The 140,018-nt window shown below is 38.4% G+C and overlaps 1 protein-coding gene and 1 long non-coding RNA gene across 3 annotated transcripts; both read left to right on the top strand.

Moving 5' to 3' along the window:
• The first annotated feature begins 39,637 nt into the window (after nt 1–39,637).
• On the top strand, nt 39,638–44,306 carry LOC129647755 (uncharacterized). Its single transcript, XR_008712487.1, has 3 exons — nt 39,638–40,046; nt 42,218–42,420; nt 44,181–44,306. It is a non-coding gene; the product is annotated as an uncharacterized LOC129647755 (long non-coding RNA).
• Nucleotides 44,307–46,172: 1,866 nt separating this feature from the next.
• On the top strand, nt 46,173–94,562 carry SLC35F5 (solute carrier family 35 member F5). 2 transcript variants are annotated; one of them, XM_055572866.1, is made up of 16 exons: nt 46,174–46,478; nt 47,336–47,426; nt 47,577–47,718; nt 52,208–52,351; nt 54,545–54,607; nt 57,353–57,434; nt 58,946–59,136; nt 64,488–64,569; nt 65,329–65,416; nt 67,691–67,755; nt 69,650–69,754; nt 73,164–73,323; nt 78,938–79,028; nt 90,098–90,252; nt 90,785–90,871; nt 93,650–94,562. In XM_055572866.1, exons 1-15 carry the CDS (start codon nt 46,439–46,441, stop codon nt 90,858–90,860), a joined length of 1,575 nt encoding a protein of 524 aa, XP_055428841.1. In that variant the 5' UTR covers nt 46,174–46,438; the 3' UTR covers nt 90,861–90,871; nt 93,650–94,562. The 2 variants fall into 2 exon arrangements, with proteins under 2 accessions (XP_055428842.1, XP_055428841.1); XM_055572867.1 differs by lacking the exons at nt 73,164–73,323; nt 78,938–79,028; nt 90,098–90,252; nt 90,785–90,871; nt 93,650–94,562 and adding an exon at nt 73,007–73,119 and having other exon boundaries at nt 46,173–46,478.
• Nucleotides 94,563–140,018: the final 45,456 nt, after the last annotated feature.

The raw sequence follows: 140,018 nt of genomic DNA, 5'->3' as shown, positions 1-140,018 counted from the left end.
TTTTGAATTATGTAATCTTTTTAAGATCTTTATCTCATGGATATAATTCACTGCCATATGAACTGTATAGTTAAATCCCATTTTGAAAATTGAAATAGGAAAAATTGAAGATGTAAGCCTTGAATTTTTAAGCTAAAAGAACTTCCTTCTCCCAATTAAGAGTCAAAAACAGAACTTAAAAACTCTCTCTCTTCCAGTTTCTGACATTAGAATTGTGGCAGCAAAACCTTATCATTCTATGTGATCTCTGGACAAGTATGTGATTAAAGACATGGATTAAAGTGTGGAATCTGGAAGCTAGGTCATCTAAGGCTTGATCTATACTCTGAGGCAGAAATGTAAGCATGGAAATCCAAACCTTGCAGGCACAATTTTTATTAGAAGTTTGGCTTTTGTCCATGCAATTGGTAAGATTTCCCACCTCCTCCCTCCCACATTTCTGTGTTCTCTTCCATCACAGCAAGTGTCTTGGGAGTGGGGTGTTTTAGTTTGTCATCATTTCGCATTCCTTTTTAGGTTTCTTTGCAGATTAAAATGGAGGAGCCTGGTAGGCTGCAGTCCATGGGGTTGCTAAGAGTCGGACACGACTGAGCGACTTCACTTTGACTTTTCACTTTCATGCATTGGCGAAGGAAATGGCAACCCACTCCAGTGTTCTTGCCTGGAGAATCCCAGCGACGGCGGAGCCTGGTGGGCTGCCGTCTATGGGGTCACACAGAGTCGGACACGCCGGAAGCGACTTAGCAGCAGCAGCAGCCGATTAAAAAAAAAAAAGTACCTTCTTATAGGTTTCACAGTTGTAAAAGAAATTCCAACAATTTAAACTCTAGATGTTGCAGGATTTATATTTCCTACTGTTTTCCTCTATATTTAAAGTATATCCCTTGAAATCCTTTGATACACTCCCCTGTGCCTCATTTCTTATCATACCTTCTCTCTGATACTGAATGGCCTTTGGATAAACAGTGTGTTTATATTTCACACTGATATGAATTAGCAAATTTGAAACAGTGAGCAGTGAACAATATTATTAAGGTCTCACTTTATGCATAAACATTGAAATAATTTTAATTCCCCTCACTAGAAACTGTTGATTGTGCATTAAACAGTAAGTTGGATGTAAGAAATGTATTTCATTTGCCTAGGTTTACATGCACTCAGACTATTATTTCCCTCATTACATTTATTCTTAAGGGAAAAATCTATCTTGATGTCTTATGCATGTTTTGAGTTACATGAGGTTTTCAGGGGTTGTTCCCAGAGTGACTTTCCAGTGACTTAGATGATCCAGCTCCTCTGCTGTGAATCTGTTTATTATTTTTGCTGATTGTTAATGATAAAAGTTACTGATTTCTTAATCCTGTACTAGGGACTATGTTGATTATCTGTGTACTCAACAATGTGTATTACTCCGTTATCTAAGAAGCAGGTATCATTATATCATCTCCACTTTGTAAATGAAAATTTTCATGCTTGGAAAATTTAAGTAACTTGCCTTAAGGGAGTATCTTTGGATTCCAAAAGTCTGGAATAAGATTTCTTTGTCAATGCCAAGATTTTTGCTAACCACTTTAGTATGAACTATTTGCCACACTTCCCTCTGTTATTTCAGTCCTGTAGAAAGGTAGGTAGATTTTGTTTCTGTGATCATGGTCTTTCAACTTTTTAAAAAATTAAGTAATTTATTCATTTCTGGCTGCACTGGGTCTTCATTGCTGTGGACGGGCTTTGTCTAGTTGTGGTATTCAGGCTTCTCATTGCAGTGGCTTCTCTTGTGGTGCATGGACTCTAGGCATGCAGGCTTCAGCAGTTGTGGTACACAGGCTCAGTAGTTATGCACAGGCTTAGTTGCCTCTTGGCATGTGTAATCTTACCTGACCAAGGATTGAACCAGTGTCCCCTGCATTGCCAGGAGGATTCTTATCCACTGCACCACCAGGGAAGTCCATTAAAAAATTTTTTTTTAATTCAATTTTTTTTTTTTTTGCTACAAAAACATGTGGAATTTTAGTTCCCCAAACTGGGTTCGAGCCAGTGCCCACTGTATTAGAAGAATGGAGTCCTAACAACTGGACCACCAGAGAAGTCCCTGAAATTTTTTAAATGACTGTTTTCTAATCCAAAAAGGAGACTTGTGCTCCCAAGTTCTTGAAGATTATTATCAGTAGCAGTTATAGACATATAAAGTATCAGTTCAGTTCAGTTCACTTGCTCAGTCGTATCCGACTCTTTGCAACCCCATGAGCTGCAGCACATCAGGCCTCCCTGTCCATCACCAACTCCCGGAGTTCACTCAAACTCACGTCCATTGAGTCAGTGATGCCATCCAGCCATCTCATCCTCTGTCATCCCCTTCTCCTCCTGCCTCCAATCCCTCCCAGCATCAAAGTCTTTTCCAATGAGTCAACTCTTTGCATGAGGTGGCCAAAGTACTGGAGTTTCAGCTTTAGCATCAGTCCTTCCAAAGAAATCCCAGGGCTGATCTCCTTCAGAATGGACTGGTTGGATCTCCTTGCAGTCCAAGGGACTCGCAAGAGTCTTCTCCAATACCACAGTTCAAAAGCATCAATTCTTTGGCGCTCAGCTTTCTTCACAGTCCAACTCTCACATCCATACATGACCACAGGAAAAACCATAGCCTTGACTAGACAAACCTTTGTTGGCAAAGTAATGTCTCTGCTTTTGAATATGATATCTAGGTTGGTCATAATTTTCCTTCCAAGGAGTAAGTGTCTTTTAATTTCATGGCTGCAATCACCATCTGCAGTGATCTTGGAGCCCCAAAAAATAAAGTCTGACACTGTTTTCACTGTTTCCCCATCTATTTCCCATGAAGTGATGGGACCAGATGCCATGATCGTTTTCTGAATATTGAGCTTTAAGCCAACTTTTTCATTCTCCTCTTTCATTTTCATCAAGAGGCTTTTTAGTTTCTCTTCACTTTCTGCCATAAGGGTGGTGTCATCTGCATATCTGAGGTTATTGATATAAAGTATAAGACATATAAAATGACTTGTTCTGGTTTTGTGGAAATAGGCAACCACAAATCACTGCTGTTTTTCAAAATTATTTTGCAAGTTTTGTGTTTCAAAATGAAACCTACATTTATTGCCTTTAGATAAGAGTTATATTAAGGAAAGGGCTTCCCTAGTGGCTCAGACAGTAAAGAATCCACCTGCAATATGGGAGACCTGGGTTCGGTCCTTGGGTTGGGAAGATCCCCCGGATGAGGGCATGGCAACCCACTCCAGTATTCCTGCCTGAAGAATCCCCATGGACAGAGGAGCCTGGCAGGCTATAGTCCATGGGGTTGCAAAGAGTCAGACATGATTGAGCGACTAAGCACAACACATATTAAGAAAGAGCAAATAAAATTTTGGATGTGAAAAACTACCATTCTTATGTAGAAAATGTTAGATATCTGAAACTTTTCCTGTGGTTCAAAGTGTGGTGAAAATCTTCAAAAAGGGCAGGTATCTAAGTGGGTGTGGGTAGCACCTGCTACACTAGAAGAATTAAGGTGTTTGTTCTCATTACCATCACTGTTATCTGGACCAGGTGACTACATACCTGTTGGTCAGGTCACTGTCCCCAACATAGCATTTTATGGGCTCAGGAATTATTCCTGATCTATATTGCTGTTCTTCTTGATGTTGCTCCAGCCTTTCCACCATTGTTCCTTCTCTTTTAAAAATGTTTTTATTGAAGTATAGTTGATTTACAGTGTTGTGTTAATTTCTGCCATACAGAAAAGTGACTCAGCTATACATATACATACTTTTAAAAAAAATATTCTTTTCCATTATGGTTTATCTCAGGATATTGAATATAGTTCCCTATGCTATGCAATAGGACTGTGTTTTTTATCTATCCTATATATAATAATTTACATCTGCAGTCTCAAACTTCCAATCCTTCTCTCCCCTACCTACCCTCCTTGGCAACCACAAGTCTGTTCTCTATGTCTGTGAGTCTGCTTCTGTTTCATAAATAGGTTTATTTGTGCCATATTTTAGATTCTATATATATAAGTGATATCATAAGGTATTTGTCTTTCTCTTTCTGATTTATTTCACTTAGTATCACAATCTCTAGTTGTATCCATATTGCTGGAAATGGCATTTTCATTCTTCTTTATGGCCAAGTAGTATTCCATTACATATATATATACCACATCTTCTTTATCCATTCATCTGTTAATGGACATTTAGGTTGTTTCCATGTCTTGAATACTATGACCAGTGCTGCTATGAACATAGAGGTGCATCTATATCTTTTAATTATAATTTTGTCTGGCTATATGCTCAGGAGTGGGATTGCAAGATCATATAGTAATTCTGTTTTCAGTTTTAGGAAGAACCTCCATACTGTTTCCCATCGTGGCTGCACCAACCTACATTCCTGCCAACAGTGTAGGAGGGTTTCTTTTCACCACACCCTCTCCAACATTTGTTATTTGTAAACTTTTTAATGTTATTTGTAAACATTCTGACTCATGTGGGGTGATAACATTTCAGCTTTGATTTGTACTTCTCTAATAATTAGAAACATTGAGCATCTTTTAATATGCCTATTGACCATCTGTATGTCTTCTTTGGAGAAACGTCTATGTAAGTCTTCTGCCCATTTTTCAGTTGTGTGTTTTGTTGTTGTTGTTGCCCAGTACTGTCCTTTTTGTACTTATACACTAGGAACAAGAATACTGGTTTCAGAATTTGCCATTTATTAAATAATAATAATAATATAGCAGCTAACAATTATCAGGTTTTCACCTGTGCAAACCTCCTTATAAGCCTTATCTCATGCAGCCCTCATAACTCATGAAGTAGGTGCAATTATTTTAATATAATACTCACATTTTAGGAAACTAAAGTATAGACCTTGAGCTTTGGTGAAATTTTTACCTTTCATTTTTTTCTTCTGTAAAATGGAGATTATATCCATTATTCATTTACTTCCCATAAGTGAAGAAATGTAGTTGCATTGGATAAATAACCTTTTGATGTAACCTTGATACACATGATGGAACTACTTTTCAGATAGATAAAAATAGTTTCCTTTCTAGGCTCCCAAGAATTTATCCTTTCATTGCTTACTTTATTCATTATTCATCCCGATTGCTTCCAAAAGGGCTTCTCTGCAATATTTTTTCTTCTCATTGAAAGGAAAATTGTCATCAAGAACAGCTCAGAGGACCTCTCCAGAATGAAATTACACCTAAACACAAGTTATTTGACTTGGAGGACACAAAAGAAGGGCTTCCCTGTTGGCTAAGACTGTAAAGAATATGCCTGCAATGCAGGAGACCTGGGTTCAATCCCTGGGTCAGGAAGATCCCCTGGAGAAGGGAATGGCTACTCACTCCAGTATTCTTGCCTGGAGAATTCCATGGACAGAGGAGCCTGGCAGGCAGGCTATAGTCCATGGGGTCACAAAGAGTCAGACACAACTAGGCGACTAACAACACTGAGCAACACATATAAACAAAACAAACCCATTGCTACCAGGATTTCTGAATCCCTAAATCCTACCGTTTCTTCCCACTGGAGTCACACAGATGACATTTATACATGAGAATGCTAGAATTTTTTTTTAAAGTGGTGGCCAGATGAGGATAAAAATGAGAAAAGACTGGACAAGAACTTCAGTGACACTGAACCTCACTAGAAGGGGAAGCCCAGAGGCCAGCTCCCAGGCCCAGAGTGGCTCAGGGTCCTAGTCTCCAGACCCACAGTGGTAGGTGTGGGAAGGAGGGACTCTATGGTTGATGCAAAGGCATGTACACTAAGGCCCCTTTAATGAAAACATGAGTGGCTATCCATATACGTCACTGCCCACATTTGAATATCAGCAGCCAGACATCCTAAATGATTCATTTTCCTGAAGTTTACCAAAAAATAAACTCCTCTTTCCCAGGTTTGTTCTTAATAGATACTCCTGAGGAAGTTTGATTATGGGAATGTAATTGATAGATTTGGATAGTTGTCATTTTTCTCACTAATAAAGAGTTGGGAAGACAAGAGGGGAATTAACCTAGAAGTAATATTTTTAAAATATTAATAACTATACAAAAAGAAAGGGAAAGGAAGTAAGGTAAATAAAGAGGGAGGAATAAAAGAAGAGAAAAAGGAAGAACAAGAGAAAAATCCCTAGGTATTCATACAACTCTCTCAGGGTCCTTGATTGGGAACTAGATATTTTTTAGGTCAGGAACAGAGCCGCAGGGAGAAAAACTTGAGTGAAGTTCAAGATCTATCTCTGATGGTAATTCATTACCACAAAATCTCTGTGTGTTGGAGTAGGTGAGAACCATGGTTCAATTATTTCATTGAAGAAAGGGAAGGACAAATGCCAACACATGCCAGTGATTTTCTCAAGATCACAGGTCCAAAATTTAAAAGAAGCTAGGCTTAGGGACTTCCCTAGTCCAGTGGTTAAGACTCCACACTCCTAATGCATGGGATCTGGGTTCCATTCCTGATCAGGTAAGTATATTCCACATGCTACAACTGAAGATCCCACTAAAGATTCTGCATGCCACACTAAAGGATTTTTGATGAAGACTGAAGATCCCACACGCTGCAACTAGGACCTGGTACAGCCAAATAAATAAGGAGGAAAAATAAACAAACAAAACAAGATAGGCTACAGTTCAGTTCAGTTCAGTCGCTCAGTTGTGTCCGACACTTTGAGACCCCATGAATCGCAGCACACCAGGCCTCCCTGTCCATCACTATTTCCCAGAGTTCACTCAAACTCATGACCATCAAGTCAGTGATGCCATCCAGCCATCTCATCCTCTGTCGTCCCCTTCTCTTCCTGCCCCCAATCCCTCCCAGCATCAGAGTCTTTACTAATGAGTCAACTCTTCGCATGAGGTGGCCAAAGTACTGGAGTTTCAGCTTTAGCATCATTCCTCCCAAAGAAATCCTTCAGAATGGACTGACTGGATCTCCTTGCAGTCCAAGGGACTCTCAAGAGTCTTCTCCAACACCACAGTTCAAAAACATCAATTCTTCGGTGCTCAGCTTTCTTCACAGTCCAACTCTCTCATCCATACATGACCACAGGAAAAACCATAGCCTTGATTAAACGGACCTTTGTTGGCAAAGTAATGTCTCTGCTTTTGAATATGCTATCTAGGTTGGTCATAACTTTTCTTTTAAAGAGTAAGCATCTTTTAATTTTATGGCTGCAGTCACCATCTTCAGTGATTTTGGAGCCCCCCAAAATAAAGTCTGACACTGTTTCCACTGTTTCCCCACCTATTTCCCATGAAGTGATGGGACCAGATGCCATGATCTTTGTCTTCTGAATATTGAGCTTTAAGCCAACTTTTTCATTCTCCTCTTTCATTTTCATCAAGAGGCTTTTCAGTTCCTCTTCGCTTTCTGCCATAAAGGTGGTGTCATCTGCATATCTGAGGTTATTGATATTTCTTCCGGCAATCTTGATTCCAACTTGTGCTTCTTCCAGCCCAGTGTTTCTCATGATGTACTCTGCATATAAGTTAAATAAGCAGGGTGACAATATGCAGCCTTGACGTACTCCTTTTCCTATTTGGAACCAGTCTGTTGTTCCATGTCCAGTTCTAACTGTTGCTTCCTGACCTGCATATAGGTTTCTCAAGAGGCAGGTCCGGTGGTCTGGTATCCCCATCTCTTTCAGAATTTTCCACAGTTTATTGTGATCCACACAGTCAAAGGCTTTGGCATAGTCAATAAAGCAAAAATAGTTTTTCTGGAACTCTCTTGCTTTTTCAATGATACAGCAGATGTTGGCGATTTGATCTCTGGTTCCTCTGCCTTTTCTAAATCCATCTTGAACATCTGGAAGTTCACGGTTCACGTATTGCTGAAGCCTGGCTTGGAGAATTTTGAGTATTATTTTACTAGTGTGTGAGATGAGTGCAATTGTGCAGCAGTTTGAGCATTCTTTGGCATTGCCTTTCTTTAGTATTGGAATGAAAATTGACCTTTTCCAGTCCTGTGGCCACTGCTGAGTTTTCCAAATTTGCTGGCATATTGAGTGCAGCACTTACACAGCATCATCTTTCAGGATTTGAAATAGCTCAACTGGAATTCCATCACCTCCACTAGCTTTGTTCATAGTGATGCTTTCTAAGGCCCATTTGACTTCATATTCCAGGATGTCTGGCTCTAGGTCAGTGATCACACCATTGTGATTATCTGGGTCAGGAAGATCTTTTTTGTGCAGGTCTTCTGTGTATTCTTGCCACCTCTTCTTAATATCTTCTGCTTCTGTTAGGTCCATACCATTTCTGTCCTTTATCAAGCCCATCTTTGCATGAAATGTTCCCTTGGTAGCTCTAAAAATCTTGAAGAGATCTCTAGTCTTTCCCATTCTGTTGTTTTCCTCTATTTCTTTGCATTGATCGCTGAGGAAGGCTTTCTTATCTCTTCTTGCTATTCTTTGGAACTCTGCATTCAGATGCTTATATCTTTCCTTTTCTCCTTTGCTTTTCGCTTCTCTTCTTTTCACAGCTATTTGTAAGGCCTCCCCAGACAGCCATTTTGCTTTTTTGTATTTCTTTTCCTTAGGGATGGTCTTAATCCCTGTTTCCTGTACAATGTCACGAACCTCCGTCCATAGTTCATCAGGTACTCTATGTGTCAGATCTAGGCCCTTAAATCTATTTTTCACTTCCACTGTATAATCGTAAGGGATTTGATTTAGGTCATACCTGAATGGTCTAGTGCTTTTCCCTACTTTCTTCAGTTTAAGTCTGAATTTGTCAATAAGGAATTCATGATCTGAGCCACAGTCAGCTCCTGGTCTTGTTTTTGCTGACTGTATAGAGCTTCTCCATCTTTGGCTGCAAAGAATATAATCAATCTGATTTTGGTGTTGACCATCTGGTGATGTCCATGTGTAGAGTCTTCTCGTGTTGTTGGAAGAGGGTGTTTGCTATGACCAGTGTGTTCTCTTGGCAAAATTCTATTAGCCTTTGCCCTGCTTCATTCCGTATTTCAAGGCCAAATTTGCCTGTTACTCCAGGTGTTTCTTGACTTCCTATTTTTGCATTCTAGTCCCCTATAATGAAAAGGACATCTTTTTTGGGTTTTGATTCTAAAAGGTCTTGTAGGTCTTCATAGAGCTGTTCAACTTCAGCTTCTTCAGCATTACTGGTTGGGGTATAGACTTGGAGTACTGTGATATTGAATGGTTTGCCTTGGAAATGAACAGAGATCATTCTGTTGTTTTTGAGATTACATCCAAGTACTGCATTTCAGACTCTGTTGTTGACCATGATGGCTACTCCATTTCTTCCAAGGGATTCCTGCCTGCAGTAGTAGATATAATGGTCATATGAGTTAAATTCACCCATTCCAGCCCATTTCAGTTCACTGATTCCTAGAATGTCGACGTTCACTCTTGCCATCTCCTGTTTGACCACTTCCAATTTGCCTTGATTCATGGACCTGACATTCCAGGTTCCTATACAATATTGCTCTTTATAGCATCGGACCTTGCTTCTATCACCAGTCCCATCCACAACTGGGTATTGTTTTTGCTTTGGCTCCATCCCTTCATTCTTTCTGGAGTTATTTCTCCACCGATCTCCAGTAGTATATTGGGCACCTACTGACCTGGGGAGTTCCTCTTTCAGTATCCTAACATTTTGCCTTTTCATACTGTTCATGGGGTTCTCAAGGCAAGAATACTGAAGTTGTTTACCATTCCCTACTCCAGTGGACCATATTCTGTCAGACCTCTCCACCATGACCCACCCGTCTTGGGTTGCCCCACGGGCATGGCTTAGTTTCATTGAGTTAGACAAGGCTGTGGTCCTAGTGTGATTAGATTGACTAGTTTTCTGTGATTATGGTTTCAGTGTGTCTGCCCTCTGATGCCCTCTTGCAACACCTACCATCTTATTTGGGTTTCTCTTACCTTGGACATGGGGTATCTCTTCACAGCTGCTCCAGCAAAGCGCTTAGAAGTGTCCAAATGTTAAATGTCAGGACAGTTTTGGGCTTTGGGTGGTTAAGTATTGATGTAAAACAAGAGAAAATATAAAGAATAGAATGACAAAGAAGCAGGAAGAAGTGGGGGGATGCTAAAAATACAAAGTGTATGTTTGCTTTGATGACCTTTGGTCTTGGACAGGCATGAGTCTTGCAGTGTTGTGAAACAGGGATTAGGGTGGATATAGTACATGTGGATGTTAGGCCAGAATCACTGCATGAGTACCATGGGGATTCACTAATTAAAAAAAAAATTGTAATAATTTACATGTTTCAATGCCATTCTCCCATATTATCCTGCCCTCACCCTCTCCCACAGCGTCCAAAAGACTGTTCTGTACATCTGTGTCTCTTTTGCTGTCTCGTATACAGGGTTATCATTACCATCTTTCTAAATTCCATATATATGTGTTACTATACTGTATTGGTGTTTTTCTTTCTGGCTTACTTCACTCTGTATAATAGGCTCCAGTTTCATCCACCTCATTAGAACTGATTCAAATGTTTTCTTTTTAATGGCTGAGTAATATTCCATTGTGCATATGTACCACAGCTTTCTTATCCATTCATCTGCTGATGGACATCTAGGTTGCTTCCATCTCCTGGCTATTATAAACAGTGCTGCGATGAACAGTGGGGTACACATGTCTCTTTCAATTCTGGTTTCCTCAGTGTGTATGCCCAGCAGTGGGATTGCTGGGTCATATGGCAGTTCTATTTCCAGTTTTTTAAAGACTCTCCACACTGTTCTCCATAGTAGCTGTACTAGTTTGCATTCCCACCAAGTATAAGTATTCCCACCTTCCCAGTATAAGAAGATTCCCTTTTCTCCACACCCTCTCCAGCATTTACTGCTTGATTCAATGCATGATACAGGGTGCTCGGGACTGGTGCACTGGGATGATTCACAGGGATGTGATGGGGAGGGAGGTGGGAGTGGGGTTCAGGATGGGGAACACATGTACACCCATGGTGGATTCATGTCAATGTATGGCAAAACCAATACAATATTGTAAAGTAAAATAAATAAATAAAACTGAGATTAAAAAAATAAATTAAAAAAATTTTTTTATTTCAAAAAATTGTAGTATAAAATACTCAGAATTTTAGTGCCCTCTGCAGTTCTTTTCAGAATCAACTTAATATGGAATGATTTCTGTCTGATGTGCCTTTCCTCATCTTCATGTCCTCAATGAACAACTTTTTCCTACATTTCTTTACCATCATAGAGACCTCATTTTGTACACTGGGGAAAAGCCTGTTCTGCAGCAAGATTACCTCTCTCCCTTCCTTCCAATTATATATATATACACACACAATACATGTATGTGTGTGTATGGATGTATACACAATTTATAACAAAAACATGTATATCCACTGAAAAATATTCAGAAAATACAGAAATAAAAACAACAATTTAAAATCACATTTAGTTTCACTGCTGCTGTTGTTTAGTTGCTAAGTCATGTCTAGCTCTTTGCAACCCCGTGGACTGCAGCACATCACACTTCTCTGTCCTTCACTATCTCCCAGAGTTTGCTCAAACTTGTGTCCTTTGAGTCAGTGATGCTATCTAGCCATCTCATCCTCTGTCTCCCCCTTCTCCTCCTGCCCTCAATCTTTCCCAGCATCAGAGTCTTTCCCAATGAATTGTCTCAGCTTCAGGTGGCCAAAGTATTGGAGCTTCAGCTTCAGTATCACTTCTTCCGATGAATACTCAGGGTTGATTTCCTTTAGGACTGACTGGTTTGATCTCCTTGCTGTCCAAGAGACTCTCAAGAGTCTTCTCCAACACCACAGATTGAAAGCATCAATTCTTCGGTGCTCAACCTTCTTTATGGCCCAACTCTCACATCTGTACATGACTACTGGAAAAACCATAGCTTTTACCATCTGGACTTTTGTCAGCAAAGTCATGTCTCTGCTTTTTAATGTGCTGTCTAGGTTGGTCATAGATTTTTTTCCAAGGAGCAAGCGTCTTTTAATTTTGAAGTCACAGTGATTTTGGAACCAAAGAAAATAAAGTCTGACACTGTTTCCACTGTTTCCCCATCTATTTGCCATGAAGTGATGAGACCAGCTGCCATGACCTTAGTTTTTTTGAATACTGAGTTTTAAGTCAGTTTTTTCACTCTCCTCTTTTACCCTCATCAAAAGGCTCTTCGGTTCCTCTTTGCTTTCTACCATAAGGGTGGTATTATCTGCATATCTGAGGTTATTGATATTTCTCCTGGCAATCTTAATTCCAGCTTGAGCTCATCTAGCCTGGCATTTCACATGATGTACTCTAAATATAAGTTAAATAAACAGGGTGATGGTATACTGCCTTGACACACTTCTTTCCCAATTTGGAACAAGTCCGTTGTTCCATGTCCAGTTCTAACTGTTGCTGACTGTAGCTTCTTGGCCTGAATACAGGTTTCTCAGGAGGCAAATAAGGTGGTCTGGTTTTCCCATCTCTTGAAGAATTTTCCACAGTTCGTTGTGATCCACACAAAGGCTTTAGCATATTCAATGAAGCAGAAATAGATGTTTCTCTGGATTTCTCTTGCTTTTTCTATGACCCAGCAGATGGCAATTTGATCTCTGGTTCCACTGCCTTTCCTAAATCCAGCTTGTACATCTGGAAGTTCTCTGTTCACATAGTGTTGAAGCCTAGCTTGAAGGATTTTGGTAACCATAAATTTATTTTCTATGTCTGGAAGTCTGTTTATGTTTTGAAATAAGTTCATATGAATCATATTTTTACACTCCACATGTAAGTGGTGCCATATGATACTTTTATTTCTCTGAGTTGCTTCACTTAGTATGATAATCTCTAGGTAATTAATATTTTAATTGTCTAAAATATTTATTGTCTAAAGTGCAACAATTTATTTAAATCATTCATTAGTATGGATATTTCTATGGATACAGATTTTTGCCAATATAAAAAAATACCACAAAATATCATTGAAACTAAATCTTTGCATACTATTTATTCAGGATAAGTGAAGTGAAGTTGCTCAGTCATGTCCAACTCTTTGCGACCCCATGGACTGTAGCCTACAAGGCTCCTCTGTCCATGGAATTTTCCAGGCAAGAGTACTGGAGTGGGTCGCCATTTCCTTCTCCAAGGGATCTTCCCAAGCCAGGAATCGAACCCGGGTTGCCTGCATTGCAGGCAGACGCTTTACTGTCTGAGCCACCAGGGAAGCTCGTGATTTATTCAGGATAATTCCTGGAAAGAGGTCAAAATCATCACATAATTAAGCATGAACAGGTAGAGTTTTAATAAAGACCATCAATTTTTATTCCAGAAAGATTGTGTAATTTTATACTCCCATTAGCAAAAAAAAAAAAAAAAAGAGATGAAAACAGTGTATGTATATTTGTATATATTTGCTTGTATTAGTGTGCATATAATGTATGTGCAAATGTGTTTCTTCTAATAAGGTGAAATATTACTTAACTTAGGTAACTATATTGGAGTGACTAGTTGCTACAATAAAACCTAAAATTGTAATGGCTTAACATAATAAAAATATATTTTTTGTTGATATAGCTGTTCAGTGAAGGGTTCCTGATTGAAGATGGCTTTCTTCCATGGGTTGATCTAGAGATTTGGACTCTTCCATCTTGTGGCTGGCAATTTTCTTGTGCCTTATTCATGTTATACCCATGAAAACATGATGGAGGTATAACTTCAAAGTCCACTGGCTAGAATCTAGTCATGTGGTCTACAAAGGACTCTGGGAAATCTAGACAGGGATTGGGGCCACAGAGACCAAAACGGATAGCCTCAGGTAGAACAAATAGAGCAGGCTTACAAAATATGAAAAATTTCAGCTATACTGACAGAAGAGACCAATTGCAGTCATTAGCAATGGCATTCCCATGTACACACAGGGAGTTTTTCATCTTAATTAGGCTGAAAATTTTTATTTTAACTAGGGCAATTTAAATTCTTTAAAGGTTTTCCACCTGCATATTTGCAAATATATGATAGGTTTTTTTAATGCCAATTTTATACTTAAGAAGGCCTTCCCATTTAATATCATACTATCAAATTTTCAATATAATACATTTATATGATAATGAAAAGATGTTAACTGCCTACTTAAAATAATTGTGCACACAGAAGACTTTTCATTTGACAACATTCAGTTTATAGTTCTGCTGTACTGCTTAGAATAATACTCAGGTAGGTGAATATGCAGGTCCATTGATCAACCATAAAGTCTCTTTCAATTTCACAGATGTGTTTAATTTTTTCCTCTTCTAGAAGACAACCCATTGCTTAATAATGATATATTTAAGGTTATCTTGTAGTAAATGAATAGCTTTGTATTTTCCTCCTTTTTACATTAAGCAAAAATGAAGTAGTCTACCCAGATGATCATTAAATAATTCTCAAAATTTTTTTTTAGGAAACCCAGTAAGATTTTCATAGAACTTGCAATACCACACATTTTCAACCTACGTTTAAGCTTCACCATATTCTGGTTATGCAAGAAGATATATGAGTACAATCCCAAGAGACAAACATCAATTCCTTCCCTAACAATTCTCTTGCTTTCTTGGTTATGCCATTTTGTCTCTCAGTATTAAACTGCAGGAAGACAGCTTAGCCTTCTTTCAAACCTTTAAGCGTGTCAAAGGGAAGGAGCTACATAAGTTCAAAGCATGATTCTGAGTTATTTTACGGCAAATCATAGCTCCCCTGCTGGCTCAGTGGTAAAGTATCCACCTGTCAATGCAGGAAATGTGGGTTTGATCCCTGGGTTGGGAAGATCCCTGGGAGGGGGACATAGTAACCCACTCCAGTATTCTCACCTGGAGAATCCCACGGACAGAGGAGCCTGGCAGGCTACAGTCCATACTGTTGCCAAGAGTCAGACACAACTAAAGCAACTTAGTACGCATGCCATAATCTGGACACTTGAAAGAGCATGCTGTTCATTGAGTATGTTGTTAAACACTTTTTCATTTATTGTTTTCTGTGCAACAACACTGTTTTATAGAAGGTGTGAAACAGACAGTGAAATACGCATTCATACTTACTTCATTGAAAGCAAAGGAAGCCCTGATAAGAAAATTTTAAGAGAGACACTGATGTATAGAACAGTCTTTTGGACTCTGTGGGAGAGGGAGAGGGTGGGATGATTTGGGAGAATGGCATTGAAACATGAATAATATCATATATGAAACGAGTCACCAGTCCAGGTTCAATGCACAATACTGGGTGCTCGGGGCTGGTGCACTGGGACGACCCAGAGGGATGGTATGGGGAGGGAAGAGGGAGGAGGGTTCAGGATGGGGAACACATGTATACCTGTGGCGGATTCATTTCGATATATGGCAAAACCAATACAATATTGTAAAGTTAAAAAATAAAATAAAATAAAATTTGAATAGAGTTACTTCCTAAGCATTAAACAAAAGCTAAAAACAAAAACTGACCCCATTTGGAAAACATGGAGCTGATATTAAAATATTACTAATGGAGCAAGAGTAAAATCACTGCTTTCAGATCTCCAACTAATATGCTGAGCAGTTGTGAACCAACAAACTCAGTAAATATAAATAGATAGTGGTCAGAATAAAGAAAATAAAGATAAATGGAAATGAGGTGAAATATAATTCACTCAAACACTTTAATGTATTTTAAGAAAAATAAAAGTGGCACTCAGTCATTTCCGACTCTTTGTGACTTCATGGACCCTACTCCAGGGGATCTTCCTGACCCAAGGATCGAACCCAGGTCTCCTGAGTTTCAGGCAAGATTTCTTTACCACCTGAGCCTCCAGGGAAGACAATAAAGAGATTAAAAAATAAAAAAGCCCTACCCCAAAAAGTATATGCCAATATTTAGGAAAAAAACAAAACAAAACACATTTCAGGCTTCCCTGGTGGTCCAGTGGTTAAGAATCTATCTGCCAATGGAAGGGACACAAGTTCAATACCTGGTCCGGGAAGATCCCACATGCTAAGGGGCAGCTAAGCCCGTGTGCCGCAGCTATCGAGCCCATGCTCTAGAGCCTATGCTCTGCAACAAGAGAAGCCACTGCAATAAGAAGCTCTGTGTGGCAATGAAAGGTAGCCCCAACTCGCCACAACTAGGGAAAGCCCACACGCATCAAGGAAGACCCAGTGCAGCCAAGAGCAAGCAAACTAATAATTAATTAAAAACAAACAAACAAATAAACCTCTTGTCATCTTGCCCTGGTTTCCAATCCCTGATTCCTTCCCCTTCAAAGAATGTTTTATTTCTAGCTCTTCAAATCGAAGAAGCTTATGATACACATAAGTTGCTCACTTTACATATTTTGCAGAAAATACCACCTCTAGTCAAATCCTGGCTGTTGTTAATTCAGTGTTATCCTCTGATAGGTATCTGACAATTCTTTTGCAAAGATTGTGTTTTGGCTACTCAGCAGGATTCCTGAAGGTGCAAACTTCCATCTAGACTTATCTTGAATGTTACTTGGGATAGGATAACCTTTTAGATTAAAATGCTTATAGTCTTTCAATGATTATTAATGAGTAATCGCATAGGGAACAAACATATGGCTACCAAGGGAGAAAGGGGAGGTGTGGGATGAATTGAGAGACTAGGATTAACATATACACTCTACTATGTGTGTATATATATATATATATATATATATATATACACATACACACACATATATACACTACTATGTATACTATGTCACAAAGAGTCAGACACAACTTAGCAACTGAAGAACAACAACAACAAATGTATAAAATAGATAGCTAATGAGAACCTACTGTATAGCACAGGGAACTCTTCTTGGTGCTCTGTGGTGACCTAAAAAGGAAGGAAATCCAAAAAAGAGGGGATATATGTATGAATATGTCTGATTCACTTCATTGTACAGCAGAAGCTGACACAGCAGCAACTATACTCCTATTTTTAAAAAGTAATCACACAGCGAGGTGAAATGTGTAACAAAGGCACATTAAAACTGTAAAATCCTTCAGCTTTGTATTGAACTTTTTGATTTCTTAAATTAGTTTTACAATTTGTGTAGGATCACATTTCATGCTTGTGATTTTGAAAGATGCCCTGAAGCTCCTTGGCTTGGCATTTGTGGTGTTCAGCCTTTCTTATCTTTTCGGTCTTTCCTTGTTCTCCTACAAACTGTAATCCTGCATCGCTCTCTTTGGTTTAATTTTTTGGACCAGAGCTGGAAGATAGTACCTTCCAAACTATCTGTTATTACTCTCTTCAAGGCACACTTTGAGTCTCATATCCTCAGTCTAACCCTATGACTTCATGACGATCCTTTGCTGAATTTTCATTTCCTTCCTTCCTTCATTCAAGAAATATTTGCTGAATGCCTACCATGGGACAGACTCTGTTCTCAGCCTTGGGGATACACCACTGAAAAAAACAAATCCCTGTTCTCAGGGAGGCTACATTTGAGCATGGGAGTGCAGATAGTAAACAAACAATTAAATACAACAATTAAATATAACCTATCAGGTTGTTATGTAGGTCAATGAGGGAAAATAAAGCACAGAAATGGAGACCAGTCGTGGCATCATAGTGGGGAAAGAGAGCTGTTTTTGCACTGGGGGTCAGAGAAGACGTTCTTGCAAGGAGTTATTAGAGCACTATTAATGGAGTGTAGGAATTTCGAGGTCAAGTATTCTGGGGAAAGCATGTCAAGACTGGTACTAGTTATCTATAGCTACAAAACAAGTTATCCCAAAATGTAGCTGCTTAAAATAACAATAGATATTATCTCATAGTTTCTGTGGGCCAGATTTGAAAGTGACTTAACTGGGTGGTTCTGGCTTAAAGTCTCTTAAGAGGTTGCAGTCAAGATGTTAGACAGGGATATAGTCTCTGAAGGCTTGACAGGGGCTGGAGGACCCAGTTCCAAAATGGGTTCTCTCGCTTGGTGCTGATCGTTGGCAGGAGGCCTCGGTATCTGCCAACATGGACCCCTCCATAGATCGCCTTCTCCCAGAGAAAAAAGTCCAAAATGGGGCAAGAGATAAGCCACATGTCTTTTTTTTTTTTTGGTTGCTCCAGTCTTAGTTGTGGCCTGCAGGATCTTTTAGTTACAGCATGTGAGATCTAGTTCCCTGACCAGGGATTGAACTTTGGCCCCTTGCACTGGGAGTGCAGAGTGTTAGCCAATGGACCATCAAGGAAGTCCCAGAAGCCTCATGTCTTATATGATCCAGCTCAGAAGCTACACATCATCATCTCCACAAAATCTGATTGTTTCACAGATAAACCCATCCAGCGTAGGAAGGGATTATGTAAGTGAAACCAAGTGAAACTGTGTAACCTAGATTGGGGCTTGAATCCACACTCTTTTAATTGAGATCACACACTTGGTCTCAGGACTTAATGAAGTTCAGGTTTTTGATATCACATCACAGAAAGAATTCAGTGAGAGAAAAAGTGATAGGTAAGAAGTGAACTTATTTAGAAGTAAACACTGCACAGACATCTCAGAATATGAGAGGTCCTGAAATATGGGGTGGGTAGTTTTTATGGACTGCGTAATTTCATAGGCTAATGACCAGGGGGATTATTCCAATTATTTTGGGGAAGGGGCAGAGATATTCAGGAATTAGGCCACCACCCACTTTTTGATTGTTGATGGTTGGAACTGTCATGGAGCTGGTGGGTGTGTCACTTAGCTGTTCAAGGTCACTGGAAGTCAACTCTTCCACCATCTTGGACCTAGTTGGTTCTAACCGATTTTTATAATGTCCTATGTCTAAGTCATTCTTTCAAAGTTTGTGCCCTGCTCCCTTTCCTCATGTTTCATAAGGACATGAAAATCATGAGATGAGGATCATTGGGGATCATCCTTGAGGCTGGCTGCCACAGGGCTCTGAGGAGAAAAGAGGTTAGCAAGTTCAAGGAGCATAAAGTACAGTGTCAATACAGTGGAATTATGAGAGAGTGTGACAGAGGATAAGGGAGTGCAAAGAAAGAGCCAGGGTGCAAGAGGGAGCAGGAGGTAAAGTCATGCCGGACTTTTTAGGTCACAGTAGGTTAGGGACTTCCAGTTGTTTGCTCAGTGAGAGGGAAAGCCATTGGAAAATAGCAAGATAATTTACTGAATTACTAAATTCTGTTTGTTCTTCCATGATTTTCCCTCCCCACTCATTGTCATCAGGCTTTGCCATTCTATGCCTTCGGGCTTATGACTAGGCTGAAAGCAGAAACAGCCTAAATCCAAGGGATTCTGTTCAGTTCAGTCTCTCAGTCATGTCCGACTCAGCGACCCCATGGACTGCAGCATGCCAGGCTTCCCTGTCCATCAGCAACTCTTGGAGCTTGCTCAAACTCATGTCCATCAAGTCAGTGATGCCATTGGACCATCTCATCCTCTGTCATCCTCACCTCCTCTGGCCTTCAGTCTTTCTCAGCATCAGGGTATTTTCCAATGAGTCAGTTCTTTACATCAGGTGGCCAAAGTATTGGAGTTTCAGCTTCAGCATCAGTCCTTCCAATGAATGTTCAAAACTGATTTCCTTTAGAATTGACTGGTTTGATCCCCTTGCAGTCCAAGGGACTCTCAATAGTCTTCTCAAACACCACAGTTCAAAAGCATCAATTTTTTGGCACTCAGCTTTCTTCGGTCCAACTCTTACATCCATGCATGACTACTGGAAAAACCATAGCTTTGACTAGATGGATTTTTGTTGGCATTAGGTTGCTGCTGCTAAGTCGCTTCAGTCCTGTCCGACTCTGTGCGACCCCATAGATGGCAGCCCACCAGGCTCCGCCATCCCTGGGATACTCCAGGCAAGAACACTGGAGTGGGTTGCCATTTCCTTCTCCAATGCATGAAAGTGAAAAGTGAAAGTGAAGTCGCTCAGTTGTGTCTGACTTTTAGTGACGCCATGGACTGCAGCCCACCAGGCTCTCCGTCCATGGATTATTCAGGCAAGAGCACTGGAGTGGGATGCCATCGCCTTCTCCATGGCACTAGGTTAGTCATAGCTTTTCTTCCAAGGGGCAGGCATCTTTTAATTTCATGGCTGAAGTCACCATCTGCAGTGATTTTGGAGCCCAAGAAAATAAAGTCCATCACTGTTTCCACTGTTTTCCCCATCTATTTGCCATGAAGTGATGGGGCCGGATGCCATGATCTTAGTTTTTTGAATGTTGAGTTTTAAGCCAGCTTTTCACTGTCCTCTTTCACTTTCATCCAGAGGCTCTTTAATTCCTCTTCACTTTCTGCCATAAGGGTGGTGTCATCCATGTATCTGAGGTTATTGATATTTCTCCCAACAATCTTGATTCCAGCTTATGCTTCATCCAGCCTGGCATTTTGCATGATATATGCTGAATATAAGTTAAATAAGCAAGGTGACAATATATAGCCTTGACGTACTCCTTTCCCAATTTGGAACCAATCTGTTGTTTCATGTCTGATTCTAACTGTTGCTTCTTGACCTGCATACAGGTTTCTCAGGAGGCAGATAAGGTGGTCTGGTATTCCCATCTCTTTAAGAATTTTCCACAGTTTGTTGTGATCCACACAGTCAAGGTGTTAGCATAGTCAATGAAGCAGAAGTAGATATTTTTCTGGAATTCTCTTGCTTTTTCTATCATCCACCAGATATTGGCAATTTGATCTCTGGTTCCTCTGCCTTTTCTAAATACAGCTTGAACATCTGAAAGTTCATGGTTCTAGTACTGTTGAAGCCTAGGGGTTTGGAGAATTTTGAACATTACTTTGATAGTGTGTGAGATGAGTGCAACTGTGTGATAGTTTCAACATTCTTTGGCATAGCCTTTCTTTAAGATTGGAATGAAAATTGACCTTTTCCAGTCATGTGGCCACTGCTGAGTTTCCCAAATTTGCTGGCATATTGAGTGCAGCACTTTCACAGCATCATCTTTCAGGATTTGAAATAGCTCAACTGGAATTCCATCACCTCCACTAGGAGATGTGTCTGGCTCTAGGTCAGTGATCACACCATCGTGATTATCTGGGTTGTGAAGATCTTTTTTGTACAGTTCTTCTGTGTATTCTTGCCACCTCTTCTTAATATCTTCTGCTTCTGCTACGTCCATACCATTTCTGTCCTTTATTGTGCCTGTCTTTGCATGAAATGTTCCCTTGGTATCTCTAATTTTCTTGACGAGATCTCTAGTTTTCCCATTCTATTGTTTTCCTCTATTTCTTTGCATTGATCACTGAGGCAGGCTTGCTTATCTCTCCTTACTATTCTTTGGAACTCTGCATTCATACGGATATATTTTTCCTTTTTTCCTTGGCCTTTTGCTTCTCTTCTTTTCACAGCTATTTGTAAGGCCTCCTCCAACAACCATTTTTGCCTTTTTGCATTTCTTTTTCTTGGGGATGGTCTTGATCACTGCCTCCTGTACAGTGTCATGAACCTCCGTCCATAGTTCTTCAGGCACTCTGTCTATCAGATATAATCCATTGAATCTATTTGTCACTTACACTGTATAATCATAAGACATTTGATTTAGGTCATACCTGAATGGTCTAGTGGTTTTCCCTACTTTCTTCAATTTAAGTCTGAATTTGGCGATAAGGAGTTCATGATCTGAACCACAGTCAGCTCCTGGTCTTGTTTTTGCTGACTGTATAGAGCTTCTCCATCTTCAGCTGCAAAGAATGTAAGAGTTATAAAGGGATCCTGTAGGATTGGACTTTCCTGGCTTTCAGACAGTGAATACTCTGCCTGTAATGCCAGGCTCCTGGGTTTGATCCCGGGGTTGGAAAGGTCCCCTGGAGAAGGAAATGGCAACCCACTTCAGTATTCTTGCCTGGGGAATCCCGTGGACAGAGGAACCTGGTGGAGTCCACGGGGTCACTAAGAGTCAGACACAACTGAGGAACTAACAATGAACACTTTCTGCTGGGTTTCTTTGGGATGCCCCAAGGCTGAGAGGAAAAGTCTCCTGAGGCACTGAAATGTATTTGCAATCTGGGGCTGTGGATACCCTGGCATTTCTCCCCTGCAGGGACCCTGGGTGAGCACAGAAACAGCTTTGTGGGTACTTGGGTAGGAAGGATTGAAACAGAGGAACCACAGAACATGAGTGTGGTTTTGAGGCAAATGAAAGAACAGCAAGTTGTATTTCCCTGTATCAGCCCCAGGACCTTTGTACAACTCTCCTTGAAAGATAGGTCCTGAAGGTCATTGAAGTTGCATTTTTGGAGGGAGGTTCATAGTGATAAAGTTCATTAAACTGAAATACTAGGACTTCCCTGATGGTCCAGTGGCTAAGAATCTGCCTGCCAATGCAGGACAGGTTTTTTCACGGGTCTAGGAAGATTCCACATGCTGCAGGGCAACTAAGCTCTTGCACCACAACTACTGAGCCTGCAAGCCCGAGAGCCCATGGTCTGCAACATGAGAAGCCAGTACAACATGAAGACCATGCGCCAAAACTAGAGAGTAGCCCGTGCACAGCAGTGAAGACCCAGTGCAGCCAAAAGTAAGTAAATCAATAAAATTTTAAAACATAACAAACAAAAAAAGAAATGTGATGTTTCTAAGACACATTATTTTGTGCTCCGATATTCAAAACACACAGTCAATGTGTTTTACTTAATTCCATCACTGTTAATGTTTGCTGGTCAGGACTGAGATAAAATTCTTGACTTACCTATAAATATATGTCATTGGCACAGATATTTTGTCACTGTACCACCAGGCAAGTCCTGGTATAGAAATTTTGGATGCAGCTAGATATCTACATAGCTTATCTGCGTGGTCATAATGAGATGGTCAGTCTGCCACCCTTAGGTTGTAGCAGCTGAGTGTCTCTAGCTTGAGCTTTTGCTACATGGACAGCCTCCTGAAGATGACAATTGAAATAGCCTGAAACAAAAGACAGAACTCTGGCTCACATAAAGCCATGTGTGTGTGCTAAGTCGCTTTAGTTGTGTCCAAATCTGTGCGACACTATGGACCATAGCCTGCCAGGCTCCTCTGTCCATGGGATTCTCCAGGCAAGAATACTGGAGTGGGTTTCCATTTCCTCCTCCAGGGGATACTCCTGACCCAGGGATCGAACCCATGTCTCTTGTGTGTGTTGCATTGGCAGGTGGGTTCTTTACCACTAGTGCTACCTGGGAATACTGTCTTTTCTAAGACATCTTGTTTGATGGCTAGGAAGGCATCCTTCGATCTGTGGACTGGAGCATTGGTTTCTATGCCCTGCTACAGTTATACCGTCTCTGTCTCTATTTGGCCAGGGATAGTTGAGGCTCAGATGTACCCTGGCAGAGGCAGCTGAGAAGATGGTGGCTGCTGTTATGGGCCATTGCATGTCCCTGGAGATGCTTTCTGTTGTACTGGTAGATGTTTCTGAGTTTGAGCTGGCTGCACTCACTAGTGCTGATGATTAATTGCATTTGGGAAGAGGAGCTTGATAGCTATTAGCTTAAACCTGGCAGGAACTTTTAGAGATTTGGTAGAAAGATGACAGAAAGACATCCTGCTTATCTTATTTGGCATAAGAACCAGCATGTCTGCTTAACGTTATGTTCCGAGAGAAACATACATATGTCACGAATCGTTTATCATGGGGAAGAGGGGAGTGCTCTTAATATCAATACCCCAATATCAATGGGGGAGTGAAGAGGCAGAAGGAAAAGATGAATTGCTATCCAGTCACAACAGAGGACTCAACTGATAGCTTATGGAGCTCTGGACCTATGAATTGTCCTGATGGAGGTAAGCGTGTCTTCATTTTCATCTTCCTCCCACCCCATCTTTAGATGAGGGTTGCCTACAGGGCAGTGACCTTGGGTGAGGCAATTCTCTGGTGATTTAGCTGAGAGTCATCAGCCTTCAATATGCTGGTAGCTAGAGAAGTGAAGGCTGTATTCCTGAAAAGATGATGCCAGAAGAGGGGAGAGTTAAACCTTGCAGCATATGACCACATCCACCACAGTCTGTTTTATGTTGGAAGGAACAAATGTGTCCCAGATAAGAGATGTTTGTAATAAGTTTATAAAATTAGGCAACTCAGGCAACAAAGGAGAACTCTTGGCAGTTTGCCTATGACCACATGTATCAGTACAACCGTCATTCAGCATTCAACAATAATTGTGTTGCCCAGTGAGCTCATGGCCACCTCAGAAGCAGGCACATTGTTCCTACTCTTGCTTTCAACTCCAGAATGATTGCAATTTAGCTCTTCTCTCTGAACATGCCCTCCTCTGACCTTTTCTACTGTCCTGTCTTTCCACGTCTTCCAACTGCTCTTTCTTTTACATTCATATCTTCCAAAAAGAGGCTATATTGGGGTTCATTATTGAAGTTGCTCAGTCGTGTCCGACTCTTTGTGACTCCATGGACTGTAGCCTATGAGGCTCCTCCATCTATGGGATTTTCCAAGCAAGAATACTGGAGTGGGTTGCCATTTTCTTCTCCAGATTGGGGTTCATTAGTCACCCTCTAATATAGATTGTCCCAGTTAAGTTGATTTTGAGACAGGACCACCCCAACCTATGTAAATTGGTTGCCTTTGGTCAGTGAACCCATTTTTATTTCATTTCAGTTGTGGTCTTATGACACTAAGCAAGTCAAGATATTTTTAAGGAACTGCCTAGAATCCCTCTGCTCAGAAGGAACCAGCATCCTGCCAGGTATTCAGTGTTTGAATGCTTGTTACACAGTGGCTTCCAACTTCTCTGAAGTTTAATACTGACACATGACTTTTTATGAATAGCACCAGAAGCAGCAAAGGCTGAAATGTTTAGAATAGTATAGAGATGGTCCTTCCTTTAAGAAAAACAGGGCTCTGTCCCTACCTCCCCACTCTTCTTTCCGTGCTTATAATCTTTTGGCTATTCCTTTTATTTGTTACAGTTCATATTGCTGTTTCTTTATCAATTCTAGGCATTGTCACATTTTTATTATAGTATATGGGAATTATGAGTTATCTTAGCCTTTCTTTGGATTGGAAAATTATACTAAATTCAACTGTCCATAAAGAATTTTGAACACTAAATTACTAAAAGCCATTAATATTTAATATGAAAGAACCCTTCAAGTTTTTCCCCATTTGATGGCTAGCTGAGAGCACTTTGGAGAAAGTTTAGTGTTTACACAGGAAAATAAATCCAACTGAGAGACACAGAGTGAAGAGAAAGATGAAGGATGATTTCTACTCTTTTAGCTGATGGTTTTGATGTTTGCCTCTGAACCCCTAAATAACCTGTCACTATATTCGGCATAGTCACAAGATCACAACTAGCTGTAATATTGGACAGGAAATACAATCTTTTAGCTGGGCACCTGGTCACAGTGAATAAAATCTGGGTTCTATTGGAATAGAAGGAGAGAGGTGACCAGTGATCACTTCCATGTCAGTGTAATTTAAAATATTTTTCCTATTCTTAAAAATGATGGCATCTGATTCTCTAATGGAAAAAAATGGTGGGGAATGCTAAAAGAATTGGAAACAAAAATTTCTTTTTGAATAAAATAGCTCTAGATTTCCTTTAAAAAAACATTTTTCATGTATGTAGAATAGTACTAATTCCAGCAATTCTTGCTATTACAGAAAGCTCTAAGGTTTCAAAGTTGTTTCAGAGAACATTGTGGCCACTGATGGTCCTAATAGTCCTGCATGGTAGATGAGACAGAAATTGTCATCTTTATCATACAGGTGATGAAACCAAGGCACAGAAAGAATATATCTTCCCCAGGGTCCCATGGCTGTAAGTTCTAAATCATTCTTTAATTTCCCCACTTCAGCATCAGGTGGGAGCATTGCAGAAAAGAGAATCTTCCATGAAAGGCCTTGGTAGTGTTGTGAAGGGGAGGGAAGTTGGTTCATGCAAACATAGCCATCAATGTCAAAAATATTTGTCTTTTCCTCAAGCATTTCTTCTTCAGAATCATTGCATACTTCTCAAATAAGGCTGGACACCCCCTATCTGCTGCTTAGGACTCTCACTCACGGTAGTGTAACAGATTTTAGCATCAAATCTTGTACAGATACTGGATAGATTTGGGATCCTCTGTAAGGCACAATACCAATTTGGTAGTCATAGACATTTAGCTATATAGTAATATAAATGTTAGTCGCCTGGCCTCTGTATTTTTATGCATAGAGAGAGATCAATATAGAAAACTGATTGTTAAGGATTGCAGATTGTTCAAAAATAGACCTAGTAATATGAAAATTCAGAGTTTGGGAAACAGAAAATCCAAGGTACATTTTACGCACTCAGATGTCATGCAATTCCTGTTTTTCTCTAGTTATTCATTGAGTTGTGCTTGCATTAGAGATTTCGCAAGTGATAGATCTAAATGAAAGGGAAAAATGCAGTCATAGTGTTATGCCTAAAGGGAAAAATGTGTTTACTAAAGCAGGTAAATTTTTAACTGAAAAATAGTTGAGTTTCCTGGAAGGATTTTACCGCTGTAACTATTTAAAAGTAAACTTTTAAAACCTCATAATCAAGCAGTCAGTTGAGGTTTGTGCTGTACTAGGTATTGAAAGCACTTTACACACCATTAAAAGTATTGACAATATTTCAAATACAAGACATTTGTAAATTCATATCATATATACAATTGTACACCAGCAATCTAAGGAAATAAAATTTTCTCCTTCAAATTCCAAATACCTAAGTTCCTAGCTATAAAAGTAATTTATTTCGGTTTTCTCAATATTTAATATCAGTAAAGATACACCAAATGCATCATACAGAAATGTTTCTAGTGATCTTTTCTTTCTTTCGCTATTGCATAGCTTTCAGATAAAAGAAAACTTGAACTTTTAAAAATAACTTTTTTGTGAAATTCCCCGGCAGTCCAGTGGTTAGGACTATGTGCTTTCAATGCTGAGGATTCAGGTTCAATATCTGGCTGGGGAACTAAGATCCCATAAAGCCACAGGGTGTGGCCAAAAAAATAAAACAGGTAAAAATCGGAGCTTCTCTGGTGATCCAGTGGTTAAGAATCTGCTTTGCAATGAAAGGGACACCGGTTCAATCCCTGGTCCCAGAAGGTCCCACTTGCCTTGGAACAACTAAGCCCAGGCTCCTCACTACTGAGGCTGCATGCCTAGAGCCCGTGCTCCACAACAAGAGAAGCCACTGCAATGAGAAGCCTGCGCACTGCAACTAAGAGTAGCCTGGCAACTAGGGAAAGCCCTTGGGCAGCAATGAAAACCCACCACCGCCAAATAAATAAATAAATCTTTAAAATATTTTATTTAAAAAATGCTGTTAAAAAGCATTTCTTTTTATGGGAAATTTCAAACATATATGAAAATAGAATAATACAGTGAACCCCACAAAGCTATCATCCAGCTCCAGTAATATTCATGACGTCCTGTTTCATCAACACCCTTATCCCCTCCTCACCCCAATCATTTTGAAGTAAAGCTCAGGCAGCATACTTTTCATCTGTAAACCCTTTGATATATATGTCTAAAAATAAAGCTTATTCTTTTGAAAACATAGCTTCTGTGGTAGATTATAGATGACCCCACATTTTTACCACTCCCTCCATTGAGAGGTGGAGTCTAACTCCCTGCACCTTGCATTTCATCCATAGTGACTAGCTTGACCAGTAGAATATGGCAGAAATATCAGACTGGCATTTTCAAGGTTAGCCCTTATCTGGATCTCTTGGGGCTTGAGCTGCCAAGTAAAGTCTGACAACCTTGAAATCACCACACCGAACAGGTCACACGTAGGTGCTCTGGTCAGAAGTTTCAAGAATCCAGTCTTTCTTTCTTGAAAATTAAAGAAAAAAAAAATTTGGCCCACCACACAGCATGCAGGATCTTAGTTCCTTGACCATGCCCCCTGCAGTGGACCACCTGAAAATTACCAACTTAATTTTTAATGTATCTGGACTTTGTTTATAATTGAGAGATTAAGTGCTTTTGTTACCAGCATGAATTATGTAAAAAGCATGCTTTAAACATTTATATTACTTAATATGGGTTTCCCAGGTGGTGCAGTGGTAAAGTGGTTAAGAATTTACCTACCAAGGCAGGAGAGGCAGGAGGCATGGGTTCCATCCCTGGATTGGGAAGATCCCCTGGAGGAGGAAATGGCAACCCACTCCAGTATTCTTGCCTGGAGAATCCCATGGACAAAGGAGCCTGGTGGGCTACAGTCCATTGGGTCGCAAACAGGTGGACATGACTGAGCATGCATGCAATTACATAATATGGTGATGAGATTGTTTTCCTTATATTTCAGAAAAAGAAGCTAAGCTATATTTGGTGAGGACTGACTTCAGGAGAATAAGGTAGAAAGAGCACCATCATGTCTTATGTAGCTTCATCCTCTTTTCTGTCTTGCAACAGGGACCTAAGATGGGATGTCTTGCTTATTATTTATGCCAAGACCTGGAACTTATCTTTGGCTTTATCCAAACTGTTTTAGAGAGCAGGTATATTTCTCCTGTCACAAATGTATTTAATTCGTACTCAGTGTAATTCAGCAAGTACTAACTGATCTCTGCTGCTGCTGCTGCTAAGTAGCTTCAGTCATGTCTGACTCTGTGCGACCCCAGAGATGGCAGCCCACCAGGCTCTGCCATCCCTGGGATTCTCCAGGCAAGAACACTGGAGCCATTTCCCTCTCCAATGCATGAAAGTGAAAAGTGAAAGTGAAGTCACTCAGTCCCCCGTCCGACTCTTCGCGACCCCATGAACTGCAGCCCACCAGGCTCCTCCGCCCATGGGATTTTCCAGGCAAGAGTACTGGAGTGGGGTGCCATTGCCTTCTCCAAATTGATCTCTAGTATTATGCAAAAGCAACCAGCTGGGCTCTGTGTGAAATTTAGAGGAAATACAGAAGAAAAATAAAATATATATATTCCCTGCTCATACAATCAAACTGGAGAGACAAAATAAATTTCAGGAAGATCATGTTCCAGGGTAATATGTAATTTTGTGTTCAAACAAGTGGTACCAACACTTATTATTTTTAGATTTCAGAAGCAAGCTAGATTGATTAGTGTGGTCTGAGATATTCTTTGATCCAAACCCTGAAGAATGAGTGTTATTTCCATGGGCTGAAGAAGGCAGGGGGTAGAGGAACAAATAAGCAGTTATAAAGGTGAGAATAAAAATGACACAGAGGACATGGGAAGGCAAGCCACCTCACTATGGAGGGAAGGTGGGTGGGCATTAATACATTTGGAACACATGGGCCAGAATAAGTTCTCTGGCAAGTCTGAGTGGGAGGCTGAAGAGATTAGATTTCAGAAAACTGTCTGTGCCCTTCATTTCAGATGCCAAGGTCTTTGCTGTTAACCAGCATATATATTTCTGGAAAAAATCCAGGTGTATAATTAAAGATGGAAAAGAACTATCAGAGTTTGAAGTGGTAGAGGAGAGACATGCATAATAGAGACTTAAGTGCATGGCAAGGAAAATGAGGTGGTAAACTCAAGGAGGAAAGTCTGTATTTATTCAACAAATATTTATTGAATACATACACATGCAAGTCATGCGTTAGGCACAGAGGAGAGAGAAGAACATTAGTCATTAAGAATTTGTTTGTTGTCTGAAAAATTGAAGAAGAATCAGCACTTTGATGTTGATGACTTGATAATTTAATCCTTAACAGTAGAATTTCAGGGTATATAATAGTCCAGTAGAGAAGGTATTTTTTGTCACAGTTGCTGTTCCTATCACCTCAGTAGATGGGCATCTATCTACTTTACCACCAATGTGTAATGTCAAACTTGAAAAGTAAATGGATCTTTTCCAAATTGTTACTATCTTTTTTCCCTCTTCTTGAACCTTTGGCCTTTATGAGCTCCAAGGATTGTAAATCAATCATACTCTGATAAACAACAACAACCAGTTCCCAGGAGAACAAGTGAACAGTTAACAGCAAGAGTTCTGAGGACAGTGGTTCTGAAAACATTAACTGTAGGTTAACTACTCTGGAGTAGGGAGCTTTGTTTAGAAAATTTGTCAGAAAGTATTAGTCATGAATTAACTCCATCAGTCAATATTAATTTAGCTCCTTATATGCTTTAGGCCCTCATCTAGAGGTGGGGTATGCAGTGGTGAACAAAACAGAAAAAGTTCCTGCACTCCTGGAGTTGATATTCTGATGGAAAACAAAAAAATGCATAAATATATACTGTATTTCCAGTTGGTGATAATTGCTATGAAAAAAAAAAGTATATAACAGAGTAGGAAAATGAAAAGTGATGATGGTGTGGGGTGGGGTGGGGGGGAATAACTGTAGATTGCGTGGGTTGTGGAAAATCTCTGAGGAGATGACCTGGAACACTTCAGGAGTGGTGTTGCAGGGGAAAGCAATGGCCAGTGCAAAGGCCCTGTGGCAGGAAGGGCTAGGGGTGATGGAAGAACAATCATCATAGAAGGTAGTGTGGTTGGAATCTTGTGAGCTAGGTGGTAAATGATAGGAGAGATAGTAGGAATGCCTTTGGTTGTCAAGGTGAGAGGTGATAGTGGGTTGGGATGAGGGTGTTAGAAGTAGCTGGACTTGCATTTTGAAAGTGGAGCTGGTAGAACTTGATATCCTTGGGATGAAAAAAAGAGGTGAACAAGATTAACACTGCTCCACAGAGAATGAGGCTGGGAGAGGAGGAGGTTTGGCACTCAAATATTTGTTGAATGATCCAATAACTCAATCAATGATGTTCCAAACTTATGGTGATGAGAAAGAGAAGTTGTTTACTTCTTTGCTGTTAGGAGATGTAAGAGTACATAATTGTCTGGAATCACTCTAGATTGTGATAGAGTTTTTGGAGTTTCAGGTATTGGTGGTATAGATATCTTTGAAGAAATACAGAGCATTTAGAAATGCCATGACAGAAAAAAATTAAACTAGTAGTCTAAAAGAATTAGCCCTGGACTGGAGTCAGAATATTTTCAGTGCTTGAGGTGAGGGATGGAAAAAAAAAGCAACAGGCCTCTAATTACTTTTACCATGCATGCATGCTAAGTCGCTTCAGTTGTGTCCTACTCTTTGCAATCCCATGGTATAGCCTGTCAGCCTCCTCTGTCCATGGGATTCTCCAGGCAAGAATACTGGAGTGGGTTGCCGTTTCCTCCTCCAGGGTACTTTGACCATGTTCTTCCACTAATCTACCATTTTAGAGGTTCAAGGAGGAATACAAAACACATTTTTTTTTTCTTGAGAGTATAGGAATAAGCATTTGGACACTGCCCTTTCAGCTGGAATAGGGAACTATAGAGTCTCTCCATCCAAATTTTATAGGCTCTCGTCCAGCTGTAGATTTGGAAGACGTTGCCTAATCAGAAAGCATGACACTTCTTAATTGGCTAAATTCCATTTCACACTTGAACCTTGCTGTTTCCACTGTAGCCACATAAGTAATTCATGCTTATAGCAGATGGCAAAGGTGTAACTTTCAGGAAAGTATCTTTCAATCTTCTTTGCTCTATGGCATTCAGGCAACTACCAAGCTCCAGTTAATATTTCTCAGAATATTATACATATGTAGATTGTAAGTCTTTATTTTGAAAACTTTACAGGACAATTGCAAAGCAGAATACAATAAACAGTCATACACTCTTCCTCTAGAGTCTCTAATTGTTAACATTCCACCATATTTGCTTTATCACCAACTTTTTATATCTATCCGTACATACAAGTGCACATATACATGTATTATTTTTACTACTATTTGTGTTGTTGAATCTTTTAATAGTAAGCTGCAGATATCTTAACCCTTTACCCTTTCCTAATATATCTCCAAGAACAAGGACATTCTCATACATAATCACAGGATGATGACCAAATGTGGTCAGTTTAACTTTGACGCCATAATACTACCTAACGGTCAATCTGTATTCAAATTGCACCAGCTGGCCCAATAATAGTCTTTCTAGGGTTTTCCCTTTCTGAACCACCTCATTGTGCTTAGTTATCATCTTATGACATATTTGATACTCTCCTCCTCCTATCTCTGTATTTGGAGCTTTTATGAGTCTTTCTTTCGTCTATTTAAGTCCTTAAGCACCAATTGTTTAGCACTTGTTAAATGGTTAGCATTACATTAGGCCAAAGGAGGACCAAAAGAAGATGAGATGAAATTTCATATTGTATCATCTCTTGGAAAGACAATATTTCCATTCATAAAATGATTAGACTATAGCTTCAAAGCTTTATATAGTAAAGTGTGAAGTAGATTGTACCTAACTGCTCAAGGAATTTAGAGGAGAAAGAAAGAAAGGAAAAGAAGGAAAGAAAGAAAGTTTAAATATCCCTATAAGTTTTACTGGACTGTCTCCACCACAGTTTTTCCCTGTGGGTAGGACCTGAGATAGCCCTCAACTCTGTGTTAGGTTTCACATTTCCCTACTATATACCTAGTACAGGTGCAAACTGGTCATCAGAAGTTTTTAAAACTTTCTTTGGAATTCTACATCAGTCCTTAGGTTGAGAATCATTGCACTAGAATTGGAAAACATCACAGTGAGCAAAACCTCCTATATATTCTTATACCTTCTTCTGATGTTGGCTGTACTTATTTCTGTTTGCAGGTTTGAGATGTCTATATAAATCCCAAACACTTCATTCTAAGTGATGATTTCCTGCTGGGAATCTTCCACAGAGGATTTAGTTTACTGTCCAGTAAATCTGTAACATATTTCCATTCATTAGATCAAAGCAGCTCAACCTCAGCACTATTGACGTTTGGGGCAGTGGCTATTTGGGGGCACCATTGGCATTATTATGGAGCTGTCCTGTGTATTAGAGGCGTTGAGAAGCCTTTCTTGCCTCTACGTACTAGAGGTTAGTAGTGCCTTTCCTGTTGTAACAACCAAAAATTGTGTCCAGATGTTGCTAGATATTCTTTGTAGGGGGATAAAATTAGCCCATTGAGAACAAGCACATTAGATGGAGCTCTGCAAGAATGGGGGCCATTGCTGATTTATTTACTATTATGTGGCAAGCACCACACCTGGCACAAAGTAAGTACAGGATAAAGAGCAAGCTAATGAATCAAAGCACTAGATTCCTGCTAATCTGTTTAATTAATCCCACTGTGTTTGTACTGAACTGTCTCCACAACAGTTTTTTTTCCAAGAACTGTGTGAGAAAGGGTTGGGTTGAATCCAAGTAATCTTTCTCTTTTCATTTACTAATTTTTCATTGGAGTATAGTTGCTTTACAATGTTGTGTTAGTTTTTGCTGTATGGCTAAGTGAATCAGCTATATGTATATCCACTTTTTAAATTTCGTTCCCATTTAGGTCACCACAGAGAACTGAGTAGGGTTCCCTGTGCTATACAGTAAGTTCTCATTAGTTATCTATTTTATACATAGTATATATATATATATATATATATATATATATATATATATATATATATATTTAGGAGAAGGCAATGGCACCCCACTCCAGCACTCTTGCCTGGAAAATCCCACGGATGGAGGAGCCTGGTGGGCTGCAGTCCATGGGGTTGCTAAGAGTCAGATATGACTGAACGATTTCACTTTTACTTTTCACTTTCATGCATTGGAGAAGGAAATGGCAACCCACTCCAGTGTACTTGCCTGGAGAATCCCAGGGACGGAGGAGCCTGGTGGGCTGCCGTCTATGGGGTCACACAGAGTCAGACACGACTGAAGTGACTTAGCAGCAGCATATATATATATTTGGAGAAGGAAATGGCAACCCACTCCAGTATTCTTGCCTGAAGAATCCCAAGGACGGGTGAGCCTGGTGGGCTGCCGTCTGGGGTCGCACAGAGGCGGACATGACTGAAGCGACTTAGCAGCAGCAGCAGTATATATATATCAATCCCAATCTCCTAAATCAGTCCACCCACCCCTTCTCCCCCTTGGTTTCCATACATTTATTCTCTACATCTGTGTCTCAGTTTCTGCTTTGCAAATAAATTAATCTGTACCATTTTTCTAGATTCCATATATAAATGATATCATACAATCTTTGTTTTTCTCTTTCTGAATTACTTTACCCTGTATGATGATACATTTTGATTAAAGTTCAAGGCTTTAGTTGACCAATAAGGCACAGGCAGATACATCCAGCATGGTATGCGATTAGTTTCAGAAAATGTATTCCTTTCATTTACTTAAGGAAAAAAGATCATTGACAGTGTAAGTCTGGCTGGGAAGGTGGGGGAATGAAGGCAGCTGATACATCCTACTGATAACAGGAAAGTCTGTGAAATAGCATAGGAGCTGCTTTAGTGACCAAGGGGCAGTGATCGACTTGGTCTATGAGGAAAATCGAAGGGTAATCATGATGAAATATCAGAGACTTATCTTAGCTGCAATAAATGCATGTTGTGAAAAACAAGTCTTCACTTGTTTATCTTTGTCAGACAAGAAAGGCATGAAAAATTGTATTCATGTAGAATTTAAAATACTGTTGATCTGTTTAGGGATGTTGGTAGAGGGGAGAAGTTGAGTTGGAAGGATTACAGAGAAATTCTTTGTATTTTCTACTTAATCTGATTGTGAAAATAAAACTGCTCTAAAAAAGTAAAAAAATTAACCTTTGCTAAGATGTTAATGCTGAATTTAGTGCACTCTAACCACATTTTTCAAATGTTTCTAGTTTATGTGTCCTTCTCATACCTAATGACCTCCAAAAGTCTATTTCAGTGACAACAGCTGCTTCAAGGAACCATTAATGAGGCAAATTCCTGGAGGGGAAGAATCTGAAGTTAAGGTCATTCTAAGATGAGGATTTTCTGAGAATTTTGGCTGCTTGGTCTTCTCACCACCCAAAAATTCTTGATTTTAAAAGTAACTATTTTATATCTTAATGCTTAACTGAACTGCAATTAACAATTCTGGAAATCACAATACAGAGGACTTGGGAAGGTGAAGCAGGACTGTGGATAATTTAAATTTTGCAAGGTTTAACTTTTAAAATCTAACCTAACAATATCCATGAAAGCAAATTGCTCAGTGCATAAAAAATTTCAACCTAGAGATTCTTTTAGAAGGCAAATTAAGGACATTTTCTATAGGATTTACATTCCCTACCTCTTGCAAGACATGTCTTGGTTGCTGTGTATGTGTGCCCTCAGTCACTCAGTTGTGTCCGACTCTTTGTGACCTGGAAGTTTTCCAGGCAAGAATGCTGGAGTGGGTTGCCACTTCCTCCTCCGTGGGATCTTCCTGACCCAGAGATCGAAACCGTGTCTCCTGTGTCTCTGCATTGCAGGAGGATTCTTTACCCGATGAGCCATAGGGACTCCTTATCAAATCCAAGACTGTCATCTTCCTCAGAACTTGGAAAATAATCTTTTAATTTCTTCCTTTTCCCTGTATCCACCCTCCTATTCATTCTTTATATGGCAGCCAGAGTATTTTTTTTTTTTTTAATTTTGTGTTGGCCAGTGCTTACCAGTTAACCCATCTTATACCTCTTCTTGGGAGAAGGCAATGGCACCCCACTCCAGTACTCTTGCCTGGAAAATCCCATGGACGAAGGAGCCTGGTGGGCTGCCGTCTATGGGGTCGCACAGAGTCAGACATGACTGAAGTGACTTAGCAGCAGCAGCAGCAGCAGCAGCATACCTCATCTTGCCCACTGAGGCCTCAGCCACACCTGGTCTTACTTCTTAAACCACCTGTTATTTTCTCCATTCCCACAGCTATTCACATTTATGGTTCAATGTCAGCCTTCTGAACACAAGTCACCTCTTTAGACAGGCCTTCCCTAACAGGTCCACTGGAAACTGGTCTCTTCTACTTACTATCACATCTCCATCTTTATTTTCTTCAGAGTACTTATCACAGTCTGTGTTTACTTGTTTTTGGTTTTGTTTATTTATTGTCTACTCCCCACCTCTAGAAAATAAATCCCAGAATATAAGGGCTTTATTTATTTATTTTTAAATATTTATTTATTTATTGCTTGACTGATTTGGCTGTGCTGGTCTTAGTAGGGCCATGTGGGATCTACTTTTCTGACCAGGGACTGAACCTGGGCCCTTGGTGTTGTAAGCACAGAGTCCTAGCCACTGTACTACCAGGGAAGTCCCCAGGGGCTTATTTATCTTATTTACTGTTATGTCTCCAGTGCTTTGAAGTTAAGGTCATTTTCAGATAGTCTATTGTCTTGAAGAGAGGGTGGAACGTAACAGGCTCTCAATAAATATTTGTGAGTCAATGAATATATTCCCCACATTGTCAGTGGTCATAAAAGAGAGCATCAATAAATAATTTTTGATCAATGGCCATATGAGGACCTATGGTAGGAAACAGTATCTTTTCAGACTTACAATATGTTTTAAGTTATAATTCTAGACTATTTTATTCCTTGGAATTACCAAGAATTATAGTGTTATAAACTTATGGTGTAAAATATTTAGTATAGTAAATAATATATATATACATACATTTGTACATACTTGTATTGCACACTTTCTAAAGGATATTCTGTGCATAAAAAGGTACTTCTAAATATTTAAAAATGTTAAAAATTTAAAAATTAAACCCCTTCTTGGATCACAGCCTTGTCATAGTGAAGGGGCCTGTGTATCTGAATGAAGCAATGAGCCATGCTGTGCAGGGCCACCCAAGATGGATGGATCATGGTGAAAAGTTCTGACAAAACATAGTCCACTGGAGGAGGGAATGGTAAACCACTTAAGTATTCTTGCTGCAAAAACTCCATGATCAGTATGAAAAGGCAAAAAGATATGACACCAGAAGATGAGGCCCTCAGGTCAGAAGTTGTCCAATATGCTACTGGAAAAGAGCATATTACTAATAGCAATTAGCTGCAGAGAGAATGGCACCTGGGCCAAAGCAGAAACAGCCCTCAGTTGTGGATGCACCTGGTGGTGAAAGTCCGATACTGTAAAGAACAATATTGTATATGAACCTGGAATGTTAGGTACATGAATCAAGGTAAACTGGATGTGGTCAAGCAGGAGATGGCAAGAGTGTAACATTGACATTTTAGGTATCAGTGACCTAAAATGGATGGAAATGGGCAAATTTAATTCAGATGATCATTATATCCTACTGTGAGCAAGAATCCCTTAATAAAAATGGAATAGCCCTCATAGTCAACAAGAGAGTCCTGCAATGCAGTACTTGGGTGCAATCTCAAAAACAATAGAATGATCTCGAATAACTGACTAGTTCCAAATTGGGAAAGGAGTACAGCAAGGCTGTATATTGTCATCCTGTTTCTGAAGCCTCCATGGATAAAGGATAAGGCAGAGCAAGGGTACCAGGGAAGGGACAGAAAAGGTCTTGGCTGTAATATGACATCTGTGACTTCTGAGAATAGTACAGTGATGGATGCTGAAGTTTGCCTATGTCATCTCTCAAGCACTAATTGTTCAGTTATTAGGAATTTTGTATGGTTGTTAAATCCAGTCATCATTAAAAACTAAATTATGGACTTCCCTGGTTTTTCAGTGGTTAAGAATCCACCTGCCAACGCAGGAGACGTGGGTTTGATCCTTGGTCCAGGAGGATTCCACATGCCATGGTGCAATTAAGCCCATGCACCACAGCTATTGAGCCTGCACTCTAGAGACTCTGATCCACAACTACTCAAGCCGCTACAATGAGAAGCCTCTGCACAACAATTAGAGAGTAATCCCTGCTTGCTGCAACTAGAGAAAGCATGTGTTCAGCATTGAAGACTCAGCACAGCCAACAATAAATAAAATGAAAGACTTTAAAAAAAAACTAAATTATACATAATGTGCTTAGTCGTTCAGTCATGTCCAACTCTTTGTGACCCCATGGACTGTAGCCTGTCAGGGTCCTCTGTCCATAGGATTTTCCAGTCAAGAATTCTAGAGTGGATTGCCATTTCCTACTCCATTTATATATATATATACTTACAGTTAAATAATTTTTTAAAAATCAGGGATAATATGCAATAGCTCCTAGCTACTTGATTACATTTTTCTATTATGTCTGGGGCTTCCCCAGTGGCTTGGTGATAAAGAGTCTGCCTGCAATGCCAAAGATGCAAGTTCAATCCTTAGGTCAGGAAGATCCCTTGAAGGATGGCTCGGCAACCCACTCCAGTATTCTTGCCTGGACAATGCCATGGACAGAGGAGCCTGGCAGGCTACAGTTCATGTGGTGCAAAGAGCTAGCTGGATATTACTGAGCAACTGAGCACACACTTTATCTCTGTTCTTGTCTTGAGTTTATTTACATCTACTGTATCTGCATGGTAAAAACACTTTATAATGGTGTCCTACCATGCATCTTTCCCACATAAGTTGGCTGTGGCAGGAGACAGGAGCCAAACAATCACACCATGGAAGGCAGAAATGCTACAAATCTGGACTCTTCCTGACGACCAGGTGGTAAACCTTTACTGGAACACCACTGGCATGGTATACTCCAAATGCAGATCTTGATCTCATGGAATGCTTCTGCTGGGAAATATTTTCCTTTTGTTCCCTTGGTACAATCCTGTTTCATTTACTCGACCGCTTACAATTCCCCTCACCCACCAAGTAGTCCTCTGTTACAGACCTCATCTCTCTAGGCAGACCTAGTTGGTAGAGTCACTCTTAAGAAGCCCAGTATGCAATAAAAACTCATTTCCTGCTGTTGATAATATATAAAAAAAAATAAGGTAAATAAGTAATAGGGATGTGATGTAACAACATGATAAATACAATTAACATGGCTGAATGTTATATATGAAAGTTGTTGAGAGCAAATCCTTAGTCTTCATCACAAGGAAGAAATTGTTTTTCTGTTTCTTTAATATTCTTTCTATGTGAGACAATGGATGTTCACTAAACTTATTGTGGTAATAATTTTATGATGTATGTAAATCAAATCATTATGCTTAAACTTATACAGTGTCATATGTCAATTATATGCCAATAAAACTTAAAGAAAAAGGGAAGAAAAAGAAAGAAACCCAGTATGCTTCCTTCCTATGTGGTCCACTTTTGGCCCAGGAGAAGTTCATCTTAATTTTTGTGCCTGGAAATATAGGCCATTCCCATCAGAATTCTCTTTCCTTGTCCTGCAGACCAAGCAGCAAGGCTCCTATAGGCCCTAGTTACATCCTCTTGCCCCTGAACTTGGGCACCATACTTTGTGTTCCTTAAATTAAGAGAACGTGTGCCAAGACTCTGGAATACTCTCTTGAAGTGCCTGCCTCCTCCCTTGCTTTTCTTGAGATGGGGAGAAGCAGACCTTCCAAATCTATACAGGGATGCTGATGGGAATATTCAGATCATGTGGCAACCCTCTTGAAACAAATGCATATTTTCCCATCTTTAGATCCTTCTCATGGATTCATAGTGTACATATACACCCTGGATACAAGCGGTGTGCTAACAGTAAAACTGGGTTAGGACACCCTCTTTGCAGTCTAATACCTCACCTTAGAACATGACTGTCTCTGCTACTTATTTTTATTCTGTGTTTTGGGGCCTCTGCTCAAAGCAGGAGACAATACAAAGAGTCACATCTAAGAACCTATTATATATATCACAGCCTCAGTTTGCTTTTTGTAAATTTTCTCATTTGAACATTGAGGGAACCTGGGCTATTCAGGGGCCACATGGGCTGTGGAAGTGTTCCAGGTACTGTGAGGCACAGGCTGTGTGGTTTGCTTATAGCCTGGCAGCAGATGGGAGTGCAGGTGTTGGTGAAATGATAAGAAAGACCCAAGGTTGTACTGGTAGAGTGGTATCAGATATCAAGTTGTTGATATCAAGTATCAGAATCAGAGCATAAGACCAAAATGGGAGAAGAAGAGAGAAGCTGAGGAGGTCAGGATCATATTGGGAAGTGGATGCAGCTGTCAACGAGCTCCTCATTACTATGCTGTAACCTGCTGCTGAGGCTTCCCTGGTGGCTCAGACGGTAAAGAATCTGCCTGCAGTGCAGGAGACTCAGGTTCAATCTCTGAGTTGGGAAGATCCCCTGGAGAAGGGAATGGCTACCCACTCCAGTATTCTTGGAATTCCACAGACCGAGGAGCCTGGTGGGCTACAGTCCCTGGGGTCACAGAGTCAGGCATGACTGAGTGACTAACAACCACAACCACAGCCTGCTGGCATGGGCGACTCAGTTGGCAGGAAGCTGATCAGCTGGCTGAAAGCACAGGGTGAGCATGCACAGTGCCACATTAGATTCCTCAGCACCAGTCAGACGGGGCCCTTATTTCCTTATCTACATCCTTACCAAGTATGCCTTCAACAGTAAGATATAAAATGAAGTCATACTCAAGTGAGACCATTTTCAAAAAAAGAGCATCAGCGTCAATCTGGTGTCTGGCATGGTGCAGAGTGCTAAGAGGATACTAGACATATATGTTTAGATTCAGTATTTTCTAGCTTAGCAAATACCTGCCTTAATTAGATAATCAGTTTTGTCTATAACATGGTTTCCTCAAGTGTGATGTCTTATGTAGTGCTCTCTTATTTAAAAGCTCTTAGTTTCTCAAAGTCCAAACTCTCTGAATTAGTTTCTGCAGCTAGTAGAACCTTGCTATGATATCTGCAACCTTGACGAAATTTTAATTCCTATTGCTTCTCTACATACATGCTGTGTTCTGCCAAGTGTTTTAGTTTTTATTTGGCTGTGCCAGGTCTTTGTGTGTGTGTGTGTGTGTGTGTGTGTGTCAGGTCTTAATTGTGGCACGTGAGATCCTTAGTTGCAACATGTGAACTTGCAGTTGTGGCATGTGGGATCTAGTTCCCTTCAGTTCAGTTCAGTCGCTCAGTCGTGTCCGACTCTTTGCAACCCCATGAATTGCAACACACCAGGCCTCCCTGTCCATCCCCAACTCCCGGAGCTCATTCAAACTCACGTCCATCGAGTCAGTGATGCCATCCAGCCATCTCATCCTCTGTCGTCCCCTTTTCCTCCTGTCCCCAATCCCTCCCAGCATCAGAGTCTTTTCCAATGAGTCAACTCTTTGCATAAGTTCCCTTACCACGGATCAAACTGGGGCCACCTGCATTGTGAGTGCAGAGTTTAGCTACTGGCCCACCGGGCAAGTTCCCAGCCAATTTTTTAAGTTGCCTCTGGACATGTCTTTTTCTCTTGCTCATGTTGAGGACCAGAATATGTCACTTTGATATAAGGAATATATTAAGGGCTTCCCTGGTGGCTCAGATGGTAAAGCATCTGCCTGTAATGCGGGAGACCTGGGTTTGATCCCTGGGTCAGGAAGATCCCCTGGAGAAGGAAATGGCAACCCACTCCAGTACTCTTGCCTGGAAAATTCTATGGAGGGAGGAGCCTGGTACATGACAGTCCATGGACTTGCAAAGAATCAGACACGACTGAGCAGCTTCACTGGTTCACTGCATTGTGAATGCAGAGTCTTAGCCACTGGCCCACCAGGCAAGTTCCCTGCCAAGTGTTTTATAAGTTGCCTCTGGACACGTCTTTTTCTCTTGCTCATGTTGAGAACAAGAATATGTCACTTTGGCATAAGGAATATTTTAAATGAAAGTGAAGTCTCTCAGTCGTGTCTGACCCTCAGCGACCCCATGGACTGCAGCCTACCAGGCTCCTCCGCCCATGGGACTTTCCAGGCAAGAGTACTGGAGTGGGGTGCCATTGCCTTCTCCATTCATCTCCATAAGCAACTGCTTCTCCCAAAACTCGAGTCTTTGAGTTGGGAGTCAGCGTTTGTCCCAAGATATATATCACATCCTTCCAAGTGAGGTCATAAAGCAGAGTAACACCTTTAAAAGCTCTAATATATTTTTCTGGGTCCTCTAGTCTCCCAGATCCTCCTTGATTCTTTGTATTTCTTGATAAGAAAAAGGCTTATTAACTCTCACAGACTGATTATTTCTCCAGGTGGGTGTTTCATAAAGAGGCAACAGCTTGTGTGGCTGTTCCTCAGTCTCTCTGGCTGCTCTGCGCCTATGATCCCAGGGATAGATTGGAGAAACCTGTTTTTCTTCTTCTCTTTGTCTCCTGTCCTCCATCTCATCTCTTACTTTGATGGTCTGAGTTTCTACTGAAACCAGAGTAGTCTGAGGTCGTACTGAGATAGGAGTTGTTTGGACCTCCACGTGGGCAGCTTGAATCTCAGTTTGGATTTCCACTGAGACCAAGGCAACCCTTCTGAGGGGGGTTCTCTGGCTTTCAGTTTGCTCAGCTTGGAGCCCCAGGTGCGGGGGCAAAGTAGGAGGACAGGAGGGAGCTGAAGGTTTCACGCCCAAATCTATACCCTTAGGACATAAGTCTGGCATATTTCGCAGAGAGATAAAGGGCAACACATATGCTACTTCTACCCATTTCCCTTGTTCCTTACAGAACTGGTCTAATTGTGGAACAGTATTATACTTACAAGATCCTCCAACTGGCCACCGTTCGCCGTCCTCCAGTGGGTACCGTGGCCATGCAGTAAGGAATATTTTAAGTTGGAGGCAAATTAAAATCAATAGATGCGGACTAAGTTCCTGACTAAAAGCATAAACTTCTGAAAAGGACTGCCATACACACATTCCCTCTCCTTGGTAAGTTTTTAAAAAAAAAAATTAATTTTTTTGCTATGGTGGGTCTTCATCGCTGCTCAAGAGGTCTTTCTCTAGCTGCAGTGAGTGGGGGCTACTTTCTAGTTGTGGTACATGGGCTTCTCATTGTTGTGGTTTCTCTTGTTGTGGAGCATAGGCTCCGGGCATGCAGGCTTCAGTAGTTGTGGCTCATGGGCTCTAGAGTGCGAGCTCAGCAGCTGTGGCACATAGACTTAGTTGCTCCACAGCACATGGGATCTTCCCAGACCAGGGATGGAATGGGGGAAGCCCTCCTTGGGAAGTTTTACAGCCATGAAGATGACAGAAAGCCAAGATGGAGCTGCACAAACAAACCTTATTCTATTAGCAGCCCCACATATTAATATTTACCTTCCCATGGTTTGCCACTCCTGAGAGTCTGAAACTCTTTTTCTTTATCACATCTGTATGAATTATTCTTGTTTTGTTAAAGATGCTATATTAGCCCACATTCTAACCACCAGTTTGAGTTACTCTTCATTTAGATTCCTCCCTAATGATATGCCCTCTATGTGTTAATAAACTGCTTGTTTTTCCCTTGTTCACGTGGCTTTTGTCAGTCTAATTTTGTAGGACCCCAGCTGGAAAACCAGGAGGGTAAAAGGAAAACAGACTTTTCCTCCCCTACACTCATATTCTTTTATTCTTAGAAAAAAAAATCATTCCTCTATTCCATCCCCATCAAAATTCTACCCATTATTAAAATGAAGTTCAGATCCACCTGTTTTCTAAAGCTTTCTTTATATTTACCTGAAGAGATCATGCCTGCAGAACTCTGGTCCATACCCTCAAGGGCATGGCAACGAGTGGCCATGAATCAAGCGTTGTCTTAAGATGCCTATTTTATGGGTGTTTAGAACTTTTGTTCAATTCTCTGTTGATATTTTTCTCCTCCAAACTGCCTGTAAACCCTTTAAAATGTAGGACTTGATTGTACACAATAAACCCTTAGGACCTTAGATTTAAATCTCAGAACCTCTCAAGGTTCTGACTTACCCCGTAAAATGCAGTAATTCAAATTCAAAAGCAGTCTCTTGTGTACAGTAATGAAAACTGAATCGTGAACGCCAATCCATTAGACCATGTGTTAGATACAAATCAAATCAATTATTTATTGAGCTTTTGTGCCCAGCATTCTAGTAGAGAATATGATGAAATACAAGCGACAAGAGTAGACTGTTGGTCAGCACTTGATCAATAACTGCCAGCTTCCTAAGTTTTTGTCTTGTTTCCAACTTAGAACCAGAGCAAGGTAAATATGTATCCCTCCAACCACAAAGGATGCCTTGTTTCTGGTTAGCTTTCCTTGTTTCCCCATGCCAACCATCAGGGTATACCTGAAGCCTTTCCCTGTTTCTACTGGAAAACTTTTACACTTCCCCGTCTTTGAATCTCTGCCAAATGCAAGTGATGTGGGCTGACTGCCTTGCTATAGCAAGCTCTGAATAAATGTCTTATGCTTGTTCTCACTTGAGTGTTCTTTATTTCCACGCTTGGAATTCACAGAACTATTATAAGTGGTTTCAACTATTAACTGGAAGCTCCAAAGACTCATGACATAGCCATTTGTGATTTTACTAAGGCTTGTATTTGAAATGTAATCTTTGATACTGGTGTACAGGAGTGAACTACTGACTGCCCTGTACACTCACACATGATCTTATCTTCATATTCATATTGTGACACATGTAATTACTGAGGAAATTATATTCTCTATATTTCAGGTAACTTTTTTTTAAGATATTGGACTTAATAACATGAATTTTAAGGGTCTACTACTGAGAGATTTCAAAAGGACTTAAAGAGTGATCAACTTTGAAGAGTAAAAAGGAAATTAATAAAAATGAAAAATCAATCTTTTAAGACTGTGAGACTACAAAAATAGTGGTACCAACAAAAATGAAGATATGAGGAAGAAAATAGGCTTTAAAATGTCAAGAGACAGTGACATGTTCCAGTTCATCCAAGACATTGACCACTCTTCTGTGTTAAGCCCTAGTCTAGATGCTGAGGGTATAGTGGAGGATAATAAAGGCAAAAATTCTTGTTCTTGTGGAATTTATATTTGAAAATGTAGACAGTTGGGATTTTTTAGGGAGGGAAATGTAAAGTTCTTGCATCTAAGAATTAATCACAGAAATAAGAGTGAAAGTTATACCAGAAAGCAGCTTTCTAAGACTTCGAAGTTACTAAGGGCTTGGCCTTGGACAAGACGTGGGGACACAAGAAAGAAATGCCTGAGTTCAGGATGCCACACCAGAGAAATCACACCAGGGTCTGTTGACTCAGAGTAGTCCAGTGGAATTTTCCTCAGAGTGTGCTGGGAAAACATGTTAATGGAAGATTAACCTAGGACTAGAGGCACTGTCCTTTAACAGATGCTCTGGAAATAAGTGGTAATAATGGTAATTTATATACATTTACAAAGTACGTACATTTGCATTATTTATTTAAGAAATAGGTAACAGTATCAGCATATTTCTAATGAATTGAGGTAGAGAGAATAATAGTCCTCAAGATCACAGAATAAAGTGTGGTCAGATTAAGAAGTACAACCTAATTTTCCTGGTTCTTAGATCCTGGAAGGTATTCATAATGCTATTATTTTTTTCAGTCTACTATGGGTCTGCTACTCTAAAGAAACAAGAATAAAGCATCTACTGGAATAATTTGATCAATGTCTGCAAACAAATTTCCCCTGAGTAATTTAAATGGTTAAGATTTTTTTATTCTGCATGATACTTTTCTAAATATTTATTAGAGGACCTTAATGCTGATAGTTTATTAGAAACTGACTGGGTCAACAAAAAATGTTCAATGGTATTGCTTTACTAGTTAACGGAACAAATTCAATATATTCAATTTCAATAAAACAGGAGAAATATAGAAGGTAAGAAATGCACTACATTGTGATTACAAAAGAAAACTTAAATTTCTTCACACCACCTCATAAAGACGTTACAAATGTGCTGGTAGTAGACAACTCCAGTGAAGAAACTTCTGGTCTCATTTTCATTTTCTAAATACATATCAGGACGCTGGTCAAGGCTTTTTCTTATGGGATATTCAAAAGCTAATCTAAAAAATCTGTATAATTTAATAATTATTAACATTTGTGTTCTACTGTATGAATTATCTAAACCCTTCACATTTGTATGCTCAAGTAACCCTAGCATATATACAAATTAATAGACGAGGCAGGTCCTATTATTATGCCTACTTTTCAGTAATCTGAGGACCAGGGAGGTGAAATAGTTTGGCTTTACTGACAGAACTTCTAATTCCCGAACCTGGAATCTATTTTACATACAAGAGTTTCCAGAAAGCAAAAGTTCTCCCAGGCCATTCTGCTCTTCCGTCCTCTTCTCGAGAAAGAACTACTGAGAGTTTCCTGACCGAATTTTGTTAACAAATGCAGTTGTTAGCTCTTGTCTTGGTGCGGGGCCATCTGGAGGCTCAGGCACCTCCCTCGCTCCACTTCAACCACCCACGTCTTCTTCCCTCTTCTCATTCCACCGCGCCCTGCTTCCCTTCGTCCCATCTCCTCTCTGCCGTCCCAGCGGCGTCTTCTCGCTCTGTGCCCAGCGCCTGTCAATAGACAAACCAACCTAGGGGTACACCCTTCCGCGGCCTGCAGTCGCGCAGTCGTGACGAAACCCGTGCGCCACCGCCCTTGGGCTGGAGAGAGGGGCGGGGCCGCAGGGCGGGCTGGCAGGCTGGCCGGCCGGAGGCGGGGCCGGGGCCAGGGTCCAGCTCCGGGCCTCCGCGGCCATCGCTGCCTGCGCGGTTCCTTACCTTCGCCCGCCCCCAGCCCTCCCGAACCGAGTGGAGCCGGTTGGCGTCCGCAGCGTCGCCCCGAGGCCCACCGCGGCTTCAGGGGCTAGGCCTGCGCGCAGCGCAATGACAGGCGGCGCGAGAGCTCTGTGAGTCCGAGGCCGCGGCCGTGGCCCTGGGCGGCGGCGGGTCCGGGCCGGGTCCGCTCATGGTGCCGCCACGACACCATCCCGGGGCAGGAAGGCCAGGTAAGTAGGCACAGGAGGGCCGCGAAATCACTCGGAACTGAAGCCGGGGACCAAGGGCCCCGAACAGCCCCACTCTTCAGCCTCTGGTAGCAGCCGAGGTGCTCTGACCGAAATAGCCACAGTGTCTGGGGACCTATCGAGGTGGAGGCTGACAGGGGCGCTCGAGCCCAGTCTAGACTCTGGTAGTTGAGGAAGCTGCCCGGCGCCGCCGCCTCAGGGCTTTAATCTCCCTCCGGGGAGACCTCACTGCCTTAACTTTCTTTTTTTCCCTCCTCGAAAAAAGGAAGATTCCCTTGAACAGCTGTTTCCCCACCCACCTCCTGAATGACTATTTCGGATCGAAATAGTAGACACACTGAAGGGTGGGTGGGGGAAGCGTGGAGGATCCTTTCCCTTGACCACGTGAGGTGCTTGGAAACGTGCCCTCAATACACAAAACAAATCACTTCCTCTCAAATCTGCCAAGTCCACTCAAGATCTGGGACGGAGAAGACACTTAGAAACAGGCGCGTGTCTAGACACTGTCCGGGGGTTGGGTACCTCTGGAGAGGAGCAAGAGCGGCGAATCCAGTTCTGTCTTTATGAAACTATTATGAAGCTGTTCTTCACTAGCGAAGTATTCTTAAATATGCTGTTTGTTGAATTTTGCTATTTTTCTTTGTACCGTGTTCTTTGAGTATAATTTGAAATGTATAGTAGATAACATAAAAGTGTAGAGAAAAATGTCAGTTATATTTCACATACTTCCATATTCTTTCATTTGCTTTCATTTTAAAGGTGAAGAGTGAAAAAGAGCTTATGAGTCTTATTTTGAGTGGTTGATGTTTTCACAAGCATTATTCTGTGGTGATTTTTAGGTGCGCTGAGTTCTTCACCTCCGTTTAGACTCAGATCTGCCAAGTTTTCAGGCATTGCTCTTCAAGATCTCAGAAAGGCCTTTAAAATAAGGTAAATTCAACACTTTAAAAAAACAAAAATTGTATGACTTTGAACATTAGCTTAACAAATGTCATACTTCTGTTGTACTTATATTCTCATTTTTATATGGTTATTTTTTAAAGATCCTTTCTAATGTGATCTGTGTTTTTCTAAAAACAGACTGCAAATGGTGTGTGTGTTTATCATGAACCGAATGAATTCCCAGAGCAGTGGTTTCACTCAGCGGAAGCGAATGGCTCTTGGGATTGTTATTCTCCTACTTGTTGATGTGATATGGGTTGCATCCTCAGAACTTACTTCGGTATGTAAGCCTTATCTAGGAATGATGCTGTGTTACTGAAATATCGTTATATATATCTCTAGCCATTACTGTCTCTTATGCCCACTTAAGCGGTATTTTGAATATTGTTAAATTTTCTTTTATAACGAACTAGTATCAATTCAAGTTGAAGCTGAAAGGATACTGTTTTTATTGTTTCATACAGTTTTCTTAAATCCCTTAAAGGAGGTTATGTAGAAAATGAGATACATGCCTATTTTCTTAATATTTGTGGGCTTTTTGTGTTTTTTTTCCCCTAAATTTATTTCTTTTTTTATAAATACTATTTTCTAGTGGAACAGCCATCCAGGAGTCACCATTTAGTAGAAAGTGAAAATACTTTTGGACAAATGAGTGAAAGTGATCCGAGTTTTCATGTATGGTCACTGTTGTACACATACATTGGTGCATAGACATTTATGTGTTTGCCGATTTAAACGTTCTTGTGAAGTACATGTATAGAGTGATTGCCTTTAATTAAATTTTATTTTGTTTTTATTGATGACCTATTGGTAGTAATGTGGTATTTGAGTTCACAAGCTAGTTTTTCTTTCAACTTGTATAGGTACTTTATTCACTTTAGTTAATGGTCCCTGCAAATATTTATTTTCAGAAATTACTGTTTCAACTTACATGTTGCTATCTTAAGGCAAAAGGAAGACTAGCATTTATAAAATGAATTTAAATGTCAAAGGAAGCAGTGCGATACTGCTGGTCATCCCACATGGTAGCTAAGTAAATAGTTGACATTGGCATTGTATCTGATGAATAAATTTTTAGCTTTTTTGGAGTTAAGACTCTGGAATACATTAGGCCATTGATTTTTCACTCTTCTACAAACTTTTTTTTTTTTTTTAAGATTAGCATTCTGTATTTTAACTACAAAGAAATCTGTTTAATGTTGATAGGGAAATAAGCTTATCTTTAAAATTTTATTTTAGTTTTAAATAGTTTAGTTTTTATTTATTGTGTTGGTTACTTCCTTTGACATCATAGCATGAGGCTGGTAATGGCTACAAGTCTTACTTTGAATGATGCCAATTTGAGCACTGTAAGTTCCTCATCAGTCTTTACGTAGTTGTTGAATATCCATTATGATTATTGTCCAGATAGAGTATTTCACTGCTGCTGCTGCTACTGCTGCTAAGTCGCTTCAGTCGTGTCTGATCCTGTGTGACCCCATAGATGGCAGCCCACCGGGCTCCCCCGTTCCTGGGATTCTCCAGGCAAGAACACTGGAGTGGGTTACCATTTCCTTCTCCAATGCATGAAAGTGAAAAGTGAAAGTGAGGTCGCTCAGTCCTGTCCGACTCCTAGTGACCCCATGGACTGCCTACCAGGCCTCTCCGTCCATGGGATTTTCCAGGCAAGAGTACTGGAGAGAGTGTTTCACTAGAGGTTATAAAATGGTGATTTTTTTAAGGATCATTCCTTCTGCATTTATTAGTTGGAATTCTTTAAGGAGAACTTTTCTGCAACTACTGTTTGGTTATCCTGAAACATGGTTCATATAGGAAAGTTTGGATACATCTTTATTCCTTTTCTTTATTCATTTTAAATTAATGTTACCTAGCAACTTCCAGAAATAATCATTGAGCATTTTTTGTATATCATTATACATTTAGGGATTTTTGTATGTTTGATGTGTTTTAAACAGTTGTGGTTATTATTTTATGTAAAATTAGATAGCCAATGGAAATTTGCTGTATTTGCTATATGACACAGGGAGCTCAAATCCACTGCGTTGTGACAACTTAATGGATTGGTTGGGGTGAGAGGTGGGAGGGAGGCCCAAGGGGGTGGGGACATACATATATATCTATGGCTGATTCATGTTGATATATGGCAGAAACCATTACAATATTTTAAAGCGATTATCCTCCAATTAAAAATAAATAAATTTAAATTTAAAAAAAGAAATAGGATTGTGCTTATTATCCCTTTGATGCTTAAACTGCCCTATCTTTGGCCAGTGAGAGCACCTTTAAATTGTCTCTAGTGTCCTTTTTCAGTAGGACCCCGTCCTGTTTGCCTTCTGACACAAAATGTCCTAGACTTATGTCATACATTCCTGCCTTGGATTTGACACTTTTCTTCAAGGATCAATGGTTTTTTTGTTTTCAAAATGGTACAGATTATCATCTGGATTCTTGTGGTGCTCATTCCTTATAGGTTATTTTTTTCTAGGGCTTTCAATGTGCATAACTAGGATTTTTGTTTGTTTATTTGTTTTTATTCTTTTTTTTTTATTTTTTAACTTTACAATATTGTATTGGTTTTGCCATATATCAACATGAATCTTCCACAGGTATACACGTGTTCACCATCCTGAACCCTCCTCCCTCCTCCCTCCCCGTACCATCCCTCTGGGTCGTCCCAGTGCACCAGCCCCAACCATCCAATATCATGCATCGAACCTGGACTGGCGACTCGTTTCATATATGATATTATACATGTTTCAGTGCCATTCTCCAAAATCATCCCACCCACTCCCTCTCCCACAGAGTCCAAAAGACTGTTCTATACATCAGTGTCTCTTTTGCTGTCTCGTATACAGGGTTATTGTTACCATCTTTATAAATTCCATATAGATGTGTTAGTATACTGTATTGGTGTTTTTCTTTCTGGCTTACTTCACTCTGTATAATAGGCTCCAGTTTCATCCACCTCATTAGAACTGATTCAAATGTATTCTTTTTAATGGCTGAGTAATACTCCATTGTGTATATGTACCACAGCTTTCTTATCCATTCATCTGCTGATGGACATCTAGGTTGCTTCCATGTCCTGACTATTATAAACAGTGCTGCGATGAACAGTGGGGTACACGTGTCTTTTTCAATTCTGGTTTCCTCAGTGTGTATGCCCAGCAGTGGGATTGCTGGGTCATAAGGCAGTTCTATTTCCAGTTTTTTAAGGAATCTCCACACTGTTTTCCATAGTGGCCATACTAGTTTGCATTCCCACCAACAGTGTAAGAGGGTTTCCTTTTCTCCACACCCTCTCCAGCATTTATTGCTTGTAGACTTTTGGATCGCAGCCATTCTGACTGGTGTGAAATGGTACCTCATAGTGGTTTTGATTTGCATTTCTCTGATAATGAGTGATGTTGAGCATCTTTTCATGTGTTTGTTAGCCATCTGTCTGTCTTCTTTGGAGAAATGTCTATTTAGTTCTTTGGCCCATTTTTTGGGTCATTTATTTTTCTGGAATTGAGCTGCAGGAGTTGCTTGTATATTTTTGAGAAAAGTTGTTTGTCAGTTGCTTCATTTGCTATTATTTTCTTCCATTCTGAAGGCTGTCTTTTCACCTTGCTTATAGTTTCCTTTGTTGTGGAGAAGCTTTTAAGTTTAATTAGGTCCCATTTGTTTATTTTTGCTTTTATTTCCAATATTCTGGGAGGTGGGTCATAGAGGATCCTGCTGTGATGTATGTCGGAGAGTGTTTTGTCTATGTTTTCCTCTAGGAGTTTTATAGTGTCTGGTCTTACGTTTAGATCTTTAATCCATTTTGAGTTTATTTTTGTGTATGGTGTTAGAAAGTGTTTTAGTTTCATTCTTTTACAAGTGGTTGACCCGTTTTCCCAGCACCACTTATTAAAGAGATTGTCTTTAAGATTTTTTTTTTTGAAATAAAAATTATGAGTTCTTTCTGATATTTTCAATTTAAATGATGATAACAAAGATATCCTATGTAGTGCAGGGAACTATATTCAATACAATGTAATAACTTATAATGGAAAAGAATCTGAAAAAATAGGTAGTTTATATATATATATACGCACACACACACACAACTGAATCATCTTGCTGTACACCTGAAACTAAGACAGCATTGTAAATCAACTATACTTTTAAAAAAATCAAATACTTTCAAAAAAATGATAATTGCAGGGTTTTTTTTTTTAATAACTTCCTAATAACTTTAAACTTCATGCAGTTTTCTTAATAGCCCATACTTTTTCATTGGCTTTCTTTGTGCTATTTCCTCTGTTTGGGCTATTATTTAGCCTTTCAGATATGGATCAAGAATAGCTTCTTTTGGAAAACTTCTATAACCTTCAGAATGATCTTTGTTTGGTATTCCCATGGTACCCTGTACCCCACTGTCATGGTATTAGCATATTACACTGTGTATTCTTCTTATCTATATCTATCTATATATAAAATCTGGATCTTTATATCTCCTCTCAGGAAAGCCTGTCTTATTTTGCCTTAGTCCCTAATATAGATACTGTTGCATAGTAGGTTTTCAGTGCAAACTAAAAACTTTTTTTGCAAGTTGTTTAGAAATATTATGCTTTGCATGTAAGAAAAAGACAATATTCAGAAATGAATTAAAAATATTTTTGTAATCTCTTTTGATCTTTCCAAATGAACATTTAGAGCTAAAAATCATGTAATAATCTTATTTTATTGGAAATGAGTAATGAGGTTTGTCTCATAGTTTGTGTAACTGTTTTCCTCCACAGTATGTTTTTACTCAGTACAACAAACCATTCTTCAGCACCTTTGCAAAAACGTCTATGTTCGTTCTGTACCTTTTGGGCTTTATAGTTTGGAAGCCTTGGAGACAACAGTGTACAAGAGGATTTCGAGGAAAGCATGCTACTTTTGTAAGTTTTAAATTTCAAGTGTTTGTTGGAGAGGGGGTTTTCAATTTTTCAAAGTACTAGTTTCTCGAAAGATGTCAGATTTTAAGTTGTTCAGTTAAATGAATGAAAATAGTATGATATAAGAAAAACCTACTTTTGTCGATACTTTAAAATTTTTTCTAATCAGCTTGGTGTCAGAATATTTTGTGAAAGATCAAAGGTACATAATCAGTTTCTTTCCCTTACCTTGTGATATCCTCTGAGTTGTTAAATATTATTTCAGTTCAGTTCAGAACATGTGGAGAAAATGATGGAAGAGAAGGGATAAGAAGAGTATCTAGAGTTTTGGTCATTTGCAGACCAGATGAATATCATCTAATTAGTTGATTATAGAAGAAAATAATTCAAAGTTTGTATGTTAAAATGAAAATAACATATTTCAGAGCATTTTTCAGATATTTGGCTAATCAAATTATATTCTTTCATTAATGTGACATACATGCTTGTTTTTAAGTGTTGGAAAAAAATGACAATTTATATAGTGATATATCTTCCTTGTAGTGGAAACTCAAATTTTGATAATAAAGAATATAAAACTATCTCTTACATTATTCTTTTCTTTTTCTTTTGTTTTTAGATTCTCTATCCCTCTCTTTCTTTGTAAAATTTTGGTAACATATACATAACATCATATTTACCATTTTAATCATTTTTTTCTTTTACCCTATTTCTATTGTATTCAAATATATATAACATAAAATTTACTATTTTAACCATTTTAAAATGTGTAGTGCAGTGGAATTAAGTACATTTATTTTTCTGTATAACCATTACCACTATCCATCTCCAGAACTTTTTTGTCATCCCAAGCAGAAACTCTGCTTGAATGCCCATTCTTTCCTTCCCCCAGCGTCTGGTAACCTATGTTTTATTTTCTGTTTCCATAAATCCTTTTCTTTTATGTGTACTACTTTTTGTGAATTAAAACAATATTATTTCTTGTCTTAGCTAATGAATGCATGCTTGAGAAATGAACTTTTTAGATTTTTATCAGGCTTTTCAGTAATTTTTGGGGTAAAGACTGGACATTATACTCCTGTGCACAAAAACGTACCAAAATTATGAATATGTGTAGTTTTTACTTTGTAAAAGTTAAGATGTATACATTATAGAAATGCACGTTCATTGTAGTATTACATGTAGGAATATGTTACATGTGTATTAATACATGTACATTGTTGAAAATTTTAAAGATATAGAGGAACAAAACAAAGAATTCAAGGAATAATCTCTAACACTATTTTGGCATATATACTATCATTCTTTTACATGTGTGTATTTTTGTTTCACTTTTTATAAAAATGAAATTATACTGTTACATCCTGTTTTATTACTTGCTTTTTGTGCTTGATAGTATATCACGAACAACTTTTTATGAAACTTAACATTGCTGGAACATTTTTCAGTGTTAAGTATTTTTTAATTGCAGTAGTAATAAAGTTCATTGTTGGAGACAAATTATGTTAACAGGAAGAATAAAAATAATCTATTCGTACTCTTACCATTCTAAGACCACTATAAATATTTGATACTATCTGTAGATATCTATTTATATGTATATATATTAAAAAAGATTTATAGCAGAAATAGGTTTGGTCTATATATATTGCTTTCTAACCTGACTTGATTTTTCATTTACCATATCATGAATACTTTTCCAGACAAATAAACATTTGTTATCATTGTTTCCTATTTTATTTAACAATTTTTAGAGTGTTTTCACTTTCTCTTTTGTTGTAAATAAATAGGAATGCCTTTGTATTCATATGTAGTTATTTAGTTAGGCTGAATTCCTAAAAGCATAATTGCTGGGTACAACACCAGTGTCATTTTATGGCTTTTGATTCCTTTCACTAAATTAGCATCTGTAGTAGTTTCACCTGATTCATGTCTGTTAGCAGTGCATAAGATTGAACTGTCAGCAAAACCCTAATCATCTGCCAGTAGGGTAGGTAGGCAGTGGTATCATGTTTAATTTGCATGTTTTTGGTTACTTTTTTCATGTATTTGTTGCATAGTAGAATTCTTCTGTGAGTTGTCCATATCTTGTCCATTTTTCTACATTGACTCTTTCTTACTGATTTGAGCTGTGACTCACATCAGTTCTAGTTTGTAACATGAGTTTAATCGAATTTTATGTCTCATAATTTGTAGTTTGCAGATGCTGAAGGGTACTTTGCTGCTTGCACAACAGATACAACTATGAATAGTTCTTTGGTAAGTGTTTCTTTTCTCGTCAGGGAGAGACTGGGTGGAGTTGACTGTGGTGGGAAGGACTGAAATAACTTTGATAGCACCACAGCTATGTTAAGATACTTATATTTCCATGTTAGGTGCTCTCCACAAGAGTTGTAATTTGGTACTTTCTTTTTTTTTTTTTTTTTGGTACTTTCTTTCCTTAGCCATACCTGGGGCCCAGAAGCAAGCAATTCAGCCACCTCTAAGGGGAGAAGGGAAGAGGAAATTAGTTAAGGAGTGAAAAGAGAAAAGGAATTCCTTTGTTTCTTCCCAGCTTTGTCACATCATGTTTGCTATATTTTATCACTTAGAAGCAAATGCATTTACTTGAAACAGACTCTATAAGCAGATTGTGTATTCATTTCACAAATTTTTAAGAGCACTTAATATATTAAATACTTCTTCTAGACTCTTGAAATACAGCTTATGCTCCAGGGTGTGTTTGAGGAAGGGAGAGAGACAGATAATAAACAAGCTTACAAAGGAATTAACATAGTCACTATTTAATCTTGTTGGAGACAGTATGTAAGAATACTCTTTTTAGATCATTACTAAGTTATGTATTTAAAATGTATCATTCCAAGTGTGGTATTCTATTTGAGAAAGATTTTAAAGTAACTCTAAAATTTAGTACCAATTTATGAAGCACTATAGGTGACCTTATTGACTGTTTTTTAGTTCATCTGGCTCGTAGAACTACGGTTGCTTGCAAGATAGGGTATTCGGCACAGTGTAGGCTTTGTTAAACTTAGAGAAAGTCTCATTTATTTTCTCTCTCGGATCTTTAGTGTCAACAAGACTAGTAATTGGGAATTCCCTGATGGTCGAGTGGTTAGGATCCTGTGCTTTTACTACTAAGGGTATGTGTTTGATCCATGATCAGGGAACTAAGATATCACAAAGCTGTGCAGCGCAGCAAAAAAGAAAACAAAACACAAAATAACAACAAAAAGAAAACTAGGGGAAGAAAACACAAGACTAATATCAGTTGTCTCTGTCAGCGTAGAAGACAAGAGTTGAAATGGCAACCTACTCTTCTGCTGCTGTGCTGTGCTCAGTCATGTCTGACTCTTGGGACCCCATGAACTATAGGACCCCATGAATTGTAGAGCCCTCCAGGCTCCTCTGTCCATGGGATTTTCCAGGCCAAGAATACTGGAGTGGATTGGTCTTCCTGACCAAGGGATCAAACCCCATCTCTTGCGTCTCTTGCATTGCAATATTGTAGATGAATTCTTTACCACTGTGCCACCTGGGAAGCCCTACTATTTTGCTAAGTTTTGCCGTTATCTGTAAGATGGACATGTCAAATTGTTTTAGGTCAAATGCTGTAATGCAACAAAGAGACTCTATTTCCAAATCCTGTTATCTCTTCATTTACTGAATATTTTTAATTGACAGAGTCTGTATCAGGAGTTAAATAAAAATAAAAAATATTTTATGTTGATTTAAGAAACAGTGTCTTTGAAGAATTGTACCTTGAATACAGATCATCTGAGAAACATTTGCAAAATCAGTTGAGGTGTTTAGAACCACTTAAAATGTAGAAAGAAAGCTGAGCGCTGAAGAATTGATGCTTTTGAACTGTGGTGTTGGAGAGGACTCTTGAGAGTCCCTTGGACTCCAAGGAGATCCAACCAGTCCATCCTAAAGGAGATCAGTCCTGGGTGTTCATTGGAAGGACTGATGTTGAAGCTGAGACTCCAATCACTTGGCCACCTGATACGAAGAGCTGATTCACTGGAAAAGACCCTGATGCTGGGAGGTATTGAGGGCAGGAGCAGAAGGGGACGACAGAGGATGAGATGGTTGGATGGCATCACCAACTCAATGGACATGAGTTTGGGTGAACTCTGGGAGTTGGTGATGGACAGGGAGGCCTGGCGTGCTGCAATTCATGGGTTCTCAACAAGTCGGACACGACTGAGCGACTGAATTGAACTGAACTGAAAAATGTAGATCTTTAGAGCATGGTTAGACAAACCTGAATTTAATTCTGTTGTCTACCACTCGATTATTTTATATCTCAACTTCTAGAAAAGTTCCTTTAAAATTCCATTTTATAAAGTTGTTGTGAGGACTAATGAGAAATGTAAGTTTACCTGCTATGGACATGAGAAGTAAGAACTGATAAGAGGAAGCTATTTTTCTATCTATTAATCTAGTTCAGATTTTTAGGAATTTTTGGTTTTAGGTGACTCAAGTAGTAAGGGGAAGCAATTTGGCAAATTTGTATACATATTATACATGTGATTATCTGTTCATTGTCTGCCTTCCCCATTAGACTGACTGATCATTGAGAACAGAGATTTTGTTTCTATTCACTGTTATATCCCCAGGACCTAGAACAGTACCTGACATAGTAGGCACTCAATATATATATCTTAAAAGAATGAATGAAAAGGAATGGGAGATAATCTATTAGCTGAGAGAGGTCTGTTTTTATGATTTTTAAATGTTAAATATCATAATGTGCCAGTGCTGTCCGATTACATTTCTAAACTTTAAACTTATTCTTTCTGTCCTTGTACCTGAGTGGATCATTTGAGTTTCCTTTTTAAGTCTCAAAAATGCATTTTAGGAAAATTATGCTGTATAAGCATGGTGGCGAAAGGCTCTCTTTTGGGTGGTATCTGTGTCTATAAACCATTCACTTAAATTTAGCCAGTGTATCAGATATTATACTTGCCGTTTGTATTTGTTTCTGTTTTTGCTGCATTCCAGAGTGAGCCTCTATATGTTCCTGTGAAATTTCATGATCTTCCAAGTGAAAAACCTGAGAACACAAACATTGATACTGAAAAAAGTAAGCAAAACTTAGAATTTCATAACTTAGAAATGGATGAAAATTTTAGCTTTTCATTCAAGCCATTCCAAAACTTAGTGGTTCTGTGGGTTGCCTATTCCATGTGGTATTGGTTCAACCTGTAGTTGTCTGGTAGTTTGACGAAGTGTTCATTAATTCAATGTAAATAGCTTCCAAATACTAGAAATCTCTATGGTGTTATTATAAACATAGATTTATTTTTTAATGAACAATATTTTCTCCAACCAGGCCATCAAAGATGTTGATAGCGAATTACAGGAGTTTTGCTAGTTGTGAATGTGATTAGGAAAGCCAGCTTCAGTGTAAAGTGCAGAACTTATCCATGATATTCTCTTGCAAGTAGTGGAACTGTAGAAGAATGTTCTGCATGCTTGACTAGGAAAATAATTCTCATAAATTGAATATCTATGAGGAAAAATCCAAATAAGTTTTTACTATAAATGCCGGGCTGGATGAGTTACAAGCTGAAATCAAGATTGCTGGGAGAAATAACAACCTCAGATATGCAGATGATACCACTCCAATGGCAGAAAGCGAAGAGGAACTGAAGAACCTCTTGGTGAGGGTGAAAGAGGAGAGTGAAAAAGCTGGTTTAAAACTCAGTATTAAAAATGTTAAGATCATGGCATCTTGTCCCATCACTTCATGGCAAATAGAAGGGGAAAAGATGGAAGCAGTGACAGATTTCCTTTTTTTGAGCTCTAAACTCATTACTTTACTGACAAAGATCCTAGTCAAAGCTATGTTTTTTCCAGTAGTCATGTATGGATGTGAGAGTTGGACTAAAAAGAAGGCTGCGTGTGAAAGAATTGAAGCTTTTGAACTGTGGGGTTGGAGAAGACTCTTGAGAATGGACTGCAAGGAGATCAAACCAGTTAATCCTAAAGGGAATCAGTCCTGAGTATTCATTGGAAGGACTAATGCTGAAGCTGAAACTCCAATACTTTGGCCACCTGATGTGAAGAACCAACTCATTGGAAAAGACCTTGATGCTGGCCAAGGTTGAAAGCAGAAGGAGAAGAGGGCCACAGAGGACAAGATGGTTGGATGGCATCACCGATTCACTGGACATGAACTTGAGCAAACTCTGGGAGATGGTGAGGGACAGGGAGGCCTGGCATGCTGCAGTCCATGGGGTTGCACAGAGTTGGACATGACTTTGTGACTGAACAACATAAATGCTAAAATAATATTCGTACTATATCCTGAATCAGGCAGTTGTGCGTGTATACAGTTGAAGAAACTTTATTTGAATATTGGTCTCATTTTAAAATCATCAAAATGTTTCATAAATGGAAACATTTTTTCCTGCAAACTCTTTTGAATAAGCAGAGCTGTCCCATATAATAATGTAACTTTTTTTTTGACTATTCAAATGTGATCATAGATATATTAAATTATGTGCATTTATCATTATATTAAAACTTGTAACTTTTGTTGGGTGTGAGGGGAAATGTTTAATGATTTTGTACTATATTTTTCCTTTTAAGTTCCCAAAAAGTCTCGTGTAAGATTTAGTAATATTATGGAGATTCGACAACTTCCATCAAGCCATGCCTTGGAAGCTAAGTTGTCTCGCATGTCATATCCTACTGTGAAAGAACAAGAATCCTTACTCAAAACTGTAGGGAAACTTACGGCAACTCAAGTAGCAAAAATCAGCTTTTTTTTTTGCTTTGTGGTAAGTCTTCTCTCTATTATATGTTTGGAATTTGAATTTTAAGACAGTATACATACCAACAATATACTATGGAAGTGTAAGACAATTTAGGTTGCTTAATCATGACTCTAAACTCTGTTATCTGTCATCAGAGGGAAATTAGAGTATTAAAGTTAATAATTACTAGTCATATGTGAAAGAATGTAATAAATACCATACACTACAACTACTCATATGTATTTAGAATTTGAATAATAGTCATTTTATACTATGATATATATTAATACAAATGCTAGTAAATATCCAGATAAGAGTTTGCATTGACTGCATTGATTTCTTCAAATAATTGCTTTTATAGTTTTACTATAAATTCGTATGTGTGCTGTCGGTTCAGTTGTGTCTGATTCTTTGCGAACTTATGGACTATAGCCCACCAGGCTCCTCTGTCCATGGGATTCTCCAGGCAAGAATACTGGAGTGGGTTGCCATTTCCTCCTCCAGGGGATCTTCCCAACCCAGGATTGAACCCGGATCTTTTATATCTACCGCATTGACAGGCAGGTTCTTTACCACTAGTGCCACCTGGGAAGCCATATAAATGTGGTCAAAATATTACAAGTATTTATAGTAAACATTTTTTCAGAATATTTTATTATATTATAGCTTCTCAATTATTTTGATTTAGAAGCCAAAAAATATGCTTAGTGTTTCACATAAAAAATTCATTTAGCAAATAAAATATTATTTTAGGCTAATCTTGGATTAGACAACTTGTCTGAGTTAGTAAAAACTCTGATTTACAATTTAAAAATGAATTTTAATACTTAACCTATTCCAAGGTTGTTTTGTATGAACCTTTAGGATTTAAATATATACTGAGCATTTAAAAAAATTAGGTAATGATGCAGTGCTAATGTCAATATTATTAGCCTGATTATTAGATTTTTTTTTTTTTTACATTACAGTTTTGCTTCCTATATACTGCATAGCCAATTTTTCACCATCCTCTGCCTGAATAACCTCTGTTTTAGTGATACCTTGATTAATATATTCAGGAATGAAAATCAAAGAATCTTTGGGAGTTATAATATGGTAACTACATATGTAATAAGGTTAACTTAAATTAAGGCTCATGTATTTAGATTATGCTATTATGATTTCCATTACCTTGTTTTAAATGTGTAAGGCAAGACTAAAATTAATTAATTTTATCTCTTAACTTCTAAAGGAGACATGAGGTGAAACGCAAAGAATCTATATAGTAAAAGTTTAAAAGGAGGAGAGAGATAAGAACCAGATTAAACATATAATGTCTGTATAGGGGGCAAACTGACTGTGGAATGGGTTGATTATGTCAGGAACTTCCACTAAAAGAAAGCACACAATTTATCTCTAGGCAGTTTGACAGGAAGGAAAGAAGGAGACCTTTCTGATTTACATATTTTGTTGTCTATTAAAAAGAAGTACTTCTCTTTATTGATAAAGTTAATTTTTCCCAACTCAAAACTGAGAGACTAAATTTCATAGGCAGTAAGACATTATTCGAGAAGGCAATGGGACCCCACTCCAGACTTTTGCCTGGAAAATCCCATGGACAGAGGAGCCTGGTGGGCTGCCGTCTACAGGGTGGCACAGAATCGGACACAATTGAGCGACTTCACTTTCACTTTCCACTTTCATGCATTGGAGAAGGAAATGGTAACCCACTCCAGTGTTCTTGCCTGGAGAATCCCAGGGACGGGGGAGCCTGGTGGGCTGCTGTCTATGGGGTCGCACAGAGTCGGACACGACTGACGCGACTTAGCAGCAGCAGCAAGATATTGTTCTGTATAGCAGATTTACAGGTAGATATGTGCAGATAATAACCTTTTAGAAAGATTGAAGTAAAATATACATATCACAAAGCTTACTATTTTAATTATTTTTAAGTGTACAAGTCAGTGGCATTAAATACATTCACACTGTTTTGCAAACATCTCCAGTGCCTGTCAGAACTTTTTTCATCTTGCAAAACTGAAACTCTATACCCATTAAATGATAATTTCCCTTTCCCACCTCCCTTAGCTGCTGACAGGTACCATTTTATTTTTTGTCTCTGTGAGCTTAACTGCTCTGAGTACCTATTTAAATAGAATTATACAACATTTTTCTTCTTGTGACTGGCTTATTTCACTTCATAATTTAATAAATTATTCTTATTCTTCAAGGTTTATATTTGTAGCATGTTCAGAATATTTTTCTTTTTAAGGCTATATAATAGTCTATTCTGTGTATATACCACATTTTGTTTATCTGTTCATCCATTGATACACACTTGGATTGCTTCCACTTTTAATAGTCTTTTATGAAAAATCAGTCTTAAGTAAATTATGGATATAAGAGCAGGGAGCTATGTTAATCTCTAGTAAAGGCATTTGTATAGGAAGTCAGAGTAGTACAGTCCAGGAATTCAACTTTTTAGAAACCTAACCTTATCAGTAGAGCGATAAGCTTAGTTGAGGTCTAGAGTAGTGCTATTCAGTAGAAATATAATGTGAGCCTCAAATATAGGTCATATATGTATTTTTAAATTTTCTAGTAGCCCATGTTAAAAAAAGAGAAAGTTATTTTTTTTTTCTTGTATCTTTATTTGAGAATTATTTGAAAATTTAGCTGTTTCAGAATTTTGCCAACCATAAATGAGTTTTTGTATTCCATCAACTGCAGGGCCCATAATGAGGCTTTGTACTTAGTATGATGTCTTTCATCTTTGGCCTTTGAAACACTTTATAGGCCTTAATTAATTCTTTGTTTTTCTTTTTTTGGAGTATAATTACTTTACAACATTGTGTTAGTTTCTGCTGTGCAGAGTGAATCAGCTATATGTATACATATATCCCTTCTCTCTTGAGCCTCCCTCCCACCTGCTCCATCCCACTTCTTTAGGTCATCACAGCACTGAGCTGAGATCCCTGTGCTATATAGCAACTTCCCACTAGCTATGTTTTCCACATGATAGTGTATGTATGTCAATCCTAACCTCCCAATTCGTCCCACTCTCCCCTCCCCACTGCATCCTCAGGTCCTCTCTCTAAGTCTGCATCTCAGTTTCTACCCTGCAAATAGGTTCATTGGTACCATTTTTCTAGATTCCATATATATTCGTTAATATATGATACTTGTTTTTCTCTTTGTGAGTTACTTCACTCTGTGTGACAGACTCTAGGTCCATCCATACCACATAAGTAAAGTTAATTTTAATACTATATTTTTATTTAGTCCACTGTATGTATATAAAACTCTTGAACATACTATTGATATAAAGATGATTAATGAGATAGTTTGCATTCTTTTTTTTGTACTAAAATCTCCTAAACATTTCAATTTTTAAATATTTGTTTCTATTTCATTTCATTTTCTGTTTTTATTTCAATTTCTAAACATTTAAATTCAAGCTAGCCATATTTCATTTGCTTAATAGTGACATGTGGCTAGTGGCTAGTGTATTGGACATTGCAGTTCAAAAGGAGTTAATAATTACTGTATTTGCCAGCCCTCCTTTAATTATTTTGTCTCATTAGGGCTTATGGTGTTACAGTTTTTTTTCTGTAAAGTACAATTTAGGTCTCACAGGCTTTTACGCTAGTTTTAAAATCAATTACCACTCATGAAATAATGAAGTATTATATAAATTATTTGTGATAGCTCAATTATTAGTAAGTGATTGTCCTCAACTCTGAAATAATGAAGAGAAACGTTGGAAAAATAATTTTTGCTGGAGGGTAATTGAGATGGTCTTACTTTGTGATGAGGCTGCCTTGAGTTTGAGAGCCAGAGAATGGAATTTGGGGAGAACTGGAGAGTGGGAAGATTTTTCTGGAAAGAGTTCATAGCTAATGATGAGTAGTTAGAATCTTTGCATTCCTACCATCTAAATGGTCTTATTTTATTTCTTTATCTTGCATTAGCAGAGAGCAATGAGATTGTTTGGAAAGTGAGCGCTGTATTTAAGTATTAAAATGGTAAGGGAAGTAGGTCAAGAAAGCTAATTATCACCTGATAAGCATTACCTATTCTTGCAGAAAATCTCCAAAAGATAATTAAAGGGCAGAATCTTCTGCTTCTTGTTTAGTGCATCAACTGCAAGCAATTGTGGCTCCTATTGCATATATATTTGATATTGCCCATCCTACCAGTCGCTAACCTCATTTTTTATTTAGATAGTCAAGTGAAATTAGGATGTCAGAAGACTACAGATGGAATCAGAGTCTCTGCTGTGCTTTCAGTCTGGCTTTAGCTTACAGTGTAGACTGAATGGAGACTTCTAGGCTCTCAACCATCTGCTGCCTCCTAGCAGTGTGCTAAGATCATGTGTCTATACTGCTTCTTTGAAATATAAATGCTGATAATCAAGTGGTAACTCACTTAACTAAAAGTTCTGAAAGAGATCAGGAGATGTCCCTCCCCTAACAGAGACAAATCATTCTCCAGCAGAACATGATTATCCAGTCCATCTGTTTAACCAACAGAAAACAGGTAGACAAGCAGTTAATTTACTTAGACCAACAATCTGCTTCTTAATGTGTGCTACATTAGGGACACTCATGCACATGTGTCCCAGGAGGCATATGCTAAAATGTTCTTGGTAGCATTGTTTGGAATAGTCAAAAAAATGTCCACCAACAGAAAATAGATAAGTTGTTGTAAATTGCATTAGAATATCTGATGGCAGTGAAAATAACTTTGTATGCACATACACACAAACATCAGGCTTCATCAAAAGAGGCCTTATTTCTTATTCTCTAAATCAAAGTGGGCCCAGGGTTGGGAATATAAGGATACCCTAGCCTAGATGAGCAAAAGGGAAGAAAGAAGGGGAAAAAAATTCCCATAACTGGAAAACCTCCAGTTTTGAGAATCAGAGAAACAATCACAGTTAGCCAGTAAATTCACAGTATTCTTGGACATTCTAAAATTTCCCAAGTGAATACAGCCTTTGTCTGTATCAGTCTGGCCAGTTCCATCTCCTTAAGCATCACCTGTTCAATTGATTTCTCTTAAATTTGATTTAGATAAATTTAATACTATCAGTGCTTAGATAAATCAAATTTCAATGTTGATTTGATATTAAATTTATCATAATTTTTAAAGAAGCCTGAAGAGTGCTAATTTTTAACCAATTTGTTCATTTCTTAAGAAAATTGGGTAGCAAAGATTTTTGGTCTGATATAAATGTGTGTCTTCTTTTTAGGCCTGTGATTTTTCAATGCAAAACAAAATTTAAAACTTCTTATAATAGTATTTAGCAGGAGAAAAGAAGGAGGGGACTATAAATTATAATAACAAATACAAATAAGTCATTTATTAGGTTTCATTATTTTCTGTTTCTTTAGTGGTTTTTGGCAAATTTCTCATATCAAGAAGCACTTTCAGACACACAAGTTGCTATAGTTAATATTTTGTCCTCAACTTCTGGTAAGAAATTTGTCTTCTCTGTATTATAACTTGAGGCCTATTTCTGATATATATGTGTACATATAAATATTTTTATCTTGTTATAAATTATTTCATTCTTTTTAACATATATTAATGTATTGTAACTACTACTTAATCTTTAAGTTTAGTACCATATCCTTGTACTGTTTATATTTCTTCTAATGCTTTACAGTATTTTCTATGCAACAAAAATACATTGTATATAAAGTTTTATAGGCTGACCCTTTGTATTGTAGCTGTCTTTCCTTTCACATATTCTTTCTAAGGATATTTTTTTCGACCCTTTGGCGAAATGTGGTTGCTTATTTCAGATCTATAATTTGCTTTATGAAGGATGTTTTATTTTTAAAATTGAATCAACTTCCAGGTCTGGAAGATAAAAAAAGTATTTTTGAGCTGTAAAAATAAATGTAGCACACATACTTGATTATGATGAGGTCAGAATATTACTGTGAATGCTGAGTTTAACTCTCTTAGTAGTTTTAAAATAAATAGGACTGTATTTGATCTGTATTGGTGAGATAAACAGTTTAATTTGGAAACTGTTTCCTTGTATGGTCTTTGAACATTTCAACCTAGGTAACTGTAGTCGTATTCTTAGTCATTTAAAAATGACAAGATTTAAAAGTTAGGTAATAAGTAATTTACTTATTTAAACAATCAAGTTCGTAATAAATAATTTTGACAGTGTTTATTTAAGCGAATGTATCTTTCTTTAAATCTTTTTTTTTCCCACAGGACTTTTTACCTTAATCCTTGCTGCAATGTTTCCAAGTAACAGTGGAGATAGATTCACTCTTTCTAAACTTTTAGCTGTAATCTTAAGGTAAGAATATAGTATAATAGCTAGTTTCTTCTTAAAAATGCAGTGTTTAAAGCATTTCTGGTAGTGATAGAGGAGAGTTTATATTATCATATCATATATAGGCAGAGAAAGATGAAGATAAAAGAAGGTTTTAAATGAACATCAGCTCTGCATCACAACCTTGGCTAGTTTTAGTTTTCAAAACCTTCCTAGGGAGCATAACTGAAGGGAGGATCTTTGGTTCCCATTCATGAGACTGTGAACTTAACCAAGTATTGTACTGACATTCACATGCAGTTGTCTCTGATTGTCTCAGCCTTAATCTTTTAGTTATTTTCTGTATAAGCCATCTGGCAATTTTGTATTACTATTTGTAATATAATACATAAGTACCATTAGTAACTAATTTAAATCTTTTATTTTTATTTAGCTTTGTATTTATTTGTCTTGTCTTCCCTAGGAGATTTTAAACCATTGAAGGCTAAATCCTTGTTTTCTGCTTCTTTGTGTTATCAAAGGCCTAGCATAGGGCTTTGCTTACAGTCAGTATTCAAATAGGTATATTGATTTGATGAAACTCTTGTTTTTGTAAGAGAAAATTAGAAATCAGAGAAGGTACCAGAATAATTTACCAGAAAGGTTAATGTTTTTGAGCTATCAGAGCTGGCTTTGAATCAGAGCTCTGTTTGCCCCTGGCCACTTCCCCTTAACTCTCTGAGAGGATTTCCTTGATGGCAAAATGATGATAGTATCATCTAATTTACAGTTTTGAAAGATGTATATAAAAAAGTAATCATAATAGAGACTGGTTGTTGGCAGTCACAAAGTGGTGTTTCTCTCTTTTAGATACAAGGGTAAATTGACAGTGGTAGTTTTCATGGGCAGTCTGGTCGAGCCAACTGATTTACCATTTAGACTTCATGGATGCTAGAAATTTATTCTTTTACATGACTGGCCCATGATTTAGCCAGATGAATTTTTACACTAGGAAAATACAGTATATTTATATTAGGGAAGTAATGAGGTTTATCCAGCTTTGTTCACAATTCATGCCTATTTCTAACTGTTCTTTGTGTTGTCTTAAAAGTAGAAAGATGCACAGAAATAGAAGGACAATATAAGGCTCCGGGAGGATGGGAATCACATCTCTCTTGTTCATTGCTTAACCCAAACTATTGCTCAATAAGCAACAGTTGAATGAAGAAATAACCTCTGATTTCTTTGCCTCCTTTATTTGGTCTTATTTTATCCATTAAAATGATGGAATTATTTATTTAAATATTTAAGAATAATTTTACTGTTAATTATGATTTTACCTGGTGGGTTAGTGATAAAGAACCTGCCTGCCAATGCAGGAGATGAAGGTTTGATCCCTGGGTCAGGAAGATCCCCTAGAGTAAGAAATAGCAACCCACTCCAATATTCTTGCCTAGGAAATACCATGGACAGAGGAGCCTGGTGGGCTGCAATCCATGGGGTTGTACAGTCAGACAACTTAGTAACTAAACAACCATAACAATATCAAGAGTTATTACTATTGCTAGGTTTATATGGGTTTAATACATGTACATTTCAAAAAAACAAAGATTGAAGGAAGGATGACAAATTGACTTTTTCCTAATTGAAAGGCAGAAGATAAGCATAGCAAGTTAAGAACACTAGACTCCAGAAGTAGACTGCCTGCATTTCAATCCCAGCTATGTGATTTTGGTCAAGTTACTTCATTTTTTTGTGCGTTAGTTTTCTCATGTGTAAAATGGGAATGGTAATGATTAATAATACCTTCCTTATAAGGTAATGTCAGTCATTTTATGTGGATTAAATGAATTAATACAAGTACAGCACTTATAGTATACTGATATTGCTGCTGCTAAGTCGCTTCAGTCATGTCCGACTCTGTGCGAACCCATAGACAGCAGCCCACCAGGCTCCCCCATCCCTGGGATTCTCCAGGCAAGAACACTGGAGTGGGTTGCCATTTCCTTCTCCAATGCATAAAAGTGAAAAGTGAAAGTGAAGTCGCTCAGTCATGTCTGACTCTTCATGACCCCATGGACTGCAGCCCACCAGGCTCCTCCATCCATGGGATTTTCCATGCAAAAGTACTGGAGTGGGGTGCCATTGCCTTCTCCGATACTCATATTATTCAGTATTAATTAAATCATGAATTTTTTGATGGTTTGACCTAAAGTTAAGATCAGTCTTTATTACTTGTAAATAACTTTGATCTTTATGATTAGTCTTTTAAAGGAATTTATTATGTTACTCATCAGTAATGACGGTTATTTCTCATAGCATTGGAGGTGTTGTGCTGGTAAATCTGTCAGGATCTGAAAAGTCTCCTGGAAGAAACACAATAGGTAAGTATCTGACTCTTGAATTCTTCCTGTTAGAGTATACAAGAAAGGCCTGTGCATATCATTGTGCGTGTGCACATACACACACGTGCATGCATATGCACACGTGTGCACACAGATACACACACAGAGGGTGGGCACTAATAAGGCTTTTATTAAAAAAGTTTTTCCTGTGGAAATAATGTAAGAAAATTAAAAAATAGAACACAGAACTCATATAACCTTCACCCAGATTCTCTTAACTATTTATAACATACATAGCTACAGTATAGGTTTAAAAATCAGGAATTAACAGTGATTACAGTCATTTTTATTTAGTCTGTAGGTTCTTTTCAAATTTCACCATTTTTCCCCACTAATGTTCTTCTTTTGGTCCAAGATCATTTGTTGCGTTTAGGTATGTCTCCTTGGTTTTCTTTAATCTGTGACTATCCCACTGTCATTTTTTGTCTTTCATAACTTTAATATTTTGGGAGAATACTGTCCACTTTTTTTGTAGAATGTCCTTCAATTTATTTTTCTGGTATTTCTTTATGGTTAAATGAATATTGTGCATTTTTGGCAAGAATACCATGGAAGTGATACTGTGTCCTGACAAATCCATCATATCAAGAAGGCTCATGATATTTATTTGTTCTATTACTAATGACATTAATTTTAAAGTGATGTCTGTCAGGTTGCTCCAGTGTAGCTCCTAGTTTTTCCCTTTGTAAGTAATAAGCATCTTGTTAGAGATATGGAGACTATACATATATCCTGCCCATCATGCTTGCAGCCACTAATTTTGTTATGCTCTTCTGATTCTTACCTGAAACAATTACTGCTGTGGTAAGCACTTAGTTTTTGATCCATTGTTTAGATTTAACAGAAGAATCCAGCTTCCTTGGTTTCCTTCTGTATACTTTCTTTAGATATTTAAAGTCCATTGAATAGAATAATGCTTTCTAAACTATTCCTGGATAGTGCCCAGGGAGCTGTGTCTCTTGAACTGTCTTAGCTTTTTCTCACCTAGAGCAGCTCTGTATGTTTAAAACAATATATGTGTTTTGTGTGTGAGATTTTGTTGACAGGCTATCCTTTAATAGCAATAATAAATAAATGAAACATTGAACTTTTGGATAATTGATTTAAAGTATTGAATGTGGTCACTTGGCAAATAGCACCTTATTATAGCTGTTTTTAAAGGCTTACTTAAATGTTTTTGAGAGTGAGTTAATATATTAAAGAGAATCAATATTCATTACGCAGGAAGGAACTGCTAGTGCTACATTATGTTAGATATTTTAGAAAATTAAAAAGTATAAATTATGTGTTTGCAGTTGTCAAGAAGTTTTTTCTTTTAATCAATATATATGATTGACAAAATGAAACCCCTAGAGAATAAAATCATACTAGATTCACCTGTAGTAAGTATTAAATTGTCTAAAATAGAAGACAAGTAGGATGGAAGTTTAGTGGAGTAGAAAGAGGATGCTTGGTGACAGTGTGGGACTTTAAAACAGTCTTGAAAATGGTGGTAGATACATGGCAGTGGGGGGAACAAAATAAATAGCCTAGAGTGGGAAGAAAACATTGTTAAGTTGGCTATGTCAGGTCTCAAAATTGTTTATGTACGGGACAATAGGAAGTAAGCACTTCAAAATTAAATACCAAAGTGTTGGTATTATAACATGTATAACTGATTTGTTAAATCATCAAGATGAATGATTTTGTATTTGTTGGTTTACACTTTAAAGTCCTTCCTATATTCCTGGAGGACATGGAAAAGGTGGGTTATACTTTATCTTTTCATATTTGAATAGTACTCATTTCTTGAAATAGGACCTGTGTCAGATTTTAATTAAGTATGTGTTGAATGAGTTCGTGAACAAATACTTTATTATATTGACTTTTACAGGTTCCATTTGGTCTCTTGTTGGAGCCATGCTCTATGCTGTTTATATTGTTATGATTAAGAGAAAAGTAGACAGAGAAGATAAGTTGGATATTCCAATGTTCTTTGGTAAGAATATGTTTAACTTGTTGAGACTATGTACTCTGAATGATTAACTTAGGGTTTTGTTTTTTTTTTTTTGGAGGGAGTAGGAAAGGTTCCCTTCCCACTCCCCCTTGTAATTCTTTAAAATCATTAGACTTTAAAGATGATGAAGTCCACTCTCAGTGTTTTTCTCTTATCTTGTTCTGCATAATTGTGGACCTGGAGGAAATGTTCACTCTCTCAATGTGAGGTAAAAGAAATTCTAACATACCTTTTTCAAATTAATATCTTTAACCTGTAAATCAGATATTTTCCTCATTGATATCACTGGTTATGCTGTTATAAGCATGTGAAGGTTTACCTGTTGTATTATACATTTTGCCATTTTTGAATTGTTAGAAGCATAGAATTGGGGAAATTGCCCCAAAATGATGTCTAATACTATTTCTGTCTATGAGCTAATTTTTACTAAAAATTGTAGGTCATTTGTACTGTAAGACTCAGACTCTTTTATGACATAAATTTTTTAAATTGCCCAATTACAGTTTTGGGCATCAATTCTTAATTTTGGTAAATGCCTAATATAATTTATAAATTCTTATTTGCCTGAAATGAGCTCAGTAAAGAAGTCTGATATCTAGGATTACAAAAGAAGAGTACATTGACATGATATGTTCCAAATGATATCTAAATATCAGTAGATAATGGAGCCTAGGGATGAGAATTCAAAGTACAGCTTATAGGAAACTAGGAGACCTGAACTCTAGCTGTTGTAACTTCTTTTATCTCATAGTCATCTGAAAATGAGGAGATTAGACTAGGTTAGTAGCTGATTTATGAAGGATCCTGGGAAGATTGGAAGGAAGTGGAGTTGTATGTGTGAGTTTGGTTCCCAGACTGCTCTGCTGCTTCTACTGAAGCAATTCTGCTTTGTTGTTTTTTTAGCATTATAAATTAATTTGTAGAAATGATTTTTCTACTAAAAGTAGTTTGAATATCTGCACCTAATGATTAACAAAAATAAAGTCTTTGAAAACCCACCAGACTGGGTGATCACTCAAGTTGCTTTCAAGTAGAGAATTCCTAAGTATACCTTAAATATGAAGATAATTTTAATGACATCTTATTTTGAAGTCATAGCAGAGTCCATCTGGAATGGATTGAAATGTTAATATTTTGCAGTTTTGTTTTTTTTTTAAGATTGGCAGCTTTGAAGAAAAATTGCTTCTTTACTCTTACTGGAGAGTATGTGTAGACATATGCCATGATATGTAAAGCAGTATGAATTTGACCTGGGCTTTAGAATAGACAGAATTAGAGAAGAAGTAGTTAGAATTGAGATGTGGGAAGTTCTTTGGGCATCACGGTGTGAGCAGAGCATAGCAGGAAATAGTGAGTAGATCCAGTGTGCTGGAGCATTCACTTGAGGAAAGAGGAGAAGCATATGAGGCGTATGAGAATCTGCAGAACCGGTGAAGTGATTTGGACCTTTCATCTCTAGATCCAAAGGTTGTCACTTCATGCGGAATTTCACAGGCTTCAAGTTCAGGGAACAAAAAGATCTGCTTCCTGATAATGTCAAAGTGAAAGTGAAGTCACTCAGTCGTGTCTGACTCTTTGTGACCCCATGGACTGTAGCCTACAAGGCTCCTCCATCCATGGGATTCTCCAGGCAAGAATATTGGAGTGGGTTGCCATTTCCTTCTCCAGGGGATCTTCCCAACCCAGGGATCAAACTCTGGTCTCCCGCATTGCAGGCAGATGCTTTACCCCAAAGTTTGGTGTTTTAAGTACAATGATTTTTTAATGTTATACAAGCCTTTTGTGTGTGTGTTGTTTATTTTTATCACTAGGTATCTTAAGTTGGTTTTCCTGGAAGCAGAATATGAGACAGTAATTTGGTGTGAGAGATTCATGGAAGGGGTGCTCTGCAGGAAAGACTGACAAGCGAGTTAGATAAGCAGAATAGAGAAGGGGCAAGAACCATGTGATCTCTGGTGCAGCTGAGGCTTGGCCAGCTTGTTATAGGTCCCTGGGCAGGGAGCATAGGGGGAGCAGAGGCAGTCCTCAGAATTGTCCTAGCCTAGAGCTGTTAGGATTTGGCTGCAGAGGGTGTGGAGTGGGGAGAGGGTGGGATCTTTTGGGGAAAGACAGACTTGGTCACTCACTCTCCAAGACAGTTCTTCAGAGAAGGCAGGTACTGTAAGTCTTAGTGGCAGATAGAGAGTGGGCATTCCCTCCCTATTACAATTTAACTAGGCATCCTAAATACAAGTTTATTATTTAGCAGCAAATATAAAATATATATCGACTGTAATTCTCTTTTAGGAAAGTTCTATAATTACCTTTGGATCTCACAGTGAAATTGTGATGTTAAACTGTATGCTAAGTCACTTCAGTCGTGTCCGACTCTGTGCGACCCCATAGACGGTAGCCCACCAGGCTCCCCCGTCCCTGGGATTCTCCAGGCAAGAACACTGGAGTGGGTTGCCATTTCCTTCTCCAGTTAAACTGTATAGAAAATCCAATAAAAACTACTATAAAATTATAACATTTGTGTCTTTACATTTTCATGTGTGTAGTCATATATAAGCTCACATTTCTATATTTAAAATAATAGTTAGCATTTGTTAACTGTTTATTCATGCCATGTACTGTGTTGTATTTTTGTCTAATCTTCCTAGTAACCTAATTAAATGTTATTTTATACTTACAGATCAGAAAACCGAGGTTTGCAAGAGGTTAGCATGTTGCCTAAAGATTACAGTAGTAGTGAATGGTAGAGTGGGATTGGATCCCAGGGCAGTCAGACTGCAGAGCATGCACTTAACCACTAAATGTTATACCCATCCTTTACACATAGTCCATGTTTAGTTCATACTTACATAGCTATTTGTGTATGTATGTAATCTCACAGACTAGCTTATGAGCTCTAGGAAGGCAGGAAATCTTTTTTTGGAACCTTCCTCCATTATCCCTAGCATAGCATGGGTGCTTTAAACATAAATACAGATTGAATCAGAGAGTAAACAGTGTATGTAGTTCATCATAATAATTTACTCTGAACATGTACACACACAGATATGTACGAGTTATTCCTTTTACATTCCAGGACACTATATTATCATAATCTAATGTTGACAGCCAATCTTTTTGAATCATTGTAAATGTTTTTTCTTCAGTAGTTGCTCTATGCAGTAGGGATAGTTGAACCTTGAAGACTCCGTGATCCCCAGTCGCTTGATAAAGTTTTTGCTTGTGTTCATCTCTCCACAGGACTTACTTAAAAACAGAAGTAACAGAACTTTCAGTTAAGGAAACCTAATGAAGCTCATTATGGGAAACCTAATGTTTTCTGATTGTAGAGTTGCAATTTTGAAAGATTGAAATAAATCACAGTTACTAACTTTTTGTCTCTTTTATACGTGTTTAGGTTTTGTAGGTCTCTTTAATCTGCTGCTCTTATGGCCAGGTTTCTTTTTACTTCATTATACTGGATTTGAGGACTTTGAGTTCCCCAATAAAGTAGTGTTAATGTGCATTGTCATTAACGGCCTTATTGGAACAGTGCTTTCAGAGTTCCTGTGGTTGTGGTATGTACTGTTTATTACCCTGTGATTTATTAGTTATGAATTTATTGACTTTTGGCTAGTTTAAGCATTTCTATATTTTCTGTCTTCTGATGGCCCTTCCTATGTACTTTCTCACCTTATATACTTATAACTTAATACAGTAACTCCATTAGAGCAGGAACTGTTTTAATTTTTTTTAATTTCTGTGTTCCCATTGCATAGACTAGTGGCTTGCATATAGAAGTTCATAAATCTTTGTTGAATGATTAGATGGATATGAATGACCTATATTTATAGAACTGTTTTATAAAGTACAGTGTTATGCAGATTAAAGGCATCATTTTCTAATGGACACTCACACTTAGGAGATGTGTATCCCAGGTATGCATACGTGAGTTCTAAGTGAGATTCTGGGAACTTTGCTTATTCAGGAGTCTTTGAAATGTCTGTTTGATTGTTCAGATTTTTGTTTTGTTTATTCTCAGGACTTTTCATATGAGTGAGGCAGATATATAAACCCTAAGCTTTAGGGTTTGATTAATTTGAGGTTTTAACATACTTTAATGTAGTATCAACTATGTTGATATGTGATAATAATCTTAAAATATTTTGAAGACAATATCTTATATAGTGTTTAAGAAAACCTTCAAATATAGAGCTTAATACTTAGTTCTATTTCCATCTAATAGAAACTTAGAAACACAAATTGACTTAAGCTCCTGACTGAATTTTATTGCATACCATTTAAACTACTGATTAGTTTTCCCTTGCAAAAGACTGCAACAAAAATAGCCTTTTCCATAAAGTCTTGCTTAATATGCTACCTGCACTTGTCTCCCCTCTCCAAATAAGGAAGTATCTTTTTCCTTGATGTCCTCCACTCTCACTCCCTTTTATGTAGTACTTAAAGGTTTAGTTTATATTGTAGTAATTCATGGAGTTGGGTTTTCCTGGTAGCTCAGACAATAAAGAATCTGTCTGTAGTGCAGGACACCCGAGTTCAACTCCAGGGTCAGGAAGATCCTCTGGAGAAGGGAGTGGTTACCCAGTCCAGTAGTCTTGCCTGGAGAATTCCAGAGACAAAGGAGCCTGGCAGGATACAGTCCGTGGGGTTGCCAAGACGGAGCATGAGGTCGTTAGACTGAGTAATACACACGCACACAATGTATGTAATTATCTTAAATTCCTTTGTTGATCTAGAACCCTTTGGTATCAAAATCTATTTCCTCATTTTGTACAAATTATTTTAGGTGCTCTTTTTTTTTTTTTTTTTTTAAACCAAAAGGACTTACCTTTTTTATGTATTAATATGTATCATTTGTCTTGTTCTTTTATCCTATCACTTCTTTTGTTATATCGTTTCTCTTGCCTCCTTCCACTCTTGGTTCTGGGCTGATGAAACTACTTACTGGTGATGTTTTGAGTGTACTTGGTTGAACCCTAGAGAATTGTTGATTTTCAACCATTTTTGATGGCTGTTTGAGAGGGTTCAATGCAGTGAACCCTATGCTTTAAATGATTATTCACTCACTGTATTTTAATAGAAGTTTATATTCTGTACTATTCTAAGTTTAGTTTAAATTAGAAAATTTCAAAGCAAAGAGTTCTTACATATTTGAAAGAAATAATTTAAAAAAATTTTGGATATTGGACTAGAGAAAGGTTTAGTATGGTTCGTATTACATTAAGACTTACAGTAAACATGGACAGTGCCACTTTCAAATGTTAAAATACTCATTCCTTATTGAGAGTTTTATTTTTAATAAATATATAGAATAGAGTTGCAGTATGCCAGCAGATTTTAATGTAGGCTTTGAGGATGAATAAATACAAGTTGTGACATATGTAAGCTCTCTAAGGTGAGCATTCTAAGTTTGCACCCTTGGAAAATTTTACTCTTAAATAATAAAATAACATGTTTTGAAGTATTCTTTTTTATATTTAACTTTTTTAAAATTTAAAAAATGTACAACATGGATTATAATGAAAAAATAATCTTTCTCTCCTACCCCAAATTTTCATTTCTTTTTCTCAAAGGCAACCACTGTTAATTTCTTAGCCTTCTACAATACAAAATTATCTGTACATACATAAGTGTGTATCAATCTCTTGATCTCCCCCCTCCAATTTGTTTTATTTTTGACATGAAAACTGTGGATATCATTCTTTACTTTTCTTTGTTCCCACAAATTGTTGTCTTGTAAATCCTTACATATCAGCCACTAGATTCATTTTTTTAAAGCCTGTGTAGTATTCTAATCTGTTATGCTCCAATCTATTATGTAACATAATGCATAGAACATAATGTGTTTTACCAGTTCCTTCTTGAGAGATGTTTTTGTTTGTAGTCTCTTGCTTTGAAAGTAATATGGTATTAAGCATCCTTATATTTTTGCATATACACGTAATTATTCTATAGGATAAATACTGAAAAAAACTGAATCAAACACATGGACTTCTGATTCTGATAGAGAGTTACAAAATATCCTCCACAGAAGGAACACAGTTTATATTCCCAACTGTGTATTTGAATCTTTGTTGTTATGAAACTGAACACTCAAAGTCATATATTATGATCAAAGCTACCTGGGCTGGATTTTTCAGGACTTCAAAAAAGTTTTATTTTTCAGATATACTTCTATACTCAAGCACTTAAGAATATGTTTAGTAACAATTCAGTAGCAGTAAGTTAATCTGTAATGGAACAAATTTCATGTCCCTTAAATTCTAGGTGTTATTGTAACTCAAAACAACTATAAGAAGCATATCTGTATGTTTTATATCATTTTATATCTTAAAAATAATTAAATCAGAAGTCATAATCTACATGTATGATGATTTTTTTCTTTTTAGGAAGGCAAGATTATGTTAACTATAAATAGACAACCAACTTTAGCATATATATAATCATGTATGGAGTAGCATACTAAAGATTTAAAAGTGCAGTTGTAAATTTTTTTGGAAATTAGAGATGTGTACTTGTCACTCATTGTTTATTTAAAAAATTTTTTCAAGTGCACCATTAGCTCCATATACTGTACTGCTAGTGTAGATGTGAGGTTATCCACCTAGTCCTCTGTCTCAGCATTTCCTGAAGTGTCCTGAATGGATAATAGATCAAATGAATTCAGCCATCAGCTAAATTGGGAAACCTGCTATAAGTCAAATGGGTTTTTTAATACTTCATCTCAGACTCGGTCTGATATTACTTTGCATCATGAATTTCTAAGAACAATTGTATTTTAAAAATCCAGTATTTCCCTGGTGGTCCAACAGTTAAGAATCTACCTTCCAATGCAGGCAGTGCGTGTTTAGGATCCCTGGTCAGGGAACTAAGATCCCAAATGTTGTGGGGCAAATAACCCCACATGCCACATCTAAAGACCAGCCCACATGCTGCAACGAAGAGCCTTCGAGCCACAAAGAAAGATCCCACATGCCACAACTAAGACCTGACACAACCAAATAAATAATTAAAAAAAAAAAAAAAACTCAGGGAATTCCCTGGTGATACAGTGGCTAGAACTCAGTGCTTTCACTGCCAGTCCCAGGCCTTGGTTCTGGTGAGGGAACTAAGATGCTGTAAGTTGTGTGGCCAAAAAAGAAAAGACCAATAATAATTTTTTAAACCCAATATTTGATCCCCAAATACTCTTTTCACAGAGAAGCTTATGAATTGCAGGCATTCCCTTGAATTCTCTTTACCACATCGATAAGAACTAATTGTCCAGCCTCTGTTGAACACTTAAAGTGACACACTTTATCAAGAGTTCAGTTCAGTTGCTCAGTCATGTCCGACTCTTTGCGACCCCATGAATCGCAGCATGCCAGGCCTCCCTGTCCATCACCAGCTCCCAGAGTTCACTCAAACTCATGTCCATCGAGTTGGTGATGCCATCCAGCCATCTCATCCTCTGTCGTCCCCTTCTCCTCCTGCCCCCAATCCTTCCCATCATCAGAGTCTTTTCCAATGAGTCAACTCTTCGCATGAGGTGGCCAAAGTACTGGAGTTTCAGCTTTAGCATCATTCCTTCCAAAGAAATCCCAGGGCTGATCTCCTTCAGAATGGACTGGTTGGATCTCCTTGCAGTCCAAGGGACTCTCAAGAGTCTTCTCCAACACCACAGTTCAAAAGCATCAATTCTTCGGCGCTCAGCTTTCTTCACAGTCCAACTAACTCTCACATCCATACATGACCACTGGAAAAACCATAGCCTTGACTAGACGGACCTTTGTTGCCAATGTCTCTGCTTTTGAATATGCTATCTAGGTTGGTCATAACTTTCCTTCCAAGGAGTAAGCGTCTTTTAATTTCATGGCTGCAGTCACCATCTGCAGTGATTTTGGAGCCCCAAAAAATAAAGTCTGACACTGTTTCCACTGTTTCCCCATCTATTTCCCATGAAGTGATGAAACCAGATGCCATGATCTTGATTTTCTGAATGTTGAGCTTTAAGCCCACCTTTCACTCTCCTCTTTCACTTTCATCAAGAGACTTTTTAGTTCCTCTTCACTTTCTGCCATAAGGGTGGTGTCATCTGCATATCTGAGGTTATTGATATTATCAAGAGTTAGCCTCTTTTATTTCAGGACAATATTGTTAACCCTAACAGCTAGAATTTACTTACCTATAATTTCCATAGTTCTATAGTCCTAACTATATATATATTACAGCTTTATAATTAATTTTTATGCACTCAATATCTATTCAATACAATGCTTTTCTTGATTTTTTTCATTCAGTTATATAAAATTATATGCAGTTGGTATGTCAGAATTTGATACTAACATTGATAATTCAATGTGAAAATAAAATGAAGAGCTTATGTTTTGGTTACATCAATTACTAGAAAAATGAAAAACAGCAAGGAAAGATCCTTAAAAAATACTCAGTTGTTTTTTTTTTCTGATACTAAGCCAAACCAAAAGAGCAACAAACATCTAAAGAGTACTTAATTTTTAATGAGGGCAAGATATTTTTGCTTTAATGATAGACTCACCTGTTGGTTATCACTTTCTTACTGTGTTATAAGTTATTGTTCTGAACTTTTATTATAGCTGTTTCCTTTGTTATCTAAGTGTCATTATCACAAAACTAAGAATTCTTCTGACAGTTTTATAAAAAGTGTTAACAAAATATAAGTTATACATCCAAAGTTGAATATCATCTGTAAGCAGATTTAGAAAATAGTATAAAATCTTTTGAAATTTGTATATTTATATATTGGATTTTTAATATTTAAAGATGAATTTTGAGAATTATCTTAGTAACTTTATTTTTTATTATGTTAGTCCATCCTAAGCTTTTATCCTGATCTCTCTTGCCTATATGGTAGGATAATTTTTATTTTTTAAGATTTTTGGATGTGAACCATTTTTAAAATCTTTATTGAATTTGTTACAATATTGCTTCTGTTTTATGCTTTGGATTTTTGTACACAAGGCATGTGGGATTTTAGCTCCCCAACCAGAAATCAAACCTGCACCGCTTGCATTGGAAAGTGAGGTCTTAACCACTGGACCATCAGGGAAGTACCCCCCGCGAGGATAGATAATTTTTGGTCATTGTTTTTCGTTGGTTCTTTTGTTGTTTCAGTATGGCAATGTATATTTTATTTCTTTCCTTTTTTTTTAGGGGCTGCTTTCTTACCTCATCATTGATAGGCACACTTGCACTAAGCCTTACAATACCTCTATCCATAATAGCTGACATGTGTATGCAAAAGGTAAGGCAAACTATTTACTATATATTTTAAGTATATTATTAAATCAGAGCTAATAATGAAAGTTAAGGGATGTGACTAAATTATAAAGATGACCATGAATAATACTTGGTGCCTTCTCTTCCAAGCTGTTTTACTACATAGAGATATAAAAAGTACCAAAGAAATGGTCATCTTTGTAATTTAGTCACATTTAGTTTTTTATTTAAAAAACAATTCTTTGTTATTTAATTTTGTTTTCTGATTCAGTATATTATTTATTTGCTGTGGTTAAGAATGGAAATCTTTGTAATTGAGAATTAATTATTCATATACCATGATTTTCAAAGAATGTGAATATTATAAAATATATATAACACTAAAATCATACATCATATAATATCCAGGCCTTTCTACATCTTCAGGTCATAATCTTGAATATCAACCAAAATTAGTGAAACTAGGGAAATGATGCTTATCAGACGATTTTGGTAGCTGCTGTGTAAATGAACTTTACCATACTGATATTTTGAAAAATCAGCTTTTTTGCAGATTTGAAAAATAAAAATTGAAGTTTAATTTTATTTTTGGATTTTTAAGAAGACCTGTAATAGCGAATTTAATTTTAGTAAATGATACTGTAATTTGTTCAAATATTTTAAGATGGAGGCAAACAGAAGGGAAAATATATGTATATATAATTGATTAGAAAAACACACTGACAGTCATTTCTTGATTGCACATCAGGCATTTAGTTAAATGAGTAGGCTGAGCCTTTGGTGGGAATTAAGGGCAGAAGAAACATTCTGGAAAAAGTAGCAGGGTGTGTCCCAGAACTGCAATAGAAACATGGTGGGAATAACTTACTTTCTTAGGTTTTTTTTTATTCTAATGGTCAAAGGTATTTATAGATATCAATAGCTTCTGAAAATTTTTGCATTCATTAATTTTATTTATTGTGCTTAAGATACATTTTGTTTTGTTTTGTTTTTAACTTATTGATATTTGGTATAATAGGAAGCATCCCTGATTGCATTCAGACTTATATTCAGATATATTCAGAAATTAGACTTTTTTTGTTTACGTGGGCAGTTTTCATTGTTAATAAATGTCTTCATTTTTTAAAAAAAAATTTGTCCTCATAGCTTGCTGGAATTCAAATTAGAAGTTTTTTTATTATTTGGCAACATTAAAATAACTGCATTGTTAAAAGTGAACTTTGCCTGTAAAAGTCATCTAGAGTTTCACCTACCTTTATGAAGTTTGGTTTTTTTTTTTTTTTAAATTTTATTTTATTTTTAAACTTTACATAACTGTATTAGATTTGCCAAATATCAAAATGAATCCGCCACAGGTATACATGTGTTCCCCATCCTGAACCCTCCTCCCTCCTCCCTCCCCATTCCATCCCTCTGGGTCGTCCCAGTGCACCAGCCCCAAGCATCCAGTATCGTGCATCGAACCTGGACTGGCAACTCATTTCATACATGATATTTACATGTTTCAATGCCATTCTCCCAAATCTTCCCACCCTCTCCCTCTCCCACAGAGTCCATAAGACTGTTCTCTACATCAGTGTCTCTTTTGCTGTCTCGTACACAGGGTTATTGTTACCATCTTTCTAAATTCCATATATATGCGTTAGTATACTGTATTGGTGTTTTTCTTTCTGGCTTACTTCACTCTGTATAATAGGCTCCAGTTTCATCCACCTCATTAGAACTGATTCAAATGTATTCTTTTTAATGGCTGAATAATACTCCATTGTGTATATGTACCACAGCTTTCTTATCCATTCATCTGCTGATGGACATCTAGGTTGCTTCCATGTCCTGGCTATTATAAACAGTGCTGCGATGAACATTGGGGTACTCGTGTCTCTTTCCCTTCTGGTTTTCTCAGTGTGTATGCCCAGCAGTGGGATTGCTGGATCATAAGGCATGTCTATTTCCAGTTTTTTAAGGAATCTCCACACTGTTCTCCATAGTGGCTGTACTAGTTTGCATTCCCACCAACAGTGTAAGAGGGTTCCCTTTTCTCCACACCCTCTCCAGCATTTATTACTTGTAGACTTTTGGATTGCAGCCATTCTGACTGGTGTGAAATGGTACCTCATAGTGGTTTTGATTTGCATTTCTCTGATAATGAGTGATGTTGAGCATCTTTTCATGTGTTTGTTAGCCATCTGTATGTCTTCTTTGGAGAAATGTCTATTTAGTTCTTTGGCCCATTTTTTGATTGGGTCATTTATTTTTCTGGAGTTGAGCTGTAGGAGTTGCTTGTATATTCTCGAGATTAGTTGTTTGTCAGTTGCTTCATTTGCTATTATCTTCTCCCATTCTGAAGGCTGTCTTTTCACCTTGCTAATAGTTTCCTTTGATGTGCAGAAGCTTTTAAGGTTAATTAGGTCCCATTTGTTTATTTTTGCTTTTATTTCCAATATTCTGGGAGGTGGGTCATAGAGGATCCTGCTGTGATGTATGTCAGAGAGTGTTTTGCCTATGTTCTCCTCTAGGAGTTTTATAGTTTCTGGTCTTACGTTTAGATCTTTAATCCATTTTGAGTTTATTTTTGTGTATGGTGTTAGAAAGTGTTCTAGTTTCATTCTTTTACAAGTGGTTGACCAGAGTTCCCAGCACCACTTGTTAAAGAGATTGTCTTTAATCCATTGTATATTCTTGCCTCCTTTGTCGAAGATAAGGTGTCCATATGTGCGTGGATTTATCTCTGGGCTTTCTATTTTGTTCCATTGATCTATATTTCTGTCTTTGTGCCAGTACCATACTGTCTTGATAACTGTGGCTTTGTAGTAGAGCCTGAAGTCAGGTAGGTGGATTCCTCCAGTTCCATTCTTCTTTCTCAAGATCGCTTTGGCTATTCGAGGTTTTTTGTTTTTCCATACAAATTGTGAAATTATTTGTTCTAGCTCTGTGAAGAATGCTGTTGGTAGCTTGATAGGGATTGCATTGAATCTATAGATTGCTTTGGGTAGTATACTCATTTTCACTACATTGATTCTTCCAATCCATGAACATGGTATATTTCTCCATCTGTTAGTGTCCTCTTTGATTTCTCTCACCAGTGTTTTATAGTTTTCTATATATAGGTCTTTAGATTCTTTAGGTAGATATATTCCTAAGTATTTTATTCTTTCCGTTGCAATGGTGAATGGAATTGTTTCCTTAATTTCTCTTTCTGTTTTCTCATTATTAGTGTATAGGAATGCAAGGGATTTCTGTGTGTTGATTTTATATCCTGCAACTTTACTATAGTCATTGATTAGTTCTAGTAATTTTCTGGTGGAGTCTTTAGGGTTTTCTATGTAGAGGATCATGTCATCTGCAAACAGTGAGAGCTTTACTTCTTCTTTTCCAATTTGGATTCCTTTTATTTCTTTTTCTGCTCTGATTGCTGTAGCCAAAACTTCCAAAACTATGTTGAATAGTAATGATGAAAGTGGGCACCCTTGTCTTGTTCCTGACTTTAGAGGAAATGCTTTCAATTTTTCACCATTGAGGATAATGTTTGCTGTGGGTTTGTCATATATAGCTTTGATTATGTTGAGGTAGGTTCCTTCTATTCCTGCTTTCTGGAGAGTTTTGATCATAAATGGATGTTGAATTTTGTCAAAGGCTTTCTCTGCATCTATTGAGATAATCATATGGTTTTTATTTTTCAATTTGTTAATGTGGTGTATTACATTGATTGATTTGCGGATATTGAAGAATCCTTGCATCCCTGGGATAAAGCCCACTTGGTCATGGTGTATGATCTTTTTAATGTGTTGTTGGATTCTGATTGCTAGAATTTTGTTAAGGATTTTTGCATCTATGTTCATCAGTGATATTGGCCTGTAGTTTTCTTTTTTTGTGGGATCTTTGTCAGGTTTTGGTATTAGGGTGATGGTGGCCTCATAGAATGAGTTTGGAAGTTTACCATCCTCTGCAATTTTCTGGAAGAGGTTGAGCAGGATAGGTGTTAGCTCTTCTCTAAATTTTTGGTAGAATTCAGCTGTGAAGCCGTCTGGACCTGGGCTTTTGTTTGCTGGAAGATTTTTGATTACAGTTTCAATTTCCGTGCTTGTGATGGGTCTGTTAAGATTTTCTATTTCTTCCTGATCGAGTTTTGGAAAGTTGTACTTTTCTAAGAATTTGTCCATTTCTTCCACGTTGTCCATTTTATTGGCATATAATTGTTGATAGTAGTCTCTTATGATCCTTTGTATTTCTGTGTTGTCTGTTGTGATCTCTCCATTTTCATTTCTAATTTTATTGATTTGATTTTTCTCCCTTTGTTTCTTGATGAGTCTGGCTAATGGTTTGTCAATTTTATTTATCCTTTCAAAGAACCAGCTTTTGGTTTTGTTGATTTTTGCTATGGTCTCTTTTGTTTCTTTTGCATTTATTTCTGCTCTAATTTTTAAGATTTCTTTCCTTCTACTAACCCTGGGGTTCTTCATTTCTTCCTTTTCTAGTTGCTTTAGGTGTAGAGTTAGGTTATTTATTTGACTTTTTTCTTGTTTCTTGAGGTGTGCCTGTATTGCTATGAACTTTCCCCTTAGGACTGCTTTTACCGTGTCCCACAGGTTTTGGGTTGTTGTGTTTTCATTTTCATTCGTTTCTATGCAAATTTTGATTTCTTTTTTGATTTCTTCTGTGATTTGTTGGTTATTCAGCAGCGTGTTGTTCAGCCTCCATATGTTGGATTTTTTAATAGTTTTTCTCCTGTAATTGAGATCTAATCTTACTGCATTGTGGTCAGAAAAGATGCTTGGAATGATTTCTATTTTTTTGAATTTACCAAGGCTAGCTTTATGGCCCAGGATGTGATCTATCCTGGAGAAGGTTCCATGTGCGCTTGAGAAGAAGGTGAAATTCATTGTTTTGGGATGAAATGTCCTATAGATATCAATCAGGTCCAACTGGTCCACTGCATCGTTCAAAGCCTGTGCTTCCTTGTCAATTCTCTGTTTAGTTGATCCATCCATAGGTGTGAGTGGGGTATTAAAGTCTCCCACTATTATTGTGTTATTGTTAATTTCTTCTTTCATACTTGTTAGCATTTGTCTTACATACTGCGGTGCTCCCGTGTTGGGTGCATATATATTTATAATTGTTATATCTTCTTCTTGGATTGATCCTTTGATCATTATGTAGTGACCATCCTTGTCTCTTTTCACAGTCTTTGTTTTAAAGTCTATTCTATCTGATATGAGCACTGCTACTCCTGCTTTCTTTTGGTCCCTATTCGCATGGAAAATCTTTTTCCAGCCCTTCACTTTCAGTCTGTATGTGTCCCCTGTTTTGAGGTGGGTCTCCCGTAGACAACATATGCAGGGGTCTTGTTTTTGTATCCATTCAGCCAGTCCTTGTCTTTTGGTTGGGGCATTCAACCCATTTACGCTCAAGGCAATTACTGATAAGTATGACCCCGTTGCCATTTACTTCACTGCTTTGGGTTCGAATTTATACACAATTTTTGTGTTTCCTGTCTAGAGAATATCCCTCAGTATTTGTTGGAGAGCTGGTTTGGTGGTGCAGAATTCTCTCAGCTTTTGCTTGTCTGAAAAGCTCTTGATTTCTCCTTCATACTTGAATGAGATCCCTGCTGGGTACAATAATCTGGGCTGTAGATTATTTTCTTTCATCATTTTAAGTATGTCTTGCCATTCCCTCCTGGCTTGAAGAGTTTCTATTGAAAGATCAGCTGTTATCCTTATGGGAATTCCCTTGTGTGTTATTTGTTGTTTTTCCCTTGCTGCTTTTAATATTTGTTCTTTGTGTTTGATCTTTGTTAATTTGATTACTATGTGTCTTGGGGTGTTTCGCCTTGGGTTTATCCTATTTGGGACTCTCTGGGTTTCCTGGACTTGGGTGATTATTTCCTTCCCCATTTTAGGGAAGTTTTCAACTACTATCTCCTCAAGTATCTTCTCATGGTCTTTCTTTTTGTCTTCTTCTTCTGGGACCCCTATGATTCGAATGCTGTAGCGTTTAATATTGTCCTGGAGGTCTCTGAGATTGTCCTCATTTCCTTTAACTCGTTTCTCTTTTATCCTCTCTGATTCATTCATTTCCACCATTCTATCTTCTAATTCACTAATCCTATCTTCTGCCTCTGTTATTCTACTATTTGTTGCCTCCAGAGTGCCTTCAATTCCACTTATTGCATTATTCATTATATATTGACTCTTTTTTATTTCTTCTAAGTCCTTGTTAAACCTTTCCTGCATCTTCTCAATCCTTGCCTCCAGGCTATTTATCTGTGATTCCATTTTAACTTCAAGACCTTGGATCAATTTCACTATCATTATTCGGAACTCTTTATCAGGTAGATTCCCCATCTCTTCCTCTTTGGTTTGGTTTGGTGGGCATTTATCCTGTTCTTTCATCTGCTGGCTATTCCTCTGTCTCTTCATCTTGTTTAAATTGCTGAGTTTGGGGTGTCCTTTCTGTATTCTGGCAGTTTGTGGAGTTCTCTTTATTGTGGCGTTTCCTCGCTGTGTGTGGGTTTGTACAGGTGGCTTGTCAAGGTTTCCTGGTTAGGGAAGCCCGTGTCGATGTTCTGGTGGATGGAGCTGTATCTCCTCTCTCTGGAGTGCAATGAAATGTCCAGCAATGAGTTATGAGATGTCTATGGTTTTGGGGTGACTTTGGGCAGCCTGTATCTTGAAGCTCAGGGCTGTGTTCCTTTGTTGCTGGAGAATTTGCTTGTTATGTCCTTCCCTGGAACTTGTTGGCCCTTGTGTGGTGCTTGGTCTCAGTGTCGGTATGGAGGCGTTTGATGAGCTCCTGTCAATTAATGTTCCTTGGAGTCAGGAGTTCCCTGGAGTCAGGGATTGGACTTAAGCCTCCTACTTCCAGTTATCGGTCTTAATTTTACAGTAGTTTCAAAACTTCTCCTTCTATACAGCACCACTGATAAAACATCTACGTTAAAGATGAAAAGTTTCTCTACTGTGAGGGTCACTCAGAGAGGTTCACAGCGTTACATGGAGAAGAGAAGAGGGAGGAGGGAGTTAGAGGTGACCCAAATGAGATGAGGTGGAATCAATAGTGGAGAGAGTGGGCTAGCCAGTAGTCACTTCCTTATGTGCACTCCACAACTGGACCACTCAGAGATGTTCACGGAGTTATACAGGGAAGAGAAGAAGGAGGCAGGAGACAGAGGTGGCCAGAAGGATAAAAGGGGGAAATGAAAAGGCGGGAGACAGATCCAGCCAGTAATCAGTTCCTTAAGTGTTCTCCACCGTCTGGAACACACAGAAATTCACAGAGTTGGGTAGAGTAGAGAGGGGTTAGGGAGGAGATACAGGTGACCTAGTGGAGAAAATGGAGAGTCCAAAGGGAGAGAGAGCAGTCAAGCCAGTAATCTCGTACACTAGTGAAAGATGGGTCCTGAAGATTGGGTTCTTAAAGGTACAAAATTGGTAACAAATACATAAAAACAAAAATTAGAAATTAGAGTAGAGTTTGGAATTTCAAAAATGCGATGTTAATGAAAAGGAGAAGGAAAAGAAAGAGAGAAAAAACGAACAAAGAAAAACAAACAAGGTCGTGAAAGTAATAAAGAAATTACAGGTACAAAATTGATAACTAATACCAAACAGCAAAAATTAAAAATCCAGAGTAGAGTTTGGAATTTCAAAAATACAACGTTAAAAAAAAAAAAAAAAAAAAAAAAGAAGAAGAAGAAGAAAAATAAAGAGAGAAAACAAACAAACCAACAAAAACAATGTCGCAAAAATTATAAAGAAAATACAGGTACAAAATTGATATCAAATACCAAAAAGCATAAATTAAAAATCTTGAGTAGAGTTTGGAATTGCAGATATACGATGTTATATAAAAGAAGAAGAGAAAGAAACAGAGGAAAAAAAAAAAGTCACAGCAATTATGAAAAAAAACTATAGGTACAAAATTGATAACATATATCAAAAGGCTAAAATTAAAAATCTAGAGTAGAGTTTGGAATTTCAAAAATGCAATGTTAAAGAAAAGAAGAAAAAGAAAAAAAAAAAAAAAAAAAAAAACCACGGTCAAAAAATTATAAAATATATATATGAAGTTTGCTGAAGAAGAAAAAAAAAAAAAAAATAGGGTCTTTTTTTTTTTTTTGCAAAGTAATAGTTATAAAAGTGAAAATTAAAGGACAATAGAGGACTTAAAAAAATTTTTTTTTTAATTAAAAAAAAAAAAAGAAAGAAAGAAAGATTGATCGTAAAAATAGTAAAAATATATCTAGGTCTTTCTCTGGTTTTGTTGTGAGTATTGTGGGTTCAGTTCATTTTTGGCAGTTCCTTAGTCCGACTTATATTTCTCAAGATCAATAGGCCCCTTCCTATGTAATCCGTAGTAACCACAGGGTTTTAATCTATGGCCTGTAGCTTCCAAGGCGTTTCCCTCTGTTAGAGCTTCTTCTGTTTGCTGGTCTCTTCAGTGTCTGGTTCCCGCCCTGACACAAAGGGGACGGTGGAGGACCCTATTTTTTTTTTTTTTTTTTTTTAATTTAGGCTCACTTGTTCAGCCGCGCTGTGGGGAGGGAGGGAGGGATGCTGCAAACAGATAACACTGGCGTGCGCTCGAAGTGCCTCGGCCACACTGGGTCTGCCCCCGCTCACGGCGCGTGTAACCTCCCTGCCCACACTGCTTGGGCTCTAGGTTGTTCCGCCGGGAACAATCAGAGGCCGGCCCTGGACTGAGCTCCCAGGTCCAAGCCGCTCAGGTTCAGGCACTCGGGTAGTCCTCAGAGGCGCAGACTCGGTTGGGCCTGCGTTTTGTGTTCTTCCCAGGTCGAGCAGCTCAGGCGATGAGGTGCTTGGCGGGCGCCAATGCTGCGACTTATCGCCTCCCCGCCACTCGGTTATCTGGGTGTAAAACCGGCGCACCTTCTCAGGCAGATGTTGACCGTCCAGACCCCCAAGAAGTTTTAGTTAGCAAAGAAGCCTGCTTACAGTTTTATAGATAGTGTCTCTCTGGGGCTGCGATTGCCCCCTTCCGGCTCTGGTTGCCTGTCACCGGAGGGGGAGGTCTGCAGCCGGCTATCTCTGTTCAGTCCTTTGTTCTGTGCGCGGGCCTGGCGGTGTCTTAGGTTAGGGCTGGCTTTTCGCGTGGTAGATATCCCACAGTCTGGTTTGCTAGCCCAAATTATTTCGCTCAGATAGCGCTCAGGACATTCGGCCCGATTCTTACTCTAAGGGACACAGCCCGTGCCGCACTTCCCTGCCCAGCCCCCGCTTGCTAATGCCGTGTGCAGGCATCTGCGCTGCTTCTCCGCTGGGGGAGTTCCCGTAGGGCTCACAATCCGCGATTTTTAATTGTTTATTTTTTTTTTTCCCCTCCCTTTTATGTTGCCCTCTGTGCTTCCAAAGCTCGGCACAGATTCGGCAGTGAGAGGGTTTCCTGGTGTTTGGAAACTTCTCTCTTTTTAAGACTCCCTTCCCGGGAGGGAACTCCGTCCCTCCCTCTTTTGTCTCTTTTTTTGTCTTTTATATTTTTTCCTACCTCCTTTCGAAGAGTTGGGCTGCTTTTCTGGGTGCCTGATGTCCTCTGCCGGCATTCGGAAGTTGTTTTGTGGAATTTACTCGATGTTTAAATGCTCTTTTGATGAATTTGTGGGGGAGAAAGTGTTCTCCCCGTCCTACTCCTCCGCCATCTTGGCTCCTCCCCCCTGAAGTTTGGTTTTTTCAGTAGGATTTTTTTAGTTGAATAGTCATGATATCGTTCTGTCAACTGTATTTGCGTTTTTAACTCTAATTAGTCATAAGTTTTTATACTGTATTTTTTCTGTTCTTGGGTCATTTAAATTCATCATGTTTTTTTCTAGATTATTAAATATCCTGCAAATATTCCAAGAATATGTTACACCAATAGTTTGATAACAATGTGAAGACTTTTTAGTACTGACTGCTAGGTGTTAGGCTGACTCAGCCTGTGTATATGTACCATATGAGAAGAATGTGCATGCTGAAATTTATTAGTGGTTTTCCTTGTGTTATGCATTATGAGTCCTTTATAAATAAATAATTATTTTCACAAATACTTTACTCTGACTAAAGCTAATATGAAATGGAATAGTATATGTTTCCCACAAGAGGGAGTCTTGCCTTTGATTCTAAACCTCATTTCTTTAATACTTAGAAAGAGTAAGCAGTTCTTCTTCCCTATTTTAAAGATAGGAGTTAACTGTTTTCATCATTATTTTGAAAGTAAACTACCAATTTGTTGCAGCTGAGTCTCAATAATTAATCAGTGTAGGCTTTTTTGGTAATTGTTTTTGATCCTAAGTTGAATCTAGGTGGTAAAGGAAATAATTTTTTTTTTTTTTGGTAACTTTATGGGATCTTATTATTTTTAATTTTCTTGATGATCCAGGTAAAATGATGGTTTGGAGTGTCAGGATTAGCAATCTGAGAGCTCCTCACCACTGAGGCTTTGCCTGTCTCCTTTGGCTCACATTTCCTAGTAAAAGTATTTCTCTTTGTAGTCTTTACTTTACTTAGTTGTGATTTCCTTTGAAATCTTTTTCTTTTCAAGCTGTATTTCATCAGTAAATTGTTTGCCAAGGTTTCACTTAAGAGTTTCATCTGTTTTCAGTACTGTCATAAGAAAAGACCCATAACGTAACACAATATCACAGCTATAGCATAACTTAGTTTTTTATAAATGGGAATTTTTTAAAAAATGACTTCAGAAACTAGAGGGGAAGAATCAACTTGAGAATAGTCAATAATCAGTAAAGAACAAATGGGCAGTGTGATATGTAAGACAGATGCTTAAAAATTTTCATAATTCTATTTCTGATGTATTTTGCCTAATAACTGAAAAGCATGGTTTCCTGCCTTTCCTTTAGGATATTTTCTAAGTAAGAAGTTATTTTTTTGGTAATTGAAGCAAGTGATTAATATAAGTAAATCCTTATATTTAATAATAACATTCTTAATATATTGTCAGTGCTTAGTATTATTTTCTTGGTGTTTTAATTTATTTGTCCAAGTTATCACAAATGTAAAAGTTGTGTTTAAGGGAAAATTGTCTTAATGATAATTGTGGGTTTTTGTTTTTTTTTTCTTTTTTCCTATCTCTTATTTTTAGGTGCAGTTTTCTTGGTTATTTTTTGCAGGCGCTATCCCTGTATTTTTTTCATTTTTTATTGCAACTCTCCTGTGCCATTACAATAATTGGGATCCTGTGATGGTGGGAATCAGAAGAATTTTTGCCTTTATATGCAGAAAACATCGAATTCAGAAGTAGGTTAAGTTCCAATATAAATTTTTCAAATGTTTGCTAATCATACCATGCTGACCTAGCTTTTAGAGATTCTATGAAGAATTTTTAAAAGATTATAATATTATATATACAATGCCAGATAAAAGAATCTGTTCAGATCTATGGGTGATAGGATAGTTTCTTCATAACTGCTGTTTTGTAAAAAATGTTTTAATTCACAGGTGAAATCAAAGTGCTTACAGTTTTGCTGTAACAAATTTAAGTGTAGAAAAAATTTATTGATGTGAACAAAATTCATAATAAAATATGGTAACATTGCCTCATTTTCGTTTTCTTTTTTTTTTTTTAAGAGAGAAAGCATTTTATATTCTCTAAAACATTATATTAAAGAATGTAAAGAACTTCTTACATTCTGTAAAGAACTTGGGACAGTTTGTTGAGCAGTCTTGCTCTAGTCTTAGGTCTGACCTCAGGCATTAGCCAGTGGAATAGATCATTTGTAAAAGTTCCTTTCAGGTCTAAAGCTTTCCTAACTATTGTCTTTTTTTTAAGGGTTCCAGAAGACAGTGAACAGTGTGAGAGTCTCATTCCTATGCATGGTGTTTCTCAGGAGGATGGGGCTAGTTAGCTATATTCCAGGTTTGTATGTTAGTGGACATTAGTATTGAATAAGGTTCTTATTCTTTTAAAACGTTTATTTATTTTTATTTTTGGCTGTGCTGGGTCTTCTTTGCTGTGCTGGCTCTTCTTTAGTTGTGAGTGGGGGCTACTTGGTTGCCATACGCAGGATTCTCATCACAGTGGCTTCTCTTGTTGCAGAACACAAGCTCTAGAGCACACAGCCTTCAGTAGTTGCAGCATCTGGGCTCCTTAGTTGTAGCACCTGAGCTCTAGAGCACAGTCTCAATAGTTGTGGCACACAGGCTTAGTTGCTCCACAGCATGTGGGATCTTCCCAGATCAGGAATCGAACTCGTGTCCCCTGCATTGACAGGCAGATTCTTTACCACTGAACCCCTGGGGAAGCCCAGGTTCTTGTTCTTGTACTGCTCAAATACAGAATCGATTTCCTATAATTAATTTTTTTGAGAGTTGATACAGCTTAGAGGCTGAGAAAGTCCAACTCTAGAGTCAAACTGCCTGGGATCCAATTCCAGCTTCTGTGTGTACTAGCTGTGTGACGTTATGCAAGGTTCGTAACCTCATTGTGCCTCAGTTTTCTTCTCTGTGAAGTGGGGTTGCAGAAGAACCTCCCTCACAAAGTTGTTAGTATTGAATACTTGGTAAGTTTAAAACACATGAAATATGGTACCTGACCCAAATAAGTGATTACCAAGTATATCCAGTCCTTTCTCTATGCATGTGTGTGTTTACCATAACTGGCATGATACATCCAACATACCCTGATTCTCTGACTATGCTTTTCTCTTAACAGTGTTTCATGAACAGTTTTTTTTTTTTTTTTTAATTTTAAGAAATAGTATCTTTTATATTTCTTACATGACAGAAAGAGTGTTGTCGTGTTTTGGCTGCTGTGTCTTCACTGCTATGTGTGGGCTTTCTCTAGTAGCCACAAGTGGGGGCTACTCTAGTTGTGATGCATGGGATTCTTGTGGTGGCTTCTCTTGTTATGGAGCACAGAACTCTCAGGCCTGCAGGTTTAGTAGTTGTGACACATGGGCTTAGTTGTTCTATGACATGTGGGATTTTCCAAGACCAGGGATCAAACCTGTGTCCCCTGCATTGGCAGGCGGATTCCTAAGCACTGGACCACCAGGGAACCCCTGATTGGTCCCCTTTTCTTCTAGTTTTTACTCTTAGGATGGCTATGCATGCAATAGTGTGAAGAGTTAGAGTTCTACAAGACTTCTTGTTCAGTGCAGCTGTCTCCTGCCCTGCCTATACTGCTCTCACTTTTTTTCCCACCCTGAGGAGTCCCTTTAAACTCCTCATTGATTCTTTCTGTATTTTCCTCTCCATCTAAGTACCATGCTTATACTTCTATTTCTTGATTTTTCAGTTTCAGGCATCTTCAGTTGATTTTCCCACTATGGCAGTATAAGATAGGTTACTTTCAGCTTCCCCCTCCTCTGCTCCCACTCCACTTGCTTGCCTTCCAACCCTGTATCCTTCTTTCATCCTCATCATCCAGGATAGTTACCGTGTGGTTTGGATAGATATGTTATCAGTGTTTACCAAGTTATGACTATATAAATGTTATTTTTCCTGAACTGTGTACGATTGTGCCTGGCATTTAACCAGTCCAAGACCCTTTCTTCCTACCCTCTTTAGAGAATTAACCTCAGATCTTCTCCTGGGATAGAGAAGAGGCACTTGACTAGCTGTGAAAAGTGAAGGGACGGCATCTGAGTATCTAATTGCCTTTTTCTCTAAACTTTGTACCAATTTTAGTACGTTTTTAGTTGTACATTTTTTTAGTTTTTTAGTTGTATGTTTTTAGTCTACCTATTTTTAGTTGTTTCTTTTGCCTCTCCCTACAGAGATACCTGGTTGTATTTCTTCATTGCTAACTAAGAATTAGCTGCTATATTCTTGTCTCTGTTCTTTGTCCATGTGGTTTAAACCTTAAAAAATCCCTTTATTGTCTTTCTCCTGAGGTTTTGGAGACAGTAGAACTAAATATGTATTTTGCCGTATTTAAATTTTTTAAAAATGCAAATAGTTATTTAAAGCTTTTTTATAAAATACTTTATTTATTTATTTCACTATGTTGGGTCTTAGTTGCTACACATGGAATCTATCATCGAGGCATGTGTGCTTCTCTCTAGATACGGTGCATGGGCTCTGGAGTGCACAGGCTCTCTAGTTGCAGGACACAGGCTTAGTTGCCCCACAGCATGGGGGATCTTAGTTCCTTGACCAGGAGTTGAATGTGCATCCCCTGCATTGGAAGGTAGATTCTTAACCACTGAACCATCAGGGAAGTCCCTCTTTAAATCTTTTTAATGGTTTAATTTATGCATTTTCCCTCCCTGGTATGCTGTGCATCATTTTCATATTCACATTCATACCCACTCTCACCCAGAAATTTTTAGACGTGAGAGCGGGATAAAGGGAAGATAGTGAAGACTAAAGAAGATAGACTATAATAGAGTAGAATAAGGTAGGCTGGGTTAGGCAGGAGTCTTTATCTCCACAGGGATAATGGTAGGATGTATTATGAATAAAACTGTTATTTTGTGATCTTAAAATAGCATCAGATGTCAGTCAACATGTAGAACTCACTTACATCAGTTCTTAGTACTCACCTCAAGTTCTAGTATCCAGTTATTTAAGTATATAGACTGTTTGATATATATTTCAATGTTAAGATAATTTGCTTTTTAAAATATAAATTAGAAAATTAAAAATGACAGTTGTAATCTAATGATGATTATGTGTTTGTTTTTATTTTTAGCTTGATGATGGAGTAGTATACAGCGAAGAGACAATCTCTGGCAAGTTTTTGTAGAAAAATGTTTCAGTGCCTAGTCTGAAAAATAACAGTTTCAGTTCTTTGGAACTCTAAAACATATTTTCCTCATATCTTTTGTCTTCATTTTCATAATGAAGTACTTTGCTATGTAGCTGTGTACATACCACTACAGTTATAGGAAGTTTCGGTCTACAGTCCATCTAAAGGACCAACCTGCCTTATACATCTCAAGGAATTCAACTGATGAAATAATTTGAACTAATCAAAGAATAAAATTTTAATGTTCTGAAGACTTTATTTTCACTTATTATTTGTTAAATGCTGGACTATATTAGGAAAATGTTTTCAGAAATCATTTTAAGTATATATATCAGTGTTTCTTACAGGTAAAATGCTAAAATAAGCTGCCTATAATAGGTACGAATTATATTTTTGAGTTTTGTAGAATATTACAAATTAACAAAACAAAAAATGTTTAATTTATGCAACAAATATGTTCACACAAATTTGGTAGGACTTTAAAAAGAATCAATGTTTGACAGATCTGTTTCATTTACACTGCATATACTGTATTATCCTTTCATAGCATTAGGTGCCTTGTACTTTAAATCTGTGACAAACCATGACGAATTTTTAAAGGGGAAGTATTACTGTAAAATGAAGAATTATGTATTTCTAAAGGCTGTAATGCTATAAATTTAATTGATAAAGCTCTGCTTATTTAGAGTTTTGAAGAAATAGCCTCTCTTCAATTAAACATTTTCATAATGGAATGATATAAATTGAAGTGATAAAGTATTATTAAAATAAAATGTTTATATATATGTGTGTGTGTGTATTACAGATCTACCAATTGGTTTCTGATTTTTTCATATATAAATATGCGAAATTGTTCTAGGACTGGATACCTCTTTTTAAAATAATTTTAGTTTTCCTAAATAAATTTTTATGGTTAAAAACCAAAGAAGGGAGGCAAGAAGAAATTCTACTTTGAAAATTACAGTTGAACTTTTCCTCTACCAAGATTAAATTAAATATAAAATACTCCTGATTTAACTCTTAGACTTACATCCTTATTGTGCAGCTGCTCTTGGACTTTACTCACTGTAGACCTCAGAGGATGAATGTATGTCCCAGAATCCATTCAGTCTTTTGATTAATCAGAACCCATTTCCCTCTCAAGTTTTGTGAGACTAGTTCATTTCTCTTTAGAATTTCTAAAGAATTGAATTATGATTCAGTTCAAAGAATTATGATTTTTAAGAATTCCCTTTGTAATGCTTAGCTTCAGTTTGTCTTATTCACATTCTTAAAATTGCTTTGGTGTTACTGTAAGTCTAAAGTGAAGTTTAGCTTGTCCTGAGAATTTTTATATTACATTAATTTAAAAGATTGTTTCTTGCTAACATTAAATTTTAAAAAATAGACATCTGTTCTCCTATTTGGTGCCACCAATAAATCTTATGCTGAAAATCATAATTGATTTTGTTAGCTTGGCACAGGTTAAAGGCATGTAAAGAATGTGGACTTCTAAGAAATTTTATCCTGGAAAAAACTACTGAAGTAACATTTCAGTTACTCAAAGACTAAGTTTGGTTGAAATTTATTATCTGTATACTTCTCTACTTTCTATTTTTGCTGTTTTGACTGTTTGCCAGTACTTCGTGGCAATTACAGGATGAAAGAGTTGAAACAGTGATAGTGAAATTAAAACTTTAAATTATTCTCTAAATATGGTAGGAAAAGAAGTTGAAGTCAGAAGGTTTTAGTTGTCCATGTGCTCTGTGTTCATATGCCATACAGATCATGTGTTGTCACTCAGGATTCCAGAAGTAGTAAGCCTTGTTAATATATTGGAAAAATCTTGAGGAGGTCTTCTTCCACTTGGCTATTATGCTTTTTATCAATGAACAGCCTCTTTAGAAGGAAGCAGTATTATTGCTTACCTGAAAGTATGAATTACTACTGCTTTGCAGTATTATCTTCTCTCCTAGTTATATCTATCTCAATGATTTTTATATTTGAATACTGTAACCATGGCAAATGAGCAGTTGAGGACTTCCTTCCTGCATCTTTGTAGTTGAGGGTTCATCTTCTCAAGAAATAGTTATGGTAGATTACTTCCATGCTGTGATTACCTAGAAATCTAGGTATCAGGGCTCTGTCACAATGTGACAGCAGTCACATTGTGGACCTTTGAAAATATTGGGAGAGGCTACACTGAGGTATTTGCTAACGTCCTTCATCTCTGTTGGAACAGTGTTGGCCTGTGATTATATTTTTCTGAATCTAAAGACCCAAATAGAGATTTCTAATATCGTTTCAGTCTTCTACTTTTCTTCCCATACATAATTTAAATCCCATTATTGTATAATGTTTCAAATTATGACCTTGATGAAAGGGAGTCTGCTGTTTTGTACTTTCTGTTAAACAAACATCAGAATCTCTACTAAAACAAAACCGAAAAATGAGGCAGCCTTAAAAGCTTAGGTAAACACTTTTTGAAGCTTAAAAAAGCCATTAGGGGTACATAAGACACCTATAATTATTCCTGTAAATAAATTTTGATTTTTAAAAAATTGATTTTTTTATTGACTTCTATCAGCCTAATTAACCCCTTAAACTGATTTTTCCACTGGCAAGGAATGAGTAAAATTCATTGTTTCTATAGAAGTGAGCTCACAAGGTAAAATGAATGTTCTCAGAGTTATACAGTCTTATTTCAGAAAGAATGCTAATGCTGCTTTATAGTCATTCGTGCAGAGCCAATTTGGGGTTGCAAGGTATGACTTCTATGGAATCCAAGGTTTTTCATCAGGCACTTTGGTAAGATCTGTAACACTAATTCTCAGTGTGCTGGTTGAAGAAGCAAAATGTCCTTAAGGAAGGATAAAGTAGGAATTAATTTTAACATATATTTCCCAGAATCATATTAGAAAATAAATGTTATTTTTATATCAAGCAATTCTAGTTGTAATCCTGCATCATTTCTGCCTACTTTCTTTTTGAAATAGTTATTACTAAATATTATAGGAAGAGTGAAAAAAAAACTGAGAAATGACTGTTATCTGTGACATCTGCAGATTTAACTTATATGGCTAACATAATTGTGCGCTGACTTTTCTTCAGTAGTGACAAGGCATACATGCAGAATTTGAAGGTAGGGTTCTACTTTATTAGTATGTCATGTACCAAAGATTCCATTTAGATAAATTGAGGTACTTTTTTTACATAGACTTGCAAGTTTTAGACCCACCCCGTTTCCTTTTTAATACTATTAGTTTCATTCATCTGTGGAAAAATTAACAAGTATTTCATAGGTCATACTCTATAGGAAATTTCCTTTTAAATATTGGGAACCTTTAAAAAACTGGAGATAGAAAACGGGTTCATTATAAATTTGAAGCAAATAATGACCACCGAGAATTTATTGTTATATTAACATGAAACTTTTTTATTTTTGCCATCAGGCACCAAGAGTACATGATAATTGAAATCTCTAATTTTAACTCATTTTAATGATTACCTTATTTTCATTGTGATTTTTTTGTTTTCTAAGAAAAATTGTGCTTTATGTATCTTAGAAACTAAGCATCTTTTAATATCATTGCATTTATAAAACAATGCTTTCCTATAAAATTTCCTATATGAAATATATATATTAGAATGACAGCTAATGAAATCATTGACATATATTTAAGGGAAAATTGCATATGAAAAGAAATTAGTATTCTTTGGTTAGGCATATTTGCCAAAATGCTAAAATGAAATGGAAAAATCTCCAATGAGAACATTTTGAATTTTTGTGACAAATGATTTTATTTTTCATATGGGGGTTTGGAGTGGAGAAGTACTCAGATGATGACACGATTTCCTTCATGATACTAATATTTTAAAGGTGGAAAAGAAAACCCTCCAAATTGAAACTTTGCACAAGGTAATTCACTAAATTCCTACTTGGTTTTCCTATACCTAGTTTTAATTATGGCAAATAATAATAAAGTCAGGCACTGGTATTTGTTAACTTCAGTGGATCTTTGTAAGACAGGCAGAGATTTTTGTTTCAAGAATCTTTTTTTGGACATAAGGTGAAAACAGCCTCAGAATCTTACTGCCAGTATTTGTTTATTCAGAATAGCTCTCAATTTTCTTTTTTTCTCAACAAAAAAATTCAGTGTCAATCAGTTAGATCATGTAACATCCAAAGCAGAATTTTGTGGAAGGCTATCTGTGTCATGATATTCTGGTATAAAGGGTACTACACTAAGTTCTTTTGACCTCTGCAGTAGTTTAGTGTAAAATTATATGTATTTTAATATACGTGTTCCAAGTAGAATTTTTGAGAGACAACGTACTAAAAGAGCAGTGGCTCTAAAACTTGAGGATTTCACCAGCATCTCTTGCGGGGCTTGCTGGTCCCCACTCCACAGTTTCTGATTGAGAAGTGTTAGAGAAGGCCTAGGAATTTGCATGTCTAACAGTTTCCAGGTAATGCTCCTGCTGCTAGTCCTAGGAATCATTTGTGAATCATTACCCTGAGGAAACAGTCTTGTTCTGATGGGTGGGGCCATGCTCAGTAAATCTTTAATCCAATATTCTGTCTCCCATGGGTGGGGCTGTGTTCCCTCCCTGTTGTTTGACCTGAGGCTAAGCTCTGGTGGAAGTAATGATGATAATGGCAACCTCCTCCAAAAAGAGTATTAAAGATTTACTGAGCATGGCTCTTCTGCAAAGGGAATGCACTGGTCTTAGCAAACACCCTCTTCCAACAACATAAGAGAAGACTCTACACATGGACATCACCAGATGGTCAATACCAAATTCAGATGGATTATATTCTTTGCAGCCAAAGATGGAGACGCTCTATACAGTCAGCAAAAACAAGACTGGGAACTGACTGTGGCTCAGATCATGAACTCCTTATTGCCAAATTCAGACTTAAATTGAAGAAAGTAGGGAAAACCGTTAGACCATTCAGGTATGACCTAAATCAAATCCCTTATGATTATACAGTGGAAGTGAGAAATGGATTTAAGGGACTAGATCTGATAGACAGAGTGCCTGACGAACTATGAGCATAGGTTCCTGACATTGTACAGAAGACAGGAATCAAGACCATCCCCAAGAAAAAGAAATGCAAAAAGCCAAAATGGTGGTCTGAGGAGGCTTCTCAAATAGCTGTGAAAAGAAGAGAAGCCAAAAGCAAAGGAGAAAAGGAAAGATACACCCATTTGAATGCAGAGCTCCAAAGAATAGCAAGGAGAGATAAGAAAGCCTTCCTCAGTGATCAGTGCAAAGAAATAGAGGAAAACAATAGAATGGAAAAAAACTAGAGATCTCTTCAAGAAAATTAGAGATACCAAGGGAACATTTCATGCAAAGATGGGTTCAATAAAGGACAGAAATGGTATGGGCCTAACAGAAGCAGAAGACATTAAGAAGAGGTGGCAAGAATACACAGAAGAGCTATGCAAAGATCTTAATGACACAGATAAGCACGTAGGTGTGATCACCTAGAGCAAGACATCCTGGAATGTGAAGTCAAGTGGGCCTTTTGAAGCATCACTAGGAACAAAGCTAGTGGAGATGATGAAATTCCAGTTGAGCTATTTCAAATCCTAAAAGATGATGCTATTAAAATGCTGCACTCAGTATTCCAGCAAATTTGGAAAACGCAGCAGTGGCCACAGGACTGCAAAAGGTCAATTTTCATTCCAATTCCTAAGAAAGGCAATGCCAAAGAATGCTTAAACTACTGTACAATTGCACTCATCTCACACGCTAGCAAAGTAATGCTCAAAATTCTCGAAGCCAGGCTTCAACAGTACTGAACCATGAACTTACAGATGTTCAAGCTGGTTTTAGAAAAGGCAGAGGAACCAGAGATCAAATTCCCCAAATCCACTGGATCATAGAAAAAGCAAGAGAGTTCTAGCAAAAACATCTATTTCTGCTTTATTGACTATGCCAAAGCCTTTGACTGTGTAGATCACATAAACTGTGGGAAATTCTGAAAGAGATGGGAATAGCAGACCACCTGACCTGCCTCTTGAGAAATCTGTATGCAAGTCAGAAAGCAACAGTTAGACTGGACATGGAACAACAGACTGGTTCTAAATAGGAAAAGGAGCACACCAAGGCTGTATTTTGTCACCCTGCTTATTTAACTTATATGCAGAGTACATCATGAGACATGCTGGGCTGGAAGAAGCACAAGCTGGAATCAAGATTGCTGGGAGAAATATCAATAACCTCAGATGTGCAGATGACACCACCATTATAGCAGAAAATGAAGAAGAGCTAAAGAACCTCTTGATGAAAGCGAAAGCAGAGACTGAAAAAGTTGGCTTAAAGCTCAACATTCAGAAAACTAAGATCATGGCATCTGGTCCCATCACTTCATGGCAAATAAATGTGGAAACAGTGGGCTCCAAAATCACTGCAGATGGTGACTGCAGCCATGAAATAAAAAGATACTCCTTGGAATAAAAGTTATGACCAACCTAGAGAGCATATTAAAAAGCAAAGACATTACTTTACCAACAAAGGTCCATGTAGTCAAGGCTGTGGTTTTTCCAGTAGTTATGTTAGATGTGAGAGTTGGACTATAAAGAAAGCTGAGCGTTGAAGAATTGATGCTTTTGAACTGTGGTATTGGAGAAGACTCTTGAAAGTCCCTTGGACTGCAAGAACATCCAACCAGTCTGTCCTAAAGGAAATCAGTCCTGAATGTTCATGGAAGGACTGATGTTGAAGCTGAAACTCCAATACTTTGCCCACTTGATGTGAAGAACTGACTCATTTGAAAAGACCCTGATGCTAGGAAAGATTGAAGGCAGGAGGAGAATGGAACGACAGAGGATGAGATGGTTGGATGGCATCACCAACTCAATTGACATGAGTTTGAGTAAACTCCAGGAGTTGGTGATGGACAGGGAGGCCTGGCGTGCTGCAGTCCATGGGGTCTCAAAGAGCTGGACATGAATAAGCAATTGAACTGAACTGAGCTTTGCCCAGGACCCAGAGATTCATCAGAGACTGTGACATAATTGTGTTTGAGTGTCTCCTGTGGAGATATGGGTCAGTGGTAGTCTGCTGCAGGGGCAAGGGCTCTGGGTGCTGTAGACTGGTGTGTCGCATAAGCCCTCTTGGAGGCCATTGCCATTAATTCCACCATAGTGCTGCCAGAACGTACCCAGGACTGGGGAAACAGACTCTTGGTGGTTATAAACAAAACATTGTGTGCGCCAGGACCAGGAGAAAGGAGCAGTGACCCCACAAGAGACTGACCCTGACTTGCCCAGGAGTGTCCAGGAGTCTCTGGCAGAGTGTGGGTTGTTGGCGGTGGCCTGCTGCAATATTGGGGGCACTGAATGCAGCAGTGCTTGCATGGTACCTTTTAAAGGAGGTCACAATTATCTTTAATATCTCCACCATAGTTTGGCCCCAGGTAAATAACAGGGAGGAACACAGCACCACCCATCAAGAGAAAATTGGATTCAAGGTTTACTGGGCATGGCTCTGCCCATCAGAACAAGATCAAGTTTCCCCCTCAGTCAGACTCTCCCATCAGCAAGCTTCCATAAGCCTCTTATCCTTCTCCATCAGAGGGCAGACAAACTGATAACCACAATCACAGAAAACTAACCAATCTAATCACATGGACCACAGCCTTGTCCAATTCAATGAAACTATGAGCCATGCCATGTAGGGCCACCCAAGACAGACAGGTCATGGTGGAGAGTTCTGATAAAACATGTTCCACTCGAGAAGGGAACGGCAAACCAGTATTTTTGCCTTGAGAGCCCCATTAACAGTATGAAAAGGCAAAAAGATAGGACACTGAAAGATAAACTCCCCAGGTCGGTAGGTGCCCCATATGCTACTGGAGATCAGTGGAGAAATAACCAGAAAGAATGAAGAGATGGAGCCAAAGCAAAAACAATACCAAAAAAAAAAAAAACACAAAAAAACAGTTGTGAATGTGACTGGTGATGGAAGTAGAGTCTGATGCTGTAAAGAGCAATGTAGCATAGGAATCTGAAATGTTAGGTCCATGAATCAAGGCAAATTGGAAGTGGTCAAACAGGAAATGGCAAGAGTGAACATCAACTTTTTAGGAATCAGCAAACTAAAATGGACTGGAATGGGTGAATTTAACTCAGATGACTATTATATCTGCTACTGTGAGCAGTAATCCCTTAGAAGAAATGGAGTAGCCCTCATAGTCAACAAAAGAGTCCAAAATGCAGCACTTGGATGCAATCTCAAAAATGACAGAATGATCTTTGCTAGTTTCCAAGGAAAATCATTCAATATCACAGTAATCCAACTCTATGCTCTGACCAGTAATGCTGAACAAGCTGAAGTTGAATGGTTCTATGAAGACCTACAAGGCCTTCTAGAACTAACACCCAAGAAAGATGTCCTTTTCATTATAGTGGACTGGGACGCAAAACTAGGAAGGCAAGAAATACCTGAAGTAACAGGCAAATTTGGCCTTGGAGTACAGAATGAAGCAGGGCAAAGGCTAATAGAGTTTTTATAAGAGAATTCACTGGTTATAGCAAACACCCTCTTCCAACAACACAAGAGAAGACCCTACTATACATGGACATCACCAGATGGTCAATACCAAAATCAGATTGGTTATACTCTTTGCAGCCGAAGATGGAGAAGCTCTAAACAGTCAGCAAAAACAAGACTGGGAGCTGACTGTGGTTCAGATCATGAACTCCTTATTGCCAAATTCAGACTTAAATTGAAGAAAGTATGGAAAACCGCTAGACCTTTCAGGTAGGACCTAAATCAAATCCCTTATGATACAGTGGAAGTGAAAATAGATTCAAGGGATTAGATCTGATAGAGTGCCTAAAGAACTATGGACAGAAGTTTGTGACATAGTACAGGAGGCAGCAATCAAGACCATCCCCAAGAAAAATGCAAAAAGGCAAAATGGTTGTCTAAGGAGGCCTTAGAAATAGCTGAGAAAAGAAAAGAAGTGAAAGGCAAAGGAGAAAAGGAAAGATACACCCATTTGAATGCAGAGTTCCAAAGAATAGCAAGGAGAGATATAAAGCCTTCCTCAGTGATCAGTGCAAAGAAATAGAGGAAAACAATGAAATGGGAAGGACTAGCTATCTCTTCAAGAAAATTAGAGATACCAAGGGAACATTTCATGCAAAGATGGGCACAATTCATTGTAAGCAGAAATGGTAGGGACCTAACAGAAGCAGAAGACATTAAGAAGAGATGGCAAGAATACACAGAAGAACTATACAAAAAAGATCTTCAAGACCCAGATAACCACAATGGTGTGATCACTCACCTAGAGCCAGATATCCTGGAATGTGAAGTCAAGTGTACGTTAGGAAGCATCACTAGGAACAAAGCTAGTGGAGGTGATGAAATTCCAGTCAAGCTATTTCAAATGCTGAAAGATGATGCTGTGAAAGTGCTGCAATCAGTATTCCAGGAAATGTGGAAAACTCAGCAGTGGCCACAGGACTGGAAAAGGTTAGTTTTTATTCCAATTCCTAAGAAAGGCAATGCCAAGGAATGCTCAAAGGACCACACAGTTGCACTCATCTCGCACACTAGCAAAGTAATGCTCAAAATTCTCGAAGCCAGGCTTCAACAGTACATGAACCATGAACTACCAGATGTTCAAGATAGATTTAGAAAAGTCAGAGGAACCAGAGATCAAATTGCTGAAAACCACTGGATCATCGAAAAAACAAGAGAGTTCCAGAAAAACATCTATTTCTGCTTTATTGACTATGCCAAAGCTTTTGACTGTGTAGATCACAATAAACTGTGGAAAATTCTGAAAGAGATGGGAATACCAGACCACCTGACCTGCCTCTTGAGAAATCTGTTTGCAGGTCAGAAAGCAACAGTTAGAACTGGACATGGAACAACAGACTGGTTCTAAATAGGAAAAGAAGTACGTCAAGGCTGCATATTGTCACCCTGCTTATTTAACTTATATGCAGAGTACATCATGAGAAACGCTGGACTGGAAGAAACACACTGGAATCAAGATTGCCGGGAGAAATATCAAGAACCTCAGACATGGAGATGACACCACCCTTATGGCAGAAAGTGAAGAAGAACTAAAGAGCGTCTTGATGAGAGTGAAAGAGGAGAGTGAAAAAGCTGGCTTAAAACTCAACATTCAGAAAACAAACATCATGGCATCTGATCCCGTCACTTCATGGCAAATAGACTGGGAAACAATGAAAACAGTGAGAGACTATTTTTTAGCGCCAAAATCATTGCAGATGATAACTGTAGCCATGAAATTAAAAGACACTTGCCCCTTAGAAGAAAAGCTATGACCAATCCAGATAGCATATTAAAAAGCAGAGACATTACTTTGCCAACAAAGGTCCATCTAGTCAAAGCTATTGTTTTTCCAATAGTCATGTATGAATGTGAGAGTTGGACTATAAAGAAAACTGAGTGCGAGTGAATTGATGCTTTTGAACTGTGGTTTTTGAGAAGACTCTTAAGAATGCCTTGGACTGCAAGAAGATCCCACCACCCCATCCTAAAGGAATCGTCCTGAATATTCATCAGAAGGGCTGATGCTGAAGCTGAAACTCCAATACTTTGCCCACCTGATGTGAAGAACTGACTCATTGGAAAAGACTGTGATGCTGGGAAAGATTGAAGGCAGGAGAAGAAGGGGATGATAGAGGATGAGATGGTTTGATGGAATCACCGACTCGATGGACTTGAGTTTGAGCAAGCTCCAGGTATCGGTGATGGACAGGGAAGCCTGGTGTGCTTCAGTTCTTGGTGTTGCAAAGAGTTGGACACGACTGAACTGAACTGAAGTGACCCCGAGGAAAGAGCAGTAAATTTGAAGATAGAATCCCCTTGTTCTCCATTAGTGGATTTAATGGGGGGCATTTAATCCAGATAGGTCTGCATTTCCTTAGCTGTAAAATGGAGGTCCCTACTTGCTTGGCACAGTAGGAAATGAGATAGCCAAGTTGGAAATGCCCCATCCGACATGCCTGAGACTCGATAAATGTTGATTCCTTTGGTTCATTCTTCCCTTCCTATTCTCAGGTGGAAAGTAAGAATTAAACTTAGCATCTTCTAAATTCCTCTCAACTCTCATATTCTATGTGCCTGAAAGTTCTCTAGTTTAAGAGACAATGCCAAACAGTGTTTTGGTGCTTTATAGAGTGGTGTGGTGGTAACATTGTGTAGACCATAGTTTTGTTGTTTGCTTTTGTTACAGCTTAGCATAGACTCTTAAAGTTTTCCGTCAGATTTCTAAAGCAGCATTGAAGAAGTTGTATCTGAACTTGTGATGATTTCTGGATGCTGAGGGTATCAGATAAATGGGTACACTTTTCTAAGTAACTGGCCTTGTTAGAGTCTCCACTATGTTGCCTCCTATAAGGCATTCTCAAATATCTAGTTTTCATTACCCTCTTCATTTTCAGACAGTGTTGAATAAGCTACAAAACAAATTCAAGCTAAAATTGTAAGCATATAATTTTTACAGCATGAAATTGTTCAATGTTTTAAAAATAATCACTAGTGTATTATTCACTGTTGTGAATTTATAATCTGAAAACTTGGGGATGCTCAAAGTACTGGGCTAAACTACTATTAGATGTGTTGTGCTGTTTAATTCCACCTTAATAAAGGCAATAATCACAGATAGGGTCCTTTTGCCTCCCCTCTCATCCACCATCTAAATCTATAGAGTAAATATGGGGATGAGTACATATAAAACAAAAAGCATACGTGGCTAATTGGTTGGAGTTTGGAGACATATGTGGAACTTGAATAAAGCATTTGGATCCATCCAGAATGGTCTCCTTAAACTGCAGACTGCTGGGGGCCTGCAAGATGAGCATTGGAGACTTGGGTGGGAGAGTTTTCCCCTTATGTTGTAGGCTCCAACTGCATATGAAATACTATTTTTAAAAACCTGAGCAGAAACAGGCTAGTAAGAATGCAGATAGGACATTGCGAATGCTAATTCCCTTGATTAGTATAACATGAAATATCTGATAGTGGCAAAACAAAAAAAAAAGTCAAATGTCAGGATGCAATGTAAGATAAAACTTCATCTAGTATAATCTAAAGTGGGTCTCAATATTCAGATTAGTGTTAAGAGATTAGGTAGCAGTATTTTTGTGGAACCAAGTTTTGTGGAACTACATTTCTTTGTAGTCACCCTGGTACATTTTTGTGAAAGTTTGTTTTGCACCCAAGATACTTTCTACGCAGTTGACTCTTGAACAGTATAGGGGTTCATCTGAGTATAATTTATCATTGCCTTCTGTATCCATGGTCCCATCACATCTGTATATTCAACCAGCCACAGACCTTATAGTCCTGTGTTGTGCTGTGCTTAGTTGCTTCAGTCATGTCTGACTCTTTGCGACCCTATGACTGTAGCCCACCAGACTCCTCTGTCCATGGGATTCTCCTGGCAAGAATACTGGAGTGGGTTGCCATTTCCCCCTCCAGAGTATCTTCCCAACCCAGGGATAGAACCCATCTCTTAAGAACCACCATCTCTTAAGTCTCTTGCATTGGTAGGAGGGTTCTTTACCACTAGCACCACTGGGAAGCCCTTATAATCCTGTAGTATTTAGTGTTGAACAAAATCCACGTATTAGTGAAGCTGTCCATTTCAGACCTGAACAGTTGTTCGAGGGTCAACTGTATTAAAATTTTATAGTATATTCTTAATCCCCTTTGGCTAGGAAACTAACACTGAAATTATTGTGTGTCAGCAAACTATGATTTGTATTTTTACATTAGACAAGAATGCATCATTCTGGTCAAGTTGCCACATTTTAATTTTATCTGATAGTTCTGTATTGAGTGATCAGCAGCTAAGTGCAAATACTCCCATCCCTGTAGTAGAGATTATTTTATATAAAAGTCACCTTAATTACTAGACCCAGAAGGCCAGAGGTCATGAAAAGTACTTTAGAAAGATGAAATGTTAATGATAAATTAAAGGGAATAATCTTAGATAGATTTTCTTAAGTGTAATTTAGTGCAGATTTTGGTCTCAGATTTGTTATTAAACTTGATAATTTTATTCTTCCATCTGTTTAATAAAATGAATATTTTCAGATTTTCAGAAGTTGGCATATTTAAAATTTAAATATAATTATAAAAATTAATTCTAATTATTATGTTATAAATTCTGTTATAATACAAGGTCAGAATTATCCCAGTTTTGGAGGCAGTTTGAAACTGCTTATTTTTATACTATATGATTTAGGAAAGATTGTTTTACAGACTGAATAACCTAATGTAAAATATGTATGATTGATTTTAATGCATTTGTGTAAAGTCATTTGTATATTCTTACAGTTTGTAGTTTCTGTTTCAGTAAAAATATGTGAAAAGTTCAGATATATCCTTGTGCAAACCACTATTTGATTCCTAAACTTTCCTTTTATTGAAACATTTGCACTTATTCTTTCATGCCTGAATCGCCAAGATATATCTCCTGTGATAAAGTAGATCTTCCTGTAGAACAATGTGGTTCAGCTTTAAGAGACCAAACATTATGCATGATGAGTTGCACATTATACTTGTCAAGGTCTAAACCCTTGACGCAGATGATAAAGAACCTGCCTGCAATGTGGGAGACCTAGATTCAATCCCTGGGTTAGGAAGATCCCCTGAAGGAGGGCATGGCAACCCATCCCAGTATTCTTGCCTGGAGAATCCCATGGACAGAGGAGCCTGGCGGCCTACAGTCCATGGGGTTGCAAAGAGTTGGATACAACTGAAGTGACTAAGCACAGCACAGCACCAAGCCAACTCACAAGGTGACGTTTTTGAATAATAACTCTTGGGAAGGTTCTCTGTAGGAGAACCACGTTCTATCTCACAGTAAGGCCCTTCCAGTAAGTTTTCCTCCAGATGGAACAACTCACTATTTTACTGAGTATTATAACAATCATTTCCACCCAGAAAACAAAAGCTACTCAATTATTTTAAACAGGGAATTTAAAACAGGATTGATGCTCTTGTGTTAAAAGAGCTGAGAGAACCAGTAAAAGACTGGAGCAGCTTGGAAATAAGCATCAGCAGGAAGCCAGTCCTCTCTCTAGGTTGGTGGGACAAAGCCCACAGCCAGGTCTGCAGGAGAAAGGTGAACCTCAACAGAGAAGAGCAGGAGCTGTTCATGTGATACAGCTAGAAACAAGACAAAGACTCTGCTTTTCCTTTTCTTTCTGCCACTGACTCCCACTGCAGGACTTGCCTAGGAGCAAGCTGCCACAAAAGCTTAGAAATTGGAGCCTTTGGATGTCAACTTGTCTGAGTTACAGAGCAGAGGTCACGCAGGCCAGAGTTGGCAAAGGCACTAAGTAGCTGGCTTGCACTTGGAGGCCCAATTGTGTGGAAAACATATATCTTTAAAAAAACAGAATTACAGTATGTGAAGATGTCATGTACTGTGACAAGAGTACAAGAAACACTCTGAAACCAGGATTGGTTTTGTTCATCTCAAGTCCACTCCAAAAAGAGGAATTGGGGGAAGTACCTGCCCTGGACATCTGTCATCATTCCCATCCCTCCTCCTCCACTTCTCACTGCCATCCTTTCCTCTCTTCCTCAAAAACTGGCTGCTTTAAAACCAAACATAAATATAGAACATGAAAAATATTTTTTAGTGACTGAGAGTTTAAGAACTATAGCATTCAGGATAGTGTATTCATGGAATTGTTGGAAAGAGGAACTAAAACAATTTCTTAATTTCTTGAAAGACTCTTGAAAGACTGAAAATATAATCTTAAGGAGATAGTGTTTTCAAAACTTCACTCTATTTAAAACTCTTCATCTTAATTTTTTTGAAAACCCATTAAGCACTTGTCAATTCTCACCATTAGAGATAAACATTTTAAACTGGTTTACTAACCATAGGATCATTGTTTTATAGTTGGAAGTTTCTCTACAGAATATCTAGTGATAGAATTGGGGTGATGATATATCCCAGTTTGTAGAGGACAGTCCTGGTTTATATCTGTTGTCCTAGTATAATCATTAAGAAGGCTCCAATGAAGAATATAATTTATATTCAATTAATGATATGCTGGGCTTCCCTGGTGGCTCAGTGGTAAAGAATCTACCCGTCAATGCAGGAAACACAGGTTCTGTCTCTGAGCTGGGAAGATCCCGTAGAGAAGGAAATGGCAACCCACTCTAGTATTCTTGCCTGGGAAATCCTATGGACAGAGAAGGCTGGTGGACTGTAGTTCATGGGGTCAAAAAAGAGTCAGACACAACTTAGCGACTAGACAACAACAACAACAATTATATGGCTGCCCTAATGTACTCTATGTTTCCTGACAAGTAGGTTACTGACAGATTTCACATTCTCTGACTCCCGGTCTAGTGTTCATTACTCTAGATCTGTGTGCTTGCGTGAAATAAGCCATATTGATCAACGATCTTGGGTCTTTTGATCAGGAAGATAACTCCTGTCTTGAAGCAGTTTTCCTCTTTGAGAAGAATACTAGGATACTTCATGGAGGTAAGTGAAGAACCTGATTATCTGCTTGTGCTATTGGCCCAAATTGTTCTTTCTAGGGCCATAAACCAGCTATTAAACAAATTAACAAGCAAATTTTTATTTTTCAAGTTGATTGAGATATAATTGAAAAACTAAGTTGTAGTATGTTTAAAGTGTGAGGATTTGATCCATGTATACATTGTGAAAGGATTTCTACTATAAAATTAATTAACACGTCCATTACCTCTCATAGTTATTTATTTTTTGGTTAGAAAGCTCGAGATCTACTCTCAGAAAACTTCAGTTATACCATAAAGTGTTATCAACCATAGTCACCATGCAATACATTAGATCCTTAGAACTTAACTCATTTTATAACTGAAAGTTTGTACCCTTTACCAACTTCACCCCATCTCCCTCAACTCCCAGCCCTTGGAAACTACTGTTTGACTCTTTGTTGTTGTGGTTTTCTTTTTAGATTCTACATATGAGTGATACCATGCAGTATCTGTCTGTCTTCTGTCTGGATTATTTCAATTATCATAATGCCTTCCGGGTTCATCTGTGTTGCAAAGGGTAGGATTTCGTTCTTGTTGAGGTCTGAATAATATTGCACGTATATATTATACACACACATATATATATACAGACATTTGAGTTTACCTCGGCTATTGTGAATAATGCTGCAACGAACATGGGAATACAGATATTGCTTTGAGATAGTTATTTTGTTTTCTTAGGATATATATCTAGAAGTGGAATTGTTGGGTCATATGGTAGTTCTGTTTTTTAATTTATTTTGAAACTGCTTTAATATTTTCCATAGTGGCTGTTGTACCATTTTACATTTCTGCTAACAGTGTACAAGGGTTTCCTTTTTTATATATATTTACCAACTTCTGTTATCTTGTTTTTTTTTTTTATAAAAGCCATCAGGCTGTGAGGTGATATCTTATTGTGGTTTTGATTTGTATTTCTCTGATGATTAGTGATGCTGAGTTTCTTTCCATATATCAATTGAACACTTGTATGTCTTCTTTGGAAAAATGTCTATTCAGGTCCTTTGCCCATTTTAAAATTAAATTATTTGATTTCTTTTGCTATTGAGCTGTATGAGTTCCTTTTATGTTTTTTATATTTAAAAAGCCATTTTGACAACCCCACAGCTGACTGCATGCTCAACAGTGAAAAGCTAAAGATTTTTCTTCTAAGATAAGGATGCCTATTCTTACCACATCTTTTTAATATAATACCAGAAGTCCTAGTTAGAGCAATTAGTGAAGAAAGAGAAATGGCATCCAAATCAGAAAGGGAAGAATTAAAATTGCATCTGTTTGCAGATGACATGGTCTCATATATTGAAAAAAACCCTAAATATTCCATAAAAACTGTTAGAATTGATAAATGCTTTCAGTATACCTGCTGAATACAAAAATTTATATGTAAAAAGCAATGTTATTAATTAGCATCCTTTTGTTTCAGCTTGAAGAACTCCCTTAAACATTTCTTGCAAGACCAATCTAGTGGTAATGAGCTCCTTCAGCTTTTGTCTCTGAAATCTTTATCTCTTCTTTGATTCTAAGGGATCAGTTTGCTGGGTAGAATATTCTTGGTTGGCAGCATTTTCAGTATATCATCCCAGTCTCTCCTGGTCTACAAAGTTTCTGCTGAAAAATCCACTGATAGTTGTGTGGAGGTACTTGATACTCCTTGATAGTCCTCGTGTGTGTAGGCAGCAGCTAGAAAAGTTAGGACTTTAGCTATGCAGTCTAGGCCCTATCAGGAAAAAACCAAGAGCTGGGTGGCTTTTCTTACTCTGTGCTAAGTCAGATGGAAAAGTCACTGAAACAGCTTGTGCACCCATATAGAACTGCCTACTTGTTTTGTGTGGTCTTGGGGACCTGGTGAATACTGAGCCCTGTCAGTTCCCAGAACCAGGTGACTTGGGAGCCAGTTCCTCAAGCAGTCATAACAATTGGATGCTAGATGTGTGGACAAACTCCTTCCAGGAAGAAGCTAGAGACTTGGTTTTACTGGAGAATGAGCCAGGGGAGATGCTGTGGGATGTACCTGCTACTCTCTCAGACTCCTGGGAGGATCCTAGTTGACTTCATGCAGGCTGAATAGAATAAGCTGGATCCTCAGATAGCATGTGGCTGGGAAAGTATGCAGTCAAATTCCTTTCAAGGAGACACTGAAAGATGAGTATTCTTGTCTGCTCCCTCCATACTGAGCCTGGAGAGGATAACTGTGGAAAATGCTTGCTGCCCATTCAAAAACTGCTGTTTTGTTTTGTTTTATATAGTCCTGTGAGACTCATGGATGATGAGTTCCACTGACTTTCAGAGCTAGATGATTTGAGGCGTCATCTCTCAGCAGCCATAAAAAAAGTTTTAGCTCTAGATGTATGTACAAGCTCCTTCCGGGAAGAAGCTGGCAACTTGGTTTTATTGTCTGAGCAAGTCAGAGGGAGAAGTGTGTGTGTGGGAAGTGTTCCCTGGCACTGATAGGCTCCTGGGAGGATGACAGCCAGCACTCATAGTAGCAGCAGCTGGAATAGCATGCAGTCAGGCTCCTTCCATGGAGAGAGTGGGAGATGGGAATTTTTGCCTGACCTCTCTGTGTTAAGTCTGGGGGTCTAGCCACCGGAAGTGCTCACATGCCTATTTAAAATTGCTGCTTTGTTTACCATGGTCCTGTGGGACTTGTGAATGCCATGTTTGGTCAGCTTTTAGAAATAGGTGATTTAAGGACCTGTCCCAGTGTGGCAGCTGTAAAAGTCGGGGCATTAGATATGGGTCCAAACCCTTCTCTCTTCATGGAGAAGCTGGTAGTTGAGGGTCCTCTCCTGATTGTAAGGCATTGTGCCAGGGGTGGGCTTTATGGCAAGAGTGTGTTTCAAACTTTCCTGCTCATTTTTTTGTATTAGTCTCCCAGTGTGTTGTAGTCACTCACCTAGTTTCTGCGTTTCTCTTGGGGGGAATTAATCCATGTGTAGCTGTATGTTTGTTGCATCCATGGGAGGAAGGAAAGTCAGGAGCCTCTTACCTAGCCTTCTTGGTGATGTCCACAATGTGACATTCTTAAGGGGCCTTTGGGCTGCTCAGACATTTCTCTTGTCTGAGCATCTCCACTTAAATCTTGCCACACACATTTAGTTTTAAATTGGCTTTGAGGAGAAGCATCTAGAATGAAATCTAACTACATAGACCTAAATCACCCCAAGAACTGAAGGAATCTAAAACATACAACAGGTACTGCTTTCATACAGAGTAAGAGAGAAAAAAAAAAAGCCTTAACAAGTAAGTAACAACTCGCAAACCAAAAGCAGGTAATCATGCTTTTGTTAAATGATAGACTACTACATCATCTCTAAGTGTCTTACAGTATTCCAGAATGACCTGGACCATAATCCAGGTGGTGAGTTCTTAAAATATATATATGACTTTGGTGAGTGCATTTAAAACTTGTTTTAATAAGGGAGCAGTTATCATTTCCTAGACCAGGAGACATTTCTGGTATATACCCCCAAAGAATGCAGATAGTTAAGCCTGATACAGAATGACAAACTCCATGAGCCTATGTAGGCTTAGAGTCTTACAAGTAATGTATTTCATGAACAGTGTGGAGAATGTGATCAGGTACTTTAAAAAACATCAGTTATTAAACTTTTATAAATATGACACACAGAAAAAAACACTGGTCTTGACCATGAGCATTGGTCTGAGCTGCACTAAACCCAATTGGAGAAAAATCCCAGAAGTTTAATCAAGAATGTATTGAAATATTTCAACAATTAAATTAAGGACACAACTATGAGACCTTTTCTTTTGGGTACATTTAATTCACAACTATTAACCCTATTTTTCTGGATAGTGTTGAGAAACCACTCAATCTTGAATGTGCTTGTATAAACCTGAATTTCCAATTCAGATCTTTTTCTTTCTTAACACTTTAGATGGATTACTTAAACATACCCTCATGAAACTATTTCTTAGCTCAAGTCCTGCTGAATACCAGTGTCCCATGAGATTAATTCAGTGAGTCTTCTGAAACAAAACAAAGCATAAAACCAAAAGCTGATTCCATGGGTGAATAAACTGGGAAACGTGCTTACATGTTCCTGCCTCATGCAGGATCATATGAAAGATTTAACATCCTATGCAAATAAAGACTTCCTGAAGGAGTTGAGGTCCAATTTGCAGTTTTCTTCAAACTTATTTGATCACTGATTCCCCCCGCCCCCCACCCCATAAACACTTGCTCTTTTTGGCTAAACATCTATCCCTTTATACAGAGATACTTCCTTTCTACAGAATATGGTTTAGGAATTGCTGATATTGAAGATAGCAAATGACTGACAGGAAGTCAGGAATCTTTATGTATTTTTGTATTGTTTGAGTTTTTGGTAGAAATGTTTTCCTCTTGCGTTAATGAAGGGACTGAATGCACAGCATATTTTCCTAGCACAGATGGCCAATTTGAGGTGCTCTGGCAAACAACTTTGTGTCCCTAATAAGCACAAAGTATTTTTACCCTCAGCTTATAGTAAAACCTCACACAGCATGAAATTGATAAGCAGTTCAAAAATAATGTCTCCTATCCTTTTAAAATTAGATTTATAAAAACCTGAGGAACCATTGCAATTACTGCCAAAATGTTTCAGAGGGCACCAGGTTAATAGAACCTGGAGAGAAGTGGAAAGGAGATAAATGCTCATCACCAAGGATAGGACTCTATTTGCTATGAGGATTTATAGGGGCAGCACTTTGTTATTGGGTATTCATTTTGAAATTGGAATTGTATTTGTTGAATTTTAATCATAAGCATGAAAATGCATCTTCCTGAATGTAAGAAAACATACTAGCTAATCTGGGCCATAAATGTAAAAGTTGCCCTTAGCATGTAGCATGCAATTGTAGGAACACTAACTTTATGAATCATTATTTTTCTTTAGTGAAATTTTGCTTTAAAACCTCTTGGGTTTAGCAAGAGACAGGAAGGGGATGAAGGTCAAGACCTGGTTGTTTTGCAGATGATTACAAGACACACATATACAAACGTGCACACCAATTCATTAAACTTTAACCTGTATTTCATTCAGCAGGAATGTTTGCTATTAGAAATAATTCTACTTGCATCTTAATCTTGCTTCCTCAATGAGTATGTTAAGTGTTTTGTAAAGTGTACCTTTAAAAACATCATAAATATATTAAACAGCAATTCTGTAGTTGAAAGTGCTCATTTAATTCAACGAATACTTGTGTGGATTCCTACTGTTGGCAAAGCTTCAGTGAACACATTATGAATAAGATCATCTTTAATCTCAAGGAATTTATGATGTTTTGAAGGGAGATGATAAGAAAAGTACCAACAGCAACAAAACAGGTTACAGTAGTAGTTTATGTAGGATTGAAAGGAAGCCCATCAAGTGATAAGAAAAAGCTTTATACAGAAAGTGGCTCTTGAGATGGACATTAAAGGTTGAAGTCAGTCTTTGAGAGGTATGATTGGTAGGCAGAAGATAACAAATGGTGCATAGAATTGGAATAATTTGTGAATGAGGAAAAGCCAATCACCAAGTTTAGCAAGCATTGCATGGAATAAGTGTTGAAAAGTAATGGGAAATAGAGCTAGGAAAGCAAACTGTGAAGTATTTGTATCAGTCAGCTTGTGTGTGTATGTGCTCAGTCCTGTCCTACTCTTTGCAGCCTCATGGACTGTAGCCCACCCGGCTCTGTCCATGGGATTTTCCAGGCAAGAATACTGGAGTGGGTTGCCATTTCCTACTCCAGAGGATCTTCTCAATTCAGGGATTGAACCTGTGTTTCTTGTGTCTCCTGCATTGGGAGGTGGATTCTTCATCAGTCAGCTTAGCAAAGTTAGACTGTGGTAACAAAGGACTCCAAATCACAGCAATGAAGCAAGCTTATTTTTCATTTATATCAGTCTTCCATTGTGGGTTGCCCATAGCTCTGCTCCTTGCATCTTTGTGCTGGGTCCCAGCTGCGAAAGCAGCCGTTATATGGAGTGTATTGGTTCTAGCTGAGGGAAAGAGAATATGGCAGAACTCTGAAACAGTGCGCCCAGTGCCTGTCTGAAAGAGGCATGTGTTACTTCATATGTTCATTGGCCAAAGCACAGCATATGGCTAAGCCTGCCATCACTGGGGCAGGGACATATAATCCACTTACAGGAAGGGACAGCAGATATTTTGAACAATTTACCAAAGGCTTAAAAGTCAAGAATGGGTTTTTTAGACTTAATTCTTTAAATGTTTAGGAGGTCTGGCAAATTTCTGGATAAGAATGTATAGTTTGATTTTTAAAAAATCAGGGCATTTTATGTATTGCTCCCACATGTATGTGTGTACGTGTGTGTGTGTGTGTGTGTGTGTATACACATAAAAATTCATTCTCTGGATACTTGCTTGTTATAAAGGTGGGTTCCAGGATTCCAGAAGGTCTGATTCAGAGGGCCAGTAATCTGCATTTGTCATTAATCTTTTATTTATTATTATTATTTTTAAATTTTTGATTGGAGAAGACTCTTGAGAGTCTCCTGGACAGCAAGGAGATCAAACAAGTCAATCCTAAAGGAAAGCAACCCTGAATATTCACTGGAAGGACTGATGCTGAAGCTCCAATACTTTGGCCACCTGATGTGAAGAGCCAACTCACTGGGAAAGATCCTGATGCTGGGAAAGATTGAGGGCGGGAGGAGAAGGGGACGACAGAGGATGAGATGGTTGGATGGCATCACCAACTCAACGGACATGAGTTTGAGCAATCTCCAGGAGACAGTGCCATTCCCAGGACAAGGAAGCCTGGTGTGCTGCAGTCCATGGGGTTGCAAACTATCAGATGCGACTGAACAACAGTAGTTGCTTTACAAGGTTGTGTCAGCTTCTGTTGCACAGCAAAGTGAATCAGTTGTACATATACATATATCCCTGCTTTTTTGGATTTCCTTCCCATTTAGATCATCATGGAGCACTGAGTAGAGTTGAGTAGGGTTTCCTGTGCTATAGAGTAAATTCTCATTGTGTGCGTGCTCAGTTGTGTCCGACTCTTTGCTATCTCATGGACTGTAGCCCACCAGCCTCCTCTGTCCATGGAGTTTTCCAGGCAAGAATACTGGAGTTGCTTGCCATTTCCTACTCCAGGGGATCTTCCTGGCCCAATGATTGAGCCTTTATTTCCTGTGTCTCCTGCATTGGCAGGTGAATTCTTTATCACTGAGTCACCTGGGAAGCCCCCAGTTTCTCTTTAGTTATCTATTTTGTAATATTAGTGTATATATGTCAGTCCCACTTGCCCGATTCATCCCACCTTCCCTTTCCCCCCTTGTTATTCATATGTTTATTCTCTACATCTGTGTCTCTATTCTGCTGTATAAATAAGATCATCTATACCAATTTTTTTCAGATTCCACACAACCATCTGAGCCACCAGGGAAGCAGCTATATGCATTAATATATAGTATTTATTTTTCTCTTTCTGACTTATTTCACTCTGACAGTCTCCAGGAATCTGTATCTTAAGCAAGTTATCTGGGAAATAGTACGTAGATGGACCATGGACCGCCTTGTAGGAAACCTGGGACTGAGAAATGAGTGGGGAGGGCACAAGTGCAGATGAGGTGGGTCAGTGAGCGAGAGGATATCAGGTTGTCTGTGGGCGCAAGGCCATGATGCACTTATGGTACACACAGTAAGTGGCCAGTACAGAGGCAGACACACTAAAAGAACTAGAGCTAGAACTACCCGAGAGGAAATAGGAAAGAGTCATGAAAGGAACAAATCTCCTTAGGGGGTGAGATATCAAGGGATTTAGCTCTTTGCTGAGAAAAAGTGAAGCCCGTCTGATGCAAGAAAGAGTTGCAAGCTAGAGGAAGGCAGAGGTAATAATCTGGAAGTCACAGGAAATGTCCTGTTTTTAAAGAAGCTGTTGAAGAAAAATGTCTACTAAAACCTTCCACATAAATTTGTTTTTGCATTAGGCCAGCAGGGGTCACTATGGTAGCACATATGCTGATATTAATAGTTGGGCTCAGCTTTCTAGACCCCCTCCACCCCCCACCCCGCCCCGCAACACCAGTTCTTACTGAATAGAATTCTTTTTAAATTTCTTTTTATTTAAGCTTTTTATTTTATATTAGGGTATAGCCAATTAACAGTGTTGTGCTAGTTTCTGGTGACAGCGAAGGGAGTCAGTCATACATATACATGTTTCCATTCTCCCCTTAGTTCCCCTTCCCTTGAATAAGATTCTTAGCCCGACCTATAGTGCAGTCTTTTGGGAGCTTCATTTATTACTTTTATAGCTATGAACCTTCATAGAAGGAACTTATAAAGTTTCTCTTTAATTATTAAGGCATCTAGGGTGTATGTGTGTGTGTGTTTTTTTAAGCTGCCAATTCTCATAGTCAAAAAGAAATTAATTCTGTGGAGCTTAAGGGAATTATTACCCATTTATTGACTTCACTTGAGGCATAGAGTGGAGATTAGAAGAGAGAGGAGAAAAGACAAAGGAAAGAGAAAAGTGCATTTGTAGCATGATTCCTAGAAGGGGAATCTTTGGGTTATAGGATTCTTTATACTTTTTGTTAGATGATGTCTGATTGCCTTCCAGGGACTGTGCCAATTTATTTTTTTCACTAATAGTGCAAGGATCTTATTTCTTAATATCTCTGAAAACCTGCTGTATAAATAAGCTTTTTAATACTTGCCACTCTGACAGAGGAAATATGAAGTGTGGGGGTAGTTTTAAGATACATTTTTCTTTTGTGGGAGGAGAGATTTTTCACATTTTAATCTTATTTTTACATTTTTTAAATGCACTGTATTTTCATGTCTTGTCCCCAGTGTATTACTGTTCTTCCACTTATTGATTTGTAGAAACTCTTTTTATGAGATAAAAAGATTTAGTTGACAGTAAAATAAATAGTGCTTTTCCATAAATAATGATGAATGATTTTCAAGGCATTCCCTGCCCCTGCCTGTTTACTTGATTCACTAATCACATAACTTGTTAACAAAACAAATTGTGTGTCTAAGACTACTGTGTTTTGTTTTTTTTTCCTTAATTTCTGGCTGCATCATAAGGCAGGCCCTCAGTAGTGAAAGCATGGAGTACTAACCACTGGACTGATGGGGAGTCCTAAAACTACTGTTTTAAAGCACCTTTGGGTAAGGCTGTAGAATTGTTTTCCTGAAGACCGGCCCATTTCTTTCATTTTATAGTTCATTTTAATATGTAGAAAAGCCAAGAGTTAAATGGTGACAAATCAGATGAAAATGCTGGTTGGCACATTTTTGCTGATTGAACATTTCCCAGTGGCTGGTGGTGCTCTCAGATTCCCAGTGCTTCAAATGGAGCATTTCAGGAAATGTCTTGGATGTGCTGGACCCATGGTGATGACTGTCAAGATTCAGCAGGCCCTCCAGTAGATAATCATGAAAGCCTGGCTTTTGCTATCCTGCCATGTTAGGCAACTAGATTCCTTCATAATTAGATTATGTTATTTTATAGCAGCTTGAAATATAATTCTACTCATTTGAGGTCCACAATTCACAGTGGTTTTTATTCACAGAGCTGTGCAACCATCACCATAGTCAATTTTAGAATTTTTTATCCATCCCTTTGATGTTACCCTCCCATTCCCCTGACCTCCCTATCCTAATCAATCACAAATCTACTTTCTATCTTTATATGTTTGCCTATTCAGGGCATTTTATATAAATGGAATCATAATACGTGGTGTGACTGGCTTCTTTCACTTAAAACAATGTTTTCAAGATTCATCTCTGTCATGGTGTGTATCTGTACTTCATTCTTTCTTTGGCCAAATGACATTCCATTGTATAGAAATGCTACATTGTGTTTATCTGTTAAGCAATTGATGGACATTTGGGTTGTTTCCATCTTTCGGTTATTATGAATAACACCACTATGAATATTCGTGCATAAGTTTTAGTGTGGACATAGGTTTTCATTTCTCTTGGGTATATTCCTAAAAAGTAGAATTGTTGAGTCACATGGTGACTCTGTGTTTAATGTTTGAGGACTTGCCTGACTGTTTTCTACTGTGGCTGCACCATTTTACATTTTGACCAGAATGTGTAAGTGTTTCAATTTCTCTACATCCTCAACAGCACTTATTTTCCTTCCTTCCTCCCCTCCTCCCCATTATAGCCATGTTACTAGGTTGAACTGCTATCTTATTGTGAGGCGCTTTTGTTGTTTTTAGGGTCTATGCTTTAATTTTTTTTTTATTGTGGCAAAACATATATAAGATAAAATTTACCATTGCAACCATTTTCAGTATACATTTCAGGGCCATAAAGTGTATTCAGTTATTGTGCATGATTGTGGCTTTGATTTGCATTTCCCTAATGACAAATGATGTTGAGCATCTTTCCCTGTGCTTATCGGTCATTTGTATATTTTCTTCAGAGAACTACCTATATAAGTTTTTTACTCATTCTTAAATTGTGTTATTTGTTTTGTTGCTGAATTTTAACTATCCTTTATATATTTTGCATAATGGATTTTTATCAGATATGAGTGCTAAGTTGCTTCAGTCATGTCCTACCCTGTGACCCCATGGACTGTAGTCAGCCAGGCTCCTCTGTCCATGGGATTTCCCCGGGAGTGGGTTGCCATTTCCTTCTCCAGAGGATCTTCCCAACCCATGGATCCAACCTACCTCTCTTACATCTCCTGCATTGGCAGGTGGGTTCTTTACCACTACTGCCACCTGGGAAGCCCCCCAAATGGTTGGCAAATATTGTCTCCCATTCTGAGTTTTCTTGTAACCTTTCTGATAGTTTTCTCTGATGCAGAAGAGTTTTAAATTTCAATGAAGTTGATTTATCTATTTTTTTGTTTTGCGGCTTGTGTTTATAGTATCATATCTAGGAATTCACTGCCAAATCTAAGGTCATGAAGATTTACCCCATGTATTCTTCTAAGAGTTCTATAGTTTGGTTCTTATGTTCAGGTCTTTATTACATTTTGAGTTAATTTTTTTAAAGATTTATTTCTTTATGGCTGTGCTGGTCTTTGCTGAGCCCTGGCTTTCTCTGGTTGTAGTGAGCAGGGGTTACTCTTTGTTGCGTGTGAGGGCTTCTTATTGTGGTGGTTTCTCTTGTTGCAGAGCATAGGCTCTAACATTTGAGTTAATTTTTTTTTTTTGTATAGTGTGACGTGAGGGCATATACTTTTTAAAAATTCCATGTTATATATTAAAGAAATAAGGCTGCTGCTGCTAAGTTGCTTCAGTCGTGTCTGACTCTGTGCGACCCCATAGACAGCAGCCTACCAGTTTCCCCCGTCTCTGGGAGTCTCCAGGCAAGAACACTGGAGTGGGTTGCCATTTCCTTCTCCAATGTATGAAAGTGAAAAGTGAAAGTGAAGTTGCTCAGTTGTGTCCGACTCTTCGCAACCCCATGGACTGCAGCCTACCAGGCTCCTCCATCCATGGGATTTTCCAGGCAAGAGTACTGGAGTGGGGTGCCATCGTCTTCTCTGAAAGAAATAAGGCAATTCCTATGAAAAGCAGTTTGGCAATGTCTATTACAAATGCATATCCTTCCCACTTCTACTTCTAGGAATTTATCCTGCAGAAACACCTGAAGGATATATGTATAAGGTTATTCATTGAACCTTTTTTAAAATATGCAAAGCCTCATGACTAACCCAAATGTCCAACAACAGAGACTGTTATATAAATTGTGGAACAAATAGAATATTATGAGGCCATGAAAGAATGAAGGAAGCTCTTTATTGACAATTTGGAAGGTTCTCCGAAAAAAATAGTATTCATTGAGAAAAGGCAAGGTTTAGAACAGAATATCTTGTGTGTGTAAAAAATTGGGATAAGTATCTATATGCATATTCCTAATATACATAGAAAGAAACTCTGAAAGTTTTTATAAAAATAAAAAATAGTAGATTCCTGCAGTCAAGGTGGACATTGGGTCCATAGGCAAGTGAGGGAGACTTATTCCTATTACATTGGATTTACTGTTGAAAAATGGAAATGTATTGCCAGACGATTGGATAAATATAAGTAAATATATATTTATTTACATATAAGTATATAGAAAGCACCTTCTGAAGAAAAGGGGGATGGGGTGAGAAAGCCACATTGTTGTAAGTATTGCATATAGTTTCCTGCAATTGAAACACAGGCATTTTCTAACCTGGTTTTTTTGTGACTACTTACATATTAAATACAGTCAAACTGTTGCTGATTAAGGTAAGAGTTGTGGTCTGTGGCCATGAAACGAGCAGCATACTGGTCCCCAAGATACTGAACTAAAAACTCTGACCTCATTTACCCAGTAATGAGCCAACATCACAGAAAAGGTATGCACATCGACAATTCCAAAGAGAAAAGCTGTCTGGAACCTCTGTCACTGAAAGAACACAAACCTATATGAATACACAGCATCATTGTTTTACCAGTAAGGACCTTGACGCTAAACTACTTACATTCATGTCACCAGGCAGTGGGTGGTAGGTGCCCTTGAAAAGCATAACCCTCCCTACCACATTCATGTCTATCCTTTAGCCTGGAGAAATCAGAGATAAAAACCTCATCCCTGAAGTTCCAGCTATGAAATTAAACGACCATTGCTCCTTGGAAAAAAAGCTATGGCCAACCTAGACAGCATATTAAAAAACAGAGACATTACTTTACCAACAAAGGTCCATCTAGTCAAAGCTATGGTTTTTCTAGTAGTCATGTATGGATGTGAGAGTTGGCCTATAGAGAAAACTGAGCACTGAAGAGATGATGCTTTTGAACTGTGGTCTTGGAGAAGACTCTTGAGAGTCCCTTGGCCTGCAAGAAGACGAAACCAGTAAATCCTAAAGGGAATCAGTCCTGAATATTCATTGGAAGGACTGATGCTGAAGCTGAAACTCCAATACTTTGGCCACCGGATGTGAAGAACTGACTCATGGAAAAGACCCTGATGCTGGGAAAGATTGAAGGCAGGAGGAGGAGGGGACGACAGAGGATGAGATGGTTTGATGGAATCACCGACTGGATGGACATGAGTTTGAGCAAGCTCCAGGAATTGGTGATGGACAGGGAGGCCTGATGTGCTGCAGTCCATGGGGTTGCAAAGAGTCAGACATGACTGAGAGACTGAACTGAACTGAGGTTCTACCCAGATTGATTCTAATGGCAGTTTTGAAGGACTTGCTCTTTAAAAAAAAATTATTTTGTATTGGGGTATATCTGATTACTGGAGAAAGCAATGGCATCACACTCCAGTACTCTTGCCTGGAAAATCCCATGAATGGAGGAGCCTGGTAGGCTGCAGTCCATGAGGTTGCTAAGAGTCAGATACAACTGAGCGACTTCACTTTGACTTTTTACTTTCATGCATTGGAGAAGGAAATGGCAACCCACTCCAGTATTCTTGCCTGGAGAATCCCAGGGATGGGGGAGCTTGGTGGGCTGCCGTCTATGGGGTCGTACAGAGTCAGACACGACTAAAGTGACTTAGCAGCAGCAGCAGCATACCTGATTACCTGATAAACAAACAATGTTATGACAATTTCAGGTGAACAGCGAAGGGACACAGCCGTTTATACATATGTATTCATTCTCCCCCAAACTCCCCTTCCATCCAGGCCACCACACAACACTGAGCAGAACTCCATGTGCTGAACAATAAGTCCTTGTTGGTTATACCTTTTAAACATAGCAGTGTGTATATGTTATGTATATGTATATGTTTGTATATCCCAAACTCCCCAACTATCTCTCCCATGCCCCTCCCCCCAGCAACCATAAATTCATTGGAGGGCTTGCTCTTGTCTTTAAACATTTCTAAAATTGTCTCCTGGAAATTTTTTCTCAGCTCTTTGAAAAACAGTTGTGGTCATATTCTGTTTTTGCTGAAAGAGTGCTCTCCTCTTCAGTGTGGAATTCTCCATTGAAAATACATTTCTCCTTTGTGACTCTTGTGGTTAGTACTGCAACAGTAGCAAAACTGGTCTCAGACACATGAACTTGAGGCAGGAAACCTCAGAACACACAGTGGTGCCCATGTGCCTTTTAATTCTTTCAATGTGTAGTAGACCAGATGGCCTGTGGTCTCATGTGATTGTGAGAGATTCTGAAAACTGGATTGGCATTCTGGGAACAGATGTCATACATGCAAAAGTTGGAAGTGCATAGTATAAAGAAGGGGTGAGCCAAATTCCTTCCATTTTTATTCTCCTTTGAGTATGAACCAAAAATGTTAAGTGGGAAATGATTAAAAATCACAGTCCTCAGAGAAGTGGTTGGGGAAAAGGGGGGAAGATCTGTAAAATAAAATCAAACTTGAGAAAGCAAAATAACTGCAGCAAAATGAAAGAAACTGATCTTAGAGATATAATAAAAATATACTATAAATATAAAATATTATATTTATAATAAAATACCACACAGTTCTTTTCTAACTCTGGATAGAGAGACATCTTTAAAGAGACAAACTCCAGAATAAACCTGAGTCATCAGGAAAGCTCTCGACAAGTGAATGGCTTCTTTCAAAGACCTAGGATGAGTGAGCTCAACTGTAACCAGCAACTGAGAGGAAAGCTGTCTAGCTAAGTGCAAAGATGCAGACCTTTTCACGCTGGAAGTTCTAGGTACTGTTCATCCCTGCTCAGGTGGCAGCAATGTGAAAGGACTAGTGGGAGACTTTGAAGTCTTGGCTTGCTATTACTAGAAGTCCCTTTTCTTCTCCAGTGTTGCAAGAACTATGAAGAGAAAGAGACCCACTGTGAGACAGCGGGCAGTTGGGAGGTCCCATCTGAAAATCAGGAGTGAGCTTTAGACGGAAACAAAGCATGTAACCCCACTGTGTTGTTCCCATCTTATGGTTGACTTAAGACCCCACAGGCATCATTTCTACTTCAACTGGACATAGAGTTGGACTTTTACTTTATTGTTTAAAAAAGGGTCATTCATTATACTTTCAGATTGGTATCATTTTACTAACTGCCTTTCAACCTCTGTGTTTGAAACTTGAAGGCAATTGAAAACATTTTGTCACCTCCTATCTCCATGGGTGTGTGCTTAGTCTCTCAGTCATGTCTGACTCTGCTACCCCATGGACTGTAGCCCACCAGGGTTCTCTGTCCATGGATTTCCTAGATAAGAATACTGGAGTGGGTTGCCATTTCCTCCTCCAGGGGATCTTCCCAACCCAGGGACTGAAGCAGTATCTCCTGTGTCTCTTGCATTGCTGGTGTATTCTTTACCCTCTGAGCCACTGAATCTTATACTAAAATGTAGCCAGTTTTATCTTGGTGGAGTTAGGCTTTTATTTTTATCTTTGCAGAGGACTTACGAGGGAAATGGAAGGACTCTTGTTTAACCTGCTCAGTGCAGGCTTCTTCTTATCTTTCATAAGTAAACCACTAGCCTCTTTCTAAAAATCTCCAGAGATGTGAGCTCACCTCTGCCAGAGGAAGTCCAGTTCATTGTTGGGTAACTCTCTGGTTCAATGCATTTCCTTGCATTTCACTGATATTTGCTTCCTTGGTGTTGCCCCACTAAGCAAGGCCAGTTGCTTCTTCTCATGATGGCCCTTCAGATAGGAAAGACAGTTCTCATCTTTTGAACACCCTGTGAGCTATTTATAGCCTAGGCAAGTGGTCCTTTTTGCGAGATCGTGGCCCCATCTGCCATGCTGGTCTTTAAGTTGTCAGTCTTACCTGCAGTTAAAGTCTTGCACTTTGCTTCTGGGCTTCCCTGGTAGCTCAGCTGGTAAAGAATCCACTTACTTCTAGATTTATCCAAAAGCAGCTTTACTTTTATCAATCACTTGTTGAAAAATAAGCACAGGGTCCCTGTTCTACTAAAACAAATTTCAAGCCAAGGTTTTTTTCCCAGCCAGCCCTCATTTGTCTATAAAACCTCATGACTCTGTCTCTCAACAAGGTTATTCTGCTCTGGTGAGGCCAACCTGAGTAGTGGTTCCCCAACTCTGCCATCTGTGCTTCTGACCTGAGGCTTCCTGGTGGTCCGTTATCCAGCAAGCTTCAAATTGGCTTCTCTCAGATGAGCGACTGAACTGAACTGAACTGAGATCATAATTCTGTGTGGCCTTAAGGTTTTACCTTTTCCATAAACTCCATCCTGGACAACACTGGTTTACAACAATTGTGACATGTATTTTGAATTCTTTCTTGTAAGTGAACATCTCAGATAAGGTCCTGTGGGAAACAAACTTTTAAATGGAGATTTGTGTATAGGAAGTTTATGGGGAATATTCTCAGACTGGGAGGAAGTAAGGGAAGAAAGATCAGACAGAGGGAAAATTTGAACTGTGATGCAGTGTCAACAGAGGCTTCAGCCAAATCATGGAGCTGGGGTGGGCCTGCCCCACTTCCAAGGCATGGGCAACCTTTTTTTTCCTGTCTGGACCAGTCACTGAATGTAAACTGTCCCAGGAAGAATCATAAGCCAAGCAGACAGCTTCATTCTGCTGAGAACAATTTCTGGGAAGTGATTTCTGAGTCCTCAAGAAGCAACACTCCAGGAACTGGGAAATGAGTGCCCCAGCCCTGAGGCAGAATTTAGGTGACAATCCATAGCATCTCTGCAATGTACAATTAATAACATCCTAGTTTGCACTTGCCCAGATACACATGAGTTGAGGTGATTGCAAAGTACCCCCTGGTAAGAACTACTGTTTAGCTCTTTGGAGGTGGCTCTTGGGGCCGAGGATTGGGATGTTCATTATAATTTAACATAGCAGCACCTACTGAGAGGGGACTGGCAGATATGGGTCATAATAGCTAAAGAGAGTTAAAAATATCATTAATATTTTATGCAGTGTGGATGAACTTTTTGTCTTAAAAATTAGGAAATTTCTATAACTTGATGGTAAGAAAAAAAATGTGTGAATAAAATTCAATAGATTCCAAACTTTGGAGTGTTAAAGCATTTAATTTTATTGATAGTATTACTGTGTATATTTATTGACAAACTACATACAAAAAAAATACACAGATCCTAAGGGCACAGCTTGATAAACTTGAGTGAATGCACTCCTCTATCCACTCCAGTATTCTTGCCTGTGAAATTCCACAGACAGAGGAGCCTGGTGAACTACAGTCCGTGTGTGCATGTTAAGTAGCTTCAATTGTGTCCGACTCTTTTCAACCCTATAGACTGTACCATGCCAGGCTCCTCTGTCCATAGATTCTCCAGGTAAGAATACTGAAGTGGGTTGCCAGCCCTCCTCCAGGGGATCTTCCTGACCCAGAGATCAAACCTGCATCTCCTGTGGCTCCTGCAGAGCAGGCAGAATCTTTGCCATGGAGCCACCAGGGAAGCCCAAACCACAGTCCATGGGGTCACAAAAAAGAGTTGCACATGACTTAGCAACTAAACAATCCAGTACCATATCATGAAAGACACGTTTACCATTGCCCTGAAGTCCCCAAGTGACCCCTGTAGTCCCCATCCACTGAGAAGGAGAACCTCTATCAGCCTCACCAGGGTTAGTAAACTTGCTCTCGATGCGTTTGTAAATGGATTGTATAGCCTGTAATCTTCAGTGGCTGGCTTTGTTTTCTCTATGTTATGTTTGTGAGAGTCATCTGTGCAGTTGAGATCCATTCATTCTTACTATTGTATACTATTCCATTATAAATATACCACAGTTTGTTGCCAACCAGGGTTCTTGGACTCTTTAATCAATAGAAATTGATAAGAAGCCAGACAAGAAATTTAGGCAAGGCTTTACTGGAACTGGTGCTGAACCAGAGGGGAGGAAATACAAGTAACAGTTACCCTTGTTCACTCCCTGAGTTGGGGAAAGAGGTCAGCTGGTCCCTTACATGGGATGTGGGTAGGGGTGTGTTCAGGGATTGGGCTAGAGGGGTGGCTTAGGTGGTTCACTCACCCCTTTGGTGGTATTGTATGCAGGGGGCATGTGCAGTACCCTGCCTTTCCTCCTGACTCCTTAGAAGTAGCAATTGGATTTTTGGTCTTTTTTATAGCTTGGCCATAATTTGCCCCAGCTGGGCATGCATGCATGTTTTCGTCCTGTACAGTCTCTTTGTATCCTGGTACTCAAGGAGATGTTTGTGAAGGTGCCAGCACTGCGACAATGGGTCCCGTCTATTCTACAATACCTGGACATTTGGTTGTTTCCAGTTAGGGCTTCTTTTGAATAATGAAGGTATGCACATTCCTGTACCTATGTTTCAGTGAAGAAGTACATACACTTCTGGCCCTTTATCTAGGAAGAGAACTACTGAACTCTAGGTATACATATGATTGGTTTTCATAGATATTGCCAGTTGTGCAAAGTGGTTGTATCAATTTGTAACCGACCAGCAGTGTATGTGAGTTCTAATTGCTTCACATCCTTGCCACCATGTACTTCTATCCGTTTCTTTCACTTGGGTTATTCTGATGGGTGGTCATGGTTTTAATTCAAATTTTCCTGGTAACTAATGAAGCTGAAGCATTTCTTTAATCTTTATTGGGCATTGCACCCAAAAGATTGCTGAAGTCTTCTGCCCTCTTTTTTTGTTGGGTTGTCTGGGCAAAGAATTCTTTGTGGTGTGACATCGAGAATATATAGTTATTAACCTGTAAAGATGCCCATGATAGAGTAAGAGGGAAGCAAGGATTATAGCGGTTATAATGCAGCTGATTTAGTAAATAATATTTTTAATTTGGGCTTCTCAGGTTGCACAGTGGTAAAGAATCCACCTGCTAATACAGGAGATGCAGGAAACATGGGTTCAATCCCTGGGTTGGGAAGAGCCCCTGGAGGAGGAAATAGCAGCCCACTCCAGTACTCTTGCTGAGGAAATCCCATGGACAGAGGAGAATATTGAGCTACAGTCCATGGGGTTGCAAAGAGTTGGACATGACTAAGCACACACACATTTTAAACTTATAATTATATAAAGTTGAAGGATAATACACTAAATTATAAACCACAGCTCACTCTGGGAAGATTATAGATAATTTTAACTCTCTACAGCTACCCTTATTTGTTATTGTCTAAATTTGTTTCAATAACAAACATGGCTTACTTGTATTATCTGGGAAAAACAACAAAGCTATTTTCATTGGGAAACAAACAATCAAACCCAAAGAGGAAACAAAAGATTGTCAGCATGTGCTGGTTGGCTTAGCCATCAAACCTCTTTCCATCTGGGACATTTAGAAGCACTGAGGGAAAGTGTCCTTTCTGAGCATGCTTTGAAAGTTTGGGTTAGAAGAAGAGAGTGTAAAAGTGAAGGATAGTTTTCCCTGCCTAATAGCCATGTGCTCCCTGGCCCCCGCTGAGCCCAGGAGATGATCCTGCCATAAAGACTGGCTAATTACTTAAATTGCCTTTCTTAGTGGGAGTGAACCTTCCCAGCACCAGTGACTAAAGTATTTGGTCTGATTGCTGGAGTCCCTGCTGTTAGTTAGGATGAGGAAAGCACATTATTACACAGTTTAAGGGTAATGTCTTTGTTTACATTTTGCAAAGCAAACAGGGTTACTTCCAGTCTTTCCATCCAGAGTTCTACAAAAACCAGGAAGGGAAACATGCGATTCTGCCTCCCTCCCTGTCTTGTCCATTTCATTATGTTTGGTCCTGCTAACCCATAAACCAAAAATGTAATGTCAAACCAACCCACCCACTAATACACAGCTTTAAAAAAATTCTGAAGCAATTTCAAGTTTATAAAAAAGCTACAGGACTTCCCTGGTGGTCCAGTGGTTGAGCATCTGCCTTCCAATGCAGGGGATGTGGGTTCAGTCCCTGGTGGGGGAACTATGATCCCACATGCTGTGGAGCAACGAAGCCCATGCATCACAACTAGAGAAAGCCTTCATGCCACCACAAAGACCTAGCAAAGCTAACAACAACAAATCGCAAGTATAGTACAATTTTTTTTCTATTTTTTCCTCTCAACAATTTGAGAATAAGTCACCCACAAGATTCTCCATCATTCCAAATATTTTAGTGAATGCCGAGAAAGGCCTCCTCCCACATAACCATGATACACACATTAAAACTGGGAAATTAACACTGACATGTTGCCACCATCCAAATTCAGGTTTTTTCAATTGTTCCAATAATGTCCTTTATAGCCAAAAGCTGTGGTTAGAGAGGTACACGTTAGATTTACCACTGGGTTTCTGAGGACTGTGTTGAAAACCTGTACCTCTTTAAGAGCTGAGCAGCTATTGGCCTGGTCTCTCTCCCTTTCTCCTGCCACCCACCCCTCTCCCCTCCTCCCAGGAGGGAGGCCACAGGCTAAACACTGGGTGCTTGCTCTGGAGGGGTGAAGATACAAGAGGAGGACCATGTTGCTGTCCCAGCAAACAAGGTCAGGCTCTGCATGGGAACTGGGGTCGAGACAGGGATGAGGTGTCAGAGAATCCTCCTGGGGCAGGGAATGTGCCCCAACACCCAGCGAATGTCAGCTTGCTGCTGCTGCTGCTCCTAAGTCGCTTCAGTCAGCTTAGCCCCACATAAAATTCCCCATCTCCACTGCTTTCTCTTGTCCAAACACTGTAGTTCCCCCTTATCCACAGGAGATAGTTCTAAGACCCCCAGTGGATGCTGGAAACCATGGATAGGGCTGAACCCTACATATGCTATGTTTTTTCCTATAGTAACAGGCAGGTAGCGTTTACACCCTCTGTTTGCGGGACAAAAATTCGCCTCCAGCTGGGACACCACAGGACTGTAGGAGACTTCATTACATTACTCAGAAGAGCGCCATACTTTAAAACCTCTGGATTGTTTGTTTCTGGAATTTTCTATGTAATGTGGACTGCAGGTAACTGGAACTGCAGAAAGCTTAAGCACAGATGAGGATGGACTACCGGCTTCTACTGTTGTCTCTCCTTCCCCTGACCCCTCTACTTGGTTCACCCCCCGCTTTTTATTTTTACGGACTTCCCTACCATTTTACTAAATTCCTGTGTTTCTTTGAAACTTTCTTCCCTAAGAAAACCAGGGAACTCTTAAAAGTTGTCTATGGAAAGGTGGGAAGGTGAGGAACAAAGTTTGCTCTCTATGGCTTTTTAAAATATAGTCTTTATTTTTTAAAGTTATATTAATGTCTTGCCAGCATGCTCAGTCACTCAATCATGTCTGACTCTTTGCGACCCATGAAGTGTAGCACTCTAGGTTCCTCGGTCCATGGGATTCTGCAGGCAAGAATACTGGAGTGGGTTGCCATTTCTTTCTCCAGTGGATCTTCCTGACCCAGGGATCAAATCTGTATCTCCTGCATTGGCAGGTGGATTCTTTACCACTGAACCACCTGAGAATCCCAGTTAATAAATGACAATATATAATAACAACCAAACTAGACTAAAACCAAACATCCTACCTGTTAATAAGCCTACTTTAAGGAGTGAATAAAAAGGGCAAAATCTATCATGTTTTCTATCTTTATTTTATAAAAATACTGCAGTCTTGATGGATTTGTTGCCCGTGTTTCTTTGAGAGTTCACCACCACTGCATCTTTTTGGGGAGAAGGCAATGGCAACCCACTCTAGTACTCTTGCCTGGAAAATCCCATGGGTGGAGGAGCCTGGTGGGCTGTAGTCCGTGGGGTCGCGAAGAATCAGACATGACTGAGCGATTTCACTTTTACTTTTCACTTTCATGCATTGGAGAAGGAAATGGCAACCCACTCCAGTGTTCTTGCCTGGAGAGTCCCAGGGACGGGGGAGCCTGGTGGGCTGCCGTCTATGGGGTCGCACAGAGTCGGACACGACTGAAGTGACTTAGCAGTAGCAGCAGCATCTTTCTGGCAGGTGAGTCTTATGAAAACATAGTAAAGATTTCTCTCTCTCTCTTTTTTTTAAACTGTGCCAGGCAGCATGTGGTATCTTAGCTCCCTGATCAGGAATGGAACCCATGCCCTCTGCTTTGGAAGCACAGAGTCTTAACCACTGGATCACCAGAAAAATCCCCTATTTTTTTCTTTTAAATTCCTCCTAACTCTTCCTCCTCAGGCTCCTTGGGGATGGGTATTCTATACAAAGTTCTGTCCTGTCCCACTTGCTGTTAATTTTCTTATGATCTCATTCAATCCCATGACTTCAACCCTGTGCATGATCTCCAAATCTACATCCTTAAAACTGACATCTCTCTGAGCTCAGGGTTACACTTCTAATTGCCTGTCAAACTCAACCAAACTTCCTAGTGATGTTTTATACCCTGAGAACAACTCAGCCTACCAACTTCTGATGTTATTTTTATCTTTCTGCATTCATTCCCACATCACTTCTTTCTTCAGCATTTAATAAACATATATTACTTTTTCTGTTTCTATCCTAGTGCGTTAAAAAATATTTTAATTCATTGTAAGGTTTTCTTGAGATACAGTTCACATGCAAAAAATTCAACCAGGTATACTGTTCAATTATTTTTGCAAATGGAGAGAGTCATGCAACTATCTAGTTTTAAGACATTTCCATCAACTCGAAAAGTTCCCTTGTATCCATTTGTAGTTATTTCTCACTCTAACCTCAGACTCAGGCAAGCAGTGATCTGCTTTAGTTCTATAGATTTGCCTTTTCTAGAAATGTCATGTAAATGGAACCATACAATATGTTGTCTTTTGTGTCTGGCTGTTTCCATTTAGGATACTGACTTTGAGGTTAATCCATGTTGCAGTATCAGTAGATTGTTCTTTTTTAGTGCTAACTAGCATTTCACTTGGAGAAGGTGATGGCACCCCACTCCAGTACTCTTGCCTAGAAAATCCCATGGATGGAGGAGCCTGGTTGCTGCAGTCCATGAGGTCTCGAAGAGTCGGACATGACTGAGCGACTTCACTTTCACTTTTCACTTTCATGCATTGGAGAAGGAAATGGCAACCCACTCCAGCGTTCTTGCCTGGAGAATCCCAGGGACGGGGGAGCCTTTTGGGCTGCCGTCTATGGGGTCGCACAGAGTCGAACACGACTGAAGTGACTTAGCAGCAGCAGCAGCATTTCACTATACAGATAGACCACACTTAGTGTATCTATTTGCCAGTTGATGGACATTTGGGTTATTTCCGGTTTTTGCTTGTTATGAATAATGCTACTTTGAATAGTCACATGTAAGTCTTCCTGTAGACATATGCCTGCCTTTTTCCTTTTCATTAGATATTTAGAAATACAACTGCTATATTATTAATGAGGTGTATCTTCAACTTTTTAAGAACTTTTCCAACCATTCCCCTAAGAGTACCATTTTAGAACCTTGCCAACACTTGATATTGTCAGTCTCCTGACTGTAGTTGTTGTCATAAGTGGGTAGTAGTAGTATCTTATTGTGATTTTATTTTATTTTATTTTTATTATTTTTTTTAATTTTATTTTATTTTTTAAACTTTACATAATTGTATTAGTTTTGCCAAATATCAAAATGAATCCGCCACAGGTATACATGTGTTCCCCATCCTGAACCCTCCTCCCTCCTCCCTCCCCATTCCATCCCTCTGGGTCGTCCCAGTGCACCAGCCCCAAGCATCCAGTATCGTGCATCGAACCTGGACTGGCAACTCGTTTCATACATGATATTTTACATGTTTCAATGCCATTATCCCAAATCTTCCCACCCTCTCCCTCTCTCTCAGAGTCCATAAGACTGTTCTATACATCAGTGTCTCTTTTGCTGTCTCATACACAGGGTTATTGTTACCATCTTTCTAAATTCCATATATATGCGTTAGTATACTGTATTGGTGTTTTTCTTTCTGGCTTACTTCACTCTGTATAATAGGCTCCAGTTTCATCCACCTCATTAGAACTGATTCAAATGTATTCTTTTTAATGGCTGAGTAATACTCCATTGTGTGTATGATGTCCATCAGCAGATGAATGGATAAGAAAGCTGTGGTACATATACACAATTATTGTGATTTTAATTTGCATTTTCCTAGTGAGTCTGGGTGAACTCCGGGAGTTGGTGATGGACAGGGAGGCCTGGTGTGCTGCGATTCATGGGGTCGCAAAGAGTCGGACATGACTGAGCAACTGAATTGAACTGAACTGAATGAGTAATGATACTGAGCCATTCATATGTTTTCTTGGGTGATACGTCTACTAAAATCATTTGCATATTTTAAAATTGTCTTCTAATTATTGAACTGTAAGAATTTTTTGCTTGATCTGGATATAGATCCTTTATCAGATACATGATTTACAAATATTCTTACTGTGGTTTATCTTTTTGTTTTCTTGTTGATACCTTTTGAAGAATGAAAGCTTTAAATTTTGTTGAAGTGCAATTTGTCAGTATTTTCTTTTATGAATCATATTTTGGTGTCAATTCTAAGAGTTTTATGCATAACCCAAGACCACAAAAATTTTATCTTGTGCTTTTTTTTTTTTTTTTTTTTTAATTTTATTTTATTTTTAAACTTTACATAACTGTATTAGATTTGCCAAATATCAAAATGAATCCGCCACAGGTATACATGTGTTCCCCATCCTGAACCCTCCTCCCTCCTCCCTCCCCATTCCATCCCTCTGGGTCGTCCCAGTGCACCAGCCCCAAGCATCCAGTATCGTGCATCGAACCTGGACTGGCAACTCATTTCATACATGATGTTACACATGTTTCAATGCCATTCTCCCAAATCTTCCCACCCTCTCCCTCTCCCACAGAGTCCATAAGACTGTTCTATACATCAGTGTCTCTTTTGCTGTCTCGTACACAGGGTTATTGTTACCATCTTTCTAAATTCCATATATATGCGTTAGTATACTGTATTGGTGTTTTTCTTTCTGGCTTACTTCACTCTGTATAATAGGCTCCAGTTTCATCCACCTCATTAGAACTGATTCAAATGTATTCTTTTTAATGGCTGACTAATACTCCATTGTGTATATGTACCACAGCTTTCTTATCCATTCATCTGCTGATGGACATCTAGGTTGCTTCCATGTCCTGGCTATTATAAACAGTGCTGCGATGAACATTGGGGTACTCGTGTCTCTTTCCCTTCTGGTTTTCTCAGTGTGTATGCCCAGCAGTGGGATTGCTGGATCATAAGGCATGTCTATTTCCAGTTTTTTAAGGAATCTCCACACTGTTCTCCATAGTGGCTGCACTAGTTTGCATTCCCACCAACAGTGTAAGAGGGTTCCCTTTTCTCCACACCCTCTCCAGCATTTATTACTTGTAGACTTTTGGATCGCAGCCATTCTGACTGGTGTGAAATGGTACCTCATAGTGGTTTTGATTTGCATTTCTCTGATAATGAGTGATGTTGAGCATCTTTTCATGTGTTTGTTAGCCATCTTTATGTCTTCTTTGGAGAAATGTCTATTTAGTTCTTTGGCCCATTTTTTGATTGGGTCATTTATTTTTCTGGAGTTGAGCTGTAGGAGTTGCTTGTATATTCTCGAGATTAGTTGTTTGTCAGTTGCTTCATTTGCTATTATCTTCTCCCATTCTGAAGGCTGTCTTTTCACCTTGCTAATAGTTTCCTTTGATGTGCAGAAGCTTTTAAGGTTAATTAGGTCCCATTTGTTTATTTTTGCTTTTATTTCCAATATTCTGGGAGGTGGGTCATAGAGGATCCTGCTGTGATGTATGTCAGAGAGTGTTTTGCCTATGTTCTCCTCTAGGAGTTTTATAGTTTCTGGTCTTACGTTTAGATCTTTAATCCATTTTGAGTTTATTTTTGTGTATGGTGTTAGAAAGTGTTCTAGTTTCATTCTTTTACAAGTGGTTGACCAGAGTTCCCAGCACCACTTGTTAAAGAGATTGTCTTTAATCCATTGTATATTCTTGCCTCCTTTGTCGAAGATAAGGTGTCCATATGTGCGTGGATTTATCTCTGGGCTTTCTATTTTGTTCCATTGATCTATATTTCTGTCTTTGTGCCAGTACCATACTGTCTTGATAACTGTGGCTTTGTAGTAGAGCCTGAAGTCAGGTAGGTGGATTCCTCCAGTTCCATTCTTCTTTCTCAAGATCGCTTTGGCTATTCGAGGTTTTTTGTTTTTCCATACAAATTGTGAAATTATTTGTTCTAGCTCTGTGAAGAATGCTGTTGGTAGCTTGATAGGGATTGCATTGAATCTATAGATTGCTTTGGGTAGTATACTCATTTTCACTACATTGATTCTTCCAATCCATGAACATGGTATATTTCTCCATCTGTTAGTGTCCTCTTTGATTTCTTTCACCAGTGTTTTATAGTTTTCTATATATAGGTCTTTAGATTCTTTAGGTAGATATATTCCTAAGTATTTTATTCTTCCCGTTGCAATGGTGAATGGAATTGTTTCCTTAATTTCTCTTTCTGTTTTCTCATTATTAGTGTATAGGAATGCAAGGGATTTCTGTGTGTTGATTTTATATCCTGCAACTTTACTATAGTCATTGATTAGTTCTAGTAATTTTCTGGTGGAGTCTTTAGGGTTTTCTATGTAGAGGATCATGTCATCTGCAAACAGTGAGAGCTTTACTTCTTCTTTTCCAATTTGGATTCCTTTTATTTCTTTTTCTGCTCTGATTGCTGTGGCCAAAACTTCCAAAACTATGTTGAATAGTAATGGTGAAAGTGGGCACCCTTGTCTTGTTCCTGACTTTAGAGGAAATGCTTTCAATTTTTCACCATTGAGGATAATGTTTGCTGTGGGTTTGTCATATATAGCTTTGATTATGTTGAGGTATGTTCCTTCTATTCCTGCTTTCTGGAGAGTTTTGATCATAAATGGATGTTGAATTTTGTCAAAGGCTTTCTCTGCATCTATTGAGATAATCATATGGTTTTTATTTTTCAATTTGTTAATGTGGTGTATTACATTGATTGATTTGCGGATATTGAAGAATCCTTGCATCCCTGGGATAAAGCCCACTTGGTCATGGTGTATGATCTTTTTAATGTGTTGTTGGATTCTGATTGCTAGAATTTTGTTAAGGATTTTTGCATCTATGTTCATCAGTGATATTGGCCTGTAGTTTTCTTTTTTTGTGGGATCTTTGTCAGGTTTTGGTATTAGGGTGATGGTGGCCTCATAGAATGAGTTTGGAAGTTTACCATCCTCTGCAATTTTCTGGAAGAGTTTGAGCAGGATAGGTGTTAGCTCTTCTCTAAATTTTTGGTAGAATTCAGCTGTGAAGCCGTCTGGACCTGGGCTTTTGTTTGCTGGAAGATTTTTGATTACAGTTTCAATTTCCGTGCTTGTGATGGGTCTGTTAAGATTTTCTATTTCTTCCTGATCGAGTTTTGGAAAGTTGTACTTTTCTAAGAATTTGTCCATTTCTTCCACGTTGTCCATTTTATTGGCATATAATTGTTGATAGTAGTCTCTTATGATCCTTTGTATTTCTGTGTTGTCTGTTGTGATCTCTTCATTTTCATTTCTAATTTTATTGATTTGATTTTTCTCCCTTTGTTTCTTGATGAGTCTGGCTAATGGTTTGTCAATTTTATTTATCCTTTCAAAGAACCAGCTTTTGGTTTTGTTGATTTTTGCTATGGTCTCTTTTGTTTCTTTTGCATTTATTTCTGCTCTAATTTTTAAGATTTCTTTCCTTCTACTAACCCTGGGGTTCTTCATTTCTTCCTTTTCTAGTTGCTTTAGGTGTAGAGTTAGGTTATTTATTTGACTTTTTTCTTGTTTCTTGAGGTGTGCCTGTATTGCTATGAACTTTCCCCTTAGGACTGCTTTTACCGTGTCCCACAGGTTTTGGGTTGTTGTGTTTTCATTTTCATTCGTTTCTATGCAAATTTTGATTTCTTTTTTGATTTCTTCTGTGATTTGTTGGTTATTCAGCAGCGTGTTGTTCAGCCTCCATATGTTGGATTTTTTAATAGTTTTTCTCCTGTAATTGAGATCTAATCTTACTGCATTGTGGTCAGAAAAGATGCTTGGAATGATTTCTATTTTTTTGAATTTACCAAGGCTAGCTTTATGGCCCAGGATGTGATCTATCCTGGAGAAGGTTCCATGTGCGCTTGAGAAGAAGGTGAAATTCATTGTTTTGGGATGAAATGTCCTATAGATATCAATTAGGTCTAACTGGTCTATTGTATCGTTTAAAGTTTGTGTTTCCTTGTTAATTTTCTGTTTAGTTGATCTATCCATAGGTGTGAGTGGGGTATTAAAGTCTCCCACTATTATTGTGTTATTGTTAATTTCTTCTTTCATACTTGTTAGCATTTGTCTTACATACTGCGGTGCTCCCGTGTTGGGTGCATATATATTTATAATTGTTATATCTTCTTCTTGGATTGATCCTTTGATCATTATGTAGTGACCATCTTTGTCTCTTTTCACAGTCTTTGTTTTAAAGTCTATTTTATCTGATATGAGTATTGCTACTCCTGCTTTCTTTTGGTCCCTATTCGCATGGAAAATCTTTTTCCAGCCCTTCACTTTCAGTCTGTATGTGTCCCCTGTTTTGAGGTGGGTCTCTTGTAGACAACATATGCAGGGGTCTTGTTTTTGTATCCATTCAGCCAGTCTTTGTCTTTTGGTTGGGGCATTCAACCCATTTACGTTTAAGGTAATTACTGATAAGTATGACCCCGTTGCCATTTACTTTATTGTTTTGGGTTCGAATTTATACACAATTTTTGTGTTTCCTGTCTAGAGAATATCCTTTAGTATTTGTTGGAGAGCTGGTTTGGTGGTGCAGAATTCTCTCAGCTTTTGCTTGTCTGAAAAGCTTTTGATTTCTCCTTCATACTTGAATGAGATCCTTGCTGGGTACAATAATCTGGGCTGTAGATTATTTTCTTTCATCATTTTAAGTATGTCTTGCCATTCCCTCCTGGCTTGAAGAGTTTCTATTGAAAGATCAGCTGTTATCCTTATGGGAATTCCCTTGTGTGTTATTTGTTGTTTTTCCCTTGCTGCTTTTAATATTTGTTCTTTGTGTTTGATCTTTGTTAATTTGATTACTATGTGTCTTGGGGTGTTTCGCCTTGGGTTTATCCTATTTGGGACTCTCTGGGTTTCTTGGACTTGGGTGATTATTTCCTTCCCCATTTTAGGGAAGTTTTCAACTATTATCTCCTCAAGTATTTTCTCATGGTCTTTCTTTTTGTCTTCTTCTTCTGGGACCCCTATGATTCGAATGTTGTAGCGTTTAATATTGTCCTGGAGGTCTCTGAGATTGTCCTCATTTCTTTTAATTCGTTTTTCTTTTATCCTCTCTGATTCATTTATTTCTACCATTCTATCTTCTAATTCACTAATCCTATCTTCTGCCTCTGTTATTCTACTATTTGTTGCCTCCAGAGTGTTTTTAATTTCACTTATTGCATTATTCATTATATATTGACTCTTTTTTATTTCTTCTAAGTCCTTGTTAAACCTTTCTTGCATCTTCTCAATCCTTGCCTCCAAGCTATTTATCTGTGATTCCATTTTAATTTCAAGATTTTGGATCAATTTCACTATCATTATTCGGAATTCTTTATCAGGTAGATTCCCTATCTCTTCCTCTTTGGTTTGGTTTGGTGGGCATTTATCCTGTTCCTTTATCTGCTGGCTATTCCTCTGTCTCTTCATCTTGTTTAAATTGCTGAGTTTGGGGTGTCCTTTCTGTATTCTGGCAGTTTGTGGAGTTCTCTTTATTGTGGCGTTTCCTCGCTGTGTGTGGGTTTGTACAGGTGGCTTGTCAAGGTTTCCTGGTTAGGGAAGCTTGTGTCGATGTTCTGGTGGATGGAGCTGTATTTCTTCTCTCTGGAGTGTAATGAAATGTCCAGTAATGAGTTATGAGATGTCTATGGTTTTGGGGTGACTTTGGGCAGCCTGTATCTTGAAGCTCAGGGCTGTGTTCCTTTGTTGCTGGAGAATTTGCTTGTTATGTCTTTCCCTGGAACTTGTTGGCCCTTGTGTGGTGCTTGGTTTCAGTGTCGGTATGGAGGCGTTTGATGAGCTCCTGTCAATTAATGTTCCTTGGAGTCAGGAGTTCCCTGGAGTCAGGGATTGGACTTAAGCCTCCTACTTCCAGTTATCGGTCTTAATTTTACAGTAGTTTCAAAACTTCTCCTTCTATCCAGCACCACTGATAAAACATCTACGTTAAAGATGAAAAGTTTCTCTACTGTGAGGGTCACTCAGAGAGGTTCACAGCGTTACATGGAGAAGAGAAGAGGGAGGAGGGAGTTAGAGGTGACCCAAATGAGATGAGGTGGAATCAATAGTGGAGAGAGTGGGCTAGCCAGTAGTCACTTCCTTATGTGCGCTCCACAACTGGACCACTCAGAGATGTTCACGGAGTTATACAGGGAAGAGAAGAAGGAGGCAGGAGACAGAGGTGGCCAGAAGGATAAAAGGGGGAAATGAAAAGGCGGGAGACAGATCCAGCCAGTAATCAGTTCCTTAAGTGTTCTCCACCGTCTGGAACACACAGAAATTCACAGAGTTGGGTAGAGTAGAGAGGGGTTAGGGAGGAGATACAGGTGACCTGGTGGAGAAAATGGAGAGTCCAAAGGGAGAGAGAGCAGTCAAGCCAGTAATCTCGTACACTAGTGAAAAATGGGTCCTGAAGATTGGGTTCTTAAAGGTACAAAATTGGTAACAAATACATAAAAACAAAAATTAGAAATTAGAGTAGAGTTTGGAATTTCAAAAATGCGATGTTAATGAAAAGGAGAAGGAAAAGAAAGAGAGAAAAAACGAACAAAGAAAAACAAACAAGGTCGTGAAAGTAATAAAGAAACTACAGGTACAAAATTGATAACTAATACCAAACAGCAAAAATTAAAAATCCAGAGTAGAGTTTGGAATTTCAAAAATACAACGTTAAAAAAAAAAAAAAAAAAAAAAAAAAAAAAGAAGAAGAAGAAAAATAAAGAGAGAAAACAAACAAACCA

This window comes from Bubalus kerabau, chromosome 3 (genome assembly GCF_029407905.1).
Source record: "Bubalus kerabau isolate K-KA32 ecotype Philippines breed swamp buffalo chromosome 3, PCC_UOA_SB_1v2, whole genome shotgun sequence".
NCBI classification, from domain to species: Eukaryota; Metazoa; Chordata; class Mammalia; order Artiodactyla; family Bovidae; genus Bubalus; species Bubalus kerabau.
This window is presented reverse-complemented; position numbering and strand designations above follow the sequence as displayed.

Bases quoted from the DNA above. Each gene is read 5' to 3' on its own strand.
- SLC35F5 (XM_055572866.1), top strand. From the start codon at position 46,439: ATGGTGCCGCCACGACACCATCCCGGGGCAGGAAGGCCAG. The intron at 47,719-52,207 runs GTATGTAAGCCT...TTTCCTCCACAG, and splicing joins CATCCTCAGAACTTACTTCG to TATGTTTTTACTCAGTACAA. The intron at 73,324-78,937 runs GTATGTACTGTT...CTTTTTTTTTAG, and splicing joins TCAGAGTTCCTGTGGTTGTG to GGGCTGCTTTCTTACCTCAT.